The sequence below is a fragment of the Chiloscyllium plagiosum genome, unplaced genomic scaffold (genome assembly GCF_037043375.1).
Source record: "Chiloscyllium plagiosum isolate Xiang-an unplaced genomic scaffold, Cpla_swu_hap1 HiC_scaffold_6, whole genome shotgun sequence".
NCBI classification, from domain to species: domain Eukaryota; kingdom Metazoa; phylum Chordata; class Chondrichthyes; order Orectolobiformes; family Hemiscylliidae; genus Chiloscyllium; species Chiloscyllium plagiosum.
The window spans coordinates 124,822,705-124,944,600 of record NW_028270144.1 but is presented as its reverse complement, the minus strand read 5'-3'; the positions used below and the strand labels follow the sequence as shown (position 1 = coordinate 124,944,600).

General features: G+C 45.1%; 1 protein-coding gene across 1 annotated transcript; it reads right to left on the bottom strand.

Annotated features, from left to right (window-relative positions):
- Nucleotides 1–12,531: 12,531 nt before the first annotated feature.
- wnt11 (wingless-type MMTV integration site family, member 11) lies at nt 12,532–104,707 on the bottom strand. Its single transcript, XM_043692808.2, has 6 exons — nt 104,573–104,707; nt 80,192–80,373; nt 57,151–57,386; nt 55,165–55,442; nt 48,315–48,607; nt 12,532–13,897 (listed from the first exon to the last, which is right to left on the bottom strand). Exons 2-6 carry the CDS (start codon nt 80,272–80,274, stop codon nt 13,723–13,725), a joined length of 1,065 nt encoding a protein of 354 aa, XP_043548743.1. The 5' UTR covers nt 80,275–80,373; nt 104,573–104,707; the 3' UTR covers nt 12,532–13,722.
- Nucleotides 104,708–121,896: the final 17,189 nt, after the last annotated feature.

Genomic DNA, 121,896 nt, shown 5'->3' with positions numbered 1-121,896 from the left:
GTGTGGATTTCCTCCGGGTGGTCCAGTTTCCTCCCAAAGATGTGCAGGTTAGGTGAATTGACTATGCTTAAATTGCCCATAATGCTTAGGGATATGTAGGTTAGCTGCATTAGTCAGGGTAAATGTAGACTAATAGGATAGGGGAATGGGTCTGGGTGGGTTACTGTTCAGAGGGTCGGTGTGGACTTGTTGGGCCAAAGAGCCTGTTTCCACACTATAGGAATTCTATGAAACTTTGATGAAGTCTCTTTGGATATCCACTATGTTTAAATTAATACCATTTAGAAAGTACCCTCATCTATCTTTGTTTTGTCTCTTATCCTCTTACTTACTTGCATTGAATTCTATCTGCCACAGTTTTGCCCATTCACCTAGTCTATCACTATCCCTTTGTAATTTTATGTTATCACCTACACAGTCCACAAAGCTGCCTAACCTTGTGTCATCAGCAACTTACACAGGACATGAATGTGACATCATGGCTTGTAAATGTTAGACTGAATGCCTGGGGATTTGTTCATTTTGTCTCTGAGCTTAGGCTTTTCAAGATCTCCATCTTGATGTCAATATTACAAGTGGTTGGTCAACTTGAGCAAGGGATTAAAAGGTTGGTTAGGTGATAGAGCAGTGTGTGTTTCAATGGGAGGGTTGGTTTCCCTTCATCCATTTGTCCATTGTTTATGTCTGTTATGTTTGCTGTGGGACAGCATAGTGTTTGTAGATAGAGTGAGCAGTGATGCTGAGAAAGGGAAAGATTTAATTTTACGGTGCCCAGCTCCTACTCATTCACTGCTTTTCCAACTCCCCCAAACATGTAAATGGGACTTATAACTTTACAACTAAACCCCCTCTGTATAATAAAGTCATCAGCACAGCAGCAAAGGGCCAATGGCATTTGAACGTCCTTCCAAAAGACATCATTAATGCCAAGATAAACATTCTCAGCAGTCCTTTCCTGCACGGAAACTGGTTGTATGACTGCTCATAAAATGACTAATTTGATCCTTTATGCATTGCACTGGAGGTAGAGGTCACTCTGCTTGAAATGGCCACTTGAGATTCTTTTCTAAGGTCACAGTTACCTAAAGACAGAGACGTCTTTGTGTTTTCTCTGGGTTTGTTTAAGTGAGCCGTAAATGTTAGCTTCTAGTATAGGGATAAATATGTAGAATCCTAATGAAATCTCATTGATAAATCTATCCCTCTGTGTGAAGTAAAGGGTTAATGATGCCTACATATGGAGCCAGTGCAGGAATTGAACCTGTATTGTTGGTATCACTCTGCATCACAAACCAGCTGGCCAGTCAATTGAGCTAACCAACTAGAGTTGTCGGCCCTCACCATCCTGTGAGGATAGTGATTTGAATAAAGCCTGTTGCTGCTTGCTCCCTCCTTTCTTAGGCTCCACACAGTGTGGAGATTAGATTCCCTACAGTGTGGAAACAGGCCCTTCAGCCCAACAAGTCCACACCTACCCTCCAAAGAGTAACCCACCCAGACCCATTTCCCTCTGACTAATGCACCTAACACTATGGGCAATTTAGCATGGCCAATCCACCTGACCTGCACATCTTTGGACTGTGGGAGGAAACCAGAATACTCAGAGGAAACCCACGCAGACACAGGGAGAATGTGCAAACTCCACACAGTCGCCCGAGGCTGGAATCGAACCTGGGACCCTGGTGTTGTGAGGCAGCAGTGCTAACCATTGAGCCACCGTGCTGCCCTCTTTGTGGGATTGTACTCTGAAGGAACAGGTTATGGCACAGAGTGTTCAGTGAGCTGGACAGACAACAAGTGTAGTGACCTGGGACCATGCTGACTTCATTAACTGCAAGGTTCTTGATTGGGATTGTTAACCTGGGCCAATCAGGGAATCCTGGCTGACAGAAATAAGCAGGAGTCATTGCCCTTTGATGTGAAGGGCAGTGTTTGTCACTGGCCACTCGGGTGTTTTCCTATCTTCTTGGTGGTGGAATTTGAATAAAGATTCGTGCACTTTGTGTCTTTCACTGTGTCTCACACCTGCACGCACACACCATGGGTGCTAGGGAAAAATAAGCACTACCGCACTTAGGTGGTAGTGCGGGGGTTAATATATAAAAAAAAATAAAAAAAGAGAGAAAAAAAATAATCAGGAGAAAATAAGCAAAAAAAAAATAAGCAGGAGTCTTCTCTTCTGCGGTTTACGTTAGAGCCCGGGTGTCTCTGGAAAAGGAGCACGCGGTATCCACCAACACCCTGGAGTTGTTCAGGGAGAGGTGGGCACTGCAGGGAGTGGGGTGCATTATTTCCCCCTCCAACTCTATTTTGATTTAATCCCTACCCTCCCCTTCACTGTTTGATCACACAACATTGCCCTTTTTTTTGTGAAGGGCACTGCTTGGGACTGGCCACACGGGTGTTTTCCTATCTTCCTGGTGGTGGAAATTGAATAATGATTTGTGCACCTTGTGTCTCTCACTGTGCCTCACACCTGCACACACACACCATGGGTGCTGGGGGAAAAAAAATAAGCACTACCGCAGTTAGGCGGTAGTGCGGGGGTAAAAAAAAAGAAAAAAAAAGGAGATTTCACACAGCATTGCCTTTTGTGAAGGGCACTGCTTGTCACTGGCCACTCAGGTGTTTTAAAAAAAAGAAAAAGAAAAAAAAGAAAAAAAAATAAGCAGGAGTCTCTTCTGCGGTTTACGTTAGAGCCCGGGTGTCTCTGGAGAAGGAGCACGCGGTCTCCACCAACACCCTGGAGTTGTTCAGGGAGAGGTGGGCGCTGCAGGGAGTGGAGTGCATTATTTCCCCCTCCAACTCTATTTTGATTTAATCCCTGTCCTCCCCCTCACTGTTTGATCACACAGCATTGCCCTTTGATGTGAAGGGCACAGCTTGTCACTGGCCACTTGGGTATTTCCTTTCTTCCTGGTGGTGGAAACTGAATAAAGATTTGTGCACCTTGTGTCTTTCACTGCGTCTCACACCTGCACACACACAAAAGGAGTCTTAGAGAGTTCCTCATTCTAGGGACTGGCTCTGAGCTGACTGGTCACAGCCAGTGTACTGGGCACATGTCATTAAAGGGTGGTAGGACATTGGCCTCTGTGCAGTTATTTCAGCACGCTAAATGAGTGAGTTAGATCAAGAGTGAATATTCAGGAATCAAAAGGATGGTTAAAAGACAGCATATCTAAGGACAGATTTATTGGTGCTACAAGCAGGCCAGAGAAGGCTCACTAGGCTGCTTCCAGGTATGGAGGAACTGTCTAATGAGAAGAGGGTGAGTAGGTTAAGTCTTTTCCCTGGGGTGGGTGGTCCAGAACTAGAGGGCATAGACTTAAGGTGAGAGTGGAAAGATTTAAAAGGGACCTAAGGGGCATCTTTTTCACACAGAGGGTGGTGTATGAAATGTGCTGCCACAGGAAATGGTGGAGGTGGGTACAATTACAACATTTAAAAGGCCTCTGGATGGGCATATGAATTGGAAGGGTTTAGAACGACATGGTCAAATTCTGGCAAATGGGACTAGATTAGTTTAGGATATCTGGTCAGCATGGACAAGTTGGAGTGTACATCCATGCTGTACTTCTCTATGATTCTCTGACTGTATTGGGATATAGAAAAATAAGAGGAGAACTTATTGAAGCATATAAGATTCTTACGGGCCTTGACAGAGTGGACGTGGGAAGGTTGTTTCCCCTTGTGGGAGAGTCTAGGACCAGAAGGCATCATCTCAGAATAAGAGGATCATTTGTTTAAGACAGGGATGAGGAGGGAAGTGCATCAGTGGTATTCCTGAGTGCAGAGGGAGTTGAGACTGGGTCATTAACTATATTCAATGCTGAGATAGACAGATTTTAAATCAGTAAGGGAATCAAGGGCTATAGGGAAAGAAAAACAGGAAATTGGAGTTGAGTGTTATCAGATCAGCCATGATCTCATTGAATGTGGAGCAAGCTTTCTGGAGTGAGAGGCCCACGTCTGGTTCCAATGTTTCACGGTCTTAGAAAGGTAGACATGTACCGATATCAGCCCCGGTCAGCTGGCAATCTTAACCTGGCAACTGTTGGAGGGCAAATGAGGATTAATGTAGAAGGTGAATCAGTTGGGTAGGTAGCATTGAGACCTGGCCTGAGGCGGGCTTGGGTCAGTCTGAGAGAAGGAGGGGATACTGCCAATAACCCCACTCTGGCAATGGTGCCAACAGAAGTAGTGAAGGATTTGCTGATGACACAAAGGTCAGTACAGACATGACAACTGTGCAGCATTATCAATGGGCTCATGCAGATTATGACAGAGAGACAGTAAAGACCGTAGATGCTGGAAGTCAGAGTCAATAGGTGTGGGGCTGGAAGAGCACCGCAGGTCAGATAGCATCTGAGGAGCAGGAAAGCCAACGTTTCCAGCTGAATCCCTTCATCAGTCCTGCTCTTCAGATGCTGTCTGACCTGCTGTGCTTTTTCAGCCTCACCTATTGACCCAGATTATGATATAGCTGGGGATCAGGCCCGTATCCCGGCAATATTTAATTTGGAAGAGTGCAGTGAGCAGAGCAAATGCTTAACATGAGCACACCCTTCAGGGAGAAGTCTAAAAGAAATTAGAGAGGGCAAGAGATAGGAGCATTCCAGTTCAAAACATGTGAAGTGTATTGTACGCAAAATGTTGCACAAAAATGCAAGGTTACAGGCGTAACATTGAGTATACCCCGAATTTATTAATACACTCAGCCAACCATATGACCACACCAGAGTGGGTGACACTGTGGCTCACAGCGCCAGGGGCCCAGGTTCGATTCCAGCCTCAGGCGACTGTCTGTGTGGAGTTGCACATTCTCCCCGTGTCTGCGTGGGTTTGCTCCGGTGTCCTCCCACATGATGTGTGGGTTAGGTGGATTGGCCATGCCACATTGCTCTGTAGTGCAGTCTAGGTGGGTTAGCCATGGGAAATGCAAGGCTACATGGGCAGAGGGAGGAACTGTGTCTGGGTGGGATACTGTTTGTGGCAGGGGAAGAGGCAGAGCGGTTGTTGCAGCTTTGATGGGCTAAATGGCCTTTTTCCATACTGTAGGGATTCTGTTAAGGTGATTGGCAGGAGAATCAGGGGGAGGTGAGGAGGAATGTGCTTTCCTGGCATGTTGTTGTAATTTGGAATTCACTGCCAGAAACAGAAGCAGTAACGGCATCATCAGAAACTTTCGGAAGGGCAGTGGACCGATATTTGAACAGGAAGCATTTGCAGGGCTGGGAGAAACAGGAGGGGAGTGTGCATCCAATTAAGTAGGTCTTTAATAATGGGCTGAATGGCCTCATTCTGAGCTGGATGATTCTGTAATTTATGGTATGAAAAGCTGTCATGATTCATGAGCAGGTCGAGTGAATAACATCACAAACACAAATGGAAATTGCTGAAGAAACTCAGCCGACCTGGTAACATCTGTGGAGAGCGAAGAATAGAGTTAATGTTTGAATCCAGTGACACTTCTTCTGAATCTTCAGATAGTCAGCATCCACAGCTCTTTGTTTTGTTGTTTTTATTAGAGTGGATAAACTGAACAATTGATTATTAAGGCAAAGCAACTTAATTTAAATATTGCAGAAAACGATATATTTTGTTGAAGCTTTTCACCTTGTGCACATCAGGACCTTTCACAAGAATACCAATGGGAAGACAAGCAACATTTGATACAGTATGAGAAGTGAGGTGCTGATTGGTTGGCAAATTGACTTCTTTTTTCTAGGTTGGGAGATTTCATGAATGAGGGGGGGATATTTTTAAGGAGCGAGGAGAGAGATTTAGAAAAGACATGAGGAACAATTTCTTTACACAGAGGGTGGTTCATGTGTGGAATGAACTTCCTGAGGAAGTGGTGGAGGCAGGTACAGTTACAACGTTTAAAAGACATTTAGATAAGTACATGAACAGGAAAGGTTTGGAGGGATATGGGCCAGGAGCAGGCAGATGGGACTAGTTTTGTTTGGGATTATGTATAGCATGGACAAGTTGGACTGAAAGGTCTGATTCCATGCTGTATGAGTGGAGACTTATTGTTCTTTAACCAGAACTTGTTCAGGGTTTATTGGAACGCTGTGTCTCCTCACATGAGGAATAATATTAAGGTTTTGGAAAGGGTGCAAAGGGTAGTCATTTGGAGGAAGGATTACTTATCAAGACGGGCAGAAAGAGCTGAGATTCCACGTTCAAGTATAACCTTACAGGCACATGGATCAAAGTTCATTGGAAAATGAAGTGTATGTTTTGCATTCCACTTGTAGATTTCTTTTCCCCCAATGGAATGGGTTAGGAGAGCCCAACTTCACAATCAGAGGTTTGTGTAAGGCCAGATCTGAGCTTGATCTGAGACGTTGACTCTTTCCACAGAGTCGATCAAGTGTGGAGCTGGAAAAAGCACCACAAGTCAAGCAGCATCAGTCCTGACGAGAGGTTCGCACCTGAAGCATTGACTCCCCTTATCTTCTGACGCTGGTTGACCTGCTGTGCATTTTCCCAGCTCCATAATTTCTTGACTCTGACTTTCCAGCATCTGCAGTCCTCAGTATCTCCAAACTCTTTCCCCAAAGAATCCAAACTAGCTGCTGGCTCATGAGGCAGACACAAAACTCACTCAACTCCTTTATTTTGGAAAGCAAGTCTTAGCAGGACGTATACACTTAATGGTAAGGTCCTAGGGAGTGTTGCTGAACAAAGAGACCTTGGAGTGCAGGTTCATAGCTCCTTGAAAGTGGAGTCGCAGGTAGATAGGATAGTGAAGAAGGCGTTTGGTATGTTTTCCTTTATTGGTCAAAGTATTGAGTACAGGAGTTGGGAGGTCATGTTGCAACTGTACAGGACATTGGTTAGGCCACTGTTGGAATATTGCGTGCAGTTCTGGTCTCCTTCCTATCAGAAAGATGTTGTGAAACTTGAAAGGCTTCAGAAATGATTTACAAGGATGTTGCTAGGGTTGGAGGAGTTGAGCTATAGGGAAAGGCTGAACAGGCTGGGGCTGTTTTCCCTGGAGTGTCGGGGGCTGAGAGGTGACCTTATAGAGGTTTACAAAATTATGAGGGGCATGAAAACGATAAATAGACAAAGTCTTTTCCCTGGGGTTGGGAAGTCCAGAACTAGAGGGCATAGGTTTAGGGTGAGAGGGGAAAGATATAAAAGAGACCTACGGGGCAACTTTTTCACGCAGAGGGTGGTACGTGTATGGAATGAGCTGCCAGAGGAAGTGGTGGAGGCTGGTACAATTGCAACATTTAAGAGGCATTTGGATGGGTATATGAATAGGAAGGGTTTGGAGGGATATGGGCCGGGTACTGGTAGATGGGACTAGATTGGATTGGGATATTTGATCGGCATGGACGGGTTGGACCAAACGGCCTGTTTCCATGCTGTACATCTCTATGACTCTAAGCAAAAGCTGGACTTGTTTCTCCGGATCACAACTTGTCAAGTTTTAATAACGATCCTGAGCCAGGAGGTCACGGTCTAATGATATGGGAGGAGGCCATTTAGGGCTGAGATGAGGAGAAATGTCTTCACCCAGAGAGTGGGGAGCCTGGGGAATTCTGTGCCGCAGAAAGCAGTTGAGGCCAAAACATTGAATATTTTCAAGAAGGGTGGACGCTTGGAATTTGTTTCCATTAGGGCGGGTGATTAGGACCCTTGGACACAACCTTAGAATTAGAGGGGGTCAATTTAGAATGGAAATGAGCAGATATTTCTTCAGCCAGAGAGTGGTGGGCCTGTGGAATTCATTGCCATGGAGCGCAGTGGAGACTGGGACATTGGGTGTCTTCAAGGCAGAGATTGATAAATTTTTGATCTCACAAGGAATTAAGGGCTATGGGAGAGTGTGGGTTAGTGGAATTGAAAGGCCCATCTGCCATGATTAAATGGTGGAGTGGATTCGATGAGCCAAATGGTCTTGCTTCCACTCCTATGTCTTATGCTCTTATGATATGGTTTAAAGGCTATAGGGATCAAACATAATGGGAGAAGGCAGGAACAGAGTATCAAATTAGATGATCAACCATGATGCTGTTGAATGGCAGAGAAATACTGAAGGCTGAATGGCCTATTCCTGTTCCTATTTTCTGTTTCTATATAAAAGGGTTGGTGCTTTTGAATATAACAGGGGCCTGACTGATCTGGATTAGCTTTGATCGGAGAGGGACTCCCAGCCAATCATCCTCACCGGAAAGAGATAGGAAAGAGAGCCCTTCTCTGTTCATCGTCATTTGAATGTTGGTAACTGCCCAGCACGTCTTTGAATAATGCCGTGGGATCTTCCACCTCTGACTGTGCAGCACTTCCTCAGCCCCTGGCTGGGAGAGCGGGTCCGGATTATGAATCTCCCAGAATGAGACCAGAGCTCGAGATTCATTACAGATGATAGAAAGTAAAGGGAGTTTTCCTGGGACAGACCACTTTCTCCCATACCTGGAATTTGTAACTCCAGGCAGGTGAATTGCTTGTGAAAATCCTGTTGCAATCTACAAGCATCCTCTGGTTATCCTGTGTTCAAATACAGCCAGAACCAGGCGGGTGTACTTGTGTGAGCATACTTACCTGCGTGTGACTGTGTGTCTATGTGCATGTGTATATACATGTGTAGGTGTATACATTTGTTCATGTGTATGTGTGTACATGTGTATGCATGCATGTGTAAGTGCGTGTATATCTTTTACATACACGTGTGTGTATAAGTGCTCGTGTGGATGTGTGTACATGTGTATGTGCTCATATGTGTGCATATGTAAATGTATGTACACATATATATGTATTTGCATGTGTGTGCATGCGTGTACATATGCTCATGTGTATGTGTACTTGTTTATGTGTATACATATAGTTGCATGTACATGTGCATGCATACATGTGTGTACTTGCCTGTGTGTTGTGTGTGTTTGTATGTACATATCTATGTGTGTGGGTAGGCACACGTGTGTATGTATGCATGCATGTGTATGTCCATGTTTGTTTGTGTGTGTGTTTGTATGTACATATCCATGTGTGTGGATAGGCACATACATATGTATTTATGCACGCATGTGTATGTACATGTTTGTGTGTGTGTACGCATTTGTGTGTGTGTGTGTGTGTGTGTCTCTGTCCAACTGTGTGTGTGTGTGTGTTCAGGGTTTTGACGTTGATGGATTGCTGCATGAATGGTTGAATGAGCTGTGCCACAAAGGGCTCCAATCAGTTATTTTGAAACCGCAGTTTTCTTTATTGGGTTTTTGATTCAAGCATTAAATTTCTTGGCATCGTTCCCTTCAACTGCTAATTTGGGGCTCGCGTTCCAGGTTTTTGAACGCGCGTTTCCTCTATGGTGGCCAGACCTTTGTTTCCCCTGGAGGTTGTAAGGTCAGCAGCTTTGCTCATGCTACAGTATCTTCTAGAATCATACAACACAGATTCAAACCCTTCATCCCACCCTACCTCTTTGGAAAGGCAGCAACTGTTGTTGACCCAAATGGACAGAGACGTAAGGGCAGGAGGAGGTCATGCCTGTCCTGTTTAATAAGCCCATGGCTGATCTCATTGTAATATTAACTCCTCAGTACTCCCTATCCCAATAATCTTGCACCCACTTTTCTCAAAAAGAATCTCTGTGTCTCTGCTTTAAAAATATTGACTCTGCTTCTACAAATGTTTTGAGATAGAATGCCAAAGACTCATGACCCTCTAAAAGAAACCATTGTTTCTAAATGGATAGCCCCTGATTTTTAAACAATGACCCTTAAAGTCCTGCAAGAGGAAATATCCTCTCTGCATCCATTATGCCAAGCTCCCTTAGGATCTTATATGATTCAATTAATTCATCTCTTATTTGTCTAAGCTCCAGGGGATACAAGGCTAGTCTGTCCAATCTTTCCTCATAAAACCATCCACTCATTCCAGGTATTCGTCTAGTAAACCTTTGCTAAATTGTTTCCAACACATTTACAACTGTCCTTAAATAAAGTGACCAGTGCTGCTTATTGTCCATAGCTGGGGCCATTTCCTGCTCTCATATCGAATTACCTTGCAAATGTTATTGAATCTGTTTCAGGTGATCAAAATGATCTGCAGTATTTAAAGGAAATTTTCTTAATCTCCCCTTCAGTTCTTTTGCCAGTTACATTAAAATCTATGTCCTGTGGTTTCTGACCAACCCGTCAGTGGGAACGCATTCACTTCAGCAATCTGTCAATTTCCTCATGGCTTTGTTCTTTATTCCAAACCCAGCTCTGTTTGTGATGGAGGCAATGGCCTAGTGGTGTTATCACCAGACTATTAATCCAGAGATGCAGGAAACATCCTGGGCAACTGAGTTTGGATGGTGGCATTTGAATTCAATTTTAAAAATCTGGAATTAAGAGTCTAACGATGACCATGAATCTGTTGCCAATTGTTGGGAAAGCCCCAACTGGTCACTAATGTCCTTTGAGGAAGGAAACTGCCATCCTTCACTGGTCTGGACTACATGTGACTCCAGACCCATAGCAATGTGGGTGACTCTCAACTGCACTCTGGGCAATTAGGGATGGCATTAAATGTTGGCTTAGTCAGCGATGCCCTCAACCTGTGAATGAATAAAAAAAATTTAGTCTAAGATATCATCCGACTATGCTTCCTTGGCACCCTCTGTAAATCCTTCCAAAACGATGGTCCCCAAGATCGAAGGCATCACGGAATTGGAGAATTATAAAGGCTCAGTGGTTAGCACTGCTGCCTCACAGTGCCAGGGACCCAGGTTCAAATCCACCCTTGGGCTACTGTCTGTGTGGAGTTTGCACGTTCTCCCCGTATCTGCGTGGGTTTCCTCTGGGTGCTCTGGTTTCCTCCCTCAGTCCAAACATATGCAGGTTAGGATGGATTGGCTTGGGAAATTACCCATAGTGTCCAGGGATGTGCAGGCTAGGTGGATTATCCGTGGGAAATTCACGGTTACAGGGATGGGTCTGGATTGGATGCTGTTCGGAGGGTTGGTGTGGACTGAATGACTTGCTACCACACTACAGAGATTCTATGATAGAGGCCCTTCAACCCATCAAGTCTGCTCTGCCAAAAATACACTAGTACTGATCTTAGTCCCACATTTCCACACAGCCTTGAACGTTATGACATTTCAAGGACTCATCCAAGTACTTTTTAAAGGTTGTGAGGTTTCCCTCCTCAACTACCCTCCCAGGGAGTGCATTCCAGACACCAACCCCCGTTGGGTGAATACGTTTTTCTTCAAATCCCCTGTAAAGTTCCTGCTTTTGATTTAAAATTGTGCTCCTTGTTCTTGACTCTTTGATTAAGGGATACAGCTGCTTCCTATCCTACTGTCCATACCTCTTATCATCTTACACTCCTCTATCAGCCTTCTCTGCTCCAAAGAAAACACCTTGAGCTGATCCAGCCTCTCTTCATCGCTGAAATGCTCCATCCCTGGCAGCATCCTGGTGAATCTCCTCTGCACTCCCTCCAGTGCAATCACATCCTTCCGATAGTGCAGGGACCAGAACTGCACACAATGTTCCAGCTGTGGCCTCACCAGAACCCTGTACAGCTCCATCTTAACCTCCTTGCTCTTATAGTCTGTGCCTCATGCATCCCACAAGATTACTTTAAAAATTGGATCCCAAAGTATAGGGGAAGAAACAATCTTGGACGACCAGAGTGAAGACATCTCTGTTAACAGGCCATTTTCAACATTGGTGGAGAAAACAGCCAAGTGCCTGCATGCAGAGCAAGTGTGGTGCACAAACCATTAGTCTCTCAGACATCATCTGCAGCGTTTGTAATGGATTATGTGCAGTTATTGCTTAAATAGAAATGTTGTGCAGAGATCTAGAGGGATATGTTACCTGAAGATTAGAAGAATGATGAAGATAGAATCTCATTGAAATCTATAAAATTCCGTTAGGACTAGATGGGGTTAAAACAGGAGGGATGGTTCCTGAGGATTAGGGAATACAGAACCAGGTGTCACAGGTTAAGTATACAGAATAGTCACGATTTGGAGATGGCGGTGTTGGACTGGGGTGTACAAAGTTAAAAATCACACAACACCAGGTTATAGTCCAACAGGTTTAATTGGAAGCACTAGCTTTCAGAGCGCTGCTTCCAATTAAGCCTGTTGGACTATAACCTGGTGTTGTGTGATTTTTAACTTTGTACGGAGTAGGACTGAGATGAGGAGGAATTTCTTCATCCAGAGAGTGGAATTCTGTGCCACTGAAAGCAGTTGGGGGCCAAACTTTGATTGTTTTTAAGAAGGGGTTAGGTATACTGTAGTTAGGGATCAAAGGGTACGGGAGAAAGTGGGAATGTGGCATGGAGTTGGATGATCAGTCATGATCGATCATACTGAACGGCGGAGCAGGCTCGAAGGGCCGAACGGCCTACTCCTACTCCCATTTTTCTGTTCCTATGAGACTCCAGACCAATTGTGGAAAGATGTCTAGAGGGATGGGGATGGCCGGGGAGGTCAGGATGACCTGGTAATCAATAAATGTGAAAGACATTTCACGAATGAGTATCAAGATGAAGAATAGACTGGACATTTTAAAAATGTATTTTATTTAGAAGTGTTTTAAAGAGAAAAAAAAGGACATTGTTTTCACAAAAACCTTTATATTTAAGTCTCCACAAAAAAACTTAGAATTCTAAAGTCTTATAAATATTATTTTTTTTCAAGATTTAAAAAAAATTATCTTGTAGCCAGTAGTAGAAAATCTATTTACAGATTACATATGTACAGTCACTGCCAGAGAGCTGTGAAATTCCTGTTTGCCATTGCAACTGTTTGGGAGTTTGGCAAGTATCTGATTCCAATGAAAAATTATGATTCCTGTACCTGGAGATGCCCGGATCCCTACAACTGAAAGGACAGAGGCGCTCTGGAAACTGTTTGAGCTATCTGGGTTCTCCCAGATATTCCCACTCCTGATTTGAAGCTCCGTCTTGTGTGGCCTGTTCCTTGGCATGTACCATTCTGTCTATTCCCCCTTCCCACACCCCCATCCCGATTCTGCCGGCTTCACCTCTGCCCGCAGGCCGGATTTCCCTCTGCTTCCAGGGAATGTTGTCCTCGATTTGCTCCTTCACCAGCCAACATCCCGCACCCACCGCTGTCGATGGGAACTTTTCTGCTCTCTCCAGCGTCAAGGTGAAATCCAACTCTGGGCCGAGCTGTAGCAGTTCCTCGAGGTGGTCACATTCACGCTCCCTCCCCACCCGCCCACTAACCACATTTATCATCATGGGGTGGGGCAGTGGGGGGGGAGGTGGAAGGGTGGGGGAAGAGAGAACAGGTGCTGGAGTGATTGGGAGGGGGTTCCCCTTGGGCCAGGAGGTAGGGTGAAGTGGGGAGTGGGGCTAGTACAGTGGAAGATCAAACAATCGTCAATGCCCCCAACAACGGTTTCCCTTTGCTGACATTTTCCTTCCTCTCCTCCTCCTTCAGGCCCAGAGAGAAGCAGGTCTGGGCTTTGCGAAAGAATGTTAACCAGCATGTTCGCCACAAGTAACGTCTGCAGAGCATTGGCAGAGAGCCAGGTGAAAGGTGGAACCCAGGAAGCTGACACATTCAAGGAGTGCCTCGTCGATTTATTGCATCCAGTGTCCCTGCAGATCTTTCCGAAAGAGCATTCAGGATGGGGGCTTTGCTTAGTGGAGGGTTGGCAATCGCAGCGAGGGTTGAGGGGTTGGGTGAGGGGGGGGGGGGGGGGGTTAGAAGGGGCAAAGGGGTCACTTGCAGACGTATCTCTCCACTATCCTCTCACACCTTTTGCACGTCACGTAGCAGCACCAGTGGTACTTGCAGTGACAACGCTCCACCACCTTCTCCATGTAAGGGTTGTAGCCCCGTCCACAGCACATCAGGGTACAGCTGTCACTGCCATTGGATGTTTTGTTGCACTGCCTGGAAAAGGGGGAGGGGGGGGAGGGAAGGGGCGTGGACAGAAAGGAAAGGAAGGAGCAGAGATTTCAAATGAATAAAGGTCATGCTCATCAGCACCCCCACCATTGCATATTTTTCCAACAATAAATTCAGTCCAACCCACATTGGCCCGGCCCGCACTTATTACTCAATTCCTCACAGTGAAGTGGTGGTGAGCCGCCACCTTGAATATAACTGAGTTGGTCAGCCAGACCAACCTGCCACCCTTCGCCCGGTCTGGCCTATACGTGACTCCATACCTTTGGAATGTGCTTGATTCTCAACTACCCTGTGAAGTATAGAGCCAATGATGGCCAGCAATGCCTACATCCCATGAAAGAATTGGAAAAAGTCAAGAGTCAACGTCATTTTGGGTCCGCAGTCACAAGCATGCCAGATAGGTCAAGATTGACAAATTATGTTCCCAAACAGATGCTAGTGAACCAGATACAAGCGCAGAGAATTCTGGAGAAAATCGGCAGGTTCGGTAACAACTATGGAGGGAAACAAAGTTAAATGTTTCGGATTCTCAATGACACTTCTTTGGATCAGTGAACCAGATTTAGTGAACCAGAAACCCAAACAGAAGTCGCTGAAAAAGCTCAGCAGGTGTGGCAGCAACTGTGATGAGAAATCAGAGTCGATGTTTCGGGTCCAGTGACCCTTTCTCAGAGCGCAGGGAACCAGATGGTATTTTCCAACAAACTGGAAGTGTCTGGGTCACTGTGCCAGATTTTCATTCAGAATTTATTTAATTAACTTATTTGAAATGTTCTAGCTGCTGCGGTGGAGATTGAACCCATCCCCAAAATCAATAGCTTGGATCTCTGGATTAGAAGTCTTGTCATTATGTTCACAAGGATTTAGCAGAACAAGGGGAGATCTCATAGAAACCTATACGATTCCAATAAGACCAGACAGAGTAGGCCCAAGAACAGCATTTTGAATTGTTTTTGCAGCTTCTCTAATGCTTCCCCATCCTTTCCAAAGTACATTGCCCAGAATTTACACATTCTCCCAAGGTTTCCTCCGGTTGCTCCGGTTTCCTCTCACAATCCAAAGATGTGCAGGTTAGGTGAATTGGCCATGCTAAATTGCCCATAGTGTTTAGGGATGTGTAGGTTAGGTGCATTAGTCAGGGGTAAATGTAGAGTAATGGGGATTGGGTTTGGGTGGGATACTCTTCGGAGGGTCGATGTGGATTTTCTGGGCCGAAGGGCCTGTTTCCACACTATGGGGATTCTATGAAATGTAATTCTATGAAACAACATTCCAGCTGAGGCCAAAATCAGTAATTTGTTTCAACATCATCTCATTGTTCTTGCATTTGATTACCCTAATAACAAAGGATATTATCTGCATTATTAAAAGTGCTTTCAACATGTATCCCTAAATGACTATCCCTAAATCCCTCTGGGGAAAAGACAGGATACTGGAGTTGAAGGTTATCAGATCAGCCATGATCTCACTGAGCAGTGGAGCAGACTCAATGGCCTACTTGTTTGTACTAGAAAATCACTAACGTAACACCCCCCCCCGTTTAAAAAGGAAGTCAGGCAAAAGACGGAAAATGCCAAGTCGATTAGCTTAACCTCGGTCGCAGGTAGGATGTTGGGGTTTATTGTGAAGGATGAGATTTCTGAATTCTTGCAAGTGTATGGGAAAATTCAGCATGGTTTCATCAAGGGGAAGTCATGCCTGACAAATCTGCTAGAATTCTTTGAGGAAGTAACAAGCAGGTTAGACCAAGGAGAGCCAATGGATGGTAGTTTTATTCAGAATGTAAGGAGACATGGGATACAGGAAAATGTGACTGTCTGGATACAGAATTGGCTAGCCCATAGAAGACAGACGGTGGTGGTAGATGGAAAGTATTCAGCCTGGAGCTCGGTGGTGTTCTGTAGCGATCTATTCTGGGGCCTCTGCTCTTTGTGATTTTTTTAAATGACTTGGATGAGGAAGTGGAAGGATGGGTTAGTGAGTTTGCTGATGACATGAAGATTGGTGGAGTGGTGTATAATGTGGTGGGCTGTTGTAGGTTGCTATGGGACATTAACAGGATCTTCTCAAAACTTGTGAACATTAACATGATGTAGATGATGGTAAAATGAAGGGTATGTCGGTTAGTTTGATCTTAGAGTAAGATAAAAGGTTGACAAAATGTCAAAGAACGAAGGGCCTGTTCTGTGCTGTACTGTTCTATGTTCTACCTACCTGGACTTCAAGAAAACCTTTCACAAGGTGCTGCACATGAAGCTACTGGATAAGATAAGGGCCCATGGTGTCAGAGACAAGGTGCCAGCATGAATAGAAGCTTGGCTGTCTGGCAGAAAGCAAAGACTGGGGATAAAAGGAACCTTCTCAGGATGGCAGCCAGTGATAAGTGGTGTTCGCAAGGCTCAGTGTTGGGATCACAGCTTTTCACTTTATACATTAATGATCTAGATGAAGGAACCGGGGGCATTCTAGCTGAGCTAGCAGATGATACAAAGATAGGTGGAGGGACAGGTAGCGTTGAGGAGGTGGGGAGACTGCAGAAGGATTTGGACAGGTTAGGAAAGTGGGCAAAGAAGTTGGAGTACAACATGGAAAAGTATGAGGTCTTGCATTTTGGTAGGAACAATAGAGGCATGGACTATTTTCTAAATGGAGAGAAAATTCAGAAGTCCGAAGTGCAAAGAGACTTGGGAGATCTAGTCTAGGATTCTCTCAGAGTAAACTTGCAGGTTGAGTCTGTAGTGAGGAAGGCAAATGCAATATTGTTATTTATTTTGAGAGGATTGAACATAAAAGCAGGGATATACTTCTGAGGCTCTGTAAGCTCTGGTCAAATCACATTCGGAGTATTATGCACAGTTTTGAGCCCCGTATCTCAGGAAGGATGGGGTTAGGAGAAGGTTCATGAGAATGGTCCCAAGAATGAAGAGCATAACATATGAGGAATGTTTCAGAACTCTGGGCCTATACTCGATGGAGTTTACAAGGATGAGGGGGGGATCTAGTTGAAACTTATAGAATACTGAGAGGCCTGGACAGAGTAGATGTTAGAAAGATGTTACCATTGGCAGAGAGACTAGGACCCGAAGGTCCAGCCTTAGGTAAGACCTTTCAGAATGGAGATAAGGAGAAATGTCTTCAGCCAGAGAGTGGGGAATCTATGGAATTCACTGGTACAGAAGGCTGTGGAGGCCAGGTCATTGAGCATATTTAAGACAGAGATAGGTTCTTGAGTATCAAAGAGGATCAAGGTTACAGGGAGAAAGTGGGAGAATCAGGTTGAGAAACTTATCAGCCATGATGGGATGGTGGAGCAGACTTGATGGGCTGAATGGCCTAATTTCTGCTCCTATGTCTTAGGGTCTTATTTTAACTACGTCAATCAACCTACCCCTTAATCCTATATACCTTTAGATAATTCAAGCCAGATTTAAGCCTAGAATCTCTACAGTGACAGAAAGAGGCCACTTGATCCATTCAGTCTGCACTTAAGTGCGTACAAGACAATTTTCTGATTCAGTATGTGGATGTACCTACTAGAGAAGGTACAAAACTTGACCTACTCTTGGGAAATAAGGCAGGGCAGGTGACTGAGGTGTCAGTGGGGGAGCACTTTGGGGCCAGCGACCATAATTCTATTCGTTTTTAAATAGTGATGGAAAAGGATAGACCAGATCTAAAAGTTGAAGTTCTAAATTGGAGAAAGGCAAATTTTGACGGTATTAGGCAAGAACTTTCAAAAGCTGATTGGAGGCAGATGTTTGCAGGTAAAGGGACGGCTGGAAAATGGGAAGCCTTCAGAAATGAGATAACGAGAATCCAGAGAAAGTATATTCCTGTCAGGGTGAAAGGGAAGGCTGATAGGTATAAGGAATGCTGGATGACTAAAGAAATTGAGGGTTTGGTTAAGAAAAAGAAGGAAGCATATGTAAGGTATAGACAGGATACATTGAGTGAATCCTCAGAAGAGTATAAAGGAAGTAGGAGTATACTTAAGAGGGAAATCAGGAGGGCAAAAAGGGGACATGAGATAGCTTTGGCAAATAGAATTAAGGAGAATCGAAAGGGTTTTTATAAATATATTAAGGACATAAGGGTAACTAGGGAGAGAATAGGGCCCCTCAAAGATCAGCAAGGCGGCCTTTGTGTAGAGCCACAGAAAATGGGGGAGATACTAAATGAATATTTTGCATCAGTATTTACTGTGGAAAAGGATATGGAAGATATAGACTGTAGGGAGAGAGACGGTGACATCTTGCAAAATGTCCAGATTACAGAAGAGGAAGTGCTGGATGTCTTGAAACAGTAAAAGGTGGATAAATCCCAAGGACCTGATCAGGTGTACCCGAGAACTCTGTGGGAAGCCAGAGAAGTGATTGCTGGGCCTCTTGCTGAGATATTTGTATCATCGATAGTCACAGGTGAGGTGCCAGAAGACTGGAGGTTGGCAAACGTGGTGCCACTGTTTAAGAAGGGCGGTAAAGACAAGCCAGGGAACTATAGACCGGTGAGCCTGACCTCAGTGGTGGGCAAGTTGTTGCAGGGAATCCTGAGGGACAGGATGTACATGTATTTGGAAAGGCAAGGACTGATTAGGGATAGTCAACATGGCTTTGTGCGTGGGAAATCATGTCTCACAAACTTGATTGAGTTTTTTGAAGAAGAAACAAAGAAGATTGATGAGGGCAGAGCAGTAGATGTGATTTATATGGACTTCAGTAAGATGTTCAACAAGGTTCCCCATGGGAGACTGGTTAGCAAGGTTAGATCTCATGGAATACAGGGAGAACTAGCCATTTGGATACAGAACTGGCTCAAAGGTAGAAGACAGAGGGTGGTGGTGGAGGGTTGTTTTTCAGGCTGGAGGCCTGTGATCAGTGGAGTGCCACAAGGATCGGTGCTGGGTCCTCTACTTTTTGTCATTTACATAAATGATTTGGATGCGAGCATAAGAGGTACAGTTAGTAAGTTTGCAGGTGACACCAAATTGGAGATGTAGTGGACAGTGAAGAGGGTTACTTCAGATTACAACAGGATCTGGACCAGATAGGCCAATGGGCTGAGAAGTGGCAGATGGGGTTAAATTCAGATAAATGCGAGGTGCTGCATTTTGGGAAAGCAAATCTTAGCAGGACTTATACACTTAGTGGTAAGGTCCTAGGGAGTGTTACTGAACAAAGAGACCTTGGAGTGCAGGTTCATAGCTCCTTGAAAGTGGAGTCGCAGGTAGATAGGATAGTGCAGAAGGCGTTTGGTATGCTTTCCTTTATTGGTCAGAGTATTGAGTATAGGAGTTGGGAGGTCATGTTGCGGCTATACAGGACATTGGTTAGACCACTGTTGGAATATTGTGTGCAATTCTGGTCTCCTTCCTATCGGAAAGATGTTGTGAAACTTGAAAGTGTTCAGAAAAGATTTACAAGGATGTTGCCAGGGTTGGAGGATCTGAGCTACAGGAAGAGGCTGAACATGCTGGGGCTGTTTTCCCTGGAGTGTCGGAGGCTGAGGGGTGACCTTATAGAGGTTTACAAAATTATGAGGGGCATGGATAGGATAAATAGACAAAGCATTTTCCCTGGGGTTGGGGAGTCCAGAACTAGAGGGCATAGGTTTAGGGTGAGAAGGGAAAGATATAAAAGAGACCTAAGGGGCAACGTTTTCACACAGAGGGTGGTAAGTTTATGGAATGAGCTGCCAGAGGAAGTGGTGGAGGCTGGTACAATTGCAACATTTAAGAGGCATTGGGTATATGAATAGGAAAGGTTTGGAGGAATATGGGCCGGGCTCTGGCAGGTGGGACTAGATTGGGTTGGGATATCTGGTTGGCATGGACAGGTTGGACCAAACGGGTCTGTTTCCATGCTGTACATCTCCATGACTCTATGACTCTATGATCTGCTGAAGATCCACCCCAATCCCATCACTTCACATGGAGCTTTTAACCATGGCTAACCCACCCAGCCTGTACCTCCCTGGAGACAACGGACAATTTCGGATGGCCAATACAAAGTCCTGCACATCTTTGGACTGTGGGAGTAAACCGGAGCACTCAGAGGAAACCCACGCAGACACGGGGAGAATGTGCAAACTCCACACAGTCAGTTGCCTGTGGCTAGAATCGAACCCGGGTCCCTGTCGCTGTGAGGCAGCAGTGCTAACCACTGAGCCCCGGTGTTACTTGTCCTGATGATTTAATCCTATTAATAGAGTTATGCATTGATTTTTTAAAAAGCCCTTAAAGAGTAATGCAATATAGAAACAGGCCCTTCGGCCCACCATATCCATGCTGACCAACAAACACCACGCTACACTGGTCCCATTTGCCTGCAGTCAGTCCATAGCCACCTATGCTCTGACATTTTAAGTTCTGATGCAGTTGGGATTCCAAAACTAGAGGGCATAGGTTTAAGGGTGAGAGGGGAAAGATTTAAAAGGAACCTAAGGGGCAACCTTTTCACGCAGAGAGTGGTGTGTATATAGAACAAGGAAGTGGTGGAGGCTGCTACAATTACAACATTTAAAGGCATCTGGACAGGTATATGAATAGGAAGGGTTTAGAGGGATATGGGTTGAAAGGGGTTAGATTAATTTAGGATATCTGGCCAGCATTGGACCCAACGGTCTGTTTCCATGCTGTACACCTCTACGACTCTGATTCTAATTCTACGAAGCATTACAAAGAGTTTATTTCTGTTCATGTCATGTTGTACAACCTGAGCATTTCAATTCACGGGGAGCAATGTAAAATCTTCTAGTGTTCTGTGAAATAGCCAGATCAAATGAATAAATGTTGCTGAATTCAATAAAACTTTCAGAACAAAGTGTCATGTGTCATTGAAGCATATGTTGGAATTCACCCATAACCAATAGGCGACCAAGGTTGCTCCAGCTCTTAACTCTTTTTGTATTCCTATAAAATTCCTAGAGTTGGAACAGCTGCTCTGACTCAATAGGTCAGCCTGGTCAATGTGGGGAGGGGGCAGGGACAAAGCTACGTTAACCTTTCATGTATATCGAAGTGAACAGCGTGCTTGATCTTACTCGCTTAATGCACCCTTGGGAAGCAAGGGACAGGAAGAGCCTATATTTCCCAAATCATCATCTGTAAATCCTCCAGGCAGCTTCTGAGTGCTAGGGCACCACCCTGGAGTTACCTATGAACCGTTTCCAGTTTGGTTTGGACATTAATTATTGCAGAGTGACCACTTCTCAAACCTTGCAGGGCTTTGAAGGAGAATATTAGGCCCACTCCCCGTGACTCTGCACTCGGTGAAGCCACAATACAGCTGGCTCATTCATGTGATGTCACATGAGCAAGGACCAAGAATGGCCACTCAGCCCTTCTACCCTGCTCTGCTGTTCAGCTGATCCATGGGAACACCACCTCTTGCAAGCTCCCCTCTGAGTCACTCATCATCCTGGCTTGGAAATATATCACCGTTCCTTCACTGCCACTAGGTCAAAATCCTGGAATTCCCTCACGAAGGATCTACCCTACAGCACATGGACTACAGTTCAAGACGGCAGCTCACCCCCACCTTCTCAAGGGGCAGCTAGGGACGGGAAATAAACGCTGGTCCAGCCAGTGATACCCATGTCCCATGAATAAATCCAGAAAAAAGATTGTGGCTGCTCCGAGTTTAGCTTGAACTTGACATTCCTACATATTCCTGATAATCTTTCATTCCCTTGGCCATCAAATATTCCCATGGAGTGAGGGTGGGACTGAGCTGCCTTCTGACAGTCCGTGTGCTGTGGATGCTTCATTGATGGTAAAATGCCTTGGCAAACTCATTTTGTCTCTCATTCTACATATTTAACATATTTAAAATCCTGCCTTCCCTTGAACAAATGCAAACTCACAGTACTACAGGGGAAGGATGTTCCAGGGGTTTGAACCAGTGACCCTGAATGGGATAGTTTCAAGGTCAGGATGGAGGGAAACTGGAGCTGCTGGTGCTCCCATACTGCTCTTGCCGTGTTAATCCGGTGTTTATCCAAGTTGGATCTGAAGATGCCCGCTCCCAAAAGGATCCGTCAGAGTTCCCAAGGATCCCGAGAAACAGTCGTGCCGTCTGCCATTGAATGACAGCTGGAGAAATGATGATTGTGAACTGGGAGGCGGGAGGCGGGGAGGGCTAAGAGTGGCAGGAAGATCGCCAGACAGACACACCAAGCCATTCCAATATATGGCAGCACAGCGACCTCATAGCACAAGGGCCCACCCTCGGGTGACTCTCTGCGTTTAAACATTCTCCCCTTGTCTGCGTGGGTATCCTCCTACAGTCCAACGATGTGCAGGTTCGTGTGGATTGGCCATGCTAGGTTGCCTCATGGTGTCCAGGGATGTGCAGGCTAGGTGGTTAGCCAAGGGAGGGTTACAGGGATAGGGCAGGGGTTGGAACTGGGTAGGAAACTATTTGGTGCAGGCTTGATCAGCTGAATGGCCTCTATCTACACCATTGGGATGTATGATAATGAATTAGGAGTAGGCTCTCAGCCCCTTGAGCCAATCAACCATTCAATAAGATCACGCCTGATCTGATGACACATTCCCATCTCCCCCCGATAAACCTCCATCCCCTGCAGTACCCAGAATCTATTTTCTTTTAAAATTCATTCATGGGATGTGGGTTTTGCTGGCTAGGTTAGCTCTAATTGCTCAGAAGGGCAGTCAAGAGGTCACTACATTGCCATGAGTCTGGAATCACATGTAGGCCAAACCAGGTAAGGATAGCAGTTTCCTTCCTTAAAGGGCATCAGTGAGCCAGATGGATTTTTCCATCGGCAATGGTTTCATAGTTATCACTAGACTCTAATTTCCAAACCTTTTGTTATTGTATCCAAATTGCACAAGCTGCCATTGAAGAACATTAGCTAGGTCTACCCTTACCTTAAAAATATTCGAAGGCTTTGTTACCACCACCATTTCTGAATATTCACAACTGCTATAAGTTTTTTAAAAATGTAAAATAAAAGCAAATACTTCTAATAGTTGGAATCTGAAATAAAAACAGAAATGCTACAGAAACCCAACAGCCTGGCAACATCGAAGGAAAGTGACACAGTTTTGGTTGGCACCACTCCCCCCATCAGCGGAGCTCAGGAGCAGCAGTGTGTACTCGCTACAAGCTGCTCTGCAGAAAGTCACCAAAGATCCTCAGACAGCACCTTCCAAACCCATGTCCACTCCATCTAGAAGGACAAGGGCAGCAGATACATGGGAACACCACCCCCTCATGTTCCCCTCTGAACCACTCACCATCCTGACTCGGAAATATGGCGCCGTTCCTTCACTGTCACTGGGTCACAATCCTGGAATTCCCTCCCTAAGGGTATTATGGGTCTACCCATAGCACATGGACTGCAGCAGTACAAGAAAACAGCTCACCACACATTTCTCAAGAGGCAACTAGGGACAGGCAATAAATGCTGGGCCCAGACAGAAACACCCACATCCCACATATGAGTTTAAAAAAAGCTAGTGATTTGAGCCCAGTATTGTTCTGAAGAGGACTTGTATTGGACATGAAGCAATAATTCTATTTCTCTCTCCCAGAAGCTGCCAGACCTCCTGGGTTTCCCAGCTCTGTTACTTCCTCCTGACTGAGGCTGAAGTTTAATTCATCCTGGTCCAATAGAGTCATTGTGTCATAGAGATATACAGCACAGAAACAGACACATTGGTCCAACTCATCCATGCCGACCAGATATCCCAACCTAATCTAGCCCCATTTGCCAGCACTTAGTCCATATCCCTCTAAACCCTTTCTATTCATATACCCATCCAGATGTATTTTAAATGCTGTAATTGTACCAGCCTCTACCACTTTGTCTGGCAGCTCATTCCATGCACGCTCCACCTTCTGTGTGAAAAAGTTGGCCCTTAGGTCTCTTTAAATCTTTCCCCTCTCACCCTAAACCTATGCCCTCTAATTCTGGACTCCCCAACCCCAGAGAAAAAACCTTGTCGATTCACTCTATCCATGCCCCTCATGATTTATTAACTTCTATAAGGTCACCCTCGGCCTCCACCGCTGCAGGGAAAACAGCACCAGCCTATTCAGCCTCTCCCTGTAGCTCAAATCCTCCAACCCTGGCAACAACTTTGCAAATCATTTCTGAACCCTTTGAAATTTCACAATATCCTTCTGATAAGAAGGAGACCAGAATTGCACGCAATCTTCCAACAGTGGCCTAACCAATGTCCTGTACAGTTGCAACATGACCTCCCAACTCCTATACTCAATACTCTGACAAATAAAGGAAAGCATACCAAACGCCTTCTTCATTATCCTATCTACGTGCGACTCCACTTTCAAGGAGCTATGAACCTGCACTCCAAGGTCTCTGTGTTCAGCAACAATCCCCAGGTCCTTACCACTAAGTGCAGAAGTCCTGCTCTGATTTGCCTTTCCAAACTGCAGATTTATCTAAATTAAACTCCATAGATCAGAGGTTTTTAAATACTTTACAGTAAAAGGAAAATGAGCCAGGATACAAGTTTGTTCAAGGTGCTTGGCTGTTAATGAAGTGCCTTTGAATTGTAGTCACTGGAGCAGTGTAGGAAACACAGCAGGATGTCTGCCCATGGTAAACTCCCACGGACGGAATCGTGCTAATGAGCTGTTTTGGTGAGGTAGATAGAGGTATTTTGAGCACTGTAATTCAGAGGGACATCTGTGGTTACTTAACTGTTTGAAATGTTGCCCTTCAACCAAAATGATTTGAGAGCTACTAAACCAGCCGGCAGTAGGTGCCACATAGAGTCATAGAGATGTACAACACGGAAACAGACCCTTTGGTCCAACCCATCCATGCTGATCAGATATCCTAACCCAATCTAGTCCCACCTGCCAGCACTTGGCCCATATCCCTCTAACTCCTTCCTATTCATATACCCATCCAAATGCCTTTTAAATGTTCCAATTGTACCAGCCTCCACCACATCCTCTGGCAGCTCATTCCATACATGTACCATCCTCTGTGTGAAAAGGTTGCCCCTTAGGTCTATTTTATATCTTTCCCCTCTCACCCTAAACCTATGCCCTCTAGTCCTGGACTCCCCAACCCCAGGGAAAATACATAGATATTTATCCTATCTATGCCCCTCATGATTTTATAAACCTCTATAAGATCACCCCTCAGCCTTCGACACTGTAGGGAAAACAGCCCCAGCCTATTCAGCCTTTCCCTACAGCTCAAATCTTCCAAACCTGGCAACATCCTTGTAGATCTTTTCTGAACCCTTTCAAGTTTCATAACATCTTTCCAATAGGAAGGAGAACAGAATTGCATGTAATATTCCAAAAGTGGCCTAACCAATGTCCTGTACAGCCACAACATGACCTCCCAACTCCTATACTCAATGCTCTGACCAATAAAAGAAAGCATACCAAACACCTTCTTCACTATCCTGCGACTCTACTTTCAAGGAGCTATGAACCTGCACTCCAAGATCTCTTTGTTCAGCAACACTCCCCAGGACCTTACCATTAAGTGTATAATCCTGCTAAGATTTGCTGTCCCAAAATGTCGCATTTATCTAAATTAAACTGCATCTGCTACTCCTCAGCCCATTGGTCCATTTGATCAAGATCTCGTTGTAATCTTCTTCGCTGTCCACTACACCTCCAATTTTGGTGTTGTCTGCAAACTTACTAACCGTACCTCCTATGTTCACATCCAAATCATTTATATAATTGACGAAAAGTAATAGACCCAGCACCGATCCTTGTGGCTCTCCACTGGTCACATGCCTCTAGCCTGAAAAGCAACCCTCCACCATCACCTTCTGTGTTTGATGATAAAACATAGGAACAAATTCTTGACCAGTTGGGAATCGAAGAACACGGGGAAAGTTCAGGAAACTGAATATGAGGAATGTCAGATTCACCAGGATCAATTGATTGCAGGTCGGAGGGGCTGGACAACCTACTCTGATCATTATTTCTTATGGTCTTATGGTCTTAAGGAGGCAATTCAGTCCACTATAGAGTCATAGTGTCATAGAAATGTACAGAATGGAAACAGACCCTTCAGGTCCCAGCCTATTCAGCCTCTCCCTATAACTCGTCCATGCCGGTCAGGTATCCAAACCTAATTTAGTCCCATTTACCAGCATTTGGCCCATATCCCTCTAAACCCTTCCTATTCATATACCCATCCAGATGCCTTTTAAATGTTGTACCAGACTCCACCATTTCCTCTGGTAGCTCATTCCATACACGCACCACCCTCTCGGTGAAAAAGTTGCCCCTTAGTCCTTTTTAAATCTTACACCTCTCACCTTAAACCTATGCCCTCTAGTTCTGGGCGCTCCTTTCCTGGGGGAAGCACCTTGGGTATTCACCCTATTCCTGTCCCTCATTATTTTATAAATCTCTGCAAGGGCACCTCTCAGCCTCTGACACTCCAGGGAGAATAGCCCCAGCCTATTCAGCCTCTCCCTATAGCTCAAAACCTCAACAGCCTTGTAAATCTTTTCTGAACCTTTTCAAGTTTCACAACATCTTTCCTACAGCAGGGAGGCAAAAATTTAATGCAGTATTCCAAAAGTGTCCTCACTGATGTCCTGTACAGCTGCAACACTGATGTCCTTTAGGGAAAGAAACATACCATCCTTACCCGGTCTGGTTGCCATGTGACTCTAGACCCACAGCACTGTTAATGCCTAACTGCCCTCTGAAATGTCTGGGCAAACTACTCAAGTTACAGAGAACTAGGAATGGGCAACAGATGTTGGATTTGCTAGCAATATGCCAATGGATGAAAGGAAAAAAGCTCAAATCAAAGCTGACAATCCATTAGAACACCGAGGGAGGTTACAACACTCCTGTCTTTCCTCAGGATATCCCTTTCCTGAGGGATTGTCTGAGCTCTGGAGGAAAGACATCCCAAGACAGTAATGGTGTCCTGGCCAATACTTATCCCCTACTCAGTGTCACACAAAACAGATCATCCATTCATTATCACATTGGTAATAGTGGGAGCTTTCTGTGCACATAGCTGGCTGTTGTGATTCCAATATTCCAACAGTGACAATACTTACTGTAAAGTGCCTTGAGAGGACTGGCAGTCATTAATGGCACTATACAAATGCAAATTTTTTTTTCACTGCATAATTCTGTGCATGCAAGTTATTTTGACGGACCTTCAATTGTTGCAAATAATCTGGCAGATTAAAGAGAATCTAATGTACTGGGTTCACAAAAATGACCTGTCACAGAAGCACAAGTCGAACGTAAATCTAGAATGTCAAAGAAAATGGACCTTTTCCCACATTCTCATGGTCTAAAACAGACCAAATGTATTACCTTTGATTAAAATTCCAGTGGATCAGATTCTCAATCAACACACTCTCTACTTGCTCCCTTTCCAAGAATTTCAAGGAGTCAAATTCTACCTCATTGTGAAAACTATTTCCCTTTCTGAGAAAGTTGGGAGGTAATCTGGTTTGATGCCTATTTGATAGAGGTCTGCATAAATAATCCAGGGAACATGAGTTCCATCCTCAGAATGGTGCTTTGAGAATTTGAAAAACCTGGCACTTAAAAAGGTAGGCATTGATAAAAGCAACAGTGAAAGAGTCAGTGGAGAGAGATAAACAGAGTTAATGTTTCAAATCTGATATCACTGTCCTGAAGAAACACAGAAACAGATCCTTCGGTCCAACCTGTCCGTGGCAACGAGATATCCTAAAATAATTCCCATTTGCCAGCACTTGTCCCATATCCCTCTAAACCCTTCCTATTCAGATACCCATCCAGATTCCTTTTAAATTGTAATTGTACCAGCCCCCACCACTTCCTCTGGCAGCTCATTCCATACACACACCACCCTCTGCATTGGCCCTTAGGTCCCTTTTATATCTTTCCCCTCTCACCGTAAACCTATGCCCTCTAGTTTTGGACTCCCCACCCATGGGAAAAAGACCTTGACTATTCATCCTTTCATGCCCCTCATGATTTTATAAACCTCTATTCGGTCACCCCTTAGTCTCTGACGCTCCAGGGAAATCAGCCCCAGCCTATTCAACCTCTCCCTATAGCTCAAACCCTCCAACTCTGGCAACATCCTTGTAAATCTTTTCTGAACTCTTTCAAGTTTCACAACATCTTTCCTATAGCAGAACTGAACACAGTGTTCTAAAAGTGGCCGCAACATGACCTCCCACTCCTATACTCAATGCATTGGCCAATGAAGACAAGCATACCAAATAGCTTCTGCACTACTCCATCTACCTGTGACTTGGCAGGTCATATCAGACAAGGATTAGAATGTTGATTAGCATAGACTCAATGGGCTGAATGACCTTCTTTTCTGTGCTGTGGACCTCTATGTGTCTATAACTTAGAGCAATAACTCTGCTTGTCTCTCTTTTCCTTTAAATTATTTGTGGGATGTGGGTGTCGCTGGCAGGACACAGCATTTATCGCCCATCCCTAGTTGTCCTTCAGAAGGTGGTGGTGAGCTGCTGTCTCGAACCACTACAGTCTAAGATGCTGCCACACCTGCTGAGTTTCTTCAGCATTCTCTGATTTTATTTCACATTTCCATAGTACTTAGCTTTTAATGAAGCAGTCAGGTTGTCACAAAATAAGCCAAACTGGTTTGCCAACATCCTTAAGGAAGGAAACCCCACCGTCCACACCTAGTTGGGCCTACGTTGAGGTTGTACAGGACATTGGTGAGGCCACTTTTAGAGCATTGTGTCCAGTTCTGGCCACCCTGCTATAGGAAGGATCTTATTAAATTGGAAAGGGTTCAGAAAGGATTTATGAGGATTTTGCTGGGAATGGGAGGTTCTGAGTTTTAAGGACGTGCTGGATAGGTTGGGACTTTTTTCACTGGAGCATTGGAGGTTGAGAGGTGATCTTATAGAGATTTATAAAATCATGAGGTGCACAGATAAGGTGAACACCAAAGATCTTTTCCCTATGATGGGGCAATTCGAAACTGGGGGACATATTTTTAAGGTGAGAGGAGGAAAATTGAAAAAGGTGCAAACTTTTTACACGCAGAATGATTCGTGTATGGAATGAAATGCCAGAGGGAGTTCATTTTCTGATGTCGTACAGTCACAATGGTTAAAAGACATGATTTGGAGGTGCCAGTGTTGGAGTGAGGTGTACAAAGTTACAAATCACACAACACCATGTTATGGTCCAACAGGTTTATTTGGAAGCACTAGCTTTTGGAGCGCTGCTCCTTCATCAGGTGGTTGTGGAGTATAAGATCTGTGTCTTATGATCCTATATTCCATAACCACCTGATGAAGGAATGGCTATATCCTGGTGTTGTGTGATTTTTGACTTTGTTTGGAAGACATTAGGGTAGGTACATGTATCGAAAGGTTGGAAGGTTATGGGCCAAGTGCACGCAGGTGGGACTAGTTTAGTTTGGGAACATGGTTGGTGTGGATTAATTGGACCAAAGGGTCTGTTTTCATGCTGTATTTCTCTACGTGTGACTCCAGTCCCATACCAACACAATTCTCCCAGCTTCCCTCCGGAGTGGTTTTGCAAATCATTCAGTCACTCCAAAAGGGTCAATATTAGGAGGAGGCCATTATCTTCTCAAGACAGTTGGGGGTGGCCATGACTGCCAGCCCTGCGGGTGACGCCCACATTGCCAGGCTGCCTCTAAATCCTACGGGCTTCTTTTCTCCATCGTTATTGGGTGAATATTTAAATGCGCCTGTTAAAGGATCCAAATCACAGCAAGCAAATTGACACAGAAATGCAAGTCTTCAGCAAGTCTAGATTGCCAATCCGGTAGGCCTCCCCACCGTCTCCCCAAGCAACCAGGCAAGTCAACATCCAAAGCACCATGGAATTAGTGGCATATTGTCTGTAAGGCAAGAGGATGAAGGAAAAGGCAGTACATAGAAACTAGGAGCAGGAGTAGGCCATTCAGCCCATTGACCATTCAATACAATCCCGACTTATCCGATACCTCGACACCATATTCCAGCTTTCTCCCCAACTCTCCTTGATGCCTTTAATGCCTAAAAAATGTTTCAATCACTTCCTTGAATATTTTCCTTGAGTACACTCAGCGGGTCAGCGAACCTCAGTGGAGAGATGGGGAGGTCAGTGGTCAGTGGTACCTTTCATCTCTCTGTACAGGCATCGCCAGACCAGAGACTGTGTTCATCCATTTGCTAACTTCCCTCACCTCGATCATTGAAAAATGGTCAAACTGCTGCCAAATGTTAATCTCTCAAAACAGAAGTATGGGTTTTGAAATCTTAATTAAGTTTTGTCTTGAATATATGCGTGTGCAAAAGCATTTTCTATTGTGTTTTTTGTCTCAGTTGAATTGATGAATGATAGATATTAATGAATATTTACAAATTGGCAAATCATATCTGAGCTAGAAAGCTCAGATCACACAGAACGTGCTTTGGCATTAATTGGTACTTCTATTGTCCTTTGACCCTTGTAGGGTTTGGGACCTCTCTCTGGGAACTGATTAGCTTTGAAATCAGCACGATCTTTGTTCTGGTGCAGATCTCTTACTGATAAGAGACATGCAGACTCCAAATGGCGTCTTGCCGCATGACGGGAGGGTGATGTATGGGTTTTGAGACGCTTGACAAACAGATCTTGAAGAAATATAGGGCGGCCTGTGGGTTGAATTGTGCACCAGAGGCTGGTATTCTCGCCCCTGAGTAAGGGTCAAGTCCCGCTCTGGAGAGCTGGGTACGTAATCTGATCTGGTCCTCCTGGCCCTGAGGGGGAGCTAGAGGAGGTGCTAGCGATCCTTCAGATGGGATGTTGAACCCAGTTCCAGATTGGCCCTCTCAGGTAAACATGAAAGATTCTGAAATTGCCACGATAAAGAGGAACAGGGGATGTGTCTCAGCTAATATATACCTCAACCAACATCAGAAAGCCAGATTATCTTGCCATTTTCACATTATCATTTGTGGGATCATGCTATGGAGATTAACTGTTGTGTTCCTTCAACTACAAGATAGAGTCAGAGCCTTTACAGCATGAAAAGAGGCTCTTCGGCCCATCATATCAGCAACAGTCATCAAATGTCCATCTATCCACGTCCCACTGTCTAGCACTTGGGTGGCATCGTGTCTCAGTGGTTAGCATTGCTGCATCACAGCACTAGGGACCCACATTGGGCGACTGTCTGTGTGCACATCCTCCCTGTGTCCCCCAGATGCTCTGGTTTCCTCCCATAGTCTGAAGCTGTGCAGATGGATTGGCCGAGCTTGGTTGGGGTCTGGGTGGGATGCTGCTTGGAGAGTTGGTGCAGACTTGATGGGCCAAAAAGCCTCTTTCCATGCTGGAAAAACTCTTGACTCTACCTTACTTTCTCCCAAAGCAGGGATTCTATGATTCATAGCCTTGCAAGCTATGGCATTTCAAGTGTTCATCTAAAAATGTCTTGTGGGTTCCCCTCTGCCACCCTTTGAGGCAGTGAGTTCCAGACATCCCTCAGAGCTTTGCACACTCCAATCAGGTGCCCCTCAACCCCACCGCATTCTCTGTGTTAACTTTGGGTAAACTTCAAAAGAACTTGTTTGGTGGTAATGCACTATAAGATGTCCAGAGGTTGTGAAAGGTGCTGCATAATTGCAAGTTTCATTCTTACTAATCCCACTCTTGCTAACACTCCTTCTGCTTTTTGCTCTATGATATCTCTGTGATTTAATCTCTCCCAGACAGTCTACCTCCCCCACACTTCCCCACCTCCCAGTCCCATGGTATAAAACCCATTAAATTTGGACCTCATTTCCATCCAAACACCAATCAAATTCAACTTGAAACATTTTTTTTTTCCCTTTCTCCAGGGATGCGACTTGATCTGCTGCGTTTCAGGTCATTACAGTTTCCCAGCATCTGTAGAATGTTATCTTTACTCATTTTCCCTGAGATTGCTTCAGAGGAAGTCCAGCAACTACACTGAACCTAGAACTGCTCCTTCCTCAATAGGCAACCTAAATTTAAAATGCATGGTTACATACTCTAGAATCTCACATAACCTGTTCAGCGATGTTATTACACAACTCTAGAGCAGGTGGGACTTGAACTGGGGCCTCCTGGCTCAGAGATAGGGACACTACAAGTGCCCATCTAATGTTTGCTTTAAAAGTCAAACTGTTGTGACATTTCTCTCGAGCTGGTGGGACTTGAACCTCAGTTTTCCTACCTCAGAGGCAGAAATACTAACACTGCATCACAACCTTCAACAGTATAAGGGAACATGATTCAAAGTCGTTAATGACAGAACAATGGACCATTAACAAGACCCACCTTCTCGCCTTTCCATTTTCATCACAATCTTTCTGCATTTACTAATTGAACACAACTGATTTAGTTCATTGAACCACGTGCCTCTATTGACTGACTGTGATAATTCATTAATGTACTGGCAGCTGCCAATTACAACAAGTCATTGCTTGTGCTGTTCCTGTCATTGTAACCCACAATGGGCATTCAGAGGGCAGTGTTGTGTGTGGTGATAACCTGCACTGAGCTGCAACTTGAACTAAATTGATTAAAACTTTGACGCCAAGCAACGCAAGAGAGATATTAGAGAGATTCCCTTCCTCCCCCTCTCTCCGGCTCGCCCCCTTTAGTTCTGAAGAACAGTCATGCCAGATTCAAAATGTGAACTCAGTTTTTCCCTCCACAGATGCTGCCAGGCCTGCTGAGTTTCTCCAGTAATTTCTGTTTTCATTGAAGGGAGATATTAGGACAGGGGACTAATTGGGGACTAACAGACAGGGCAGGCATGGTAATGAGTTGACTTACTTTCTAATTCATTATTCTTAAATTATTCAAAATGGCGCTGTATCATGGCAACAAACCAAAGCTTTTCGCTGTATTCTTCTGGTAAAATACACTTGATGATAAAATGAAAATCAAAAATCTAACAGATGAACCGTAGGAACGTATAAATTAGGGGAAGGAGTAGATCACTGAGTCCGTCTCAACTGCTCCGTCATAGCTGATCAGATTGTGGTTTCAAATCCACAGTCCAGCACCCCCACCCCCATGCCCCCACCTGCTCCCATACAATCTGACTTTCTTGTTTGTTAAGAATCTATCTCTGTCTTAAAAATGTCCAACGACCCTCCCCCCTTCACTCCTCTCTGGGGAAGGAAATTTGCCTTCCTTACCCAATCTAACCAACATTTTTTACTCTTGGTTACAACATTTAAAAGGCATGGGTGTATGAATAGGAAGGGTTTAGAGGGATATGGACCAAATGCTGGTAAATGGGACTAGATTAATTAAGGCTATCTGGTCGGCATGGACGAGTTGGACCAAAGGGTCTGTTTCCGTGCTGTACATCTCTATGACTGTATAACTGCCCTCTGAAATGTCCAGGAGGCTGGAAGAACACAGCAAGCCAGGTAGCATCAGGAAGTGCAGAAATTGACATTTCAGGTGTAACCCTTATGCACCTGACTTCTGCACCTCCCGGTGCTGCCTGGCCTGCTGTGTTCTTCCAGCCTCCTTGCTGTCTGCTTTGGATTCCAGCATCTGCAGTTTTATTTTGTCTCTGCAATGTCCAAGCAAACTGCTCCATTCAAAGGCAATTAGGGATAGGCAGCAAATACTGACTTTGTCAGTGACCCACATCCCGTGAAAACTGGACTGGGACTTGATGATTATTTCCAACCATCCTACTCAAAGAGGTTATGACACCCCTCTGGAATAGGTAGGAGTTGTACTTGGGTCTTCTGGTTTAGAGATGGAGAGATTACCACTGTGCCACAATAGCCGTAAACTCTCCAACACAGAGGTGACCGTGATAACACCTGAGGGTATGATTGAGAGAGAGCACAATCGGAGACAGAAAAGCAATTGGTTTGTGAGTGAGTGAAAACACCCTCTCCCCTGGGAGTTTCAGTTCCATCATTAGGTTTTTCTTATTTAACTAAAGGAACAGGATATGCCCTAATGCACAGAAAAGTCTCTTTAATCACTACTTTCCCATATGAAAGGCTTTAATTAAAATATCACTAACAATGAGTGATTTAACCAGCATTCAGTATCATTGTGATCTTATTGCCCAGGGACAAAAGGTTGCTAATGGCCTGTATAGAGTGGGCCAGTTAATGCAGACTATTCTATCTCAAACCAGTTCTCGGTTTCACTCTACACCTATTTACTTCAATTACAGAACGCAGGAGGCCATTCAGCCCAACCGGCTCTGTGTGGTTTATTGGCATCTCCTGAGCTTCCACACACCTCAGCATCTCACCCCATCCACCAGTCCCTTGGATTGTTCCTCCCTCGGTTGCTTATTTAGCATTTCTTTTATTTCATCCTTATAGAGAGTCATCCAGTCAAACAGCACAGAAGAGGCTCTTCGAACCACTGAGCCTGTGCCAACCCATCTGCACTAACCCCAATTTTCAGCACTCAACTCATTGCCTTAAACGTTGTGGCAGTTCAATTATTTACCTTAACCCCTGTCAATGTTGAAGCATGATTCACAGACTGTCATCTCTCAAAGAAGGTGTTTGATATACTTGCCTTCATTGGTTAGAACATTGAGTGTAAGAGTTGGGACATTGTGTTGCGGCGGGACAGGACATTGGTAAGGACATTTTTGGAACATTGAGTACAACTCTGGTCACCCTTTTATAGGAAGGATGTTGTTAAACTTGAAAGTGCAGAAAAGATTTACAAGGGTTGCTTGATGCCAGGGTTGGGGTGTTTGAGCAAGAGGGAGAGATTGAATAGACTGGGGTGTCAGAGGCTGAGGGGTGACTTTATAGAGGTTTATAAAATCATGAGGGGCATGGATAGGGTAAATAGACAAGGTCTTTTCCCCGGGGTGGGGGAGTCCAAAATAGAGGACATAGGTTTAAGATGAGAGGGGAAAGATTTAAAGGGCACCTAAGAGACACCTTTTTCACTCAGATGATAGTGCGTGTATGGAACGAGCTGCCAGAGGAAGTGGTGGAGGCTGGTACAATTACAACATTTAAAAAGCATCTGGATGGGTATATGAATAGGAAGGGTTTAGAGGGATATGGGCCAAGTGCTGGTAAATGGGACTAGGTCAAATTGGGATGTCAAGATGAGGCAGACAAGTTGGACCGAAGGGTCTGTTCCCTTGCTTTTTAAACCTATGACTCTTCATAAAGAAGTTGCTTCGGAATTCCCTGTGCATTTATTGGTTACCCACATTGCCTCTGTTTTGTTCTGTGTGGAGCTCTGTGGTCCGTATGTGGTAATAATTTCTGTAACTGGAAGTCAATGCGTTGGCACGCAGATGAATGCCAAACAAAACTTTTCACTGTATTTCAGTACGTGTGACAATAATACAATCAAATCAAATCAGATCAGTAAGTCGAGAGTGTGGAGCTGGAAAAGCATAACAGGTCAGGCAGCATCCGAGAAGCAGGAAAATTGATGTTTTGGGCAAAAGCCTTTGATGAAGGGCTTTTGCCCAAAAGGTTGATTTTCCTGCTCCTCAGATGCTGCCTGACCTTCTGTGCTTTTCCAGCACCACACACTCAACTCTGATCTTCAGCATCTGCAATCCTCACTTTCACCCTCAGATCAGTAAGCGCTGACTCTCAGACTGGCTGTGTTGCCAATGATTTTATATTTGAGTATTGCTGAGATCAGACACACCTTGTCAAAGATTCTTGTCTTGCATTGTTCAGGACATTGGTGTATGGATACAACGTGGTTTGTAACCACACAGCACAAGCTCTCTGTATTGTGTATTCTACTTTTCAGAAGAAATGTTAAGAGGCCTAACATTCTTCTCAATTTGACCCACCATCTCCAAGACGTACTTCAGTAAACTATACAAGGCACTAATCAGACCACAGCAGCTACACTGTAAACAGTTTGGGGCCACTTATTGAAGGAAAGATATAGTGGTATTGGAAGCGGTTCTGAGGGTGTTCACTAAGCAGTGATTGGAACCAGGTGGATCGTATTGAGTTCCTTGATTGGGGTTGTTAACCTGGGCCAATCAGGAAGCCCTGGATGACAGATATACAAAGAAATTGTCTTGCACTGTGTCTCACACCTGCACACACACACACACACACACACACACACACACACACACACACACACACACACACACACACACACCCCCCCCCACACCCCCCCCCCCACACCCCCCCCCCCACACCCCCCCCCCCACACCCCCCCCCACACCCCCCCCCACACCCCCCCCCACACCCCCCATGAGTGCTGGGGATAAAATAAGCACTACCGCACTTAGGTGGTAGTGTGGGGGTTAAAAAAAAATACAAAGAAATTGTCTTGCACTGTGTCTCACACCTGCACACACACACCATGGGTGCTGGGGAAAAAATCAGCACTACCGCACTTAGGTGGTAGTGTGGGGGTTAAATTTTAAAAAAAAAGAGAATAAAAAAAAATATAACCAGGAGACACCAACACCCTGGAGTTGTAAAAAAAAATACAAAGAAATTGTCTTGCACTGTGTCTCACACCTGCACACACACACCATGGGTGCTGGGGAAAAAATAAACACTACCGCACTTAGGTGGTAGTGTGGGGGTTAAATAAAAAAAAGAAAAAAAAATTCAAAGAAATTCAGAGAGTCTCCTCAAGGGACTGGCTCTGAGCTGGCTGGTCACAACCAGTGTACTGTGCACATTTAATAAAGGGTGATTTGGTGACGGGATACCAGCCCCTGTGCAGTTACTTCAGTATTAGAGAGTCAGTTACAACACAGGCTCAATTCCTACCCTGGCTGAGGTTGTCATGAAGGATTCTCCCTCTCTCCTCTCCTGAGGTGTGATAACCCTCAGATTAAACCAGCAGCAGGTTACCTGTCTCTCATGAGAGCAGCTCTATGATCTAGTAAGATTATGCCTGCTTTATCAGGTATGGTGAGACCGTTGCATGAAGTTGAGGTTAAGTACATGGGAGAAAGTGAGGACTCCAGATGCTGGAGACCAGAGTTGAAAAATGTGGTGCTGGAAAAACACAGCAGGCCAGGCAGCATCTGAGGAGCAGGAGAATCGACATTTCGGGCATAAGCCTGAAGAAGGGCTTATGCCCGAAACGTCAATTCTCCTGCTCCTCGGATACTGCCTGGCCTGTTAAATACATGGGGTCTTAACTTGTTGGTGACCTTGTTGAATCATACAGGATTCTTAGTGGACTTAACAGGGCGATATGGAAGGCCTGCTTCCCTTGCAGGGGTCACTCATTCAAGACGGAGATGAGGAGGAAGTTCTTCTCTCAGAGGATAGTGAATCTGTGGAATTCTTTACAACCTGTCAAGGCTGGGTCATTAAGGCTGAAATGGACAGATTTTTAATTAGCCAAGGAATCAAGGTGGTTAGGGGGGAAGGGTAGTAAAGCTGACTTGAGGATTATCAGGTCAGCCATGATCTCATTGAATGGCAGAACAGACTCAATGGGCTGAATGGCCTGCTTCTGATCCTTATGATCCTATAGACTTGCACCCACAGCCTGGTCTGCCTGTCACTCCTTCAGACATTATACCTTGTCATTTATGTTTCATTTCTGCAAATTGTTTATTCATTCATGGGATGTAGGTGCCACAGGCTGGGCCAGCATTTCCCGCCCATCTCTAATAGCTCTGGAGAGGGCGATGGTGAGCTGCCTTCTTGAATCGCTGCAGTCTTTGGGGATCACCAATGTGCTGTTATTGGAGAAGGCAAGTGACTAATAAATGACATGGTTACCAGGCCGGTACATCGGATAACTAGCAGAAAGGTCAGCATTGGGAAAATGGCATGGATGGTGAGGGGTTATCAAATAAACAGAGTGTAGAGTTTACGAGGTTATGAAGAGTGAGGATGTTATGATGCTGAGGGACTTGAGGAGGGTATCGGATGGTGAAATGGGTATTTGTGAGGGCTATTTATTGTCCATCTCTAATTGCCCAGGGGGCAGTTAAGAATTAAATTTATTACTGAAACTGGAGTGACATGAAGCCAGAGTAGCAGTTGCCTTCCATAAAGGGGATTAATGAATCACACGGGACTTTTCCTCCGCTAATCATTTCACAATATCATAGCAAATTTTTTTAAAAATTGTTTTCAAATTGCACCTTGACAGGATTGGAACCCAAATCAAAACCTGGACCTCCCTGGATTCACAACGTTGAGAAATGTGGCGCTGGAAAGTCGCAGCAGGTCAGGCAGCATTCGAGGGGCAGGAGAGTTGACGATGCGGGCATAAGCCCTTCATCAGGAATGCCCAAATCGTTGACTCTCCTGCTCCTCGGATGCTGCCTGACCTGCTGCGTTTTTCCAGCGCCACACTTCTCAACTCTGACTCTCCAGCACCTGCAGTCCTCACTTTCTCCCACTCTCTGGATTAACAATAATACCACTCGGCAAATCACCTTGCCATTAACACAAGCCAAATGCTGTTGAACCCCTAAATTTATCAACCCTTTTTATTTGTTTTTTTAAACGAACATTGAACAAGTTGAACAGATCCCTGGTGAGACATTGTCACAAACGTGAGATCAAATTCAATGTACAGAGAATGTACACCTCTGCTGGGAGCCCCACAATAGGAAGGCAAGGAAAAGGAACAGGGAGGGAATCGAACCTTATACTTTCAGCATTAACCTGTTTCACAGACCCCTGCTAGTCAAGTCATGGACTTTGATACACATATCGCAACCCGAAGATATAGCTGGTGATGTTAGAGGTCAGTCCCTCCTGCTTATACCCATTTGGAACTTGATACTCAAGTCATTTTGGCCATATTAGGAACTTTGGCCACCAAGTCAAAAGCTGCACTATCACATCTCCTTCGGCATACATTGCTGCTGGAATAGTAAGTGCTCATTCCTCTCCTGTTTGAACCAACATTGCAGGCCATTGTCAACTGCAGGAGGTGATGGCCTCAATGGATTTTGAAATAGCCCCACAGGGGCAGGTAGGCCCTCACATGGAGAGTCTTGGACACTGTTCCAGCTCCCTCAGAGCCAGCTCTCGTAAAAGAACAGAGCCTCAGACCCTCCTGTCGGCCAGGGCTCTCTGACTGGACCAGATTAACAGCCCCAGTCAGGGAACTCATATTCTATGATGTCCCCCTGGCTGACCTCATTATTTTTGAGGAAGTAACAAAGAGGATTGATGAGGGTGGAGCAGTAGATGTGATCTATATGGCGTTTGACAAGGTTCCCCATGGGAGACTGGTTAGCAAGGTTAGATCTCATGGAATACAGGGAGAACGAGCCATTTGAATACAGAACTGGCTCAAAGGTAGAAGACAGGGGGTGGTGGTGGAGGGTTGCTTTTCAGACTGGAGGCCTGTGACCAGTGGAGTGCCACAAGGATCAGTGCTGGGTCCTCTACTTTTGTCATTTACATAAATGATTTGGATGTGAGCGTAAAAGGTACAGTTAGTAAGTTTGCAGATGACACCAAATTGGAGGTGTAGTGGACAGCGAAGAGGGTTACCTCAGATTACAACAGGATCTTGACTAGATGGGCCAATGGGCTGAGGTCGCAGATGGAGTTTAATTCAGATAAATGCAAGGTGCTGCATTTTGGGAAAGCAAATCTTAGCAGGACTTATACACTTAATGATAAGGTCCTAGGGAATGTTGCTGAACAAAGAGACCTTGGAGTGCATGTTCACAGCTCCTTGAAAGTGAAGTCGCTGGTGGATAGGATAGTGAAGAAGACATTTGGTATGCTTTCCTTTATTGGTCAGAGTATTGAGTATAGGAGTTGGGAGGAGAAAGTGAGGTCTGCAGATGCTGGAGATCAGAGCTGGAAATGTGTTGCTGGAAAAGCGCAGCAGGTCAGGCAGCATCCAGGAAACAGGAGAATCGACGTTTCGGGCATAAGCCCTTCTTCAGGAATGATTGCGCGTTCCGAGGGTGAGAGGTTGGAGTGGATGAATGGGGTGGGGGAGTTCAGGTGGCGGTTAATATCGCGGCGGCAGTTGGCTATGAAGAGGTCGAGGGCAAGTAGGAGGCCAGCACGGGATGTCCAGGTGGATGGGGTGTGTTGGAGGCGGGAGAAGGGGTCGTCAGAGGGTGGGCGGGAGTCTTGGTTAAAGAAGTGGGCACGGAGGCGAAGGCAGCGGAAGAATTGTTCGATGTCACGCCGCGTGTTGAATTCATTAATCCGGGAGCGTAGGGGAATGAAGGTGAGGCCCCTGCTGAGGACTGATCTTTCATCCTCAGAGAGGGGTAGGTCTGGAGGGATAGTGAAAACACGGGAGTTGGGAGGCCATGTTGTGGCTGTGCAGGACATTGGTTAGGCCACTGTTGGAATATTACATGCAATTCTGGTCTCCTTCCTATCGGAAAGATGTTGTGAAACTTGAAAGGGTTCAGAAAAGATTTACAAGGATGTTGCCAGGGTTGGAGGATTTGAGCTACAGGGAGAGGCTGAAAAGGCTGGGGCTGTATTCCCTGGAGCATCGGAGGCTGAGGAGTGACCATATAGAGGTTTACAAAATTATGAGGGGCATGGATAGGGTAAATAAGTAAAGTCTTTTCCTTGGGGTCAGGGAGTCCAGAACTAGAGGGCACAGCTTTAGGGTGAGTGGGGAAAGATATAAGAGAGACCTACAAGGCAGCGTTTTCACACAGAGGGTGGTACGTGTATGGAATGAGCTGCCAGAGGAAGTGACGGAGGCTGGTACAATTACAACATTTAAGAGGCATTTGGATGGGTATATGAATAGGAAGGTTTTGGAGGGATATGGGCCGGATGCTGGCAGGTGGGACTAGATTGGGTTGGGATATCTGGTCGGCATGGACGGGTTGGACTGAAGGGTCTGTTTCCATGCTGTACGTCTCTATGACTCTATGACTCCATCTCGGTATGTCTTCCAGTCTCAGAATCTCATCAGTTCAAGACCCACACGGAAGTTGGAGCATAAACACCATTTGGGTTAGTGAGGGGTTGAGGGAATTGGCGGTGACTGCTACTGCACCATTAGGGGGCACATAGATTCAGATGAAAGACTAGATTTTACAGAGCACTGCCTTCCCATTCTCTGACGAAAGTGTCATTTGGGAGCTCACCCATGATGAAAGGGTTTGCCCTACAGGGGGTGTCGTTGTCAGTGCATAAACCAAATCATCCGCCGACATTTTCGCCACCTCCAAACAGACTCCACCACCAGGGATATATTTCTCTCCCCACCCCTTTCCGCCTTCCGCAAAGACCGTTCCCTCCGTGACTACCTGGTCAGGTCCACGCCCCCCTACAGCCCACCCTCCCATCCTGGCACCTTCCCCTACCACTGCAGGAACTGTAAAACCTGCACCCACACCTCCTCCCTCACCTCTATCCAAGGCCCTAAAGGAGCCTTCCACATCCATAAATATCATTTATTGTATCCGTTGCTCTCAATGCGGTCTCCTCTACATTGGGGAGAACTGGGTGCCTCCAAGCAGAGCGCTTTAGGGAACATCTCCGGGACACCCACACCAATCAACCAAACCGCCCCGTGGCCCAACATTTGAACTCCTCCTCCCGCTCTGCCGAGGACATGGAGGTCCTGGGCCTCCTTCACTGCAGCTCTCTCATCACCAGATGCCTGGAGGAAGAATGCCTCATCTTCCGCCTCGAAACACTTCAACCCCAGGACATCAATGTGGACTTCAACAATTTCCTCATTTCCCCTTCCCCCACCTCACCCTAGTTCCAAACTTCCAGCTCAGCACTGTCCCCATGACTTGTCCGGATTTGTCCTACCTGCCTACCTCCTTTTCCACCGATCCACTCCACCCTCTCCTCCCTGATCTATCACCTTCATCCCCTCCTCCACTCACCTATTGTACTCTATGCTACTTTCTCCCCATTCCCACCCTCTTCTAGCTTATCTCTCCACGCTTCAGGCTCTCTGCCTTTATTCCTGATGAAGGGCTTTTGCCCGAAACGTCGATTTCACTGCTCCTTGGATGCTGCCTGAACTGCTGTGCTCTTCCAGCACCACTAATCCAGAATCTGGTTTCCAGCATCTGCAGTCATTGTTTTTACCTCGTTGATCATGACCTTTGCATCCTATCCCAATCTGGGCAGCAAGTCCTACACTGGGTACTGACCCAGCAGCGCCACATTGGAGCGGTGGCCACCACTGGAACTGCAGTCAGTCCACAGATCAGGTAGTCATGGAGGTCAGGGTTCAGGTAACTCTGGGTAATGAGTGTGGGGACGTGGCTGGCAGCCAGATAGAGAATGAGATTACTCCCTGGACTGGACGGATTGCCTTATGAGGACTGGCTAGGCCTGTGTCCTGGGGAGTTCAGAAGAGTCAAAGGTGGCTTAATTGAAACATAGAAGATCCTGGGAGGACTTGACCGGAAGGATGTGGAAAAAATGGTTCCTCCTGTGGGAGAATCTAGAACTAGAGGGTCGGAGTTTAAAAATAAGGCAGTACCCATTTATGACAGGGAATACTCTCTCTGAGGATTGTGAGAATTTGGGATTCCTTTCCCCAAAATGCAGTGGATGCAGAATCTTTAAATACTTTTCGGCAGAGGTAGGTTCTTTATGACCAAGGGGATGAAAGACGATCAGGGATGTGCAGGAATGTAGAGTAAGGTTAAAATCAGATCAGCCATTGAATGGTGGAATAGGCTTGAAGGGCCGAGTGGCCTCCTCTCTTGTTCCTTGCTTGGGTGTTTGTTGACAGTGAAGGGGCTCAGGGCGCCGAGTTTGAGAGGCCAGAATGGGGCCAAGATTTAAAGAGGTGGGTGATCTTGGGAGTTAGTGGGATGAGGGGGTTCCTGTGGGTACAGGAGATCCCACAAAGGTGGTCCTGCCCGTCTCCCTTACCCCCAACCAGATATTGCCCTGTGGGAGCTGCTAAGATGGCTGCTTGAGGAAATGAGGTGACCACCCAAGTGGTCATTAACCGGTCACTGAAGGATCTTCATGATCCTAAGAGTGAGTGGGAAGGGGAATTAAAATGGGCGGTGACTGGAAGGTGAGGCCCCTACGAGCCCGCATAAGATTCTCGGCAAACCCTATGTTTACGTTTGGTTTCCCTGATGTAGGGAAGATCACATCAGGAACACAGGATGCAGAAAACTTGGTTGGAATGATAGCCCTGACTTAACATTGTAGCTGTGAGTTGAGAATAGACAGGCTGAGATTGTTCTGCTTGGAGCTGAGAAAGAGGAGAACAACCCAGTGTGCCAAATCATGAAGGGCTTTAACAGAATAAATAAGAAGAAACTGTTTCTGCTGGCAGTAGGGTTGGTATCCAAGGGACATGCACAAGTGCCAGATGCAACATTAGAAGAGTTTATTTTACACAGAGAGCTGTGATCTGGAGTGTGCTGCCTGAAAGGGTGGAGTAAGCAGATTCAACAGAACTTTCCAAAGCAAGTTGGAGGAGTGCTTAAAGAGGTATTTTTGCACAGGGCTCTGGTGAAGGGACAGGGCCAGTGGGACTAATTGAGGGTTCTGCTGCATGACGATGGTTAAATGACTTCTTTCTGTGCTATCTCATTCCAGAATTCCCTCAAAGTCTATCATTTCCATCCTGAGACACACTCTCCCACTTGACATTAAAATGGTGCTAGGCGGAAGTGGGGACTGCAGATGCTGGAGATCAAAGTCAAGATTGGCGTGGTGCTGGAAAAGCACAGCAGGTCAGGCAGCATCCAAAGAGCAGGAAAATCTACGTTTTGGGCAAAAGCCCTTCATCAGGAATAGTGAATATTAAAATGGAGTATTAAGGAATATTAAAATGGTGCTGCACATTCCCTAAGAGTGTGCGAGGTAGGGCAAGTGTTGTGTGGCACACTCATGAAGACCCTTCAGTGGCCAGTTAATGACCAATTGGGTGGTCACCTCATTGCCTCAAGCAGCCATCTTGGCAGCTCCCATAAGGCAATATCTGGCGGGGGGGGGGGGGGTAAGGGAGATGGGTAGGACCACCTTTGTGGGATCTCCTGTACTCACAGGAACCATCCCCGTGCCCCCAACTCCCAGGATCACCCACCTCTTTAAATCTTGGCCCCATTCTGGCCTCTCAAACTAGGCCCCCCGATCCCCTTCACTGTCAACAAACTCCCAAACAAGGAATGAGAGAGGAGGCCACTCGGCCCTTCAAGCCTGTTCCACCATTCAATGGCTGATCTGATTTTAACCTCACTCTACTTTCCTGCACATCCCAGATAATCTTTCATCTACCCTGCCTTAAAAATATTCCAAGATTCTGCATCCACTGCATTTTGGGGAAAGGAATCCCAAATTCTCACAATCCTCAGAGAGAGTATTCCCTGTCATAAATGGGTACTGCCTTATTTTTAAAGTCCGACCCTCCAGTTCTAGATTCTCCCACAGGAGGAACCATTCTTTCCACATCCTTCCGGTCAAGTCCTCCCAGGATCTTCTATGTTTCAATTAAGTCATCTTTGACTCTTCTGAGCTCACTAGGACATAGGCCTAGCCTTTCCTCATAAGGCAATCTGCCCAGTCCAGGGAGTAATCTCATTCTCTATCTGGCTACCAGCCACGTCCCCACACTCATACCTGAACCTTGACCACCTTTGTCTGGGGACTGGCTGCAGTTCCAGTGGTGGCCACCGGTCCAACGTGGTGCTGCTGGGTCAATCCCCAGTGTAGGACCTGTTGCCCGGATTGGGATAGGACGCAAAGGTCTTGCCATGTCCACACCACCCCCTGAGGTGGAACACAACTGTAGGGCACACCGTTTCATCATGGGTGGCTCCCGAATGACATTTTCGTCAGAGATGGGGAACACAGTGCTCTGTAAAATTGAGTCTTTCATCTGAATCTCTGTGCCCCCTAATGAAGCAGAAGCAGCACTACACCACCCCGCTGCCCCCACAACCCCTCACTAACCCGACTGGAGTTTATGCTCCAACGTCCGTGTGGATCTTGAACCAATGAGATTCTGAGACAGCAAAACATACCTAGATCTGTTATGATTGTAACGAGGTCAGCCGGCGGGGGGGTACAACATAGAATATGAGTTCCCTGACTGGGGCTGTTAATCTGGTCCAGTCAGGGAGCCCTGGCTGACAGGAGGGTCAGAGGCTCTGCTCTCTCTCTCTCTCTCTCTGAGAGCTGGCTCTGAGGGAGCTGGAACAGTGTCCAGGACTCTCCATGTGAGGGCCTACCTGCCCCTGTGGGGTTATTTCAAAATCCATTGAGGCCATCACCTCCTGCAGTCGACAATGGCCTGCAATGTTGGTTCAAACAGGAGAGGAATGGGCACTTACTATTCCAGCAGCAATGTATGCCGAAGAAGATGTGATGGTGCAGCCTTTGAGCCAGAAACCCTGGGTTTGAATCCCAACTTGGTGGCCAAAGTTCCTTATATGGCCAAAATGACTTGAGTATCAACTTCCAAGCCATGCCAATGGGCAGGTGGGTATAAGCATGAGGGATTGACCTCTAACATCACCAGCCATAGCTCCCGAGTGTGATATGTGTATCAAAGTGGCCATTCTTGGCCTCTTCCATTGCCACAGTGAATCAAACCGCAAACTGGAAGAACAACACCTCATCTACTGCCTGGGCAGCCTACAGCCTGGAGGACTCAACACTGAGGTCCCAAATTTCAAATACTCTCCCTTCCCTTCCCCTGACTCCCTTCCCAGCTCCTCCCCTTCCCTTCCATTCCTCTCATCGACCCTTCATCCCAGCCACCAACCGGATTCATTCCTCGCATCAACCAACCATGTTATACCTGCTACCTGTATTCACCTATCCCCACTTCACCACCCTGCCCACCACCCCCCCTTATCTGCAGCTCCCCCAACACCCACCCTCAGTCCTCAAGAAGGGTTGCACCCAAAATGTTGATTTCTGCACCTCCAGATGCTGCCTGGCTTGCTGTGTTCCTTCAGCCTCCTGCCTGTCTACCCATCATTCCAATGAAGCTTAAGACCATAACTAGGAACCCCATTCTCCTGCCTTTCCCCATGATCCTTGATCTATTTATTCATCAGGAACCTATCTCTGTCTTAAATACACCTAATGACTTGGCCTCCACAGCGTTCTGTAGCAATGAGACTGAAGAAATTGTTCCTCATCTATAAAGGGTCACTCCTTCACTCTGAAGCTGTCCTTCAGGTCGTAGTCTCTCCTACTGTCATAGAGTCACAGAGTCATGTACAGCACGGAAACAGACCCTTCGGTCCAACCTGTCCATGCCGACTAGATATCCCAACCCAATCTAGTCCCACCTGCCAGCACTCGGCCCATATCCCTCCAATCCCTTCCTATTCATATACTCATCCAAATGCCTTTTAAATGTTATGATTTGTAGATGCCGGTGTTGGACTGGGGTGTGCAAAGTTAAAAATCACACAACACCAGGTTATAGTCCAACAGGTTTAATTGGAAGCACTAGCTTTCAGAGCTGATGAAGCACTACCACCTGATGAAGGAGCGTCTCTCCGAAAGCTAGTGCTTCCAATTAAACCTGTTGGACTATAACCTGGTATTGTGTGATTTTTAACATTTAAATGTTGTGATTGTACCAGCCTCCACCACATCCTCTGGCAGCTCATTCCATACACGTACCACCCTTTGCATGAAAAAGTTGCCTCTTAGGTCTCTTTTAAATCTTTCCCCTCTCACCTTAAACCTACGCCCTCTAGCTCTGGACTCCCCCACCCCAGGGAAAAGACTTTGTCTATTTGTCCTATCAATGCCCCTCATAATTTTGTCAACCTCTATAAGGTCACCCCTCAGCCTCCGACACTCCAGGGAAAACAGCTCCAGCCTGTTCAGCCTCTCCCTATAGCTCAAATCCTCCAACCCTGGCAACATCCCTGTAAATCTTTTCTGAACCCACATCTACTCTATCTAGTTAAAAATCACACAACACCAGGTTATAGTCCAACAGGTTTAATTGGAAGCACACTAGCTTTCGGAGCGACGCTCCTTCATCAGGTGATTGACAATCACCTGATGAAGGAGCGTCGCTCTGAAAGCTAGTGTGCTTCCAATTAAACCTGTTGGACTATAACCTGGTGTTGTGTGATTTTTAACTTTGCACACCCCAGTCCAACACCGGCATCTCCGAATCATGACTACTCTATCTAGGCCTCTCAATATTCTGTAAGTTTCAACCAGACCCACCTCCCCCATCCTAAACTCCATTGAGTACAGACGCAGAGTCCTCAACTGCTCCTCATACAATGAGCCCTTCATCCCCAGGATCATTCTTATAAACCTCCTCTGAACCCCCTCCAAGGCCAGCACATCCTTCCCTAGATACAGGGCTCAAAACTGCTCACACTATTCCAAAAGTAATCTGATTCGAGTCCAATATAGCTACATCAGGACATCTCTGCTCGTGTATTCCAGCCCTCTCAAGATGAAGGCTAACATCATTAATTGCCACCAGAACCCCATCTGGCTCATTAATGCTCTTCCGGGGAGAAAATCCTTACCCAGTCAGGCCCACGTGTGAGTCCAGGCCACTGCAATGTGATTGAAATCAGAGCTCGGGAATAAATGCTGGCCTAGCCAGTGATGCTCATATCCTTCTAATGAATTTTCAAAACGTGTCAGGATAGTTTGTGGGGTTTGCAGGGGAATTTGCAGGGGCTGGTGCTCCCATGTATTTTCTGCGGTTGTCCTCTTCAGTGGCAGAGTTGATGGGTTTGGAAGGTCCCGTCGCAGAATGTCTATTCCTCAACCGACATAATTAATAAAACATTACCGTGATCGGTTTGTGGGAGCTGGCAGTGCTTACTTTACAAAGTGGAGGGCTGCTTTGTGAGGGGAGGTTGGACAGGCTAGGCTTGTATCTGCTGGGAATTCGGAGAGGAAGAGGCAGCTTGACTGAGACATGGAAGATCCAGAGGGATCTTGACAGACTAGATGTGGGGAAGATATCTCCTCTTGGGGAGAGTTTAGAACCTAGAATCTAGATGGAAGGAAAGGTTCAGAGGGATGTGGCCCAAATACAGGCAAATGGGACTAGTTTAGTTTGGGTTAACTAATCAGCATGGGAAGAGTTGGACCGAAGGGCCTGTGTCTGTGCTGTATGCCTCTATGTCTTCAACCAAAGGTTACTGTTTGACAATCAGAGGTCACTCATTTAAAATACAGATGAGGACAATGTTTTTTTCTCTCTTACAAAGTTGTGAGTTCTTCCTGACAAGGTGATGGAAATAGAGTTGCTTGAATATTCTTATGGTTGACATAGATAGAATCTTGTTAAAGCAAATGGGTTAAAGGTCATGGATGTAGGTGGGAGTGTGGATTTGAGATTATAATCAGATCAGCAATGAGAGAACAGGCTTGAGGGGCTGAATGGCCTGCTGTTTCCTCCTAATTTGTATGTGCGTATGTAAGTTGACTGCCACATTTTCCACTTTGCAACAATTGGTGCAAAACAGGTGTCTGATTGACTGTTCAGAATTGGGCGAAAGGTGCCATACAAATGCAAGTGCTGTCTTTCGACTGTCTCACCTCTCTTGAGTTCCATTGGAGCCCAGTTTCTCGTTCCTCGAACAGAAGTCCGGTGAATTCTGCAGGTATACCAGCTCACTCTCGCGGATGGGCCTGACGTCAATGTCCTTGGGGACCAGCTGTTTGCGGGTGCCCACTGGGCGATGGACCACCCTGGTGGCAGACAGGTACTTCAGCTTAAGGTCCTGGGCAATGCTGCTGAGCTCCTGCAGCCCCTTCCAGCACGTCTTCACCGAGCATGAGCCTGAGACTCCGTGACACTTGCACTTTATCTCCAGGGATGCCTTCAGGGCCTGAAAGATGCACAACTGTGTCAGCCAAAGCTCAGTCAGGCTCACACACTCACCACTCTCATCCTGAGTTCAAATCCCACTCCATACACTCTTGAGCAAAAGATCATAGAATCATAGAATCCCTACAGTGTGGAAACAGGCCATTCAGCCCAACATGTCCCCACCAACCTTCTGAAGAGTAACTCATCCAGACCCATTCCCCTACATTTCTACTGATTAATGCACCTAACCTACACATCCCTGAACACTATGGACAATTTAGCACAGCCAGTTCACCTAACCTGCACACCTTTGGGTTGTAGGAGGAAACCCACACAGACACGGGGGGGAATGTGAAAACTCCACACAGACAGTTACCTAAGGCTGGAATCAAACCTGGGTCCCTGGCGCTATGAGGCTGCAGTGCTAACCACTGAGCCACTGTACCACCCCCACACAGTCACTGTTCCCCACACACTGTATTGTACTGAGGGAGTGTCTTACTCTGGGAGCTATTATTTTGCATATCACTGAGAAAAGTTTTGTCAAAGTTTTTTATCTTGGACTCATCAGGACCATTTGCAAGAATACCAGTGTAAAGGGGACCAACATTTTATATTCTTTGGTAGGAGAACCAGTCAGCATCACTGTACAACTTATAACATTCTACACTGGTATTCCTATGAAAAGGACATTCCCGATGACCAGGAAGTTCGGAACCAGGGGTCACAGTCTAAGGATATGGGATACACTGGTATTCCTATGAAAAGGATATTCCCGATGACCAGGAAGTTCGGAACCAGGGGTCACAGTCTAAGGATATGGGATAAGTCTTCTAGGAATGACATGAGAAGGAAATGTCTTCACTCAGAGAGTGGGGAGCCTGGGGAATTCTCTACCACTGAAAGCAGTTGAGGCCAAAGCACTGAATGTTCTCAAGGAGGGGTTATAGAGTCATAGAGTCATAAGGTATAGAAACAGACCCTTCAATCCAACCAGTCCATGTCGAACATGTTCCCAAACTAAACAAGTGCCACCTGCCTGCCCTTGGCCCCAATCCCTCCAAACCTTTCCTGTTCATGTATCTATGTCTTTGCAATGTTGTAACAGTAACTGAATCCATCACTTCCTCTGGCAGTTCATTTCACACACAAACCACTCTCTATGTAAAAAAGTTGCCGCTCAAATCCTTTTATAAATTTTTCCCCTCTCACATTGAAAAATATGATGAGGAGGTGCCAGTGTTGGACTGGAGTGGACAAAGTTAAATATCACACAACCGACAGGTTTATTTGGAAGCACTAGCTTTTGGAGCGCTGCTCCTTCATCAGGTAGCTGGTGGGGCAGGATCATAGGACACAGAATTTATAGTAAAAGATCATAGTATCATACAACTGATATGATGTATTGAACAAACCTAGACTGCTGTTCAGTCTTTAATCACTTCGAATGGGGATGCAGGTTTCGATTAATTAACATATAAACCCTAGAACTTCTTTCAAGTCACTTTCTGGGTGAAGACATTTCCTGCTCATGTCAATCCTAAAAGACTTATCCCATATTAGTGATTTTTGAGAAGATTTGTAGCTCAAGTTGATGATAAGTCTGTAAGTTTGCTCGCTGAGCTCAAAGGTTTGTTTTCGGAAGTTTTGTCACTGTACTGGGTAACATCATCAGTGAGAGTCTCTGGTGAAGCACTGGTAGTATGGTCCACCTCTCTAATCATAGGTCTTGGTTTCTAAGGTGGGAGAAGTCGTTTCTGGTTCTTTTCTTCAAGGGAAGGTAGGTAGGATCTAAGTCGATGTGTTAATTGATGGATTTCTGGTCAGAATGCCATCCCTCTAAGAATTCTCGTGCGTGTCTTTGTTTCGCCTGTCCTAGTGGTGTCCTTCTTTGTCTGTATGTATAGAATCTAGTGATAGTGGGTCATGTCTTCTGGTGGCCCATTGGTGTTTGTGTATCCTGGTTCTTGAGTGCTGCAGTGTGACGTAGCTCTTGGATGCAGGCATTATTTCAAAGAGTTACATGACACTGCAGCACCCAAGAACTATAAAAAGCAGAAGTAAAACATCTACACAACGTTTTCAAGAAAAACAAGGACATAATAAACACAATCCACTGATTCCTCAGAAACAAACCCAAACAAGCAGACACAATGCAACCAAAACCTATAGCCACATTACCTTACATCAAAGACATATCAAAAATGACTCCAGATTACTCAGACCCCTTGGCATCATGGTAGCCCATGAACCTACCAACACATTGAAACAGTGACTAATGAACCTAAAGGATCCATTAGATACAACCAGCAAATCTAACACCATTTACAGGATACCATGCAAGAACTATAAAAAAACACTACAACGGACAAACTAGCAGGAAACTTGCCACCAGGACACACGAACACCAAATGGCCACCAGAAGACATGACCCACTAACACTAGATTCATAAATACAAACAAGGACACCACTTTGACTGGGACAACACACACATCCTGGGACCGGCGAAACAAAGACACACACTAGAATTCTTAGAGGTATGGCATTCTAACCAGAACTCCATCAATAAACACATCGATTTAGATCCTATCTACGTTCCCTTGAAAAAAAGAACCGGAAATGACATCACCCACCATAGAAACCAAGACCTGTAAATAGAGAGGCGGGACGTACCACCGGAGACTCTCGCTGATGATGTTACCTAATATGGTGACAAAACATCTGAAAACAAACCTTCCAGCTCAGCGAGCTAACTTACATACTTATCGCATATCCTTAGACTGTGACCCCTGGTTCCAAACATCCTGGTCATCAGCAATGACCTTTTCATAGGAATACCAGTGTAGAACATTGTAAATTATGAACTTTTTAAAGTTTATTCACAAGATGAGGACGCCACTGTCTTGGCCAGTATTTATTGTTCCTCCCTAACTGCCTAGGGGGCAATTAAGAATCAACCACACTGCTGTGGGTCTGGAGTTACACATAGGCCAGGCTAGATAAGGATGGCCGTTTCCTTGTCAAAAGAACATTAGTGAACCAGATGGGTTTTTCTAACAATCAACAATGGATTCCTGGTCATCACTGAGTCCATCATTAGACTCTTAATTCCAGATTTTTATTGAATTCAAATCTGCCATTGCAGGGTTCAAACTCAGGTCCCCAGAATATTACCTGGGTTTCTGGAGCTACAGCCCAGTGAGGATACCATTAGGCCATTACCTCCCTCGCTCTTACCATCCATGTCAAGAGAGATAAAGACATACTCCCATATGCCTTCTTAATGACTCCAGTTAAGGCAAACTGGGTCATCAAACTTAAAAAGAATGAACACTAGAAACTCATCAACCCAAACCCTTCAGTGTGGAAAATGTTACTGCCTGTGGGAGCTTCCTGATCACAAAATGGCTGCTGCGTGTTTCCTACGTTACAGGAGTGGCTGTATATCATAAAGGTTTCCATCGGCTGAGAAACACCTTGAAACATCCTGAGGTCAAGTGAAGCAAAAAAAAATTGGATATGTTTCCTTTGTAAAGTCTGACCGTAAAAGAATTCCCATGGACCCTTAGTAACATGAACTGGGAAGACCTGACGATACATCTGGAATTTGACGTATGGCACCAAAGGAAGAGTTGGTGGTGAAGTGGTAATATTATTTGACCTCGTAAGGCACTGGTTCAAATCCCACGGCAGTCACTGCTAGAATTTAAATTCAATTAATAAAGTGACCATAAAACTATCATTCACTCTTACCCATCTGGTCTGCTGTTGTTCTTTAGGGAATGAAATCTATGGTTTGAACCTACTCTGACTTGCATGTGACTCCAAACCCACAGTAATTGACTCAAGTATTCAGATTAAAGGGCAATTGAGAATGGATATAAATGTTGGCCCAGCCAATGACATCCACATCCTATGAATGAATAAAAAAAATTAATAAGGTCACCATGAAACTCATTCATCCAGTAATGGTCTTTAGTGAAACAAATCTACTATTTGTACCTGGGAAAAAGTGAGGACTGCAGATGCTGGAGATCAGAGTCAAGAGTGTGGTGCTGGAAAAGCACAGCAGGTCAGGCAGCATCCGAGGAGCAGCGGAATCAATGTTTTGTTCATAAGCCCTTCATCAAGAATTCTGTTTGTATCTAGTCTGATTTGTATGTGATTCCAGACCCACAGCAATGTGGAATGGTCTAGTGAGCCTTTAGGTTCAAAGGCAATTAGAAATGGTCAATAAATACTGGCCATATCCCAGTATAAATATAAACATAATTGGTCTTGCTTGCCATTTTTATCTGGGCCCTTCATAAACCAGGATTTAGATTTTGCTATTGTAGTGTAATGGCAGCTCAGTTGGCACTAGAAACTAGACCTGGACTAATAGCCCAGATTAATTTAAATCTCCCAACTTTGCAGTTTGAAATTTTGAAATCAGTTTTAAAAAATGGAAGGAGATCTGACTTTTATGCTGTAATATAATAGGTTACATCTGACAATGTGATATCCTAATGAGAGACAGTATGCACCGTCATAGGAAGTGATGCAATGTCACATGATCTAGCTGTCTTTTGCAGCTTAGTGTCAAGATGAAGTCACAGTATGATGTTTGTTAAATAAATAAAATTAATGTTATCCTTACCTCAGCAGACTCTGTAAATACTCTTTTAGCAGCACACCAGACCAAGGGTATTATCACAGAATCACAGAATTGTAACAGTACAGTGGGAGGCCATTTGGCCCATCATGCTTGCACTGGTTCTTTTATTTAGCACCATTCGCCTGCCTTTTCCCCACATCCCTGTACCAAATAACCATCCAATGCCCCTCTTAAATGCCTCAATTGATCCACCCTCCACCACATTTTCAGGCAGCACATTCCAGATCCTAACTACTTGCTGTGTGAAAAAGTTTTATCTCACAACACGCTTGCTTCTTTTGCACTAACTCCCTACCCTCTCATTATTTTCACTTTTGCAAGCAGGAACAGTTTCTCCCTATCTACTCAATCTAACCTGTTCATGATTTTGAAAACCTCTATCTAATCTCCTCGGTATTCCTCTCTCCAAGAGCACAGTCCCAACTACTTCTATCTATCCTTGTCACTGAAGTTTCTCATCCCTGGGACCATTCTTCTACATTGCTTCTGCACTCCCTCCGATGCAATTATACACACCTTCTTTGGACTTGCTATGTCTTCAGTTCTAGAGCATCATGAACGACAATTATAGTATAGAACAGCATGTTAATAGACTCTCCACCATCTGGTCTCAGTACTCCACCCAAGTGTGCCTTCATCGGAGCTTCCTTTGTCTCCCATGTACTTGGATGGCCTGGTAAGGCGTTCAGTCAGGGCAAGGCAAGTAAGGAACAGGCCATAAATGCCTTTTGAAATCAGTGAAGACCTACTTCATTTTCGTAAACACAAAAGCCCAAATAAAGCATTGCTACGCTAACCGCATACGCCAAGAATGAAGTGACCTAGCCGAGATCTTTAAAATTGTGACAGGTTTGGTCAATTGTAAAGGGAGAGAGAGAGAGGGACAGAATCAGAGCAAAATAAGATGGTCACTGAAAGATGCAGAGGCTGTCCGTGTGTATAAGTTGCAGAAAACGAGTAGGCAGGTCCAGCAGGTAATCAGAAGGGTAAATGGAACTTATTGCTAAATGAATAGAGTATAAAAGTAAGGAAGTGTTGCTGCAAATGCACAACACACAAGTGAGATTGCACTGGGAGGACTGTGTACAATTTTAATCTCCTGCATTGGGGAAGGTTTGCGAGATTGATTCCAGAAATGAGGGGTTTGCCTTGTGAGGAGATAGTGAGCACTTTAGGTCTATACCTCCATTCAGAAGAATGAGAGGAGATCTAACTGAGGTAATCTAACTAAATGCTAAAGGGATTGACAAAGTACACACAGCGAGGATGTTTCCTTATATGGGGTAATCCAGAACGAAACATCATGGTTTTAGGATAACGGTAGCAGAATTAAAACCGAGATGAGGAGAAATTACTTCTTTCAAAAGGGTCAAGAATCTGTGGCATTCACTGTCCCAGGGTACAGTGGACATGAGGATGCTAAATAAAATTAAGGATTTTTAACTAGCAATGGATTAAAGGGTTCGGGGGAGGGGGGGTGGACAGGAAAGTGGAGTTCAGGCTGAGATGGGATCAGCCATGATCATAATGAATGGTGGAGCCAACTGGAGGGGCTGAATGGCCTACTCCTGCTCCTGGTTCATACGAGTAATCCGATAGGGAATTCTGAGGAAATGACTTCAGCCACAGAGTAATGGAGGGTTATTCTGACAGGTTTGGACCAGCATAGATAAGCGAATGGATTTGTAACCTGATTGGGCCGAATGGCCTGTTTCTATGCTGTGTATCCAATAAAGTAAGTTCAGAACCAGTGCCAGCCTGATGGATGGTACGCTGTAATTGAGAGAGTCCTGTAGTATTTCAGCTTCTAATGCTGAAATTGGACGCTGCCTGACCTTTTCCAGCACCACTCTAATCCAGACTCTGATTTCCAGCATCTGCAGTCCTCACTTTTGCCTAGTACTTTTGCCTTGCTTACCTGGCGCCCAACCTCACTGTTGTGCAGGTTCATCAGCTTGTTCGCTTGCGATCCGGACTTCTTCATCTTCATCGGTGAATCGGAGAACTTGGATCCCAGCACTATCCCGTAATTCAGATTGTCATTGCAGCCACCCCATCGGAACCCCGGCCCGGGAGCCTCAGAGGCTAGCGGTCCACAGGAGCAGCCAGGAAGGTCTCCTGTGGTGCAGGCCCTGGCTATGGTATGGCTGATAGCAGCAGCGGAGAGCGCGTAGACAAAGGCGGACTCTCTGGTACCTGGAACAAGAAGCGAGTGGTACAGCATCAAACTCACTGCCCGCAAAAGGGAGATGATACTGCCTGGGATCATCCTTAGGGAATGCCACAACATCAACAACAATGAAGTGCATTTATAAAGCACTCTTTGCACCAGTGAAAAATCCCAAGGCACCTCACAGGAGCATTGTCAAACACGACTTGGTGCTGAGCCACATAAGGAGATGTGGGGACATGGTGATGACTGGCACAGTTGAACCAGCAATCATTTGGGATGAATGAACAGATGAGAGGGTGTGGCTGATTAATTGGCTGTGATAAGGTGAAGGTCTTTGCCCTGTGTTGAGGGGAGAGCGGGAAGCTCCGGGGAGCTGGATAAAGTAGCCATCAACAGGCCATGCCACGGAGCAAGCTGCCCTCACCCACAGCTACATCAGACCCGGCCGTTCTTGTTGAGTGAGCAAACCATGTCTGCCAACACCCCGATGCACCGAGAGACACAAGAGAGAGGTAGGCACTGCAGGGGCCCCCTCCAACACCATCTTGTCTTAACACCTCCCTCTCTCCTTCCCCTTCCTTCCTGTATTTAATATGGTTGCACTGCCTCTAATGGACAGTGCTTGTAATTTGTTACTCATTAATGGGGTAATTGGATAACTCAGTGGTGGGCTTTTAAACAAAGAAAGGCTGTGGGTCTTCCATTAACTAGAGAGCAGTGGCGACAGAGTCATTGGATATTTTTGTGGCACAGATTGGTAGACTCTTGATTAGCAGGAGAGTGAGTATCTATCAGGGGTAGGCAACACAATCAGATGAATCAGAATTTTGTGGAATGGTACAGCAGGCTAGATGTGGCTGAATGGCCTACTCATGCTCCAGCATAATGGATGAGGAGGTCAACAGGTGGATGAGCAGATTTGGGTGTGTGGAGAGGTGAATGGTTGATAGTTAGATTTATGTATGGGGGGAGGTGGAGAATGGTTGGGGTGGTGGATGGGGGAGGTGAGGGAGTGTTGCGGTTATGGATGGGGGAGGAGGAGGATGGTTAGGGTTATGGATCAGGGGAGGTGAGGATAGTTGGGGTTATGGATAGGGAGAGGAAAAGGATGGTTGTGGTTATGAATGGGGAGGTGGAGGATGGTTGGGGTTATGGATGGGGAGAGGTGAAGGATATTCCGGGTTATGGATGGGGGGAGGTTGAAGAATGAATGGAGTAATCTGTGCATATTACTTCAAATCAAAACTGGGAAAATATATCAAAAAGCTGCACTTACATTACTGAGGAAGAGTTTTGTTAGTCATAAATCTTCATGCAAAAGGACAGTTTTCCGATGGAAAGTGCCTGGAACATTCTGCCAGGGGAAGGTGTTTGAAGCAGATACAGTAATAATGTTTCAGGGTCATTTAGATAGACACATGAACAGATAGAGGATGGAGGGATGTGGACCATGTGCACACAGATAAGATTAGTTTAACATCATGGTTGGCACAGGCAAAATGGGCCAATGGGCCTGTTCCTGTACCTGCATTGTGCTGTGCTCTACAACATGTTAGAATGCCTGAACCTTTTGCCTGCAGAGGACATACCTCTCTGCAGGAATATCTGTGATGTTTGAGCCAGTGTAACGGAGCTGTGTTGTGAGTGTGACTGATGACCTTAAGTTGTTATAAGCTACACAAACCAATCCTTTTTGACGTTAATATTCAAGCTGTGTATTTGATGATTTACCTCTCTCCAGGTCTGGTGAGAAGTAGGGAGCCAGTTCGATTGAAGAGCAGTTCCACCTCATGTCAGAAAAGGTTTTCTGGCAGGTTTTCTTGACCTCCCGGGCTGTCTGGATGATGCTCTGCATGAGCTCCAGGTTACTCCGGCAGAGCTGCTGCTGAGCTGAGACCAGCCCTTCCAGGTGCTTGCAGTTCTGGGTCTGGTTGAGGGCCATTCCTGGGTCAGTCCTGGCCAGAGCACTGGACAGAAGAGATGGACAAAGGGTCAGCTGTTTCCAAACCTGCTCCTGTGAGAGACATTGTTGTTCAGGTCTAATAGAGTGTACATCCAACCATTAGTTTAATATGATAACCACTAATAAATCCAGTACAGAATTAACTTCTTTCTCCAGAGAACAGTGAGAATATGAACTCACTATCAAAAGGAATAGTAAGAAAATAAGAAATATGAACAAGTGTAGGCCATTCCACTCCTCAAGTTACATTTGACCTGCCCCAGACATCAACTGCTTGATGATGATTCGAGGTCTGTCCCTGTGAAGCCAGTTGGGAGCTGTCACTATTCCCAACTCCTCTTTCATACCAGCTCCTCAATTCCCTCAACTCCTCAGTATTTCAAAAATCTATTGCCCTCCTCTTTAAACAGTGATCAAGTCTTCTCAATTCTCTGGGGTCAAGAGTTCCACGGCATTCACAATCTCTGGGAGAAGAAATTTATTCACCTTTCAGTTTTAATTAAGTGTCCCCTTATTCTACAACTGTGTCCCTTATTCAAAACTCGCCCACGAGTGGGAACATCTACTGTACCCTGTCAAGGAAACGTGTATGTTTTAAGAAAGTCACTCCACATTCTTCAAAACTCTAAAGGATAATGGCTGAAACTTCAACTTTTCTTGATAAATCAAACCTTCTTCCCGGGAATCTGCCTATTCAACTTCTTCTGACTAGCATCCAATGCCAGTGTATCCTTTCTTAAACACAGGAATCAAAACTATGCACTGTACTCAGGTGCTGCCTCACCAACACCCTGCCCCTACCAATACAACTGGTGGAGCCTAAATTTATGTAATTAATTAATCTAGGATCTATAGGAACAGGAGTAGGCCAATCAGCCCCTTGAGCTTATTTCACATTCAATGTGATCATGACTGATCTGTGGCCTAACTCCAAATACCTGCCTTTGGACTGTATCCCTTAATATCTTTGTTGAATAAAAATTTATCTATCTCAAATTTAAAATTTACAACTAATGTATCATAAATATCGTTTGTGGTAGAGAGTTCCAAACCTCCCCAGCCCATTGTGTGTCGAAGTGCTTCCTAACATTTCTCCTGAACAGTCTGGCCCTAATTCCCAGACTATGTGCCTAGTTATAAACCAATGGAAATCGTTTATCTTTATCTACCCTGTCATTTCATATTAATATCTTGAAGACTTCGATCAGATTACCCCTTAACCTTCTAAATTGTGGAGAAAACACGTCTAATTTGTGTACTCTCCCCTCATAGCATAACTCCTGAAGTCCAGTTATCGTTGTACTCTGTCTGTACTTCCTCCAAGACCAGTCTATCATCCGTGCAGTGTGGTGCCCAAATCTCCTCTCAATATTCCAAGCAGGGTCTAACTATGGTTTTGTACAGCTCCAGCATAACTTCTGCATCCTTATACTCCAGTCATGTAGATATAAAGGTCAGCACTCCATTAGCTTTCTTTATTCTTTTCTGCATGTGTTTGTGACATTTTAATGATCTATGCATCTGAGACCCTAAATCTCTTTTGGACATCAACTTCATACCATCTAGAAACACCCAAACTATCCTTTCCTGGTCCAAATGGATAACCTCATACTTACTTGCATTGAATTTCATCTGCCACAGTTTTGCCTATTCACCTAGTCTATAACTATGTCTTTGTAATTTTATTCTGGATCAGTGGTGCTGGAAGAGCACAGCAATTCAGGCAGCATCCGATGAGCAGAAAAATCGACGTTGGAGAGATAAGCTAGAGGAGGGTGGGGGTGGGAGAAAGTAGCATAGAGTACAATAGGTGAGTGGGGGAGGAGATGAAGGTGATAGGTCAGGGAGGAGAGGGTGGAGTGGATTGGTGGAAAAGGAGCTAGGCAGGTCGGACAAGTCCGGACAAGTCAAGGGGACAGTGCGGAGCTGGAAGTTTGAAACTAGGATGAGGTGGGGGAAGGGGAAATGAGGAAACTGTTGAAGTCCACATTGATGCCCTGGGGTTGAAGTGTTCCGAGGCGGAAGATGAGGCGTTCTTCCTCCAGGCGTCTGGTGGTGAGGGTGTGGCAGTGGAGGAGGCCCAGGACCTCCATGTCCTCAGCAGAGTGGGAGGGGGAGTTGAAATGTTGGGCCACGGGGTGGTTTGGTTGATTGGTGCGGGTGTCTCGCACCAATGTTCCCTAAAGCGCTCTGCTAGGAAGCGCCCAGTCCACAATGTAGAGGAGACCGCATCGGGAGCAACGGATACAATAAATGATATTAGTGGATGTGCAGGTAAAACTTTGATGGATGTGGAAGGCTCCTTTAGGGCCTTGGATAGAGGTGAGGGAGGAGATGAGGGCACAGGTTTTACAGTTCCTGCGGTGGCAGAGGAAAGTGCAAGGATGGGAGGGTGGGTCGTTGGGGGGCGTAGACCTGACCAGGTAGTCACGGAGGGAACGGTCTTTGCGGAAGGCAGAAAGGGGTGGGAAGGGAAATATATCCCTGGTGGTGGGGTCTTTTTGGAGGTGGCGGAAATGTCGGCGGATGATTTGGTTTATGCGAAGGTTGGTAGGGTGGAAGGTGAGCACCAGGGGCGTTCTGTTCTTGTTACGGTTGGAGGGGTGGGGTCTGAGGGCGGAGGTGTGGGATGTGGACGAGATGCGTTGGAGGGCATCTTTAACCACGTGGGAAGGGAAATTTCGGTCTCTAAAGAAGGAGGCCATCTGGTGTGTTCTAAGGTGGAACTGGTCCTCCTGGGAGCAGATACGGCGGAGGCGGAGGAATTGGGAATACGGGATGGCATTTTTGCAAGAGATAGGATGGGAAGAGGTGTAATCCAGGTAGCTGTGGGAGTCGGTGGGTTTGTAAAAATTGTCAGTGTCAAGTCGGTATTCACTAATGGAGCTGGAGAGGTCCAGGAATGGGAGGGAGGTGTCAGAGATGTTCCAGGTAAATTTAAGGTCAGGGTGGAATGTGTTGGTGAAGTTGATGAATTGCTCAACCTCCTCGCGGGACCATGAGGTGGCACCAATGCAGTCATCAATGTAGCGGAGGAAGAGGTGGGGAGTGGTGCCGGTGTAATTACGGAAGATCAACTGTTCTACGTAGCCAACAAAGAGACAGGCATAGCTGGGGCCCATACGTGTGCCCATGGCTACCCCTTTGGTCTGGAGGAAGTGGGAGGATTCAAAGGAGAAATTGTTAAGGGTGAGGACCAGTTCGGCCAAACGAATGAGAGTGTCGGTGGAAGGGTACTGTTGGGGATGTCTGGAGAGGAAAAAACGGAGGGCTTGGAGGCCCTGGTCATGGCGGATGGAGGTGTAGAGGGATTGGATATCCATGGTGAAGATGAGGCGTTGGGGGTCGGGGAAACGGAAGTCTTGGAGGAGGTGGAGGGCGTGGGTGGTGTCTCGAACGTATGTGGGGAGTTCCTGGACTAGGGGGGATAGGACAGTGTCGAGGTAGGTAGAGATGAGTTCAGTGGGGCAGGAGCATGCTGAGACAATGGGTCAGCCAGGGTGGTCAGGCTTGTGGATCTTGGGAAGGAGGTAGAATAGGGCAGTGCGGGGTTCCCGGACTATGAGGTTGGAAGCTGTGGGTGGGAGATCTCCTGAGGTGATGAGGTTCTGTATGGTCTGGGAGATGATGGTTTGGTGATGGGGGGTGGGGTCATGGTCGAGGGGGCAGTAGGAAGAGGTCTCCTCGAGTTGGCGTTTGGCTTCAGCGGTGTAGAGGTCAGTGCGCCAGACTACCACTGCGCCCCCTTTATCCGCTGGCTTGATGGTGAGGTTGGGATTAGAGCAGAGGGATTGGAGGGCTGCGCGTTGAGGGTGAGAGGTTGGAGTGGGGGAGGGAGGTAGACAGGTTGAGGCGGTTAATGTCCCGGCGGCAGTTGGAAATGAAGAGGTCGAGGGCAGGTAATAGGCCAGCGCGGGGTGTCCAGGTGGATGCAGTGTGTTGGAGGTGGGCAAAGGGGTCCTCGGAATGTGGGCGGGGGTCCTGATTGTGAAAGTAAGCTCGGAGGCGGAGGCGACGGAAGAAGTGTTCGATGTCACGGCGTGTATTAAATTAATTGATGCGTGGACGGAGGGGGATGAAGGTGAGTCTTCATTGATACGTGGACGGACTTGTCCGGACTTGTCCGACCTGCCTAGCTCCTTTTCCACCTATCCACTCCACCCTCTCCTCCCTGACCTATCACCTTCATCCCCTCCCCCACTCACCTATTGTACTCTATGCTACTTTCTCCCCACACCCACCCTCCTCTAGCTTATCTCTCCATGCTTCAGGCTCTCTGCCTTTATTCCTGATGAAGGGCTTTTGCCCGAAACGTCGATTTTGCTGCTCGTCGGATGCTGCCTGAACTGCTGTGCTCTTCCAGCACCACTGATCCAGAATCTGGTTTCCAGCATCTGCAGTCATTGTTTTTACCCCTTTGTAATTTTATGCTATCCATCTACATTGTCTACAAAATTTTGTCTCATAGTAAATTTGAGTATATGACTGCCTATGCCATTATTCAAGTCATTAGTTTATAATGTGAATAACTGAGGCGCTAACATGGATCCTGATGGGACACCACTGGTCACCTACACATTATCCCTACTTTCTTCAATAAAATGAAGAACTACAGATGCTGAGAATCTGTTGCCTGCCACTGTAATTTCAGAAATTTGTCCTCAATTCCATGGGCCTTTACCTTAGTTAACAGTAATTGTGTCAAATGTTTCTTTAAACATCCTCTAGTGTTTTGCCCATTAACAGATTTTCCCAGCTTACCGTGGACAGTCTCTATCACATCTTATTAAAGTCGGCTAACTTTAATCTAAAACTCAGGTAGCTGATTTATACTTTTCGTTTTCAAAAGCTACATTGAACTCAATCATTTTATAATTGCTATTTGTTAAATGTTCACACACAATTGGATTACTAATTAAATGCAGCTCATTACTCATTACTAAATCTAAAATAGTTTGTCCCCTAGTTGCATCCAGGACATTTTGCTGTAGGTAACTATTTCAGATACCCTCCAGAAATTCACTCCCTTTCTGACAGGTGCGTGCCTGCCTCTCCCTATCTACGTTAAAATTAAAGTCTGTGGATGCCAGAAATTTGACATAAAAACAGAAAGTGCTAGAAATACTCATCAGCTTCTTGATTAGTCAGGGGATCAAGGATTACAGGGAGAGGTCGGGAGAATGGGGTTGATAAACATATACGCCATGATTGAATGTAGGAGCAGGCTCAATGGGCCCTATGGCCTAATTCTGCTCCAATATCATATAGTTTATCTGTGGAGAGAAGCAGAATGAACATTTCAATTACAATATGACGTTTCTTCAGAATTCCACACCTTCCCAAAAGTCCACCCTCAAACAATACCATGATAGAACCATGACCTTTGATTCATTCCATTGAATCATAGAATCCCGACAGTGAGGAAGCAGGCCATTTGGGGCCTGTCGAGTCCACACCAAACCCCCCCGCCGAAGAGCATCCCACCCAGACCCAGACCCCTATAACCCTGTATTTCCCATGGCTAACCCACCTAGCCTGCACATCCCTAGATTTCTTCGCATTCTGTGGGATTATGCTGTGCCCAAACTGGTTAAATGACAGTGGCAATCGTTGGTATCATCACACTTATTAAGGATGACTATTCCAGTCCCTGTTGTCAGGTGTTACTGACATGTACACGCAGGCTGGCCTATTCTCTACACTGTCAGACATCCACGTCCCGGCAACAATTGGCAATTGAGTTTTCCAATTAGTTCATTTGCTGTGAAACACTTTAGGTCATCTGGAGGATATGAAAGGTGCTGAATATATGCACCCTCACTCTCCTGTTCTTTATTTCCCCACTAAATGTTCTGGTGGCGACAATGGGAGATGATGGATGGAGAAGGAACAGTAAGTAAGGCACTATGAGAGAAGTTTAGCGTTTAATGTTGAATGGCAAGCTATGGGACATTGTAGAGATCCAAAGCTGCAGTCTCTAGGCAATGAAAGGTGCGGGTTATTGAACCTTGCCAGCTGTGCAGGGTAGTAACTGATTATGGATCCATTGGTAACATTCTCGCCTCACTCTGGAGGCCCTTGAACATCGGGCTGATACTTCAGAGTCAGTGCTGAGAGAGATGCTGCACTGTCAGAGGCACTACCATCAGCCTCTACCAGCTTTTTAACATGAAGGAGTTCTCCAGTATTTATCCTTCAAATGAGGCAACTAAAAATCTGACCAGCTGGTTCTGGTCATTCTGTGGGATCTTGCTGTGTGTGTGATTATGAACATTTCCTACCTTACACCAGTGACCACACTTTGAAAGTGATGAGCTCATCGTCAGGGTCACTGGCCTGTGAACTAAACAGACATCCCAGAACAAGTGCTTGCATAGCACACATGAAAGCTCCTTCAAACAAGGCGATTCCTTTATCTTAGCCTTCCGTCTCTTTGTGTGTGGACACTGACTAGTCCAGACCTGTCCAGCTATCACTCAGTATGAATGATAGCTTTGAAAATGAGATTTACTATGATGCAAATCAGGCTTCAAGCTCCAGGTAACTATGGACAGTGCCACTACCAACTGAAACACTGAACACAAGAACAGCAGGAGGCCTTTCAGCCCCTCCAAACTGTTCCACTATTCACGGCTCCATTTACCCTTTTGCACACCCCTCCACCTCACCCACATTCTCTTAATACCCCAGTTAACAAAGATTAGAACATAGAACAATACAGCACAGGAACAGGCCCTTGGGCCCTTGATGTTGTACCGATCATGATGCCAAATAATCGCTTCTGCCTGCCCATTGCCTATCTCCCTCCATTTCTTGCATATTCATGTGATTATCTAAAAGCCCCTTAAACGCCCCTAACATACCTGCCTCCACCACTACCCCTAGCAGCACGTTCCAGACCTCTACCACTCTCTGTGTAAAAAACCTGCCCCTGACATCTCCTTTGAACTTTCCCACTCTCACCTTAAATGCATGCCCCCTAGTTTTAGACATTTCAACTCTGGGAAAAAAGATTCTGACCCTTAATCCTATCTGCGCGTCTCATAATTTTACAGACTTCTACAAACTCTCTCCTCAGCTTCTGCCGCTCCAGAGAGAAAAACATTGATCAACTTAATTTTGAAAATGTACTTGATTCAGACTCTCTCTCCTGCCCTTTGTGTGTAGAATGTGCCTAAATTCACTCCTGTGAGGTAATGAACTTGGGAAGGGTTAACAAGGGAAGGAATGGCATGATAATTGGTATGACCCTGGAGGGTACTGAAGATTGCAGGGACCTTGGTGAACATTGCTAGAGATCCCTGAAGCTAGCACATGGTTAATGTTGTTCAGAAAGTACATGGTCTGCCTCTGAGATTTAGGAGATGCCCCTTACTCCGAGACTTCCCAAAGTATTTTCTCCATATCTACCCACAGCTGCTCGATGTTAACACCCTGCGTCAGTGCTGAATGCATTGAAGGCAACTACAATCCTTACAGACCCTCAGGGAGAGAGGGAAAACTGGTGGTGGTTTTGTTAAGGGTCACCACATCTCAGGCAAGGAGAGAGATTGAGAAGGAGAGTCCTTCATGGTCATCTCAGCTGGTGTAGGAGTTGAACCCGCAGTGTTGGTATTACACTGCATTGCAAACCTGCCAATTGAGCTAAACCAACTCCCACACTGTGCACTATAGCAAGCAGGGACCCTGTTGTGCTTTTGATAAGCCACTCTCCACCAGCTCAGATGCTAACAGACCCCAGTATCTGACCTCCAATCTTCATACAACTAGGGGAACAGAACTTTACAGCACAGTGAGGAGGCCATTTAGCCCAGAGGTGTAGCCCATTACTAGTTTTTGTTTGTTCCTATGGCGAGGGGAAGCAGCATTATGATGCCAGGGTGAACAATCCTTTCAATGCCATCGTCTGAGGCAGTGGTTGTGATGCCATTGGGCACCGATCTCCCAGGGCAGGAGTTCAGTATCTGGGTGATGGCCTCACTGGGAATGGCCACACTCCCAATGGGTGGATGGTAGTGGGTGACCCTTCACTTGCTCCTCCCTGTTAAAGTAGGTTTATCAACCTGGAAACGAACCCCATCCAGGTGGCAAGCTGTAGACCAGCCACCGGACTCCTAGTTCACCAGGTGAAAATACACCCATACAGTGGGTAACGCTTTCACCTTAGAGACAGGATCACGCCTGTTCAAGGCAACAGCAAGGTCTGCAGATACTGGAAGTCAGAGTTGACAGATGTGAGGCTGGAAGAGAGCACAGCAGGTCAGACAGCATCTAGGGGAGGGGGGCGCAGGAAAATCAACTTTCCAGGCCAAAACCCTAAGCAGTTCAACAGACATTCAGAATCTTGAGCCCGTGGTCCAGGCTGCCTCTCTAGTTCTTTGCCAAGGGCAAGTACTGCTATCGAAGGAAACTGCAGCCAATTTGCACTCACCAAGATCCCACAAAACCACAAAGTGTTAAATATTTAGTTTTATGTTATTTCAAGAGGTGCTGCTATCAAAAGCCAGCAATTGTTGTCCATCACCAATTACCCTTGAATTGAGACACTTTTTCGGGCGATTGTAGGTCTGTAGCCAATCAGGGAAGGTTCAAGCAAATTTCCTTAAAGGTCATTCGCTGAGGGGTGGGAGGGAGGGTGAGCTGTGAGAAGGATGATGGAGATGCTTCAGTGAGATTTGGACAGAGTGAGTAGGCAAGTGTACGGCAGATGAGCATAATGTGGATAAATTTGAGATTATCCATTTTGGCAGCATCTGAATAGCAATTTATTGGGAAAGGGGAAGGTGCAATAACACCTCCACATCCTTGTACACAAGTTGCTGGAAATCTTGCAGTAATTGTATAGGGCCCTGGTGAGATCATGCCTAGAATATTCTGCGCCATTTTGGACTCCTTTATCTGAAGAAGGATGCTCTGGTGATGGCAAATAAATTACCAGGCTAATTCTTGCGATGGCAGGATTGATGTACGAAGAGAGACGAGACCCATTAGGGTTATATTCACCGGAGTTCAAAAAAATGGCGAGAGGGAATCTGAAAGAAGCCCATAAAATTCTAACAGGACTAGACAGGATAAGCATAGAAAGCATGTCCCCAGTGACCTGGGAATCCAGAACCAAGGGTCACAGCATAACGATACGGGGTAGACCATTTCGGACTGAGATGAGGAGAAATGTCTTCACCCAGAGAGTGGGGAGCCTGGGGGATTCTCTATCACAAAAAGTGGTTAAGGCCAAAACACTGAATGTATTCAAGGAGGATTTAGAAATGGTTTTAAGGCTGAAGGGACCTATGTATATGGGAGAGAAAGCGGCGACAGGGAACTGAGCTGGATGGTCAGCCATGATCACACTGAATGGTAGAGTAGGCTTGAAGGGGCTGAATGGTCTTCTTCTGCTCCTAATTTCTATTTTAGTATTACTGAATCAAATGGGCTGTTACAACAAACAATAATAGTCCATGTTACAAGCTTTATAACAGCACATTTATTAACTGAAACCAAGTTCTACCGATGGCTTTGAATCCATTTCCCAGGGGAACAGGCCTGAACTGCTACTCCAGTGACAATACAATGACACCACTATCTCCCTGGCAAGCTAATAGGTGATCCATTTCCTCTTCAGTGTGCCAATGAAGGAATAGCTATGGTCCAGAATACAAAAGACAGCTTTTCACTTTGTACATAGGGTTACAGAAATCCTTTTGTGTCCACCCACCAGGGCAGAAAGGACCTTCAATTAACCCCACAGCCCAGTAATGAATTGGTCTCAGGCTATCTGATGTGTGAAACAAGGTGCAAATCCTTTTCTTGATAGTTCTCCACTTACAGAATGTAGCATTACACATCTCTGCCTCCCATCTCCTAACTCACCCAGTGTCCCAGCAGTCATATAGAAATAGGAGGCCATTCAGCCCTTCGGGTCTGTTCCATTGGTCAATGAGATCATGGCTGAACCTGCCGTGCAAGCCCCTCCCACCCTTTGTGTGGACACGTTCTTCCTAATACTTCTCCTAAACAGTCTGGCCCTAATTCTCAGACAATGCCCCCTCATTCTAGAATCCCCAGTCGATGGAAATTGTTTATCTTTATCTCCCCTGTCTTTTCCTGTTAATGTCTTGAAGACTTCAACCAGATCACTTCTCAACTTTACAAATTCTAGGAAAATCATAGAACAAAAACAGAAATTGCTGGAAAAGCTCAGCAGGTCTGGCAGAATCTGTGGAGAGAAATCAGAGTTAACATTTCAGGACTGGTGACCCTTCCTCAGAACCATATTGTTTAATCTCCCTGACACCTGAAGTCCAGCCCATCTTTATATTCTTTTAACTAAAGCCAATTAAATCAAATCAAGTCAAATTAAAAGATTATTGCATCTTAAAAGGATGTAATAGGGAAAAAAGAAAAAAAAGGTCAGAAGAAGAAAAAAAAGGAGTTAAAAAAAAAACAGGAGTGTCAGATGTCCTATTCACTCTGAGAGCTGACTCTGAGGGAGCTGGAGTCAGTGTCAAGGAGTGAAGGACTCTGCTCTTAAAAAAATAAAAAAATGTAATAAAAAGCAAATGTTCAATGAAAAATTAAAAATTAATTTAAAATGTTGTTTTCCTCCAGCCGGTGGTACCCATTGGCCACAGGAGGCCTCAAGCATTTTGGGACAAGCGTGGGTGTAACCACAGAAGATAACAGCCTTTGGTCAGGAGCAGTAGCAGACCCAGAAGGAGGTCCTCCAGTGTGATCATCTCCATATTTGGAGTGTAGCTAAAACACAGCCAAACATCAACAAGCAGATCCCTCAGCTAATTAGACAGGGGCTACAGTTGAGTACATCCAGTGTATACATGGAACTATGGATTCCTCAAACCCACAGAAACATTGACAGCCAAGGTTCCATAACCAGTTTAATCGCCTGTTTGCATAGGACTGTTGCATGTAACACCACCTTCCCCCCCACACCCTACCCCACCCCAAGCCAATGACATCGCCTACTCAGGATATTCTATTTTAAAATCAACCTGCCCAGATATGTTAATGACACACCCGCACAGCTGGTGGGACTTGATCCCAGGCCCTCTGGCTCAGAGATAGGGACACTACCACTGCTCCACAAGAGTCCACATGTGCTCAAAACACTTGCCTATGTCAAGAACCTGCACATGGAGTCCTTTAACATTGCAGGGAGGGAGCAGTGTTGCAGCTTCCACACAGTCCCAACTAACCAAGAAACTCTCCCACTCTTACCATTTGCCATGGGCGCCACAGTAGCTCAGTGGTTAGCACTGCTGCCTCACAGCACCAAGGACCTGGGATCAATTCCACCCTTGGGTGACTGCCTGTGTGGAGTTTGCACATTCTCCCCGTGTCTGCGTGGATTTCCTCTGGGTCCTCTCGCAGTCCAAACATGTGCAGGTCAGGATGGATTGGCTGTGCTAAATTGTCACTGTAGTTTCCAGGAATGTGCAGGCTATGTGGGATTATATAGATTAGGTGAGGGGGTGGGTCTGATCGGCAAGGTTCTCGATGGGAGACTGATTAGCAAGGTTAGATCTCACGGAATACAGGGAGAACTAGCCATTTGGGTACAGAACTGGCTCAAAGGTAGAAGACAGAGGGTGGTGGTGGAGGGTTGTTTTTCAGACTGGAGGCTTGTGACCAATGGAGTGCCACAAGGATCAGTGCTGGGTCCTCTACGTTTTGTCATTTACATAAATGATTTGGATGCGAGCATAAGAGGTACAGTTAGTAAGTTTGCAGATGACACCAAAATTGGAGGTGTAGTGGACAGTGAAGAGGGTTACCTCAGATTACAACAGGATCTTGACCAGATGGGCCAATGGGCTGAGAAGTGGCAGATGGAGTTCAATTCAGATAAAGGCGAGGTGCTGCATTTTGGGAAAGCAAATCTTAGCAGGACTTGTACACTTAATGGTAAGGTCCTAGGGAATGTTGCTGAACAAAGACACCTTTGGAGTGCAGGTTCATAGCTCCTTAAAAGTGGAGTCGCAGGTAGATGGGATAGTGAAGAAGACGTTTGGTATGCTTTCCTTTATTGGTCAGAGTATTGAGTACAGGAGTTGGGAGGTCATGTTACGGCTGTACAGGTCATTGGTTAGGCCACTGTTGGAATATTGCATGAAATTCTGGTCTCCTTCCTATCGGAAAGATGTTGTGAAACTTGAAAGGGTTCAGAAAAGATTTACAAGGATGTTGCCAGGGTTGGAGGATTTGAGCTATAGGGAGAGGCTGAATAGGCTGGGGCTGTTTTCCCTGGAGCGTTGGATGTTGAGGGGTGACCTTATAGAGGTTTACAAAATTATGAGGGGCATGGATAGGGTAAATAGGCAAAGTCTTTTCCCAGAACTAGAGGGCACAGGTTTAGGGTGAGAGGGGAAAGATATAAAAGGAACCTAAGGGGCAACTGTTTCATGCAGAGGGTGGTACGTGTATGGAATTAGCTGCCAGAGGAAGTGGTGGAGACTGGTACAATTGCAACATTTAAGAGGCATTTGGATGGGTATATGAATAGGAGGGGTTTGGAGGGATATGGGCTGGGTGCTGGCAGGTGGGACTACTTGGGATGGGATATCTGGTCGGCATGGACGGTTGGACTAAAGGGTCTGTTTCCATGCTGTACATCTCTATGACTCTGTGATAGGGATACTCTTTGGTGCAGACTTGCTGGGCTGAATGGCCTCTATCTGCACTGTAGGGGAATTTATAGGCATGGGCGCATCAGAAAAAATTTATAAATTGATGATCAACCTCTTGGTCACTTTACAATGTACCTGCCACGGTTGTCAAGTTCTAAGGTGGGCCTTGAACCTGGGATGTGCTAGCCCAGAGGTAGGTACACTACCCACTGTGCCACAGACCTCCTTCACCATGCCCAAGATCTTTACTTGATCAACACCCTCCATCAATTTATCTTTAACCTTAACAACAGAATAAACACATTTCTTTTGTTAGTAATGATACCTTTGAGAACCCAGTGCTCCCTCAGTAACTGCAGAAACTCAGTCCTGATAATCTCCCCAAGCACAGAGATGGGAGGGAGTGTTATAGCCAAGGTCATGCTCACACCTGCATCTAAAGTATATGGATGACTGGGGAAAGTGTCAATGTGCTGGGAATCACTGTGTGCTGTTTTCCAAACATGTTTAGATGGAGGAATTGTACTCCACTCTCTGTCTAGCTCTCAGGTATTGGCCAGATCCTGTTCACATACGCAAACCAGTTTTGAGGCTTTTTGTTTTTTTCTGAAATTCTACCCAGTGATTTATGCGACAGATGTCAAGTCATGTTGGGAACTAGGAAAAATAAAACTGCCTGTTGGAGAATATGGAAAAATATTCACCACTAGCTTTGAGGGAAGACAAAGTACTCCCTTGGACATTTCAATCATGCATTATATCACATCGACCTGTCTAAGTGCAAGTGTTGTTATTTAATTCACTCTATTCCTTCTCTGCGTCCCCCGTTCCTCCAGTATCCCCTCCTGTGGGCATTTGTCATGTCTGTCTACACAAGCTGGGCTGGTGCTCAACTTACTGTTAGTTTGTTTTAAAAATAAGGGAATGTCAGACTGTTATTTATTAAAGATGCTGTATAAATACAATTTATCACTTTATGTGTAATTCACTTGATCTTCATTTGCATTGATGGCGTTATCAGGAGTCTCAAGATTTTGGGTTCAAGTCCCAAAGTTGGCATTCCTGTGCAGTATTGAGGGACTGCAGTACCATTGAAGGTGCTATTTTTCAGGTGAGATATTAAATCAAGCCCAAATTGACCCTTACAGGTTGATGTAAACAATCTCATGGCACTATTTCAGAGAACAGCAGGGGAGTTATCCGTAGTTGTTCAGGCCAACATTCATCTCTCAATGTGAAAAAGGATCATAACTTGAGTACTTTAGAGATATTTCTTATTCTCACTTTGGACTTTTTAAACTCTGCATTCTCTTGCTAATCCATTTTTTTAAACTATTTCAATCCTGTAACAACACTAAGTTTGCAGTTTTTGAGAAGATTTGTAGCTCAGATAGAGTTTGAAGTTGATGCCGGAGTAGTCTGGTCATCATCTTTGAGATATCTTTGATGTATGGTAGTGTGGCTAGACTCTCTGGACATGTCTTCTTATTTGGCATCATAGTAGCCCACAAATCCACCAACATACTGAAACAGCTACTGATGAACCTAAAGGACCCTGTACCAGGAACCAGCTAAACAAATGTCATTTACAAAATACCCTGCAAGGACTGCAACAAACACTACATCTGACAGACAGGCAGGAAAATAGCCACCTGGATACATGAACACCAACTAGCCACCAAAAGACATGACCAGCTATCGCTAGTATCCTTATACACAGACAAAGAAGGACACCACTTCAACTGGGACAACACATCCATCCTAGGACAGGCTAAACAGAGACATGCACGGGAATTCCTAGAGAGTTGGCTTTCAAACCAGAACTCCATCAATAAACACTTCAATGTGGACCCCATTTACCAACCCCTGAGATAAAGAACCGGGAATTATATTCCCCACCTTAACAGATCAAGACACAAATAGAAAGTGGGACATAACACCAGCGCTTCACCGAAGGCTCACTGATGGTGTTAACCTTGCACCGTGAGGAAATGTCTGAGAACAAACCTACCAGCTCAGCGAGCAAACTTACAACCTGAACACTTAAGGTATCTGTACCTGGGTACCCAGTACCTAAGATGCCATTGAGGGGTGACAATCAAGTGCATGTGACAATAAAGGCAACTCTAATTCAATTAACATCATAACATCTTTCCAAAAATGTGCAGGTTAGGTGGATTGGCCACGCCATTAAAAGAGACCTAACGGGCAACTTTTTCACAAAGAGAGTTGTGCGTGTATGGAATGAGCTGCCAGAGGAAGTGGTAGAGGCTGGTACAATTACAGCATTTAAAAGGCATCTGGATGGACATATGAATAGGAAGGGTTTAGAGGGATATGGGCCAAGTGCTAGCAAATGGGACTAGATCAAATTAAGATATCTGGTTAGCGTGGACGAGTTGGACTGAAGGGTCAGTTCCTGTGCTGTACATCTCTATGATTCTATGACTCTATGCTAAATTACCTATTGTATTCAGGAATGGGGAGGTTAGGTGCATTAGCCATGGGAGATGTAGGGTTACATGCATAGGGTAGTGGGATGGGTCTGGGTGGGATGCTCTTTGGAGGATTGGTGTGGACTTATTGGGCTGAGTGGTCTGTTTCACTGTAGGGATCCTGTGATGATTTAGAAATTCTACTCAGAGGCTAGGAGTCCTGCAGCCGCTAACTCACTACATGACTCCCTAAAACATGTCCAGCATTTACAAGGAGATAGTGAGAACTGCAAATGCTGGAGAATCAGTATCAATAAAGTGTGGAGCTGGAAGAAGCAGAGCAGGTCAAGTAGCATTAGGGGAGCAGGAGAGTCAACGTCAATGAGAGAAACGTCGATTCCCCTTCTCCTCTGAAGCTGCTTGACCTGTTGCACCATCTACAAGGCCCAAGTTGGAATACTCCCCACTTGCCCTGGACTGGTGCAGCTCCAGCAACACACAAGAAGCTTGACATCATCCAGGACAAAGCAGCCTGCTTGATTGGCATCCAGCCATCACCTACAACCTTCACTTCCTTCACTGCCAACGCACAGTGCCAGCAGCTTGAACCATCTAAAAGATGCAACAACTTGCCAAAGCTAGTGAGACAGTACCTTCCAAACCCAAGACCATTACCATTTGGGAAGACAAGGGGCAGCAGATACATGGGGACTCCGCCCCCTGCAACTTCCCATCCGAGACACTCACCATCCTGACTTGGAAATATACCTCAATTTCTTCACTGTCACAAGGTCAAAATCCTGGAATTCCCTGAGGAGAAAGTGAGGACTGCAGATGCTGGAGATCAGAGCTGAAAATGTGTTGCTGGAAAAGCACAGCAGGTCAGGCAGCATTCAGGGAACAGGAGAATCGACATTTCGGGCATAAGCCCTTCTTCAGGAATGAGGAAAGATTGTCCAGCAGGCTAAGATAAAAGGTAGGGAGGAGGGACTTGGGGGAGGGGCGTCGGAAATGTGATAGGTGGAAAGAGGTCAAAGTGAGGGTGATAGGTCAGACTGAGGTGGGGGGCGGAGAGGTCAGGAAGAAGATTGCAGGTTAGGAAGGCGGTGCTGAATTCGATGGATTTGACTGAGACAAGGTGGGGGGAGGGGAAATGAGGAAACTGGTGAAATCCGAGTTCATCCCTTGTGGTTGGAGGGTTCCTAGGCGGAAGATGAGGCGCTCTTCCTCCAACCGTCGTGTTGTTGTGGTCTGGCGATGGAGGAGTTCAAAGACCTGCATATCCTTGGTGGAGTGGGAGGGGGAGTTGAAGTGTTGAGCCACAGGGTGGTTGGGTTGGTTGGTCCGGGTGTCCCAGAGGTGTTCTCTGAAACGCTCCGCAAGTAGGCGGCCTGTCTCCCCAATATAGAGGAGGCCACATCGGGTGCAGAGGATGCAATAGATGATGTGTGTGGAGGTGCAGGTGAATCTGTGGCGGATATGGAAGTTTCCTTTGGGGCCTTGGAGGGAGCCTCCCCTATCAGCATTCCGCAAAGACCACTCCCTCTGTGACTCCCTCGTCAGATCCACACCCCCCACCGACCCAACCTCCACTCCCGGCACCTTCCCCTGCAACCGCAGGAGGTGCAAGACTTGCACCCACACCTCCCCCCTCATCTCCCTGAAGAAGGGCTTATGCCCGAAACGTCGATTGTGCTGTTCCCTGGATGCTGCCTGACCTGCTGCGCTTTTCCAGCAACACATTTTCAGCTCTGATCTCCAGCATCTGCAGACCTCACTTTCTCCTGGAATTCCCTCCCTACCAGCATTGTGGGTCTACCTACAGCTTATGGACTGCAGTTCAAGAAAGCAATTAGGGATGGTCAACAGTTGCTGGCCTAGTCATTGATATCCATATCCTGTGAATTAAAAAAAATTACAAGTTATCTGTTTATTGTCAGATTAGTGTGTGTGTGTGTGTGGGGGGGGGGGGGGGGGTGCTTTGTTGCATACAGACTGACTGTTCCCTTCTCTACACTAACTGCTCATCCAGTTACTGGATGTCAGATAATCAGTTTGATCATTTAGAGTCATGCAGCATGGAAACAGACCCTTCGGATCAACCAATCCACATTAACCAGGTTCCCAAACTAAACTAGTCTCACTTGTCTGCATTTACCCCATATCTCTCCAAACCTTTCCCAATCATGAACTTATCCAAATGTCTTTTAAATGTTATAACTGTACCCACATCTACCACTTCCTCTGATAGTTCATTCCACACACGAACCATTCTCTGTATAGAAAAGGTTGCCCCTCAGGTCCTGTTTAAAACCTCCTCCTCTGACCTTAGAGACATGCCCCCTAGCTTTGAACAGACAGTGGGGAGGGTCTGAGTGAGTTAGTGATGGGGTTGGGCTGGTGGTTATCAGTGTACAGGTGAAAACAAACGCTCTTGGATAACATTACTGTCTATACAATGGCCGTATTTCAAAAGAGTTGTATTGTATTCTCTGCAGAGCATTTTATAGCCCCATGGCTTTGGAAAAAATACGACGGAAATGAATCCCAAGTGTGCAATCCAAGTTGCACTCCAGTGCCAATCGTGAGGGAGTGCTGCAGTGGCAGGGGTGCAGCCTTTCAGAAGAGATTAAACCAAAGCCCTGTCTGCCTTATCATCTAAACTAGCAGACAGGCAGGAGGCTGGGAGACCACAGCAAGCCAGGCAGCATCAGGAGATGGAGAAGTCAGCATTTCAGGTGTAGTGTTCCTTCAGGACCTAGAACACTTCACAATCAATTAAGTACTTTGGGGTCCTGAAGAAGGGTTACACCCAAAACATTGACTTCTCCACCTCCTGATGCTGCCTGGCTTGCTGTGTTCCTCCAGCATCCTGCCTGTCTACTTTGGATTCCAGCATCTGCAGTTGTTTTTGTCTCTTATCATGTAAACTGAGCCGTAACACTTTTTCAAGGGAGAGTAAGAGAGCCTGGCTAATGTTTATTTCCCCTCTAACATCATTCACAGGATTAACTGATCATTTTCACGTTGCACTTTGTGGGAGCTTGCTGTGCACAGAGCAGCTGCCACGTTTCCGACATTCTAACATTTCAAAAGTACTTCCTTGATTGTAAAGTGCTTTGGGACACCCTGAGGTCATAAGAGGATGTATGTTAATCTCTTTCTTTACCAAGCTTTCGGCATGCAGTCCTGTGGTTGATTCCCAGGTGAGCGGTTTAGAGTTGGCACAAGCCCAGGAACCACTCTTTTGTCAGCAGCGGGTAGCAGTCAGGAGGATCAGGAACCCTGACCGATATTAACCTCAGTGACGTTAAAAGGCAAATTGCAAAGAACCCCATTTTCTGCTGAAATCAGCTAACTCAACACAGCCCCAGGGCATTGAACACAGGGACCCCTCCCTTGCCTGCTCACAACTGATCCCATTTAAAATCGTGCATTTCAACCGAGGAGTTAGATTGTGTTGGAAAACAAATGCATCCCAGATGCAATATGAGTTTATGATCTTAGCTAACTTAGCGCTAAAAACTATTTGGTAACTGGATACCAAATACCACACAGTGCATTTTTAAAAATTCTTTCTTAAATAGACCTTGACCATCTCTCCAAATTGATGGAGAAAAGGTTAAACTTTGCGTTCTGTCTGCAGACTTTGACACAATGACCATCCTACTCTCTGCTGGTGTTCAAGTGGGTGAAATCGCTCTCACCAGTCTCTGTCCTTATCTTGCCATAGCCATAGAAACATTGCCAATAAAATGTAAACACAGCAGATGCTGGAAATCTGAAGCAAACACAGAGGGGGCTGGAGAAACTCAGCAGGTCTGGCAGTATCTGTGGAGAGAGAAACAGAGTTAGCGTTTCCAGTCTGATATGACTCTGCTTCAGAAGTCAGTTATAGAGTCATAGAGATGTACAGCATGGAAACAGACCCTTCGGTCCAACTTGTCCTTTCTGACCGGACAACCTAAATAAATCTAGTCCCATTTGCCAGCACTTGGCCCATATCCCTCTAAACCCTTCCAATTCATCCAGATGCCTTTTAAATGTTGCAAGTGTACCAGCCTCTACCACTTCCTCTGGCAGCTCATTCCACACATGCACCACCCTCTGCGTGAAAATGTTGTCCCTTAGGCCCCTTTTACCTCCTTCCCCTCTCGCCTTAAATCTATGCCCTCTAGTTTTAGACTCCCTTACCCCAGGGAAAAGACCTTATCAATCTACCCTATCCACACTCCTCATGATTTTATAAACCTCTATAAGGTCACCCCTCCAGGGAAAAGAGCCCCAGCATCTTCAGCCTCTCCCTGTAGCTCAAACTCTCCAACCCTGGCAATTTCTTTGTAAACCTTTTCTGAACCCTTTCAAGTTTCACAACATTCTTCCTATAGCCAGGAGACCAGAATTGCACACAGTATTCCAGTGGTCTGGGCTTCAAATGTTAACTCTGTTTTTCTCTCTCCATAATGACTTCTCTTCCCGCTCCTATAGCATTACCTCCTGTGAGGATCAATCCCTTGACCCCTCCTATTTCTTATCTGTCGGTCAGTGACATTACTGAAAAGCATCTGTTTTCCCCTGTGTACTGACCACAGCTAACTCCAGTCCATCTCCACCTCTCTCAGCCCCTCTCCACTATCTCTAAACGATCATCCAATACTGGGTGAACAGATGTTTTATAGAATCACAGAATCATACAGCACAGAAGTGGCCCTTCTATCCATTAAGTCTGTGCTGACCATCCCTCTAACCCCACTTTCCAACACTTGGCCCATAGCCTTGAATATTATGATATTTCAAGATTTGGAGATGCCGGTGTTGGACTGGAGTGTACAAAGTTAAAAATCACACAACAACAGGATATAGTCCAAACAGGTTTAATTGGAAGCACACTAGCTTTCGGAGCGTCGCTCCTTCATCAGGTGATAGTGGGTACCACCTGATGAAGGAGTGTCACTCCGAAAGCTAGTGTGCTTCCAATTAAACCTGTTGGACTATAACCTGGTGTTGTATTTCAAGAGCGTGTTCAAGAGCGTGTTCAAGTATTTTTTTTAAAGGTTGTGAGGTTTCCCACCTCAACTCCCCTCCCAGGCAGTGTATTCCACACCGCCACTATCCTCTGGGTGAAAAGAAATTCCTCAAATCCCCTCAAAACCTTCTGCCTTTCACTTAAAATGATAGCGCCTTGTTATTGACCAGTCAACTATGTGAAACAGTTGCTTCCTACCCACCCTGTCCGTGCCCCTCTTCATCTTATACATCTCTCTCAGGTCCCCCTCGACCTTCTCCAAAGAAAACAATCTGAGCTTATCTCTACACATTTAAGTTGGTCCTTCCCAGACAGCGTCCTGGTGAATCTCCTCTGCACCCTCTCCCAAAGCAATCACATTCTTCCTAGAGTGCGGAGACCCGAACTCCACACAGTAACTCCAGCTGGGGCCTCATCAATATCCCGTACGGCTCCAACATCACCTCCCTGCTCTTAACGTAATTCAAATCTGATAAAGGCAAGTGTCCCATTTTCCTGAAACTAAAAACGTTGAAGACTGACCGGATTGCTTTTGCATCCCATTGTTGACTTCATTCGTTCGCCACCAATACCATCCCTCATCTTGGCAACTGTTTCAGATGAAAGCAGACCTTTTGCAACCTTGGACCCAAAGAAGAGCTTCCATCAAATATTCACGACACAGGTGAATATTCACCTTTTACCATCTCTGGAAAATTACTCCATCTCTGCCTCAGATCATCTGTTACTGAAGCCTTCATCGATGTCTTTGTTGCCTCCAGTGTCAGATAGTCCAACAGCCTCCTGAGTGACCTCCCTTGCCTTACCCTTTGCCAACTGGAGATCATCCAGACCCCTGCTGCCCAGATCCCTAAGTCCTGTTCACAGATCAGCCCAGTGCTCACTAAACGTGCATGTGACAGCACCTGGTTAAACAGTGTCCCGATTTCACAATTCTCAGCCTTGTTTTCAAATGGGCTTGACTCTCCCAATTTCAGGAATCTCTGTCCCCCCACAATACTCCACGGCAGAGTCACAAGGGTCTGCAACACAGAAAAAGGCCCTTCAGCCCATTGAGTCTGCACCGGTCAAAACAATCACCTAACTATTTTCATCATATTTTCCAGCACTTGCCCCTTCGCCGTGAATACCTTGGCATTTACACACTTCAGTTATTCAGAACCAAAAGCTTCTGTAATATGCTTCGAGTTTTCTGTATCTGTAAAAACCCAAACTCTGAAACTGAAGGCATCTCCTGACCATTATTAAAGGCAGACAAGAGAAGGCCAAAGAAAGACATTTACGTTTTAAAAGACATCTAGACAATAAGGTGATGGTTTGTTGGAATCCCAACTTTGGTAGAAGTGCCCCGGTCTCGATAAGAAGAGGTCTAATTAATGGCCAGACAATGTTGCACTGCAGCCCTGCACCTAGCAGCAGTGTTGTTCAGAAGTGCAGCCATAAACAACTAGAGTCTTAGAGTTATAGAGATGTACAGCACAGATACAGACCCTTCCATCCAACTTGCCCATGCTGACCAAATATCCTAATCTAATCTAGTCCCATTTGCCAGCATTTGGCCCATATCCCTCTAAACCCTTCCTATTCATCCAGATACCTTTTAAATGCTGTAACTGTACCAGCCTCCACCACTTCCTCTGGCAGCTCATTCCATACACGACACCACCTTCTGAGTGAAAAGGTTGCCCCTTAGGCCGCTTTGATATATTTCCCCTACCATCCTAAACCTACGTGCTCAGTGCAAAGGCTTCATCACAGATGACCAAAGTAATTGCCACCTCACACAAATAAATTAAGTCAAGGTAATGAGGGGGAGTGGTGGTGTGGAGGGGTGGGAGGGTTGAAATGGGAGAGCAATCAGTACAATTCCATCTTAACAGAGGGAGTCACAGGCCCCATGCCGGGTCACCTTCCCATTTGGGTCTTTATTTTACTTACCCATGGGATGTGGGCATTGCTGATTGGGCCCGTCCCTAGATACCCCTTGAGAAGGTGGGGATGAGCTGCCTTTCCTGATGAAGGGCTTTTGCCCGAAACGTCGATTTTGCCTGTCTTCGGATGCTGCCTGAATTGCTGTTCTCTTCCAGCACCACTGATCCAGAATCTGGTTTCCAGCATCTGCAGTCATTGTTTTTACCTCGTTTTTGCCTTCTTGAACCGCTGCAGTCCATGCAGTTACACCCACAATGCCCTTAGGGAAGGAATTCCAGGATTTTGACCCAGCAACAGTGAAGGAGCGGCGATATATTTCCAAGTCAGGATGGTGAGTGGCTTGGAGGGGAACTTGCAGGGGGTGATGTTCCCATGCATCTGCTGCCCCTGTCCTAGATGGAAGTGGCCATTGGGTTGTGGATTATTCTTTGAATTTTGACGTAGCATTAGTTTGGGTAACGACATAGAATACGAGAATTCTCAATCCATAGTTCTCAGTTAACCAAAACATTGTAAATACAGAATCAATATTCAAAATTACCATTGACCCTGTATGGACACGCATGCATGCATATTTATCACATGCACGATACATGTGCTTACACACATGACACATCATATAATTGCCTGTATACACACACAACACTAATATTGCACACATACATATACACATGCAGCACGCAACATATAAACACATACAGATACTTTTCACAAAGCTTTTCACTGTGCCTCGGTAAACGTTACAATAAATAAATTTAATTCAGATACTTACAGCCATCGAATGGCATGGCAGACCCTCGAGTTGAGCAGGAGGGTACAGATAGATGCCAGCACACAGCCAAGTGCCACTCTCATTCTGCCAACAGTGTCAGAACCAAACCAACAGGAGGAACCTCGTCCCAGACCCCCTCCAAATCTGAATAGGTCCCGGGCCCGCTCTGTATCGAGATGAACCTGGAAAATGGAAGGTGGGTGTTGTCAGCCAGACAAGTAAATCAATATCAAAGCAGTCTCTAAATCTCTGTTGTATGTGATATATAAACACACAGATCAGGAGCAAGCCATTCGGCCCATTGAGACTGCTCCACCATTTAATAAGGTCATGGCTAATCTAACTGAAACTTTACGTTCTTGCCTAACCCCAATGACCTTTCACCCCCTTTGTTTAACAAGAAGCTATCCATCTCTACCTTATAAATGTTTCAAGACTCTGCTTCCCCCACATTTCCAAGACGTTTCCAAAGACTAGGATGAGTATATGAATAGGAAGAGTTTACAGGGATATGGGCCAAGTGCTGGCAAATTAAATTAGGATATCTGGTCGGCATGGACGAGTTGGATTGAAGGGTCTGTTTCTGTGCTGTACACATCTATGACCCTCTGACTTAGAGAAACATATAAAAGTATGAAGGGTATAGATAGGACAGAAGTGGAAAGAATGTTTCCACTGATGGGTGAAACTAGGACATGAGGGCAGCGCCTCAAGATTAGGGGAAGCAGATTTAGGACTGAATTGAGAATGAATGTCTTCACCCAGAGGGTTGTGAATCTAGGGAATTCCTTGCCCAGTGAAATAGTTTAGGCTTCATCAGTAAAGGTTTTTAAAGCTTGGATAAATAATTTTTTTGAACAGTAAAGAGATACAACGAGACTGAGGATAAGTGGAGCTGAGGCCATGAAAAGATCAGCCATGATCTTACTGAATGGCCGAGCTGGCTCGAGGGGCCAGATGGCCTACTCCTGCTCCTAGTTCTTACATTGTTATGATTCTATGAGCCAGGCCCCTCTGAGTCAATAAAATGCTCTTCATCTCTGTTTTAAACTCCTGATCTTTAAACTCTGAATCCCTAATGCTAGACCCTCCTAGGAAAGGAAACCTCATATTTACATCCACCCTGTCAAGATCACTCTCTAACTCTGTGAAACTCCAGTGGTTTGCAGTGTGGCCTCTGTAAGTGTTGAGCATGGGTGTGAAGCCCAATTATAGACCTACATGGCATTCCCCAGTTGTAGGCAGGATTAATCAGCTAATTTTTCTCAAGACTCTCCAGTCTTTTTGCTTGTATTTTGTCTTTAGCTGTCTGTATTTCTCATGATGCAAAGGAAACATTTCATTCCTTGAGAATAGGCACATAAGACTGGAAGTAGGCTATTCAGCCTATTGAGTCTGTTCCTCCATTGAATGAGATCATGGTTGATCTGATAGCCCTCAACTCCACTTTCCTAACTTTCCTCAGTTCTGAGGAAGGGTCATTTGACCCGAAACGTTAACTCTGATTTCTCTCCACAGATACTGCCGGACCTGCTGAGCTTTTCCAGCAATTCCTGTTTTTGTTCCTTTATTTATCTCTGCCATCTTGAATGTACCTAATGCTCCCTAGCATTTCTTTCTTGTGTATTTTCCTTCCAAGGTAGACATGCCTGAGGTTTGTCTTCAAGGAATTCTTGAACTCTAATCTCCGTCTGCCTTGCACACGGTGTTCAGATGTAGGAGTGAATTATTGCAAATGCTGGAATCTGTACCAAAAACCACAAATGCTAGAGATTACAGCGGGTCAGACAGCATCCATGGAGACAGAGAAAGCTTTTCCCTGGGTTGGGGGAGACCAGAACTAGAGGGCATAGGTTTAGGATAAGAGAGGAAAGATTTAAAAGGGACCTAAAGGGCAACATTTTCACGCAGAATGTGGAGTATTTATGGAATGAGCTGCCACAAGAAGTGGTGGAGACTAGTACAATTACAACATTTAAAAGGCATCTGGATGGGTATATAAATAAGAAGGGTTTAGAGGGATATGGCCAAATGGGATTAGATTTATTTAGGATATCTGGTCAGCATAGACGAGTTGGACCGAAGGGTCTGTTTCCGTGCTGTACGTCTCTTTGACTCTATGACTCTGTGACACCAAATTTCTGATGATTAACAACGTAGTGCATCATCACACCAAGTTCCACCCGAAATCTGTGCTGCACAAAAATGGGTTGTAGCATTAAGCAGAGTGAACCAGTCACTGTTTTTAGCCACACTGACTGATTTCAGTAGAAAAAGTTCCACACACAATGCAATTAAATGTACCTCACGCAAGCCCAGTCACTTAACTCTCATCCCCCACCATTCAGTAACCTTGGCACTAACACCCACATAACAACTAATTCACACTGTGGGTTCACTGATTTCACCAACAAATGCAAACACAATTACTGTACATGCTGGAATTGTAAGATTACAGACATGAACCTTTCTTAAGCACTTCTGCACTTAAGCTCAGTCGGTCTGGCAGCATCTGTGGAGAGAAATCAGAGTTAACGTTTCCGGTCGAGTGACCCTTCCTCAGAACACAGATCCAAAACTCTGATTTCTATCTACAGATGCTGCCAGACCTGCTGAGTTTATCCAGCAACTTTTATTTTTGTTTCTGATTTACAACATCTGCAGTTCTTTCAGTTTTCACTGCCAGCACTTGCTGATTAATCTTATTCAGCATTAATAATACAAAGTTTTCAAGAACATACCATGCAAATATACGCATTGGAATCTGATAACCAATGAGTATCTACTACTTTGATCTTTATTTACTAATCAGGGGTTCCCAGAATATTACCTGGGTCTCTGGATTAATAGTCCAGTGATAATAACCCTTGGCCATTGTCTCCACTAAAATAGTGTTAATAATGTTCAAGATTGTGTTTATTCAAAGGAAGATTCAAGTAGTCACTTGATAGTGCAGAACTTGAATATTCCTGATGAGAGACATGCCGCTGAAACTTTTCAACTTCCACTTATCAGAGTCCAATGCAGGAGAGTCAAATTTCAAACAATCCCAAACACTAATATTACAGGAGAAAAGGATACCAATTCTTTGGCAAGTGTACTTTGCTAGGTCAACGTGTTGTCATGGCAAAAGCAATGGTGGATCTATATGCTCCCCAAGCTCCTGGGCAATTCAAAAAGGAGAGAGGCCTGAATATATTGCTTTTGGTTATAGAGAAGGGTCCACGTGTTTGGATGTGTAAGACACAAGGATTCAGCAAACTTTCTCTCTTTCCAACAATATTCAAATATTTAAGACTCTTTAAAGAACGGAGAAATAATACCTTTCCGAGGTCTCACAAACTCAATAGGAAGTTCTCAAGGGTAAAGTACCCATCATAGGGAATGAGTAGATCATCCAGGTTGGCACTTGCTTCCCCACACTGTAGGAAGTGCTACATTGTCAGAAGTCCCACGTTTGGATAAAGTGTGAAACCTAATGACCATATGTCCTCTTGGTATCTCATGGCACTTGGCAATATTTCTCCTTACAGTCCTTGGCCTATCAATAGTTAGTCAAAAACCAACATCACTAAATGGAAGATCTTATTGTTACCTTATTGCAGTTTATGGGAGTGTACTGTGTACAAATTGACTGCTGTGTTTCCTTTATTGACACAAAGCCATGCTTCAAGAATAATTCATTAACTGTAAAGTGCTTTTAGACAATCTGAAATTGTAGAACAAATTACACAGATTCAAGACCTTCTTTCGCATTTTTCTAAGTTCCTTCAAATGGCATCAACACGTGACCATAAACCACTCAGCTCGAGAGTGCAGGACTGCAGCTGTGGTGGAGCAGCATTGAACGTCCAACTAACATGGCCTTGCATGCTTTCAGACTTGTAAGATTGTTGAGCATAGGAAATAGGAGCAGTGATAGGCCATCCCCCAGCCAATCAAGCTTGCTACACCACGTTCATGGTGGATTTTCTATCTCAAATCCATATTTCTTGAATATTTGATGGATGCTGGAAAGAGAGGTGAGTTGCTGAAGCTTCCCTTCTTGCACATTCATAGTCAGCACCCGTCCTCTGTAAACTACCCCCATACACCTTGATATCTTGAATACCTACAGATATATCAATCTTGGTCTTGAATATACTCAAAGACTGAGCTTCCACAGCCCTCTGGGGTAAAGAATTCCAAAGGTTCACCACTCTCTGAATGAAGACCTGCCTCCTGATCTCTGTCAAAAATGGCCTGCTCGTTATTCTGAGACAGATGCCCTGGTTGTGGACATCTATCCATCTAGGGGAACATCTTCCTGTACTGACCCTGCAGGAATTTTGAATGTTTTGACAAGATTACCTCTCATTCTCCTGAACTCCAGTGAAAAACTCCAACGTCTCCTCACAGGACAAACCCATCACCCAGGGATTTGTCTGGTCATCCAATGCTACACTCCCTCAAGGGCAATTATATCCATCCTTAGGTAAAAGGAAGATAGAGTTACCATAATCTTAACAAACTTGCTCTCGCATTAGACAGAGGCACAATTGGTAGTGGTTTAACCTGAGGGTCACCACGAGGGGAGAAATTGAGAAGGTGTGTCCAGTTCTGGAATTGCACCCACGCTGTTGGAATTGCTCAGTACCACAGCCCAGCTGTTCAGCCAACTGAGCTAACTGACCACCAAGGTTTCACTTTCTCAATCTCTCCCCTGGCCTGAGGTCTGCTGACTGTTGGGTCAAACCAGCACCAGTTGTATCCTCCTAATGAGAGAGCAGCCTAATGGTTCTGAGGTAAGGAGATTAAAACTGTGCACAGTACTCCAGGTGCAGTCGCTGACTGCAGTGAGACATCTTTCCCTCTGCATGTAAATCCTCTCACAATAAAGAACAACATATCATTTGCTTTCCTTTTTATTGCTGCACCTGCATGTTAGCTTTCTGTGAGTTATGAGCAAGAACATGCTTTGCAACATCAACACTTCCCACTCTCTCTCCAGTCAAGGAATACTCCACATTTTTGTTGCCCTCAGTTCGGTGGGTAATCTCACATTATATCCAGAGGATGATCAAACATTACAAGTGAACACAGTAATGTATTCAGATACAGAATCTGATCTCAATTTCAAATTAAGCCACTTTTATCATCACATCCAAACTTGCTCTGGTCCTTGGGCCATTTGTGTGTGTGGTTTTACAAAGAGCAGGGCACTTGTCCCTATAACGTCCCTGGCCTCATCTTCATTCGGGAACTATGCGGTGACATTGACCACAGTGTAGTGGTAGTGCCAATACATTTGGACCTGAAGGCCCAGGATCAAGCTTGGAATGAATAGTTTGAGTTATAAGGAGAGGCTGAATAGGCTGGGATTTTTTTCACTGGAGTGTAGGAGGTTGAGAGGTGATATCACAGAAGTTATAAAATCATGAGGGTTGTAGATTTGGTGAATGGCAACTGTCTTTTCCCTAGGGTGGGGTATTTCAAGATTAGAGGATGCATTTTTAAGGTGAGAGGAGAAAGATTTTAAAAAGACATAAGGGGCATTTTTGACACAGAGGGTGGTTCATGTGTGGAATGAACTGCCAGAGGAAGTGGAGGATGCGGGTACACTTATAACATCTGAAAGACATTTGGATAAGATTAGATTACTTACAGTGTGGAAACAGGCCGTTCGGGTCAACAAGTCCACACCAACCCGCCGAAGCGCAACCCACCCAGACCCATTCTACTACATCTGCCCCTTCACCTAACACTATGGGCAATTTAGCATGGCCAATTCGGTGGGAGGAAACCCACACAGAGAATGTGCAAACTCCACACAGTCAGTCACCTGAGGTGGGAATTGAACCTGGGTCGCTGGCGCTGTGAGGCAGCAGTGCTAACCACTGAGCCACCGCGCCGCCCACAAGTACAGGAGTAGGAAAGGTTTGGAGAAATATGAGTCAAGCATAGGCAGGTAGGGGCTAGTTTGGGAACATGGTCAGCATGGACTAGTTGGAGCAAAGGGTCTGTTTCCACACTGTATGACTCTTTGACTCAACGGGCAGAGAGCTGTGTCATAACATGTCCAAACAGGGGGCTGACTGGAAAAGGAACACACAGCATCAGCTGACTGTGTTTATCTTACCAGGTAGCTTCATCCTGCAACCTGCCCTTCTGTGGGTCTGTGTTGTTGGAATTTGGGAATCATGTTGAGACATCTGACCATTTGCACATAATGGTGGTGTTGCAGCATTTTTTACACTCGTAAGGTCAAAATCAGGTCCCTTCGCAGACCAACTCAATCCCAAAGAGCAGGCAATGTTACAGAGAGCACCAAATGCCAATCTCACCCTGACAGAATGCTGGGTATCAGCAGAAATGGTGCTATAGAAGTAATGAAAAAGGGAAGGAGTGAAGTTACATTTGTATAGTGCCTTTCAACACTTCAGGATATTCCAAAATACTTTACAGCCAATGAAGCACATTTGAAGTATAATTTGTAATTTAGGAAATCACAGCAGCCAATCAGGCAAGGTGGTAATAACCACTGTGCAGATCACTAGGTTGACAGACCTGGATTTTGTAGACGGCACCACCTCGCAGGCTGAAGAACTGTGCACACTCAAACACATGACCAGCAGTCTTGAGAGGAGTGCTGCCAAAGGTGGTCTACACATTGGCTGCAAGAAGACCATGACAGCGATGAGGATGGCAGCAAGGGCTTCCTTGCCCTGCTGTCGCATCAACATCAAACAACACTTCAGGACGTTGATAGCTTTGCCTCCTTGGAGGAACATCTTCAGGAAAGGGGAGATTGAGATTTAATTCCAATCGGGAAAACTAATTTTGCATGCAGTTGGTTTTCTAGTGACCACACTCAGCACAAACACCATCAGCACAACCATGGAGCTACAATAGCCACTGGGATGCTACCAACTACACACTCTCCCAGTGAGACATGGAGAAGAACAGAACCATAGAAACCTACAGTGTGGAAACAGGCCATTTGGCCCGTTGGGTCTGCACCAACTCTCTGAAGAGCATCCCACCCAGACCCTGCCCCTACTCATAGCCCTGCATTTCTCATGGCTAATGCACCAAGCCTGCACATCCGTGGACACTATGGGACAATCTCCCATGGCCGATCCAAAGTCCTGCACATCTTTAGATTGTGGGAGTAAACCGGAGCACCTGAAGGAAACCCGCACAGACACAAGAGAATGTGCAAACTCCACCCAGACAGTCGTCTGAGGCTGGAATTGAACCGGGGTCCCTGGCTCTGTGAGGTAGCTGTGCTAACCACTGAGCAACATGAGCAAAGGTGTCATGTAAGTTGGGCATCTTCCTCCAGCACAGCCAGATCAGATCCTGGGCATCACCTGGAGCGATTACAGTACCAATGAAGGAGAGCTCTACAGGACTGGTCAGTGGTGCCTAAAGGACAGTGTGATAGAGAGCGGGCAGAGGCTGGCTGTGCGGCTATTTCACCAAGGTACACCCTGGCAGAGCGCCAGCTGGATGTACACCACCAGGTGGGAAAACAAAACAAGGTTGGCCAAAAGTACCTGGCGAAGTACATTGAAGGAGGACATGGGGGAGCAGGACACCAGTGAAACTGCAGTGGAGGACAACGCAGTAGTCTGGGACAGTTGGCAGTGTCCCACACTCGAGCACAGGAATGGGGTCTATGTTAGTGACAAGGAGGGAACCACTGCCCTATCCTTTTGCATGTAAACTTTGGAAACCTGACATCCACCTGAGAGAGTAGATGGAGCACGCCCAATAGCACTCGGACAGTATAGCAGTCCCTCTGTACGGCATCAGCCTAGATTCCAGACTCTCCAGACTGGGATTTGAAGTCATGTCTCAGAGGGAATTGCGCCACGCGGCAATGATAGTTAATCTGGGGTTGCATTGACCAGGCAGTTGACTGGATCCCACCCCCCGACTTCAGACCACAGGACAGTAATACAAGCCAAGGTCTGAGAAACTGAGGAAGGGAGATATGGATAAGCAGGGTCACATTCTAATGAAGCGTTGCTACCTTCAGGACAGAGCGAGCAAAGAGAAAAAGTGGGAGACTCTATTTTTTTAAAAAATGTCTTTGGATACAGAGGAAGGAGCTAAAGAGAAATAAAGCTGTTGGAATGACCTCTGTAGAGCTAGGCACTGTGTCCAACAGGTGTGTCCGTACAGGGCAGCAGAGCCCAGTTTAGCGATGATTAGCCTCAACGAACTCAAAGACCTTCCTGCAATATTTGTCAACACTCAACAGTTTTTCACATAATGGGGACATTCCTTTCGGGAGCAGTGCCTACTCCACCAACCAGAATCCTCACAGGAACTTGCCAGTCATTAATCCTTCACTACGTCCACCTCAATCCACACCTGAGACCATTCTCCACAGAATCCCAGCTTTGCTAGACTAGCCTTACTTCGTGCTAGTGTAGAAGCATTGAGAACAATGGCCAAAGGATCAGTGAACTTGGTATTGACCTCAGATAGAACATTGTGGACCAGTTTGAGCAAGCTACAGGAACCACTCCAGTTCATCAGTGCTGCTGTCCACTCCCCTGCTGGAAGGCAGTCATCAGCTTAGAGTGTCACTGGAAATAAAGCCGGTGATCAGCCTTGACAAAGCCGTTTACAGAGATAATAGTGGATTTGATTCCCCAGTCAGTATTTTTAGCCACACCAATTCACATTCAGAAGGAAGATCCTCTTCACAAGTTCTAAACACATTCATTAACCTGTTCAATTGGGGCAGACCCAGGATGAATGTGAACTCATTAACCTTTGCACTAAAAATAGCACAGAGCCATTTGACACCCACAAATATTATCACCTGGCCTATTACCAACACACTTACAGGAAAAGTATACTGTACTTAGAATCAACTAGGCAAAAGTGAGGACTGCAGATGCTGGAAATTAGAGTCTAGATTAGAGTGGTGCTGGAAAAGCACAGCAGGTCAGGCCACATCCTGCTCTTCGGATGCTGCCTGACCTGCTGTGCTTTTCCAGCACCACTCTAATCTGTTTTTAGAATCAGTGCATTTTCATATTGAGTCATATGGTTTCAGTCTAAAAATTAAGTGTTAACTGTTCATAGTGATACGAACCCCAAAAACGATTAGATTTATGCAGTACATTTCACCAAGTGCACCACACCAATTAAATACCTTTGAAGCAAAAGCAGTAATGATCATTTTGAATCCAGCGGCCCCTCTTTAGAAATACTTTTGAAATGAAATTTATGAAGGACATAGACAGGATAAACAGGAAGACCGTATCTCACCGCTGGAGGGAACAATGGCTCATGGAGAGGGGGGTGGGGCAGCATAGATTTTAAGGGAAGGGGCTGGAGGTTTAAAGGGGAGGTGAGCTCACTCACTCACTCACCCACTCACTCACCCACTCACTCACTCATTCACTCACCCACCCACTCACCCACTCACCCACCCACTCACCCACTCACTCACTCATCCACTCACCCACTCAATCATCAAGAAAGTAGTGGGTATCTGGAACTTACTGCCTGTAAGGATAGTAGAGTCAGAAACCCTCCTAAGTATTTAAGAAGTATTTAGATTTTTGTGTCACATCATCATTGCTTCTTTTGCATAAAATTTTAAATTTTGTTCATCATCCTTTATCGAGCAGGATCACTTTCTCCTTATCTACACTGTCCGGCTCGCTTATGATTTTGAAAATCTCTATCAAATCTCCTCTCAGCCTTCCTCTCTCCAAGGAGAACAGTCTCAACTTCTTCAGCCTATCCTCGTGAAGTTCCTCATTCCTTTTGCCCTCTCTCCACTGCGTTCACCATAAAGTCATGCCCACAACCACACACTGTACTCCAGATGAGGTCTAACTGTGGGTTTACATAAACCACACAGACGGCAGCTCCCCACCAGTTTCTCCAGGGCAGTTTGAGACGAGGCAGCTAATATCGGCCTTGCCAATTATGTTCACAATCTGAAGATGAAGAAAAATGACCAAAGGGAGGGGAATTGGTGATTGTAACATGATCATATTGTGCCCTTCCCCAAACTCTCCAACTCCTATTCTACAAGTACACCCCCTCACCAAAAAAATTCCTCTGATGGGACATATAATATTCAGCACTGGGGTCGTAGATGCCTCATCAGGGAATCAGTCTTGTTTTTCTCTCCATAGTTTTTCTAGCCCTCTGGTTTCATTCTTACAATGACATTGTTAATTTTGATTTGATTTGAGTTATTATTGTCACATGTACCAAGGTACAGTGAAAAGCATTGTTTTGCGTGCTGCACAGGTAGATCAACTCATACAAAGTCCCTCAGGATAATCGAATGGAGTGCAGGATATAGTGTCACAGCTGCAGAGAAGCTGCATGGCGGGATTCACATTAAAATTTGAGAGGGTCCGATAAAAAATTTGATAACAGCTGGGAAGAAGCTGTTCTTGAATCTGGTGGTTTGTGTATTCAAACATTTGCATCAATGTTCTTTCAAATTTTGTTAATTTTATACCAAACTTTTATATCAATAATTATATTATTTTAATGGAGACAAACAGGAAACTTTTTCTGCCTTATCTCAATAGTTTCCAACTATTGCAGTGATTTTCACCTTCTTGGGGTGACCTGTCAGCTATAGATTACTTCCGACATCACGCGCAGCTTGGGGATAAATGACAAATTAGTTGTACAGGCTTTTCAGGACACTGGAAGATTATGCTTGAATTATTATAGCTGAGCAGGCAGACAGCATTTTAATTTAGGCCCCAGAATCATCTGAACCTGAGGTGATTAAAATTTTCATGATTATTTTGAGTGTTAGAATAGTTTATGCCTGACTGGAAGGACAACAGCTCCAACAATGCAGCACTCTCTGAGTGCTGCACCAGAAATAGTCGCTTAGCTCAGGTATTTGAGTCCTGAAGTGCAACTTAATCCTACAATCTTCTGATTTAGAAGCTGCAAGTGAGTCACCCTGAAACTTGACTTGTTGATGCTTAAAGATAGAAACTTACTGCTGTGCAGAATGCACTGCCTGGGAGTACATTGGGGGTAAATTCAACAGCAAGTTTCTAAAAGGGAATTGGATAAGATGCTGAGGAAGATAAATGGGATGCTTTCATTGGGTGAGCTAATACAAAAGCAGGGGTGTAATGCTGGAACTGTATAAGACACTGGGCAAGCCACAGTTGGGGTTCGGTGTACAGATCTGGTCATCACATTACAGGAAGGAGATATTTGCTCTGGACAGGGAGTACAGATGCGATTTACAATAACATCACCGGTGCTTGAAAGTCAAAGGAAAATTTGGATTGGCCAGGATTGTTTTCTTTAGAATGGAGGTGTGGCTTATTTTGAGGTGTACAAAATATTGAGGGCTTGGACAAAGTGGTCAGGGAGGACCTGTTTTTCCCTACCAGAGAGGGCATGGGTTTAAGGTGGCTAGTAGAAGGATTAGAGGAAAAATGGTTTTACAGAGGGGAGTGAATGCCTGGAATTCTCTGCTCAGTTTGGGAATTGACCTAAAGGGAAAGGGAACCTGGGTCTGCCCCTGCAAGGATAAGACCATAAGAAACAGGAGTGAAAATAAGGCCATTCAGCCCATCGAGTAAACTCCGCCATTCAATCATGGCTGATGGGCATTTCCACGCCTCTTACCCGCACTCTCCCCGTATCCTTTAATTCCTTGCAAGATTAAGAATTTATCAATCTCTGCCTTGAAGACCTTTAACGTCCCAGCCTCCACTGCGCTCCATGGCAATGAATTTCACAGGCCCACCACTCACTGGCTGAAGAATCACTTCCGTTCTAAATTGATCCCCTTTAATTCTAAAGCTGTGCCCATGGGTCCTAGTATCCCTGCCTGACGGAAATAATTTCCCAGCATCCACCCTTTCTAAGCCATGCATTATCTTGTAAGTTTCTATTAGATCGCCCCTCAACCTTCTAAACTTGGACATAGACTAAGGGCTAGGAAATGGGATTAGAATGGGGTGGCTAGTTTATTCAGCCAACACAGACATGATGAATTGAATGGCCTCATCCTCTGCTGTAACTTTTCCATCGTTCTAAATACTTAAAGGGGAAATAAATATAGGGTGGGGGAGTACAGCATTAATCGATATTTATTTCAAATAACCATTGGGCACAATGGAATGAATGGCCTCATTTTGCATCATAATATACAGTGGCAATGAATTTTCAAATCAATTGAATACAAAACCAAATAAACTATCGTGCATAAAGGCGAGGGGGTTTAAAAGATTTTTAAAATTGTGAGTATAAATTGAAAACTTAAGGCTGCTTTCCTTGGAGTTTGATTGATGTGTCCAAATTCCTGAGGGATCTGGGCGGCCAATAGGGAGAATGTGTTCCCATTGTCGAAAGGATTGAGTTAGTGACACGTTGCAAGATGAATTGAAACATGGTACTGCCGTTTTAGTTTTCCTTTCAGCAGTCCTCCTCCTCCTCTTTTGTTTGTTACAGACACAGAGTTACGCTGGTAGCTGGAATGACCACACTTGCTAATGAAAGATCATCAAGTGTTCCCCGTTATTGCTACATGGACAGTATCACAACTCAAACTTCACCACTCCCCCCACACCAGTACGACCCCAGTCAATGTGCAATAATGAGACCAGAAGACACAGGAGCAGCAGTAGGCTATTCAGCCCATCAAGTCTGCTCCACCATTCAATGAGGTCATGGCTGATCTGATAATCCTTAACTCCACTTTGCTGCCTTTTGCCCATTAGCCTTCATAGAATCCCTACAATGCGGAAGCAGGCCATTCTGCCCGTCAAGTCCATACCAACTCTCCAAAGAGTAGCCAACCCAGACCCCTCTATCCCTATAACCCTGTATTTCCCATGGCCAATTCACCTGACCTGCACATCTTTGGACTGTAGGAGGAAACCCATGCAGACACAGGGAGAATGTGCAAACTCCACATGGCTCAAGGCTGAAATCGAACTCAAATCTCTGATGCTGTGATTAGGCTTGATTCCTTTCCTGATTAAACGTCTATCTCAGCTTTGAATACATTTAAGATCCAGCCTATACAGCCTTCTGAGGTAAAGAATTCGACAGGTGCACTACCGTTTGGAGAAGAAATTCCTCCTTATCTCCATCTTAAATGGGTGACCCCTTATTCTGAGATTATGTTTCCTGGTCCTCGTCTCTCCCAGAAGAGGAAACAAACTTTCCACATCTATCAATATCTCTCAATTCTGATAAATGTCTTGGATGTTCCAATAAAGTCAGCTCTCATTCTTCTAGGCTCCAATGAATACAGACTCAACCTCTTCATCCTCTCCTTGTAAGAAAATGCCTACACTCCTAGTTACAGTTAAGAAAAACTTCTCTGGACTACATTCAACGCCAGTATATCTTTCTATTTGATTTGGTTTATTGTAGTCACCTGTACCTAAATTCAGTGAAAAGCTTTGTTTTACAAGCAGTACAGGCTGATCATAGCAGACAGGGGCACACAGATCATATGATGTTCAGACAAAGTGGGATATACAAGGTCCTTAGATAAAGGGCCCAGAACATCACAAGATTCCAGCTGAAGTCTGACAAGGATTCTGAAGAAGGATTCTAATCTCAAAAGGCTAACTCTGTTTCTCTCTCACAGATGCTGCTGAGTTTCTCCAGTAATTCCTGTTTTGATTTGTTTCACATTTCCAGCCTCCACATTTTTTTGTTTTATTTTAATAGATTAACTAGTTTCTTTATTCATCATGGGATGAGGGCGTCACTGGCTAGGCTAGCATTTATTGCCCATCCCTGATTGCCCAGAGGGCAGTTAAAAGTCAACCACATTGCTGTCACATGTAGGCCAGACCAGGTAAGGATGGCAGTTTCCCTCACTAAAGGACATGAGTGAACCAGATGGGTTTTCCAACAATCAACAATGGATTCCTGGTCATCATTTGATTCATAATTCCAGATATTTCATTGAATTTAAGTTATACCATGGTAGGGTTTGAACCCAGGTCCTGGGAAGATGACCTCAGTCTCTGAATTAACAGTCCAGCAATAATGCCACTAGGCTGTCACCTCATCTAAACAAATGCCTTGTATAGTTTTAGCAAGACCTCCTTATTTTCATACTCCATTCCCTTTGAAATAAAGAATGGATAGTGGTACATTATAGAATCATGCAATTCACCCCAGAAGGGTTCCAGCAGAGAATGAGGCCACTCTGCTCTGCTTGCTCATGCAGAATCTCTGAAAGAAATCACTGCCAACCCTCCAGGATTGCCCTGGAATCTCTAGCAATTGAAATTTCCGTCACAATCAAAGCTTAGGAAAAATATCAGATGTCTTTCAACATAACTATGTTTCCTTTTCAATAAAGATTTTGCTAGTTATTAAAGTACTGGTGATGATTCATTGTGATTAATCCAAATTGGCTAACACAGAATCCATTTCATTTCCAATTGGTTGCAGACAATAATGAGATGGACCAATGGCACAGAGTGGCAGATTGGTGAGTCACCTCAAGGAATCATAGAATCCCCACAGTATGGAAGCAGGTCAAATAAATCCCACCCAGACCTAACTCCCTACCCTATCCCAGTAAACCCCGCATTTCCCATGGCTAACCCATCTGATAATACTTGTAGACTATGGGCAATTTCTGCACTGGTTTCCTCCCACAGGCCAATCCATCTAACCTGCACATCTTTGGCCTGTGGGAGGAAACCAGTGCAGACACAAGGAGAATGTGTAAACTCCAGAAAGACAGTCCCTGAGGCTGGAATTGAACCCGAGTCCCTAGCACTGTGAGGCAGCAGTGATAACCACTGAGCCACCATGCCATCCCCGAATGTATGAAACCAGAGCTTACCATATCTAAAGATTTTGTTTTTGGAGGCTTTCTATTCAATTGGGTTGAGTGCCTTGGCACAAGAGCTGTCCTTAAGAATAGCAGTTCAAAAAGGGGTTATGTAATAACGATGGGAATGGGGTGGGAATCAATGAAGATAGGCCACTTTGAAAAGAAAAGGAAGCAATTCTGAAAAGGTGAGGAGTGACGAGAATAATCTAATCAGGCTGCTTCCTGCCCCAGCAAGATGTGAGTGAGGAATCAAATGGCATCAGCCTCACAGCTGATTGCAATTGTGCTCCTGAATGCCATTATGCAAGCAAACCTGCAAATCCCGTTACTTAACGACGTGTAAAGTATCACACCTTCATGAAAATGCGGAAGGTTTGTGTATTGCAGAGCTGCTGTTCCCATCAGATGAAGAACCTGCCATTGACGAAGGACATAATAATGGCAGGTCAAGACAAAGGGAAGAATTGACCAGTGCTTTGTTCGTTTGCTGGGAACAAGCTGACAGTGCTGTGTTCATTCAATATTTTATCAGCATTGAGTGCAAACGTGAGGCAGTCATGGGAAAGATTCATTTAATTCTCTCATTGCGTCACAGCTGGAGAATTGATAGAATCCCTGCAGTGTGGAAACAGGCCATTCTGCCCGACAAGTCCGCACTGACCCTCCGAAGAGCATCCCACCCAAACCCATTCCCCTACATTTCCCATGGCTAATGCACCAAACCTACACATCCCTGAACACGATGGGCAATTTAGGAAGGTCAATTTACCTACCCTACACATCTTTGGATTGTGGGACAAAACCCACACAGACACAGGGAGAATGTGCAAATTCCACAGACACTCGCCCGAGGCTGGAATCAAACCTGAGTCCTTGATACTGTGAGGCAGCAATGCTAACCGTTGAGTCACCATGTGTACCACACTTGTCAAAGTGTACACAATGAGAAGATTCAGAGAGAGTGCAGGGGGAGGGACTCCAGTTACATGTAGAATTTACAAAATCTCCCTTGTTTCCTTTAGAGAGGATAAGGCTAAGGTGAGCTGGGAGTGATAAGACTAAGAGTGCCCTGGGAGGGCTCAGAAGAGGGGTCACTGGACTGAAAATGTTAACCCTGTATCTCTCTCCACAGACATTGCTGGAAAGATCGAAAATAGGAGCAGGAGTAGGCCATTTGACCCTTCAAGCTTGCTCCACCATTCAATATGATCATGGTTGATCATCCAACTCAGTCCCTTATTCCAATTCCTCCCCCTTTGATCCCTTTAGCCCCAAGAGCTATATCGAGTTCCTCCCGAAAACATTCAATGTTTGGTCTCAACCATTTTCTGCGGCAGAGAATTCCACTCTCTGGGTGAAGGCATTTCTCATCATCTCTGTTCTAAATGACTGGCCCTGTATCCTTCGGCTATGATCCCTAGCTCTGAACTCCTAATAAGGGGGAAAATCCTTCCATGTTTATTTGCCCTGTTAAGTTTCTCCAGGGCTTCCTGGTTTTATTTCAGGTCTCCATATTTTGTATGTTGTACTGCAGTAAATAAAGGTATTTTGCCTTTACTTTAAGGTTAGGGGGAGATTTAATGGAGATCTTCAAATTTCCAAGACATTTTGATAGAGTAGATAAGCTGAGTCTGTTTCCTGTTGGAGAAGAGAGAGTAAGAATACAGATTAAGATACCTGAACAATGAACCAGAGTGAGAGAAGGACCAGTTGATCTTATGCAATGGGTGGAGATCTGGAATTCTGTGCCTCCTGAAACAGATTGAACATAGGGACAGGAGTAGGCCATTCAGCCCCTCAAGCCTGTTCCATCATTAAATGAGATCATGCCTGACCTGTCACCTCACTCCTTATACAAAGAAACCTCGATTTTCCGAAGGACACGCACAGGCAGTATTTCGTTCAGTTAATCAAATTCTGGATAATTGAATGCTGGATAATATTGTTTAGCTAAGCATTGGGACCTTGCGATCTTGTCAAATAATCTGATATTTGGATAATCGAGGTTCCTCTGTACCCGCCTTTAGCCCATATCCTTTAACACTATCATTTAACAAAAATGGAGCTATCTCATATTTACAATTAACAATGACTGGACAGAAACTTTCAAATCCAGATAAATATATGAAAAGGGAAAAGGATAATAAAGTTATGGAGCAAGAGTAATGGAGGTCTTGAGGAGGTAGTGTCCCTGCCTCTGAGCAAACAGGTTCAAGTCCCACTCCAGGACCTGACGGTCAAGGGAGGTGCATTTGGTGCCAACCTGTAAATCCTTCCAACAAGTGCCACCAGCAGCTGGCAGGACTGGGAGGTTGTCCTGGTCAGCCAAGTGACATCTTCTGTCTCTATCCATAGCTCCAGACTGTAAGGTGCTTGTAAACGTTTATGTTGCCAGAGCAACCAAGAGTTCATTTGGTGTAGTTGGCTGGACAGGCGCTGTGGATCAAGTTGATGCCAACAGCTCAAGGTTCAATTCCAATTCGAACTAGGATGGGTTTGGGCTGTGGTACTCAGGGTCACTCCTGCATTCAAACAGAAAACTAAAGAAGGTAATTTGTGGAGAGGACGGAGGGAATGGGACTAATCAGCTGTTCATTTCAAAGACCAGACACAAGTACGGTTGGCCAAGTACTCTCCTGCTGAACTTGAATTATTCAGTTTAACATGGACCATTCAGCACATCTAACTTCTGCTGTTGACTATACTGTACATGAGTCTCCTGCTGTTCCATCCATCACACCCCAATCATTTAACAAATCTTTCTAACTTCTTATGATTAGATTAGATTACTTACAGTGTGGAAACAGGCCCTTCGGCCCAACAAGTCCACACCGACCCGCCGAAGTGCAACCCATCCAGACCCATTCCCCTACACCTAACACTGCGGGCAATTTAGCATGGCCAATTCACCTGACCTGCACGTTTTTTGGACTGTGAGAGGAAACCGGAGCACCCGGAGGAAACCCAGGCAGACACGGGGAGAATGTGCAAATTCCACACAGTCGCCTGAGGCGGGAATTGAACCCGGGTCTCTGGCGCTGTGAACCCTTTCTGAGACATGCCTTAGTGTCACACTAAAGAAATATCAAGACTTTCTTTAGTGAAGATATCAGATTATATTCAACTGTAATGATAATGTACATACATAATTAATAGGAGCAAGTTTAGGCCATTCTGGCATTGAGTCTGCTCCATTTTAGTAAAATCCCAGCTAATCTTCCCGCTTAACTCCAAATTCCTGCACCAGCCTTCTTTCGATTAATTTCATTAGTAGTCAAAAATGTTTGCATGTAAACACTTAGATTAAGTTCCCCTCTCTGTTGCTTTGGTGAAAGGTTAAGCAGTGAGTTTACTGAGACTGGCGAGGATTGCAAGGCTCTTCTCTGTCTCTCTGCCTTCTCATCTATTTCATCTAGCAGGTCGCTGTCATGCTCTCTGCATTACTGAATCGGAAACTTGAATGGAAAAGACCTCTGTTAAAATATTTGGAGTGAGGAATTTGATGCAAGCATTTTAAGCGTTTTTGTAATGTCAACGACAGTATTAATCAGTCATGAGCCCAGCAAGGAGGCTATGAGGTTGAAGACTTCCTCACGCATACCCCCTCCAGCTTGAAATCCATTAAGCTTTTGCTACAATTTTTCTGTCAGTTTAAGAGTCTATTAAACTGGAAAAGAGGAATCTTACTGTCCTTCCTCAGGGACAATGATTTCATCGAATGAGAAGCAGAGTCTCACAACGGGGAGGCTTTGAACTTGATTGAGATGTTTCATGTAACCATTTACACATTGTAAATCAATTCGACCTTTCTTCATCAACCAAGATTAACCACAAACTTTAGTTTTTTAATTCAATGGCCAGGCCATGTAGTTGACCTATGAAGTTGGCATTGGTGATAGTCCTTTAGTTTTGAATTGCTGTTAATCAAGCTATTCTAAATAAATAAATTTGAAAACATTTTGGAAAGAACCACATTAAACTTTAAACTGTTGTTACATAAAAGACAGACAAGTATAGGCAGCAGATCATTCTCCTTATAGACTGTTAGTGAGCCAAGAGGGGTTTATTCTTACAACATAGCTTCATGGTCACTTTTTGGCTCATGACTTTTCACATATAGCTTGGTGGTAACCCCTTTGAGTTGGATCATTGTGAATTCCAGCCCTGCTCAAGAAAGTTGAGCCAAAATCTAGGTTGACAATAAACTTAAATTTAAACTAAGCTTGGTAGTTAACTGTCAGTCATCACTTAGCTGGTGCATTCTCTGTCACAATGCCTTTACCAATTACACTCCTTTCTCACACAGTGTAAAAAGACATTATTCCCCTTTACAATGGTGATCTTGCAAATTGTCCTGATAAATGTTAAGACGAAATATTTTGTCAAATCTTTTTCAGCAATATTTAAGTACTGACAATTTAGTACAGTTTTAAAGCACTGTCACTCCTTCAGGTAGAAGTATTATGAGGACTATAATGAAGTAACTCGGGGAATTCTGGAACAGAAACAGAATTTGCTGGTGAAACTCAGCAGGTCTGGCATCATCTGCGGAGAGAAAGCAGAGTAAATGTTCCAAATCTGGTGACGCTTCATCAGAACTCTTAGTTTGTTTCAGATCTCCAGCATCTGCAGTTCATTAGTTTATGCAGGAGAGTCCTTCGTGGAGTCTTACCCAATAGTTAGCCCACAGCAAACATCAGTGAAACAGCTGATCACGTTATCTTATATAAAAACTGAAAAATGCGTCAAATGCTCATGCGGTCAGGTTATATTGGTGTGTTGCTGATGACCTGAAGTATTAACTCTCTTTATCTTTCCACAGATACAAAATGAAGCAGAGCAAGATAGCAGACAAAGACACATCCCTCCCCGACACAATCGATACTCTGAATGCTCAGTTTGAGCAGAATGCCAGCAGCGCGGTGACCCCTGCCCCGGATACACCCACTCCCTTGGTCACCGCTGCAGACGTCAGGTCAGTCTTCCTGGGAGTCAACTCAAGGAAATCGACGGGCCCCAGACCGTCTCCCCACCCGAACACTCAGATCCCGTGTGGACCAACTGGTGGAGGTATTCACCGACATCTTCAACCTCTCCCTCCTACAAGCCAAAGTCCTCACCTGCTTCAAGAAGGCCACCATCATTCTGATACCTACAAAAGCACATGCAATGTGCCTTAATGACTACCACCCAGTGGCTCTGACCTCAATAATCAGGAAGTGCTTAGAGAGGCTGATCATGGCCCACATTCGCTCCGGTCTTCCAGCATGCCTCGATCCCCTACAATTTGCTTACTGATGTAACAGGTCTACAGCAGGCACCATGTCCCTAGCCCTGCACTCATCCCTGGAACATCCGGACAACAAGGACACCTACGTCTGACTCCAGCTCATCGACTACAGCTCTGCCTTCAACACCATTATCCCCTCCAGAGTGATCTCAAAACTCTGTGACCTTGGTCTCAGCTCCACCCTCTGCAAATGGATCCTCAGCTTCCTGACCCACAGACAACAAACAGTGAAGGTAGGTAACTGCACCTCCTCTTCAATAACATTCAACACTGGAGCCCCCCCAAGGATGCTTCCTCAGCCCCATACTGTACTCCCTGTACACCCACAACTGTGTAGCTAAACTCCAAATGAATGCCAATTACATGTTTGCTGACAACGCCATTATGGTAGGACAGACATCAAACAACGATGAGTCAGAATACAGGAAGGAGATGGACAGCTTGGTGATGTGGCGCAATGGTAACAATCTCTTCCTCAGTGTCGGCAAAATGGAGAGCTGGAGAGGGTGGAGAGAGTCACGTTCCTCAGAGGGACGATAGCCGACAATCTGTCCTGCACTTCCCATGGTCAAGAATGCACAATAACACCTCTTCTTTTTCGGGCGGCTCAGGAAATTTGTCACATACATAAAGACCCTCACCAACATCTGCAGATATACCATTGAGAGCATACTGTCCAGGTTCATCATGGTCTGCCCAGGACTGTAAGAAACTACAGAAGGTGGCGTGCACAGCCCAGACCATCACAGAAGCCAACCTCTCATCCCTGGACTCCAGTTACACCGCTCACTGCTGCAGAAAGATTGCCAAAACCATTGCATCCTGATAATGATCTTCTACAACCTTTTCCTCAGGCAGGAGGTACAGAAGCTTGAACACACACACACACACCGGCAGGTTCAGGAACAGCTTCTTCCTGGCTGTTATTAGACTGATGAATGGACTTTTTAGCCTCAATATTACTGACCTTGCTAACGTTGCTCCAGCCTGGCACACAGCCTGTGCAATGTAATCTATATGCCTCTGTCTAAGTCTTTTTGATCTGTACATCCTTGCTTACTATGATCTACCTGTCCTGCTCATAAACAAAGCTTTTCACTGTACTTTAGTACATGTGATAATAAATCAATCAAATCAAGTCAGATGCTGCCTGATCTGTTGAATATGTCCAGCATTTTCTGTCCTTTTTTTATTTCAGCAGTCCAGCATCTATTGTCTTTTGCTTATGAGTTTATTGCTATGTGGAAATTAGCTTCGGACATTATAATGGCAACTACTCCTCAAAAGCAATTAATTGATAGTCAAGCGTTTGGGACACATTGAGGTTACACAAACTGCTATGTAAATACAAGTTCTTTCTTTGAAAAGCCATTGTCAGATTAATCTCATATGTTACCATGGGAAATAAACAGAAAACAAATGGTCGCAGGAAATATTATGGAGGGTGATTGAATCATAGTTAATAGGTTTCAATGAGATAAGGGAGATCCAAATGGGTTTCGGGAGAGAATTTCAGAATGGTAGGTCAAAAGTCACCAATAAAACTGGAAACAGAAGCAGCAGGAGGCCATTCAGCCCCTCAAATATATTAAAGTATTGTCAATCCATATCTTAAGTCTGTTTGATAATGTAACCATTTCATGACACACATTCACTGGCAGCAAGCCAATCATTACAAACAAAGGGGAATAATTTCAAGACTTGCATCTTTTTGACCTTGGGGAGTCGATATTACTTTCTCCATGGCAATGCCTCAACCAATCAGACTTGACTTGCTGACCAATTAACACCCTTTGATTTCTCCTGTGTTATAAATTCTTGTGAGTGAAACTTGGCATTCTTGTGTTTTTGTCCTGATGAGGGTGGGATATAAAATCCCAGATTCTGAAGATCAGAGCTGAAAAAATGTGTTGCTGGAAAAGCGCAGCAGGTCAGGCAGCATCCAAGGAGCAGGAGAATCCTGAAGAAGGGCTCATGCCCAAAACGTCGATTCACCTGCTCCTTGGATGCTGCCCGACCTGCTGCACTTTTCCAGCAACACATTTTCAGCTGGGACATTAAATCTCCCAACAATGTGCCTTTGCTTTGGGTGAGATTCACCTTGTGTGTTAGTGGGTGCCTGGCATTCCATCTTAATTTTGTGTATCCATCATAAAAATTCTATTAATCTTGTTATCAAAAGGTTTAAATGAACTGTAAAAGCTGAAGAACTTTATTTTGGGATGTGCCTGGGGCAGAGGGAAAGGGTTGCAGATTTACACACAACACCCCCCCACCCCCACCCCGTCTTTTATGAAAGAATTCCCAACCCCCAAAATTAAAAATAAGTCCTGACTCAGAATCACAGGAGTGTTGCAGGAGGAGGGCATTCGGCCCATCGTGTCTGTTCTCGGACTCCAATCCATAGTTCCTTTGCCCTGGATTGAAGCCCAAGGGAAGGCCAAAAATGGTTTGGAGGGGGCAAAAGGTCGTGAGAGCTCCCTACCTACCCTGCCCCTGTGTTCACTGCCCTTCTGAAGTCAAAAATCACACAATACCAGGCTATAGTGTGATTTTTAACTTTGTACACCCCAGTCCAACACCGGCATCTCCAAATCATGACTTCTGAAGTCGAACAGTCTCTGTAGACCCAGCAACTACAAACCATAGCAGTATCAATCCATCTCCCGTGACTCTTGAGTTCTCCAGTTTTGTATTTTCGGAAATTGTAACAAGTTTAGACTTTGTAGCTTTTAAACTTGTCCTCTCTGGGGCTCCAGGTGTCTGTGTGTGTGTGTGTGTGTGTGTGAGGGTGGGGAGGTTGCAGTCAGGTCAGGATTTGATCTCCCAGTGTTTAATCTTCCTCTGGTTTCCAGCAAGGCTTTCACGGAGAGGCTTCCAGTCAATAGTTTGAGAAGCTGCACCTTGCTTGAAAAGGCAGGAAGAGGACAGGCGTGTGCCTCCCAGACCGAACTCTCTGCGGCTGCGGAGAAATATATTCACCTTTCTTTAAAAAAAAACAGCTCGTTTTACAGAGCATTTCGAATCTACCCAGACGTGTAGATCCCTGAAGAAGGGCTCATGCCCGAAACGTCGATTCTCCTCCTCCTTGGATGCTGCCTGACCTGCTGCGCTTTTCCAGCAACACATTTTCAGACTTGTAGATCAGCCCCACTAACTAGCAGAAAACTTCCAGGCCATTCAGCCCCCATTCTGCGGCTCTCTCGCTCTGTACTAGCCCCCCCCCCCCCCCCCCTTTCCCTCAATTCAAAGTTGCTCCTAAAGACTTAAAAACAACTTTTCCTCGCTGCTAAATAACTCAGTTCCTTCCCTGGAACAATGTTTCCCCAGGAACAGTGATTTATTACAGGAGGAGCAGGCGACGGGAGCTAATTTCCGCCGGGAGGCGAAGGGGTAAGAGATTTAAAACTTTTTTGATCAACCCGGTTCTTGGAGGCTTTGTAAATTCTGGGGGATAGTTTACACATGTTTAATGACAGCGCCAGCTCAGAGCGCATCAGACCTGTGTTTTTGCTGGGGGGGTGGGAGGGGGTGACGGTGTTACTATACTGGAGAATATTTTAAATTAAGGAGTTATCCCAAAGCACCCAGTTTTGAAACAAATAATCCTGGATCAAATCCGGACAACAGATCAGTACTCCCCTTCGCTCTTTGTAACTAACCTGGGGATTGGAGTGTGGGGGGGATGAGTTTTTGAGGACATAAAAATGCACATAACTGTTCCCGTCGACTTCCAGCTGCCTCAACTAGGCACGACACCCCGATTCAAGTTTATATTCAAGAATAAAGAAGGAATGGACTCGGATTCCTTCTGTTCAACACTCGCCCACTTTCAGTCTTTTGGTTCCAAAATGTGAGTTAGAACTATTTCTTGCCCCCCCCCCCAAAAAAAAACAAAATTCATATTTCGAGACCCTGAGTTAATTTTTTATTTTAAATCGTGGACTCCAGCCAGATCCAGATTTGCACCTCGCAGGTCGCTGCTCACATTCCACTCTGCGGGTTACAGCAATTCATTGATCTTACACTTTTAAAAACACGCTTTTGTTTTGGTCCACTCTCCCCTCAGTCAGCTCACCAGGTCGTTATTGTGCAACCTACAAGCATCTGGGAAATTGGGAGTCTGTGAGGGGTTTTATTCTTAAAACTAATTCTTTCTAAATAGAAAGGCACATACAACGCTGAGAATTCTAGGGGACAGTAAACTCGAAATTCATTCTGCCCCTCTTTTTTGTTGTTGGAAGTTCAATGCAACATTTTTTTAATTTCCTACCTTCAGTCCCGGGGTGTCTGCACAGAGATTTCTTCGTGGTTTATTCCAAATCTAAAGGAGCCCATCCATTCTGGAGTCACTACTGAAAGTTGCCTTCTGATACACAGCCCCACTCTGTCTCTGCACTGAGTTCATCTGAACACCACTCTCTCTCTCTCTCTGTCTGTCTGTGTAGCGGCAGGACCTCGTTATATCGACTCCATAACCTCCTTTGAAGTCCAATGATGTCAGGGGGTTATTAACATAACAAAGGCGTCGCTGATATAGCGTTTTTTTTAAACAGAAAAAAGCGAGGTGGGATGTTTGGTGGAAAGAAATTCCATAAACCCCTCTCCTTTCACCCCCATCCCCCTCCCCTCCCTGCCCGTGCCTCATCTCCACAACAGAGTCAAGGTAGCTTTCCCCATTCTGCTTCCGAGCAGTTCGGGTCTCGCATTCAACCGGGATCCGAGACTTGGAGTGAAGTCGTTCAAACGCAGGCCCCCAGTTTCGCTTAATCAATGCATTTTGGTAACTTTTTTTTGCTGTTTAAAAGTAACGCCAATCCCCTGGAAGAGCACTTTGCAAGAAACAATGGCTTAATTGCCTGTGATGTCTGTCATTTGAGTTTCTCCGAGTGTTATAACCTGTGTGAAAGAAAAGCTGGAAATCAGAAAGAAAAACGGAAATTGCTGGAGAAACTCAGCAGGTCTGGCAGCATCCGTTGGAGAGAGAAAGCAGAGTTAACGTTTCGTGTCCAGTGACCCTTCCTCAGAACCTTCTGATTTGTTTGTGTGTTTTTCTCTCCTGTGTATCTGTGTCACTCTGAACCCCACGCTGTGTCTCTGTGTCTCTCTCTCTCTCTCATCCTCAACCTCTGCCACTCACTGTGCGCTTGGAGGTTATACTGCCAGGGTTCGCACCAGTCTTATTTCCCCCTGTCGCTGAGTGGACCCTTCAGTTTTTGCTTATCTCTTGTGTATCTGCGTTCTACCCTCCCGCCGGTATTTGTGTCTAACAGCTCACTTGCATTTGTACGGCACCTTGCGTTTATGTAGCGCCTTTCACACACATCTAGCCCCTCAATCGCTTCACAGGAGCCCATACAAAACAGAACTTGACACCGAGTCCCTTAACGTGATCCCAAGGAGGCGACCGAACATAATGATTCGGGTTTAATGTCGCCTTTGGGAACAGAGCCAACAACAAAAAAAAACTTTGCAACAGCTCAAAGCACTTTCTCTCTCTCTCTCTCTCTCTTCAGGTGCCGCGGGACGGTATTGGAGACGATTGAAACTGTTGTTAGACTAGGTTTATGCTTGAAATATAGAAACTCCGAGCAGGAGTAGGCTATTCGGTCCATTGAGCCTGTCCCACCATTCCATCTGATCATCCAACTCAGTCCCCCTTACCAGTTTTTTTCCCCACACCACTTGATCCCTGTAGCCCTAAGGACTATATCTAACCCCTGTGAGAAAATATTCAATGTTTTGGCCTCCAATGCTTTCTGTGGCAGAGAATTCCACAGGATCCCCCTCCCTAAATGGGAGGGGGTGGGGCTGGGTGAAGGTAGCTGGGAATGCTGTAAGTAGATGAAGGTGATTGGTTGGCACGGGGGGGGGGGGGGGGGAGTGGAATGGATAGGTGGGAAGGAAGGTGGACAGTTCAAGAGGGCAGTGCTGAGTTGGAAGGTTGGATCTGGGTTAAGGTGGGGGAAGGGGAAATGAGAAAACTGGTGAAATCCACATTAATCCTGTGTAGTTGGAGGGTCCCAAGGTGGAAGATGAGGTGTTCTACCCCCAGGCATCGGATGATTAGGGAATGGTGGTGGACAAGGCCCAGGACTTGCATGTCCTTGGAGGAGTGGGAGGGGGAAGGGGAGTTAAAGCGTTTGGTGACAGGGCGGTGGGGGTGATTGGTGTGTGTGTCCCAGAGATGTTCTCTGAAACATTTCGCAAGTTGGCGTCAATGTAGAGGGGACCACATTGAGAGCAACGGACACAGTAGATGATGTGTGTGGAAGTACAGGTAAATCTCTGTTGGATATGGAAGAAGCCTTTGGAGGTGAGGGGGGAGGTGTAGGCGCAGGTTTTGCATTTCCTGCGGTGGCAGGGGAAGGTGGGGGAGGGGAGGGTGGTTGGTGGTGGTGGGGGGGTGGGGGGGGGCATGGACCTAACAAGGGAGTTGCGGAGGGAATGGTCTCTCTGGAACACAGCTAGGGATGGGGAGGGAAATATATCCCTGGTAGTGGGGTCTCTTTGTAGGTGGCGGAAATGGCGGAGGGTGATGCGATGTATCCAGAGGTTGGTGGGGTGGAAGGTGAGGACCAAGGGGGTTCTGTCCTTGTTGCAGTTGAATGAATGGGGTTAGAGGGAAGAGGTGCAGGAAGTGGAGGAGATACGCTGGAGGGCATCGACCACATGGGAGGGGAAATTGCAGTCTTTAAAGAAGGAGGCCATCTGGGATGTTCTGTGGTGGAACTGGTCCTCCTGGGAGCAGATGCAGCGAAAGCAGAGGAATTGGAATAAGGGATAGCATTTTTACAGGAAGCAGGGTGGGGGGAGGTGTAGTCCGGGTAGCTGTGCGAGTCGGTGGGTTTGCAATGATGTCTGTGTTGAGTTGGTCACCGGAAATAGATATGGAGAGATCTAGGGAGGGGAGAGAGGTGTCTGAGATGGTCCAGGTGAACTTGAGGTCAGGGCAGAAGGTGTTGGTGAAGTTGACGAACTATTCAACCTCCTCTTGGGCGCTGATGCAGTCATCGATGTAGCGGAGGAACAGGTGGGGGGTGGTGCCGGTGTAGCTGCGGAAGATGGACTGTTCTATTGTTTTCAGCACTTGTAAAACCTTGGTAAACTTTAGTAACACTTCCTCAGTAAAGTAAAGCAAAAACAGTCCTACAGGACCATGGAACTGCTGTCTCATGAGAGAGCAAGAGAGAAAAGAAACCAATGATGGTTTACCCGAAGGGTCACCACACCTCAGGTGAGGGGAGAGTCATAGAGTCATGGAGTTATACCTCAGGGAAACAGACCCTTTGGTCCAACTTGTCCATTGTGACTAAGTTTCCCAAACTAAACTAGTCCCACATGCCTGCATTTGGCCCATATCCCTCTAAACCTTTTCTATTCATGTATCTGTCCAAATTTCTTTCAAACATTGTAACTATATGTGCAACTACCACTTCCTCTGGTAGTTCATTCCACATGCAAACCACATTCTATGTGAAAAAACTGCCCCTCGAGTCCCTTTTAAGTCTTTCTCCTCTCACCTTAAAACTATACCACCTAGTCCTTCATGGTAATCTCAGCTGATGTTGTTGCATTGCAAACTAGTCAACCAAGCTAACCAATCCCCTGTCCCTCCAAGGCTGATGTATATGTTCTGGCAGAACTCTATATGATGTGTGGTACAGTGGCTCAGTGGTTAGCACCGCTGCCTCACAGCGTCAAGAGCCTGGGTCCACTTCCAATTCCAATTGAGTGACTGCCTGTTTGGAATTTACACATTCTCCCCATGTCTATGTGGGCTTCCTCCTACAGTCCAAAGATGTGCAGGTTCGGGTGGATTGGCCACGTGGTTATGAAGCTGGGGTGGGATGCTCTTTGGAGGGTAAGTGTGGGCTCAGTGGGTCAAATAGGCTGCTTCCACATTGTCGGAATTCCGTTCGATGACAATAATCCTGATGTGGTCAAATCTAAGATTTGAATGACTCAGTAACATTATCTTCCCATTAAACTCTAGTTTATTATTTTAAACACCAAACCATAAAAAATGAGTGCTCACTTCTATCTTTTCAATATTGCTATTTTTATAAACAATGAAAGATGCTGAGCCCTTGATCGGAAAAATGTATGTTAATAATCTTTTTTTTGAGCATTCTGTCGCGGACTGGTTGGGCCTGTGTGTGTGCTGTCCATTTAACTGAATCAAGTTTGTGGGAAATTACATGGACGTACAAAGAGTGTTTATGAAACAGAAGTCTGTATATTGACACTTTCTGTGACGCAGATACCTGACTTCATCATTGAACTTTCTTCAGCAGCTAAATAATTTGCAGAATTTGAGTCTTCTTTCTCCTGGCTCCAAGTGAGGTTTGAATTCTGGTGGCTGTTTATTCTCTAACTCAACCTCATTCATGACCTTCTCACTCTGGGTAATTGGGTCTACCGCACTAATGTAACTCCGTCCTTCTCTCATCTGCAGCCGTTGAGTTATCCTCTATTTGTACATTATGAGGAGATACTGGATTAATGGGCTTTGCATCACAACTTAGAGAATTTGACCATTTCAAGAAATCCAGTACCAACTTACACTCTCCCTAAAGTTTTAACCTTTAAGTGTCCCAAATTTACCAACATATTGGCCTGCATTGAGTTCTGATGAAGAGTCACTGGACTCGAAACGTTAATTCTGCTTTCTCCTTTGAATGCTGCCAGGCCTGTCGAGTTTTGCCAGTAATTTCTGTGTTTGTGTAGGCCAGCATTTTGCAGTCAGCAATGAAGTTACGGCAGTCCACAAAGAATGCTGCCTGCAAAAATATAGCATGCTCTCTGATGTGACTTTTCCCCTTCCCTGGCGTTAATTCAAATCTGGCGTCAAGTCAAGGGGACCCCCAAATATCCAGCCACAGTGGTATCATCAAGTGAGGGAAGCAGACAATCACATTGAAGTATTCTCACTGGCAGCAAAGCAGGAAAAATCAAAAGTACTGACAGTCCATCTCTTTCCAATTTCATTTTGAAAAACCTGAAATTAAGTTTAGAGCCTGTAGCTCAGTTTGTAATACCTTTGATCTTGTCTTACAATGCTTCACAATTGAGTTCAGGACCTGAGCATAATTACCAATTCAGGGGCTCCGTTGTTGTTCTGAGAGAACACTGCACCTTTGGATCTGCCATATCTTTCAGGTGTGATGGTAAACTGGACCCCATGTCTGTCCTCTCAGAAAGATATCAAAGATCCCATTCTCTTTGAAGAAATGCAGGGAGAATCATCCCAATGTCCCAGCCAATATTTATCCCTTAATCAACCTCATTTAAACAGATCATCTGCTCACCTTTCAAACCCTTCTCTACCATCTAGGAGGACAAGGGCAGCAGATAAATGGGAACACCACTACCTACATGTTCCCCTCCAAGCCACTCACTATCCTGTTTTGGAAATATATCACCATTCCTTCAGAGTAGGTGGGTGAAAAGATGGAATTCCCTGTCTAATGGCAGTGTGAGTGTTCCTACACATCAGGTCTGCAGCAGGTCAAGAAGGAAGCTCACTACCACCATCTCAGGAGCATGGGTAATAAATGTTTATCCAGCCAGTTCTCTAATAAGAACAAATTTTACAAATCACATTACTGTTTGAGCTTGCTCTATACAGATTGATTGCTACCCCTATTGTGTTTCCCCTCATGTCTCCTTGCTTCCTTTGTCATTCACCTTAAATCTAGGCCCGCTCATAGAGTCAGAGATGTACAGCATGGAAACAGACCCTTCGGTCCAACCCATCCATGCCACCAGATATCCCAACCCAATCTAATCCCACCTGCCAACACCATGCCCATATCCCTCCAAACCCTTCCTATTCATATACCCATCCAAATGCCTCTTAAATGTTGCAATTGTACCAGCCTCCACCACATCCTCTGGCAGCTCATTCCATACATGTATCACCCTCTGCGTGAAAAAGTTGCCCCTTAGGTCTCTTTTATATCTTTCCGCTCTCACCCTAAACCTATGCCCTCTAGTTCTGGACTCCCCGATCCCAGGGAAAAGACTTTGCCTATATACCCTATCCATGCCCGTCATAATTTTGTAAACCTTTATAAGGTCACCCCTCAGCCTTCGACGCTCAAGGGAAAACAGCCCCAGCTTGTTCAGCCTCTCCCTGTAGCTCAAATCCTCCAACCCTGGCAACATCCTTGTAAATCTTTTCTGAACCCTTTCAAGTTTCGCAACATCTTTCCGGTAGGAAGGAGACCAGAATTGCATGCAATATTCCAACAGTGGCCTAACCAATGTCCTGTACAGCCGCAACATGACCTCCCAACCCCTGTACTCAATACTCTGACCTTCACTCCCTGGACCCATGGGAAATATTTCCCATTTTACTGTCAAATTCTTCTCTTCATTTTGGTGCTGAACACATCCAAGCAATGAAAAGCAGCGTTCAGCAAAGCCAAGAGAATGTTGTACCTTCTGGCCCAAATGATTTCGGTGATATATTTCAGGAGGATTTCATTAAGCCGCAGAATGCTTTGGTTAGATCACAGCTTGACTATCATCCAAGGCATGAAGAAAATATAAAAAAAAAGACTGAAGGAGAGAAATTATATCAGACCGATCAGAGCCTCAAGTGAAATGTCTCCACCATATGAAACGGGACATCAAATCAATACACAGCAGGATCCCACAAATACCATGGTCACAAATGGAAGTGGCCAATGGAATCCCGTCCTGATAAATATGGGGTGATGAACGAGGCAAGGAAGTACATGATGACAAGTAGAATCCTGGAAAGCACCAAGGATCAGAGAGGTCTTGTTGTGCATTCCCACTGCTTCCTGAAGGTACAAGGACAGGTGGATAAAATGGTTAGTACGGCATTTAAATGGTATACTTGCTTTTATTAGCTGAGGCATATCATTTAAGAGCAGGGAGGTAACTGGTTAGGTCACAGCTAGAGTATTGCATGCAGTTCTGGATACCACATTATGGAAGGGATGTGGTCATACCGGAGAAGGTACAGAGGAGATTTACCAGGATATTGCCTGGGCTGGAGATTTTCAGTTATGAAGAGAAATTGGACAGATTGGAGTTGTTTTCCTTGGAGCAGAGGAGATTGAGAGGGGACATAGTTGAGATATAGAGTTATGAGGGGCATAGACAGGATAGACAGGAAGAAACCTTTCCTCTTAATGAGGGCATCAATGACCAAGGGGCATAGATTTAAGGTGAGGGGGATATGAGGGAAAACGTTCTCATCCAGAGGGTGGTGGGAATCTGTAACTCACTGCCTGTAAGGGTGGTAGAGGCAGACACACTCATCACATTGACAAAGTATTTAGATGTGCCCTTGCAATGCCAAGGCACACCAAGGCCAAGTGCTGAAAAATGGGATTAAAATAGTTGTGTGGCTGTTTGTGGCTGGCATGGGAGCGATGGGCTGTAGGGCCTTTTTCTGGGATGTAAATCTCGAAGATTCTGACTCAATAAAAGCCAAGTAATCAAATTGCTGGTTGAGGGATAATTATTGGTCAGGACCCTGGATGGAACTGCCCTGCCTTTCTCTGAAATACTGGCGTGGGGTTTTTTACTCCCACCCAGGAGTTGGTCTTGATTTGATGTGTCACTCAAGACACAGCACCTCTGACAGTGCAGCACTTCCACAATCATTTCCCTGTAGCTCCCCTCTCTAATCACGCTACCATCTTAAATGCCTTAAGCAATTCATCTCTCAACTTTCTAAATTCAAACAAATTGAAGGCACATTTATTCATAATTTAATCCTGGTATTAATTTGTTTAGAATAGCCTGCAGGGGTCATTTCAGGTGGATGGCAGGTGGAGAGACTCTGGGAGAGATGCAAAAATTCAAACATCATCCTAATTTGCCTAAATCTAGGTCTAATAAAGAATGGACAGCAGACAGCTCATCTATTATCAGCTTCCTGTGGGTTACTGTTGATTATAAAGGGGACTGGATCAGCTTTATAAACACAGTAGCTACAAGAGCAGGGAATTCTGTGATAGTTAACAGCCCTCTTGACTCTCCAAAGCCTGTCCATCATCCACAAGGCACAAGTCAGGAATGCAATGGAATACTCCCACTTGCCTAGGTGAGTGTAGCTTCAACAACATCACAAAGCTCGAAACCATTCAGGACAAAGCAGCTCGCTGAATTGACACCTCATCCACAAGTCTCCACTCCCTCCGCCACCGACGCTTAGTGGTAGCAGCTTGTACTATCTACAAGATGCACTTAACTAACTCACCAAGGGTCCATCAACAGCACCTTTCCAATCTCACGAGCCATGACCATTACCATCTCAAAGGACAAGGGCAGCAAACACATTTGCACGTTGCCCTCCAAATTACTCACCATCTTGACTTGGAAATATATTACTGTTACTTTATTGTCACTGTAGATCATGAGATGTAGTATCAGAAGTAGGCCATCCAGCCCATCAAGGGGCAAGAGTGTGGTGCTGGAAAAGGACAGCAGGTCAGGCAGCATCCAAGGAGCAGGAAACTCGATGTTTTGGGCATAAGCCCTTCATCAGGAATGAGGGGCCTAATGAAGGGCTTATGCCCAAAATGTTAATTCTCCTGCTCCTCGGATGCTGCCTGACCTGCTGTGCTTTTCCAGCACCACACTCTCAACTCTGATCTCCAGCATCTGCAGTCCTCACTTTCTCCTTCCAGCCCATCAAGTCTAATACACCATTCAATGAGATAATGGCTGATCTGATCATTTTAAATTCACTTTCCTACCTTTTCCTCATAACTCTTGATTCCACAACTGATTAAAAATCTGTGTACATCAACCTTGAATATACTTAATGATCCAGCCTACACATGGCACAAGGCAGGAATGTGATGGAATGGTTTGATCATTAAGGTAGAAATGTCTAAAAAAAGGAGGCATCAGGAAAATAGACAGGTATCTAACTGTAACATGGTACAGAGACAACATAGTTCCTTAGAATGGACCAAGAATGGAGAGATGGCTTAGGACAGGAGTGAAGATTTGTTTGGAGAATCCGACCAATGCGTTTCTGTATTCTTCATCTTAAAAGGGAAGGTAGTTCCTTACAATTTGAACCACTGTGGTTCAGTGGTTAGCACTGCTGTCTCACAACACCAGAGACGTGGGTTCAATTCTGGCCTTGGGTGACTGTCTGTGTAAGAGTTTGCATGTCTGTATGCTTTGCTCCGGTTTCCTCCCACAGTCCAAAAATGTGTAGGTTAGATGTTTCGGCCATGGGAAATTGTCCATGATGTTTGAGGATGTGTGCGTTAGCCATGGGAAATGCAGGGTTGCAAAGATACAGCGGGTCTGGATGGGATACTCTTCAGAGGTTCAGTGTGAACCCGATGGGCCAAATGGCCTGCTTCCACACGCCTATGTTTTGAGTTTCAGAGAGAAGCTGACCAAAGCATTTGAGTTGGTGAAAAAGTGCTTGAAGTGTACTCAACAAACAATGACAACGAGAGCAGATAAAAAAACTCAAAGTTTGAAATGTTACTGGAGATAAGATCTTAGTGTTGTTGCCTTTCTGGAGAACCATGAAAAACCATGGACTGTATCAAAAAGGAACTCAATGTTGTAAACTATGCAGTGAGTTCTCTGGACAGGAGAAATAATAGCCAGTGTATCATGTAAATATATTAAAAGAGATATCATGATAGGGACAACAGTCAGGAGAAATGTGTACATACAGCAGTGAAAGAAATAAGGAGTGAAATAGAAGTATTAGAAAAATTGGAAAATAAAGCAGAAATTGAAAATTCAAACACTGAGCCTCCAACAAACATATTGAATAATATAGAGGTGCTTAAAAAGTGTGATAGCATCATGCTTTGTTCTGCAGAAATCTATTTAAATGACTTATGAACACTATCATACAATCATAAATCAATTTGTCTGAGTAGGTCAGGAAAAATTGTTTTCGCTGTACATAATGCTAATATGGGAATGCATTACCGATAAAACAAGATCGCTATAGACTCAAGTCAGAGGGATTAGCTCAAGTGAGGGAAGAGATTATGTTCATAATGGACAATGACATTATTGAAGTGTGTCATAGTAGCTGGAGCCCACTTCTTGGGATGATTCTGAAACTGTGTGGGTCACAAAGATTCTGTATTGATCAAAGTCAACGTGGTAACAAAAGCAGACTCACATCCTGTTTCATGATTGGAGGACTGCATGAAATTAATTCAAGATAATTGATCCATCACAAAAATTATTTGGGTAAAAGAATATTGGCAAGTTCTGTTGACTGACAGAGCTAAAGAAATGTGTACTTTTGAACACCAGATCGACTTTATCAATTCAACATCAGACCACTTGCAATGAAAAATGCGCCAGTAAATTTCAACAATTGAACTATTAAAGGACTATGTAAGTGTATTACTTGCATTGAGAGCTTGACTGGACTGTTTGGTTAGTTATAAAGAGCCAATTTGGTTAGAAGTCTGACCAAAACAAAAGTGATTTGTTGGCACCACACTATAGGACAAGGTCATGTGGTACCTGCAGAGGTGAAAGCAATGACTATTCTGGGACAAAATGTGAAACTTTGCACTTTGTTGATATGAATGGATTTTATCACATGTTTGCACTGAACATCAGGGTGGTAAAAACAATGACTGCAGATGCTAGAAACCAGAGTCTAGATTAGAGTGGTGCTGGAAAAGCACAGCAGTTCAGGCAGCATCCAAGGAGCAGTAAAATCAACGTTTTGGGCAAAAGCCCTTCTGTTCTGAACATCAGTACTGTCATTGCAGCTTTAACAAATCTGTTGAAGGGAGAAAATTCGAATGTGCTCAAGAATGTCAGAGTGCCTTTGAAAACTCAAATACTGTGCTGACAGCGATACCCGTTCCAGGCACGCTGAATTACGCTGAGAGAAAAAGCCACTCAAACTAGCTGTAGATGCCAGAGACACTGATTTGGGATCTGTTTGTTGAAAGATGATGACATAGGGAACAAATGGCCTGTCACTTAGTTTTCAAAGAAACTGACTCCATTTCAGCAATCAATTCCACAACTGAGAAGGAGACATTGCGTCTTCTGTTGGCTTGACGTCATTTTGAAATAAACATCAACAATAATATGGAAGAAACTATTATTTATACAAGACACAATCCTCTAATTGCTTGGAAAATATTCAGGACAAGAAATTACAATTGTTCCAGTGGAGTTTAATTCTCCAACCATATATTTGATACATGTGCCTCGAGAAGAAAAAGTTGTTGTTTTATCGAGAGCACATATAAAAGACGTTGAGTGTGTGATGTCCATGGATTTATGTAAAGTACGGTTGCTTTGTAACACATTGTATGTTTAATGTCAATGTGTTACTATGAATGTCAATAGAAAGAGCATTAAGAAAGCTTTTGATGGACAATGAAACTGGCTCTTTAAGGAGAGGTACAATGTAAGACGCATGATGTATATATATTTTGATATCTTTTATTATAGAGTTTGGATTTTGAACTGGTGGCATGTGGGTTTGGTTTGGGTGTTGGGGGGGGTTGAATAATTAACTTGTCAGTCTTTTGGGAGCCATTTTTTTAAACAGTGTGAGACAAAGAGGGCTCCTGGACTAATAATAGGATTTGTTTATGTTTTACGATCCAACAGAGTTTTACGATCCGACAGAGTAAACGCTAAAAAGCATTAGTGCACTTTCAGTTTAGAACACTGTGGAATTGTTTTTCTCTTGCTTAAAAATACATAGCTTTAAAAGCTTTTGGTTTCAGTTCACAGAAGACCTGGTCAAGGTTCAATGTAAGGGACAGTTTCGACAAGAGAAAGGTGTTAGTTCAGAAATGTTAGTAAATTGATTAGATCAGATTAAAGGTTTGAAAGTTTGAAAGTTCCAGATCATACATGTTGATTAGAACTCCTGAAGAGGTTTTTAAAGCTAAGAAAGTCTGAACTCAGTTGTGTGGCAGATTAAACAAAATGCTACCAACCTCTGAACACCATAAGAAATAGTTCAGTAAAGCCGATATATGTGCACTGTCAGAGGGTCAGTATTCAGGGAGTGTCTTACTGTCACAGGGTCAGTGCTGGAGGAATGCTGCACTGTCGGAGGGTCGATACTGAGGTGGTGTCGCACTGTCAGAGGGTTAGTACTGAAGGAGTGCTGCACAGTCAGAGGGTTAGTACTGAGGGAGTGCAGCGCTGTCAAAGGATCAGTACTGAGGGAGTGCTGCATTGTCAAAGGGTCAGTACTGAGGGTGTGCTGCACTGTTGAAGGTCAGTATTGAGGTAGTGCTGTACTGTCAGGGGGTCAGTACTGAGGGAGTGTTGCACTGTCAGACAGTCAATACTAAGGGTGTTCTGGACTGTCTGAGGGTCAGTACTGAGAGAGTGCCGCATTGTCTTAGAGTCAATCCTGAGGGAGAGCCACATTGTCAGACGGTCTGTACTGAGGGAGTGCTGTAGAGTCAGAGGTGTCCTTCAGGGACAATTCCTCGTGATGCCCTTGTATTTTCCTAGGTGTTATGTGTAGAACAGCAGGAGATGGGGAAGATACTAAATGACTATTTTGCATCAGTGTTTAACAAGGAGAAGGACTTATATGATATAGAATGTGGGGAAATAAATGGTGACATCTTAAAAAATGTCCATATTACAGAGGATGAGGCACTGGATGTCCTAAAACACATAAAAGTGGATAAATCCCCAGGACCTGATCAGGTGTACCCTAGCGAAGCTAGAGAAGTGATTGCTGGGCCTCTTGCTGAGATATTTGTATCATTTATAGTCACAGGTGAGGTGCCGGAAGACTGGAGGTTGGCAAACGTGGTGCCACTGTTTAAGAAGGGTGGTAAGGACAAGCCAGGGAACTATAGACCGGTGAGCCTGATGTCGGTGGTGGGCAAGTTGTTGGAGGGAATCCTGAGGGACAGGATGTACATGTATTTGAAAAGGCAAGGACGGATAATGGATAGTCAGCATGGCTTTATGAGTGGGAAATCATATCTCATGAACTTGATTGAGTTTTTTGAAGAAGTAACAAAGAGGATTGATGAGGGCAAAGTGGTGGATGTGATCTACATGGGCTTTAGTAAGGCGTTCAACGAGGTTCCTCATGGTAGACCGGTTAGCAAGGTTAGATCTCATGGAATACAGGGAGAACTAGCCATTTGGATACAGAACTGACTCAAAGGTAGAAGACAGAGGGTGATGATGGAGGGTTGCCTTTCAGACTGGAGGCCTGTGACCAGTGGAGTGCCACAAGGTTCGGTGCTGGGTCCACTACGTTTCGTCATTTATATAAATGATTTGGATGTGAACATAGGAGGTGTAGTCAGTAAGTTTGTAGATGACACCAAAATTGGAGGTGTAGTGGACAGCAAAGAAGGTTACAACAGGATCTTGATCAGATGGGCCATGGGCTGAGGAGTTGCAGATGGAGTTTAATTTAGATAAATGTGAGGTGCTGCATTTTGTAAAGGCAAATTAGAGCAGGACTTATACACTTCCTGCTGATGGGCTTTTGCCCGAAATGTCAATTCTCCTGCTCCTTCGATGCTGCCTGAACTGCTGTGCTTTTCTAGCACCACACTCTCGACACTTATACACTTAATGGTAAGGTCCTAGGGGAGTGTTGCTGAACAAAGAGACCTTGGAGTACAGGTTCGTAACTCCTTGAAAGTGGAGTTGCAAGTAGATAGGATAGTGAAGAAGGTGTTTGGTATGCTTTCCTTTATTGGTCAGTGCATTGAGTACAGGAGTTGGGAGGTCATGTTGCAGCTGTACAGGACATTGGTTAGGCCACTTTTAGAATATTGTCTGCAATTCTGGTTTCCCTCCTGTTGGAAGGATGTTGTGAAACTTGAAAGGATTCAGAAAAGATTTACGAGGATGTTGCCAGGGTTGAAGGATTTGAGTATAGGAAGAGGCTGAATAAGCTGGGGCAGTTTTCCATGGAGTGTCAGAGACTGAGGGGTGACCTTATAGAGGTTTATAAAATCATGAGAGGCATGGATAAGGTAAATAGATAAGGTCTTTTCCCTGGAGTGGGGAACTAGTCCAGAACTAGACGGCATAGGTTTAGGGTGAGAGGGGAAAGATTTAAAAGGGACCTAAGGGGCAACCTTTTCATGCAGAGAGTGGTGCATTTGTGGAATGAGCTGCCAGAGGAAGTAGTGGAGGCTAGTACAATTACAACATTTAAAAAGCATCTGGATGGGTATATGAATAGGAAAGGTTTAGAGGGATATGGGCCAAGTGCTGGCAAATGGGACTAGATTAGATTGGGATATCTGGTTGGCATTGACGAGTTGGAAGGAAGGGTCTGTTTCTGTGCTGTACATCTGTATAACTCTATGACTCTGTGAATGTTAAAGATCATACAGGTGCTATTCAATAAAAAGCAGCATAGAATCATAGAGTCATAGAGATGTACAGCATGGAAACAGACCCTTCGGTCCAACCTGTCCAGCAAGAGGACCTTCTCTCTCATGTCCCAACCTTTGTTTCTTTGTCAGATCCTATGCATGGAAAAGGATTCTGAATTCAATGGGATCTATCACCCAGTCACTGACACAAGTCTGACCATCTACAAAGATTGGCGAGGTGTTTCTTAGCTTTTCCTGAAATTGGGTTAAGGTGTTTTATGTGAACATAGGATTTAATGTCAAGATTAGGCCACTCGGCCCTTTGAGCCTGATCAGTCATTCAACATGATCATGCTTGACCTGATTGTGGCCACACTCCACGTTTCTGTCTGTCACTCCCCGTTTGGCTCCCCATAATGTTTATTGATGGACAATCTGTCACTCAGCTTTGATTATATCCAATGACCCAGCATCCAGAGTTCTCTGGGGAAGAGAATTCCACAGAATAATGACACTTGGAGAAAGGAATTCTCCTCAGACCATAAGACCTAGGTCATGGTACATAAAAGTAGGCCATTCAACCCATCGTGTCTGCTCCCTCATTCAATGAGTCATGGCTGATCTGATAATCCTCAACTCCACTTTCCCACCTTTTCCCCATAACCCCCGATTCCCTTACTGATTACAAATCTGTCTCAGCCTCCAATATACTTAATGACCCAGACTCAACATCTCTTTGTGCTAAAGAATTCCACAGATTTATCACTCTCTGAGAGAAGAAATTCCTCCTCATCTGTGTCTTAAATATGTGACGTGTTACTCTGAGATTCTGCCCTCTGGTCTTAACCTCTCTGCTCAGTCTTAAGTGGGAGTTCCCTATTTTTTAAGCTGTGACCCCTATTTCTTTACTCCCTCACAAGGGGAAAGCTCAGCATCTAGCCTGTGGAGACCTTCCAGGATCCTATATGTTTCAATAAGGGTATCCCTCATTCTTCTGAGGCCTGATAGATGTAGACACAACATGCTCAACTCCTCCACTTCAGCCCAGGAACCAGTTGCATGAGTCTTTTCTGAACAGCCTTGAATGTAATTATATTCGAAATTGTGCAGAGTGCTCCAGATGTGGTCTCACTGGCCCCGGTACAGCTGTAGCTAAACTTCCCCTCTTTTATACTCGATTCCCCTTGCAGTAACTGTCAGCATTCCATTCCTGACATTCCTGATCTTCGAACGTAGCACAGCGTCTGATTGCTGAGCCCAGTTAATTGCCATCGAGCAGCAGAGCAGATATGTGCTGCTATCTGTCAATTGGTGTAGAGGCATCAGGGGGTGGGGGATAGAGGCAACTTGATGGAGGGGAGTGGGGAGGCAAAGTACCATGACAGGAGTGGGGGCCAATTGGATAACTCAACACCCAGCAGGGACCGCGCCTTGATGGATACACTAACAATAGGAAGCCAAATATCAGACGATACGCACATAGGAACAAGCGTAGGTCATTCAGTGCCTGGAGATAATTTTGCCATTCAATGATAGCTCCCTCCTCTTGAATCGCCCTCCATCAATATCTTGGGGATCGCCATTGTCCAGAAACTCAAACACACTCGCTACAAAGGGACCTGAGGGGCAACTTTTTCACACATAGGGTGGTACATATATAGAATGAGCTGTCAGAGGAAGTGGTGGAGGCTGGTACAATTACAACATTTAAAAGGCATCTGGGGATATATAAATAGGAAGGGTTTAGAGGGATATGGCCCAAGTGCTGCCAAATGGGACTAGATTAATTTTGGGTATCTGGTCGGCACGGATTAGTTATATGGAAGGTCTGTTTCCATGCTGTACATCTCTATGACTCTATGACTCCAACAGCAAGTCAGAGGCTAGGAATCCTGCAGTGAGTAACTCACTTCCTGACTCTCCAAAGCATGTCCCCTCTACAAGGTACAAGTCAGGAGTGTGATGGAATACTCCCCACTTGCCTGGATGGGCACAGCTCCAACAACATTCAAGAAGCTTGACACCATCCAGGATGAAGCAGCCCACCTGATTGGCATCACATCAGTAAGCATCCATTCCCTCCATAAGCGGCACTCAGTAGCAGCAGTGTGTATTATCTACAAAATGCAGTGGAGAAATGCACCAAGGTTCCTTAACAGCATCTTCCAAACCAATGACCATTTCCATCTAGAATGACAAGGGCAGCATATACCGAGGAACCAGTCCTTGCAAATTCCCCTCCAAGCCATTCACCATCCTGACTTGGAAATACAGCACTGATCCTTCAATGTCACTGGGTCGAAATCCTAGAATCCCCTCCCTAAGGGCATCATTGGTCCACCTACAGCAGTTCAGGAAAGCAGCTCACTAACACCTTTTTTGAAATGAGGTCAGCCAGGTGGACCCCATAGAATATGAGTTCCCTGATTGGGGCAGTTAGTCTGGTCCAATCAGGGAGGCCTGGCTGACAGATATAAACAAGAGTGTCAGAGGCTCTGCTCACTCTGCTCTGGGGGGAATTGGATCAGTGTCAAGGACTCTGCAAGTGTAAATAAACAGTGACTCGGTGATGGCATTCTGGCCTCTGTGGAATTATTTCACTGCTCAGGGGCAACTAGGGGATGGGCAATAACTGGTGACCAATAGTGATTCATGAACCATGAATGAATTTAAATCAAAAACAGATTGTAACTGATCTGTGGCCTAACTCCATGTAGCTGCCTTTGCCCTGTATCCCTTAATACTTTTTGATTCACAAAAAATGATCTATCACAGATTTACATTAACGAATGATCCTGCATCCACTGCTGTTTGTGGAAGAGAGTTTCCACACATTTACCACCCTTAATACATCCGTTATCCCATTCAGCAAAGTGCCAGCAGTTTCCATTTATGTTTTCCAGCTTTCCTCTTGTGCAGATCAGAACAGAACAGCGTGAGCCTCCGATAGCACAGCAATTAGTGGATGTCATGGGCTATGAAATTTATTTCCCTCCCTCATAGAAAAGACCCCGATAATGCACTTAGGCCGTTGTCACTCAGGAGGTGCTGGGGAGGGGGAGTTATCAGTTACTCGAGTTTGCAAGAGGTGAGCTCCGAATTCCTCAGTAAGTGTTGATATCATGCCAGTCTAATTATAGTGATCCAGCTCTCAGAGTGACCCAGGCTGAACCAGAACGCTGCATCTTCTCTATATAACAAGGACATTTACTTGGTCCATTTTCAACATGGTGTTGTTGTCATGTGTCGTTTTTGAACTGTAATT

What these genes read in the sequence shown, in the direction of transcription:
- wnt11 (XM_043692808.2), bottom strand. Translation starts at nt 80,274, where the DNA reads ATGAGAGTGGCACTTGGCTGTGTGCTGGCATCTATCTGTACCCTCCTG. An exon ending in CTCACCAGACCTGGAGAGAG is followed by an intron (nt 55,443 to 57,150) that starts GTAAATCATCAA and finishes TTCTTGTTCCAG; the next exon opens with GTACCAGAGAGTCCGCCTTT. An exon ending in ACAGTGAGGTTGGGCGCCAG is followed by an intron (nt 48,608 to 55,164) that starts GTAAGCAAGGCA and finishes TGCATCTTTCAG; the next exon opens with GCCCTGAAGGCATCCCTGGA.